Below are 131,882 nucleotides of genomic sequence, written 5' to 3'. Positions count from 1 at the left end.
AGTAGTGTAGCAGTAAACAGTGTCTCAATGTGGCGTTTCCTCTCTGGTCCTCGGATGGAGCTGCTGGTTCATTGGGATCCCTCAGGGAGGTGACAATCCATGAGAAGCACAAGGTACATGGCTACTCTGGGGGTCACCTGATCCCCTAACATAGAGCCCCCCACCACCTGGTGCACAACTGCAACTCTCAGAAATGCCCTGGTGTCACCTGATCCCCTAACACAGTGCCCCCCACCTGCAGGGAGCTGTAGCATTTAGCCTACTGTAATTAGGGGGTCTCATCGGGGGGGATAGGGTAGCCCGACCCGCCCCCAGTGGGAGGGAATTCCCTCCCCTCTATGATGCGGCTCCGTTAGTATCAAAGGAGCCGCGCCATAGAGGGGAGGGAATTCCCTCCCACTGGGGGGTGGGCCGGCCTACCTCCAGTGCTTGAGCACCGGCTGGTATCCGTGGAAAGAACGGCCCCGTACAGGGAAACCGGGCTGCGGTTCAAAAAACGGACCGCGGCACTGGCTTCCCCATGACTGTGCCGATCTATCCCTGTGTCAGGTTGAAGAGGACGTACCTGGTAGTACATCCTCTTTAAGGCTACGTTCACACAGAGCAAAAGGGGCGGATTACGCGAGGAAATATTTCCGCCTGAAATCAACTGACGCTGAATTCCGAGCAGAATGTAAGCAGAATCCCTGCTTCCCTTACGTCCCATTGCCATCACAACATATGGGGTAAATTCGCCCCTGCGAGCCCCTGGGACGAAGGAATATTTAATGAAAAAATAACAATTAAATTTTAATCCCCTCCTCCATGAGGTATAAATAGGCTCCACCTTCCCCTAGACCTCAGTCTTTTTTTACTTCGTTGCTGTTAGCCCTAGGGGACTTTGTCCCTCCTCCGTTTTTATGCTTTGTTAACCTGTTGCATTCAGGTTTTCTCTCAAGGTAATGATTGCTGGGATGCCGCTGGAGCCGGTGTCCAGGTAGTATCCTGATATTTGCTTCTGCAGGTCTTAGCTTTTAAGTTTTTCTTACCTAGTGCGTCTTGGAACGCACTCTGCGTGTCACCCGAGCCGCTGGCTTTTCTTCCAGTCGCGTTCGACTGTGGAACGCATCGGCGCTGCGTGCGTCTCAGCACTGCGGCATCAGCGTCATGTCACTTCCGGGGGCCGGCAGCGGCGCGCGCTCTCTGCATGCCGGATTAGCTGTGTGTTCAAGGCAGAAGGTAAGCTGTTGCTACCTCTAGGTCTGGCTGTCTTCCTCTGGAAGGATTTTCTGTGGCTCATTTGGATCTAATAGAAAACATCTGAGTGCAAAGTGCTGTGATCTCTCTTCTATATACTTAAAAGTAAGTGTTGCTGCCACCTAGTGTCTCTTTCCGATATCACTCTAGCCAGGCTAGTGGTTTATATGTATTGTAATACATTGATTATTTGCAGATGTCTGAAATGGAGACCAGTCCTGCTGCTGGCAAAAGACCTTCTAAGGAAGCACTTCATGTGCCGAGTGTGAGACTCCACTACCTGACGGCTATGGATACCGTAGGAGGATCATTTTTTCCAGATATAAAAAATATTTATAATGCCTAAGTACGCTGTCCTTCATGCAGACCTAAACCTATGAGGAGCCTGATGTTCAGGATGTAGTTGTATGGGTCAAGGACTATGTGCAAAAGACTTTAGCGGCTAATGAGATTCGCCGCCCGTGTCCTAAGTTTCAGACCAAATGGAGTATTTCTCTCTCTACTCCCAGCCTTTGAGTATATTACTTTATGGCTGTAGGATTATGGTCATTTTCAGTTTTACTGTGATTGATGAAGTTAAGTCATCATCTTCTTCTGAAACCTCTTCTACTTCTGAAGATGAGAAAGAATTATTCAGGGGGTATTTCACAGCTGATAGAATTCACAAGCTCTGCTAAGCTGTGCAAGCTGAAATACACCCTGAGGAAATAGAAGAGGATAGGATTGGTCCTCCTCAAAAAAGCCTAGGGCTTTTTCTGTGGGTAAGACTTCATTGTCTATGTTACAGGCGGAATGGAAGGAACCGGAAAAGGCTCCGGGTTTGAGCAAGAGGTTTAAGACCTTATATGTTCTCAAGGAAGAACAATGTAAGGACTGGAATGAGCCTCCAAAGGTGGACCCGGCCATAGCCAAACTGTCAAAATGTACTGTGCTGCCTGCGGAGGACGAATCCAATCTTAAGGATCCGATGGATAGAAGGGTGGAGGTAGCCCTCAAGAGATCATATACAGCAGCGGCAGCCCAAGGGGCAGTCTCCATTTCTTCTTTGAGGTTTCTAGAAGCCTAAGAAGATGGCTGACCAAGGTCCAGGAAAATTTGGAAGGTAGAGCTAGCAGGGACAAGGTCCTTCGCTCCTTAAAAAAGGTCATTATGGCCATTGACTTCCTCTGCGATGATGCATCTCAGGGAACCAGGTTAGCGTAAAAAAACTAGTACGCTCTCAACCGCTGCCGAAGGGCGCTATGGTTAAAACCCTGGGTTGGAGATGCTAACTCCAAAATTCAGCTCTGTAATATGGAGTTCCAGCCAGTTAGGCTGTTTGGCTCTGAGCTGGATAAATTAATGGAGGAATTGTCTGACAAGGAGGGGAAGTCCCTACCATTGTCCTATAAGAGCGGTGATTCCTTTCGCAGAGCAAAATCTCCTCAGCGAGGCAAAGGGAGATACCAGTACAGAGGTCGAGGAAGAAACTATTCCAGAAGAGGTTCCGGGAAGCAGCAGAATAAGGACACCAACAAAAAACCAGACTTCTGACGCAGAAGCTGTCCAGTGGGAACACGTCTGAGTTTGTTTCTCCCTGCCTGGGAAGAATTAAGAAAAGATCACTGGGTGTTAAATATTATTCAAAATGGTTATGTCCTTCATTTATCATCTCTTCCTCCTCCAAGATTTCTTCTGTCAAGAAATCTTAAGCCAGAAAGACACTTAGTCCTAGAGACAGAAATTCTTTACCTCCTTTCCATTGAGGCTCTAGAGGATGTTCCTCTATCTGAGATCGGTCAGGGAGTTTACTCCCCAGTGTTACTAGTGCTGAAGCCATCCGGAAATTGGAGGCTTATTATAGATTTACGATATCTCAACAGGTGCATCGTAAAGAAGACGTTCCACATGGAGAACATAAGATCGGTAAAATCTATCCTCCAGGTGGGAGATTTTATGGTCACCATAGATCTACCGGATGCATATCTTCATGTACCGATTCTGAAGGCTCACAGGAGAGCCTTCGCCATCCAAATCCAGGGGAAGGTAAGACACTTACAATTCAAAGTCCTTCCATCCGGAATACCTCCGCACCCTTTGTTTTCACAAAGGTAGTGTCACCATGATGGTTCGCTTCCGTTTACAGGGGATAAAGTTATCCCTTACCTGGACGATTGGTTGATTATGACTCAGACTCAGGATCTTCTGAGAGTTCAGTTGAACTATGTCCAGGACATACTTCAACAATTAGGTTGGCTTATCAACATAGAGAAATCAGACTTAATTCCTAATTCCTCCGCGTCAGGTATCCATAAGAACATTAATGCGCTTTCTAGGGCTCCTTGCCTCAGCTGCGGACGCGATGCCATGGGCGTTATGGCACATGAGATTTCTTCAGAGAGAAGCACTAACAGTATGGAACCGAGGACTGAAGGACTTGGATGCGATGATGTTCTATCGACTCAAACAAGACATTCTCTAATGTGGTGGAGACAAGTCAAACATGGAGTTTTATTTTTTTAGAACCACACTGGATAACCATCACGACAGATGCTTCAGGAACAGGTTGGGGAGCTCATCTGACAGTCATCACGACTGCAGGATCTTGGAGTCAACAGGAATCCGCTCTGCCCTCCAACGTGAGGGAGCTCAGAGCGATTTACCTAGCTCTTCTTCATTTTTCTCCTCCTATTTTACAGAGAGCAGTCAGAATCCGGATGAACGACAGGACCTGTGTGGCGTACCTAAACAGGGAGGTACCAGATCCCCTTCTCTCCTCAGGGAAGTAGAGAAGATTTTTCTGTTGGGCAGAAACCAGAATAACCAGACTCTCTGCGATTCATATCAGGGGTGTCGACAATATATTGGCAGATTGAGTCGAGGCCTGACATTACCGGGGGAATGGTCTCTCTCAAGGAGAGTGTTCATTCAGTTAACCCAGAGGTGGGGGCTTCCTCAGAGAGACCTCATGGCATCAGCAAGCAATGCCAACTTGAGGAATTTCTGTTCCCTTTACAGGGCAGACAATCCCACGGTAGTGGACTCAATGACAATACCATGGACATACCAGCTGGCGTATATCTTTCCTCCCATAGCCATGATTCCCAGAGTTTGACGAAGATCAATCTAGATCAGTCGTCAGTAATAATAACTCCCTTCTGGCCGAAGGGGTCATGGTTCACCCTGCCCATGAATATGAGCAGAGGGGAATTTTGGAGATTACCTCTGCATCCGGATCTAATATTCCAGGGTCAACATCTGTGCAGGAATCTTTCCAGCCTCAGCTTGACAGCTTGGAGACTGAGAGGACCGTATTAGACTCTAGTTTTTCTGAGAAGGTATAGTATACTCTTTCTGTTGCTCGTAGTAGCACTACAAATAAATCTTATGCACGTATTTGGAAGATTTTCAAGATTGGTGTGCAAGCAGGAGTATTGATGGACTTAAACCTTCTACTCCACAGTCATTGGAGTTTTTACAGGAAGGCTTCTATAAAGGATTAAAACCTAGTTCCATCAAGGTGCAGATAGCAGCCCTCTCTGCACACCTAAACTCACGTTTCTTTCAGATCTTGGAGGTAAAGAATTTTGTTAAGGCTAGACTATGCCTAACCTGGTAAAGCAGGTAGACCCATGGGACTTATCCTTTGTGTTGTGACGCCTGTGTCTTCCTCCCTTTAAGCCTTGGGAGGAAGTAGACTTCAAGTTAACATTGAAAGTTTCTCTTTTACTAGCCATTACCTCTGCTAAGAGAGTTGGAGAACTTCAAGCCCTTGGCTCCACACCTCCATACGTGATTTTTTCCCAAGACAAAGTTATCCTTAGGTTCCTTCCAGGATTCCTGCCTATGGTGGCTTCATTTGCCAACATCAACCAGCCAATAGTATTGCCTGTATTTTCTCCTACTGGATCATCTAAAGAAGACTTGGATCTTTCTTTATTGGACGTATCCAGAGCTATCAAGATCTATCTACATAGAGTAGGTGATTTTCGTAAAGACGAGAATTTCTTTATCCCTTTTGCAGGAAAGAACAAGGGGAGAAAGGCTTCAAAACCTTCAATATACAGATGGATCTGTGACTCCATTGCCTTATGTTACTCCTCTGCTGATCTGGATCCACCAGAATTTACCAGGGCTCACTCTACTAGAGCTGTGGCCTCCACTTGGGCAGAGCGTGCCGCCGGGCCACTTGAGGACATATGCCAGGCAGCTACCTGGTCGTCTTTGACTACCTTTGTGAGATATTTCAGGCTGGATACTTCTTTCTTGTCAAGAACAACCTTTGCAAGATCTGTTCTTAATGCGGACGTAATAAATAACCCGCCCACTGGGGATAATGCTTGCTAATTCCCCATATGTTGTGATGCCAATGGGACGTAAGGGAAGCTAAAATTATTATGTTAATTTGTTTTCCCTAAGACCCATTGGCATCACAAGACTCCCTCCCTGTGTTTTATGTTTCTTTATAATTAGACTGAGGTCTAGGGGGAGGTGGAGCCTATTTATACCTCATGGAGGAGGGGATTAAAATTTAATTGTTATTTTTTCATTAAATATTCCTTCGTCCCAGGGGCTCGCAGGGGAGAATTTACCCCATATGTTGTGATGCCAATGGGTCTTAGGGAAAACAAATTAACATAATAATTTTAGTGTATTCCACTTGGAAAGTGTTCAGCTCGTAATCAGCTCTTGACAAATTCAGCGCGGAATACTCGAGGAATCCGCGCTGAATCCGCATGCATTCAGCGCTGAAATTCAGCGAGTATTTGGCGAGTAAACTAGACTATACCAGAATATATACTAGAATCCTCCTCCCCCCCTTTTTTCCCCATTTCCGCGCTGATTCAGCACGTAATTTACGCTTGTATTCCGCGCTGAAACAGAAAATCAGAGCCCCATTGGTTTGTATAGGCTTCCGCTAGCGGAAGAATGAACATGTTCATTCTTCTGGCAGAAAGCAGATTAGTTCAGTGTGGAAATTCCACCGTGTGAACTGCAGAGCAGAATTTCCATTCAACACAATGGAAATTAGCTCTGCACCTATTTTAACGGCTGAAATTTCAGCGCTGATTCAGCGCAGAAATTCAGCTGCTTTTGCTCTGTGTGAACGAGCCCTAAGGGTATGTGCACACTGAGGATTACAGACAGAACCTCAGTCGCGTAATCCTCAACTCGCGCCCGCTTGCGGAGTGCAGCGTGCGGGCGCGTCTCTGCCCGTGTCATAGACTCCATTCTTTGGAAGGATGAAGGATTCCGCCTGTGCATAGAATGGAGTCTATGACACGGGCGGAGACGCGCGCGCCCGTTGCACTCTGCGAGCGGGCGCGATCTGAGGATAACGCAACAGAGGTTCTGTCTGTAATCCTCAGTGTGCACATACCCAAAGGCTGCATTCACACGTTCCGTGTTCCTCATGGAATACGGACGTGGAATGCCTGTAACGGACTCTCCCCTGCCCGGGCAGCATTTATAAGTAGATGCTGAGAGCAGGGCAGCTGTACAGATATGCGCCGCAATAAATGAGCCGTGCGGAGCTGTCATTACAGCGTGGCGCATATCTGTACAGTTTCCCCGCTCTCAGCATCTATTACAGATGCTGCCCGGGCGGGGGAGAGTCCGTTACAGGCATTCCACGTCCGAGGAACACGGAACGTGGGAATTCAGCCTAAGGGGACGTTCACACTTACCGGATCCGCAGCGTATTTTCTGCTGCGGATCCGCAGCAGATTTCATTTAAATAACTGAACACAGCATCAAATCTGCACCATCAAATCTGCTGCGGATTCTGTAGGTGTGAACGCACCCTAAGAGCGACTTTGGTACCTTCCCTTTAAGAGTGACTTTGGTACTGTCCCTTTACTAGCGAATGTGGCCCCAGCCTTTTAAGAGTGAGTTTGATACTGGCACTTTAAGAGTGACTCTGGTACTGCCCCTTTAAAATTGACTTTGCTACCTTGATATTGATTTAGGCCATTATCGCCCAGCCCTAGGTTCAAGTGCCCGTTGGTAAGGGACACTCTTTGGTTCAGGCGACTACAAACACTAAGCACAGTGCCCCATCTTTGGCCACCAGCCATTTGAAAGAACTGTAAAAGGACTGCATTGTACTGCTGCCTATGTCAAGTGAGCTTTTAGTAAAGGAGTTACTGTTGCACCACCTTCCTCTTGTCTCCCTGTTTGGTTTTGCATAAGCACCATGTCATCATCACAGATAGCAGTATCAGGAACTGACCCTGGGGAAAAACCACAACGCCCACTTCCCCAACTGATAGACACCCTGGTCCCTGTCCCTAAGTCAGCGTGTGTGTGTTGCGGTCAGCGTCCTTCAGGCAGTGTGTGTGGGGGGGTTGGTGTCTATCAGTTGGTGTGTGTGGAAGTCAGTGCCCATGGGTGGATGTGTGTGGTGGAGGGTGTCCATTAGTCGTATAGTGGTCAGTGTGTGATGGTCCCTGTCCCTAAGTCAGCGTGTGTGTGTTGCGGTCAGCGTCCTTCAGGCAGTGTGTGTGGGGGGGTTGTCTATCAGTTGGTGTGTGTGGAAGTCAGTGCCCATGGGTGGATGTGTGTGGTGGAGGGTGTCCATTAGTCGGTGTGTATGTGCCGGTCAGTGTCCATGGGTTGGTGTGTGTGGAGGTCAATGTCCATCAGGTGGTGTGCGTTTGTTGCGGTCGTTGTCCGTCAGTCATGTGTCTTAGTTGCGGTTGGTGTGTGGATGTCGATGTCCATCAAGCGGTGTGTTTGTGTTGCGGTCGGTGTATGTTTGGAGGTTGGTGTCCATCAGTCGTAGTGTGTAGTGGACAGTGTCCATCAGTCTACTGTGTGTGGTGGATGGTGTCCATCAATCGGGTGTGTGTGGAGGATGGTGTCCACTAGTGCGTGTGAGTGTAGGTCGGTGTCCATTAGTCAGTGTGTGTAAGTCGGTGTCCATTAGTCAGTGTGTGTAGGTTGGTATCCATCAGTGTGTGAGGTGGATGGTGTCCATCAGTCAGTGTGTGTGGAGGTTGGTGTCCATCAGTCAGTGTGTGTGAAGGTTGGTGTCCATCAGTCAGTGTGTCTGTATGTGTGTAGGTTGGTATCCATCAGTTAGTGTGTGTGTGTGTGGAGGTTGGTGTCCATCAGTCAGTGTGTCTGTGTGGAGGCTGCTGTCCATCAGTTGTGTGTGTGTGTGTGTGTGTGTGGTGGTCAATGTCCATCAGTCAGTGTGTGGTCGGTGTCCATAAGTCGTGTGTGTGTGGTCAGTGTCCATCAGTCAGTGTGTGTGGTGGTTAGTGTCCATCAGTCAGTGTGTGTGGTGGTCAGTCTCCATCATCCAGTGTGTGTGCAGGTCAGTGTCCATCAGTCTGTGTGTGGAAGTCAGTGTCCATCAGTCTGTGTGTGGTGGTCGGGGTCCATCAGTCAGGGTGTGTGGAGGTTGATGTCTATCAGTGTGTGTAGTGGTCAGTGTCCATCAGTCAGGGTGTGTATAGGTCGGGGTCCATCAGTCAGTGTGTGTGTATGTGTGGTGGTCGGGGTCCATCAGTCAGTGTGTGTGGAGGTCGGGGTCCATCAGTCAGTGTGTGTGGAGGTCGGTGTCCATCAGTCAGTGTGTGTGTATGTATGTGTGGTGGTCGGGGTCCATCAGTCAGTGTGTGTGTGTATGTATGTGTGGTGGTCGGGGTCCATCAGTCAGTGTGTGTGTGTGGTGGTCAGTGTTCATCAGTCAGTGTGAGTTTGGAGGATGGTGTCCATCAGTCAGGGTGTGTGGAGGTGGTCAGTGTTCATCAGTCAGTGTGTGTTTGGAGGATGGTGTCCATCAGTCAGTCAGTGTGTGTGTGATGGTCGGGGTCCATCAGTCAGTGTGTGTGTGTGTGTGTGTGTGGTGGTCGTGGTCTATCAGTGTGTGGTGGTCGGGGTCCATCAGTCAGTGTGTGTGGTGGTCGGTGTTAAGGTTAAATTTAGATGTTAACAAAAAACAAAGTAATTGTACCTGTTCCGCGCATGTGATATATAGAATGTGCAATAGACTGTTGAAAAAGCCCTACACTATGGCCGTATAACCAGTACTAACCTCCAGATACACGTTCTATCCAGGTTGAGGTTTGTCAGGTAATCCACTGCATGTATCCCCTCTGGGATAGTGTGAAAAGAAGCTAGCAATCCTCACTGATGTCCATCAGTCTGTGTGTGGTGGTCGGGGTCCATCAGTCAGGGTGTGTGTGTGTGGTGGTCAGTCTCCATTATCCAGGGTGTGTGAAGGTTGACGTCTATCAGTGTGTGTGGTGGTCAGTGTCCATCAGTCAGGGTGTGTGGAGGTCGGTGTCTATCAGTCAGTTTGAGAAAAGAGGGCGGATCCTCCGAAACATGTCGAGGTGTTTTGTCTCCCATCAGCTTCAGTAGTTTGTGACGTCACACTACCCAGCAAAAGACTTTTACATTGCAAGTGTTGCACGCGCTACCGGCCGGAGCGTGACCCTTGTGAAGAGGATATTTCAATTGGAGCAAACAGACTGCAACTCTCTTCAACAATCACTACACCACAACCTGGAGTGAGGATTGCTAGCTTCTTTTCACACTATCCCAGAGGGGATACATGCAGTGGATTACCTGACAAACCTCAACCTGGATAGAACGTGTATCTGGAGGTTAGTACTGGTTATACGGCCATAGTGTAGGGCTTTTTCAACAGTCTATTGCACATTCTATATATCAAATGCGCGGAACAGGTACAATTACTTTGTTTTTTGTTTGTATTACTATTGGGATATTCAGGTGATCCCATCTGTCTTTAGTACGCAGCTAGTTCACACAGACAGCACTCGAGTACACACCCACCTGTTTTCACTCTAAATTTTGATGTTGACCCGTCTCTATGGAGAAAAGTCAAATACCCAGGTATAAGATGGTTTCAAATATATCTATATAACAGCTGCAGTTCTGTTTACACCTTAAAATCACGGACACAGACATATTGATGTACGCATCAGTAATGTAAGTTTGGGAAACGCCCCCTTTATTGATGTGTGTTAACTTTTATATACAGAAAATGGGGTGGTACTACTCATGCGTAGTGTATTCATATAAAGTATGTAAACTCTCAACACAGGAGGGGTTTTAAGTCACAAGACACATACATGTCACACTCTGATAGGTCAAATCCATAGATGTCAACTGCTTCTTATTCTGCGCAGTCAAGGTGGTATATTGTGTGAAAAGGTTAGAACAATACATTCTTTGCACTGATAATAAAGGATGATTCCCAGAGCCCAAATGTAACAAACAGTCAGGTTTCTTCTGAGAATGTCCTTCACTGATTAGGAGTTGTGAGACATAGTTCATCATGAGAAAATTCCTTATTGTCTCCATATATCAGAAGTTTTAAGCAAAAAGGAATTTCACAGACATTAGAATCATAAAATTAACCCTATCAATCCCCCATTTGACAACCGTGGAGTATGGACGTGGGTCATCACTGGTGGTTGGGTCGTAGCCAGAGGTTTTAAGGACTCTACCCACAGCCGCAGGTTGATCAAGGGAATCACTGGTGAACTCATCCTCCGAGTACTAGTACAGCATCCAACCTCCAGAAATGTCCAGGCGGCACAGATTCAAGAGAACCGATAAGAGAAAGAAAAAATAGTAACGTTTGTCAAGGTTTTATACGAGAGAGAATACACATAAAGGGCCACATGTATCATCCTGCGAACGGATGATTTTCGGCAGAAAGTGCCGATTTGCGTATTTTTTTATACGCAAATGGCCGATCTGCCAATAAAATATTCGCAAATCAGCACTTTCCGCTAAGTACGCCAGGGGGGCGTGTGGAGGGCGCGGACTCAGAGTCCGCGCGATTTACCATCCGTTCCGCCCAAATATACGCCGAAAACCTACTCCAGTACTCAGCTGGCGTAGGTTTTCGGCGGTGCGCACGGGATTTATGTAGAGGCAGTTCGCCTCTACATAAATCTCCGTAGCGCCGGAGCTTAATACGCCGGACTTAATAAATGCCCCCCAAACACTTTTACTGACAAACAGACCAGCATCATGCATAAGACCACTTGGAAGAGACCCTGAAGGATTCCCATTAGTTTATGGGCCTCACCATAGGATAGATAAAAATAGTACTAAATATTTTATTAAAAGTTATAGATGGTGGAACAACCTTTCAGCAGATGTGGTAGGTGGATCTGCAATAACAGAAAGAAAATACTAAACAATGGGTGAGTCTGTACAGTATGCATCAATATACAGCTTAGTTACAACTAAACAAATAAAAGCTTATTATCAATACCAAAACCAACATATATATATATATATATATATACATATATATATATATATATATATATATATATATATATATATATATATATACACTCACCGGCCACTTTATTAGGTACACCTGTCCAACTGCACGTTACCACTTAATTTCTAATCAGCCAATCACATGGCGGCAACTCAGTGCAGTTAGGCATGTAGACATGGTCAAGACAATCTCCTGCAGTTCAAACCGAGCATCAGTATGGGGAAGAAAGGTGATGTGAGGCCTTTGAACGTGGCATGGTTGTTGGTGCCAGAAGGGCTGGTCTGAGTATTTCAGAAACTGCTGATCTACTGGGATTTTCATGCACAACCATCTCTAGGGTTTACAGTGAATGGTCCGAAAAAGAAAAAACATCCAGTGAGCGGCAGTTCTGTGGGCGGAAATGCCTTGTTGATGCCAGAGGTCAGAGGAGAATGGGCAGACTGGTTCCAGCTGATAGAAAGGCAACAGTGACTCAAATAGCCAACCGTTACAACCAAGGTAGGCAGAAGAGCATCTCTGAACGCACAGTACGTCCAACTTTGAGGCAGATGGGCTACAGCAGCAGAAGACCACACCAGGTGCCACTCCTTTCAGCTAAGAACAGGAAACTGAGGCTACAATTTGCACAAGCTCATCGAAATTGGACAGTAGAAGATTGGAAAAACGTTGCCTGGTCTGATGAGTCTCGATTTCTGCTGCGACATTCGGATGGTAGGGTCAGAATTTGGCGTCAACAACATAAAAGCATGGATCCATCCTGCCTTGTATCAACGGTTCAGGCTGGTGGTGGTGGTGGTGTCATGGTGTGGGGAATATTTTCTTGGCACTCTTTGGGCCCCTTGGTACCAATTGAGCATTGTTGCAACACCACAGCCTACCTGAGTATTGTTGCTGACCATGTCCATCCCTATATGACCACAATGTACCCAACATCTGATGGCTACTTTCAGCAGGATAATGCGCCATGTCATAAAGCTAGAATCATCTCAGACTGGTTTCTTGAACATGACAATGAGTTCACTGTACTCAAATGGCCTCCACAGTCACCAGATCTCAATCCAATAGAGCATCTTTGGGATGTGGTGGAACGGGAGATTCGCATCATGGATGTGCAGCCGACAAATCTGCGGCACCTGTGTGATGCCATCATGTCAATATGGACAAAAATCTTTGAGGAATGCTTCCAGCACCTTGTTGGATCTATGCCACGAAGAATTGAGGCAGTTCTGAAGGCAAAAGGGGGTCCAACCCGTTACTAGCATGGTGTACCTAATAAAGTGGCCGGTGAGTGTATATATATATATATAACAAATACCTCTCCGGATTTTATCAAAATAACCAAACCTTATTGTCTTTTCCCTAATCTTGACTACAGATGTAGCCCCCTTCTCTAGGTCCCTTTACCGTAGGATGGCCTTAAAAGAACTTATCCTGCGCCTCGAAGCCAACTAGTCTCCTGTCACTCCTACAGTCTCCCTGTGACATTGAGTGATTAGACAATAAGTTCTTCACTGCATATAACAGACGTGACTCTATCACAAGGACTCTACCACTTCGGCATCATGTGGGTTTTGGAAAGTCACAACTAACTTTAAAAAAAAAAAAAAAAAAAAGTTTCTTATAAGGAAAAGTTTAGATGTGAGCAAATCTCCTCTCATGGCAAAAGCTAAATAAAAAGTTTATTGACACATAAACCAAAAACAGCATAACAGATAAATGGAATAACATCTCTACAATGTAACTTAATATGTAACCATTAGATTCACTTATAATAACCAATTAGTGAATTCACAATCTTCAGTACCGGATTCTCAAAATTTCTACTTCTTTTTACTTCATTTTTGTACCTAGAAAACATCTTTATGATTAGATCACACAGGTCTAATGACTAGTCACATTACCGGTATAATATTTGGATTGTCTCTTGTTTCATTGAGGTCATCGCATATTATACATAAAATAACCACCATAGAAATAAAAGCAAAGTATATACTATACATCATCTAAGGTTTCAAACTTTTTATAAGAATAATATATCACATGATCCTTTTTTGTAATGGTTAGTAACATTGGTATGGATCCTTAAACCTATCTTTTGACTGACAGGCCTCGTTACAGATGCTTGGACTAGTGAAATCTTTTTTTTTTTTTTTTTTGTTAAAGCCACTAGTATCACCTCAGATATTGACGAGACCTAAACCTAAGGTCTTGCCAAGCACAGCTACTATAGACCCAGACGCTTATAGTGACACACTATAGCGACACTTTATAGCAACCTACTGTCCCTCGTTGCTAATTCCTCCTAGGGGGCAAGGGGGTATTTCACAGGTCTTTTGGCCTGCTCTCTACTCCAGTACACCTTATATCCAATCCAAAGGGCAAATATAAGTAATGGGATCAATACAAGTATTGTTCCAGCTTTTTGAGACAGAGATCACTTATCAGGAACCCGTTCATTCCAAAAGTTATGTGCCTACTGTCTGTGACCTTGCAGGTGTTCTCGATGTTATGCTGTATTACAAGGGTTAAGCATTAATCACAGCCTCCCCGAAAGGACGTAGAAGTGATCATATTCGGCAATCCCTTTCATTAATTCAGCATAAATACAGCAACAGCTTATCTCAATCACACAACAGTTTGCGATGGAAATGCAGCACTTTAACCTTGTCCTATCCTGGGTTACAGAGTTCTTTGTCTAACAAATTAGACCCAGCATTATAGACATATAGAGAATGCAGGTGACTGAAAATCTAATTAGATCCGCTCCCCTGAGGCACAGATAGTACGTAAGAAAAAAAGTTTTTCTTACCTGGCCAGATATATCTGTGCGTCCGATGACGGATAAATCACCACATCCCATCTCTCTGCGTTCTGGTTTGCAAGTGGCTGGGTCCCTGCCAAGGGCGCCAAAACTGTTAAGGTTAAATTTAGATGTTGACCCGTCTCTATGGAGAAAAGTCAAATACCCAGGTATAAGATGGTTTCAAATATATCTATATAGCAGCTGCAGTTCTGCTTACACCTTAAAATCACGGACACAGACATATTGATATACGCATCAGTAATGTAAGTTTGGGAAGCGCCCCCTTTATTGATGTGTGTTAATTTTTATAGACAGAAAATGGGGCGGTACTACTCATGCGTAGTGTATTCATATAAAGTATGGAAACTCTCAACACAGGAGGGGTTGTCTTAAGTCACAAGACACATACATGTCACACTCTCATTGGTCAAATCCATAGATGGTCAACTGCTTCCTATTCTGCGCAGTCAAGGTGGTATATTGTGTGAAAAGGTTAGAACAATACATTCTTTGCACTGATAATAAAGGATGATTCCCAGAGCCCAAATGTAACAAACAGTCAGGTTTCTTCTGAGAATGTCCTTCACTGATTAGGAGTTGTGAGACATAGTTCATCATGAGAAAATTCCTTATTGTCTCCATGTATCAGAAGTTTTAAGCAAAAAGGAATTTCACAGACATTAGAATTATAAAATTAACCCTATCAGTCAGTGTGTGTGTGTGTGTGTGTGGTGGTCGGGGTCCATCAGTCAGTGTGTGCGTGTGTGTGTGGTGGTCGGTGACCATCAGTCAGTGTGTGGTGGTTGGGGTCCATCAGTCAGTGTGTGGTGGTTGGGGTCCATCAGTCAGTGTGTGGTGGTTGGGGTCCATCAGTCAGTGTGTGGTGGTTGGGGTCCATCAGTCAGTGTGTGGTGGTTGGGGTCCATCAGTCAGTGTGTGTGGTGGGTCCATCAGTCAGTGTGTGGTGGTCGGGGTCCATCAGTCAGTGTGTGGTGGTGGTCGGGGTCCATCAGTCAGTGTGTGGTGGTGGTCGGGGTCCATCAGTCAGTGTGTGTGTGTGTGTGGTGGTCGGTATCCATCAGTCAGTGTGTGGTGGTGGTCGGGGTCCATCAGTTAGTGTGTGCTGGTGGTCGGGGTCCATCAGTCAGTGTGTGTGTGTGTGTGTGTGGTGGTGGTCGGGGTCCATCAGTTAGTGTGTGCTGGTGGTCGGGGTCCATCAGTCAGTGTGTGTGTGTGTGTGTGTGTGGTGGTCGGTATCCATCAGTTAGTGTGTGCTGGTGGTCGGGGTCCATCAGTCAGTGTGTGTGCTGGTGGTCGGGGTCCATCAGTCAGTGTGTGCTGGTGGTCGGGGTCCATCAGTCAGTGTGTGTGTGTGTGTGTGTGTGTGTGGTGGTCGGTATCCATCAGTCAGTGTGTGGTGGTGGTCGGGGTCCATCAGTCAGTGTGTGTGTGGTGGTCGGGGTCCATCAGTTAGTGTGTGCTGGTGGTCGGGGTCCATCAGTCAGTGTGTGGTGGTGGTCGGGGTCCATCAGTTAGTGTGTGCTGGTGGTCGGGGTCCATCAGTCAGTGTGTGTGTGTGTGTGTGTGGTGGTGGTCGGGGTCCATCAGTTAGTGTGTGCTGGTGGTCGGGGTCCATCAGTCAGTGTGTGTGTGTGTGTGTGGTGGTCGGGGTCCATCAGTTAGTGTGTGCTGGTGGTCGGGGTCCATCAGTCAGTGTGTGTGCTGGTGGTCGGGGTCCATCAGTCAGTGTGTGCTGGTGGTCGGGGTCCATCAGTTAGTGTGTGCTGGTGGTCGGGGTCCATCAGTCAGTGTGTGTGTGTGTGGTGGTCGGTATCCATCAGTCAGTGTGTGGTGGTGGTCGGGGTCCATCAGTCAGTGTGTGTGTGTGTGTGTGTGTGGTGGTCGGTATCCATCAGTTAGTGTGTGCTGGTGGTCGGGGTCCATCAGTCAGTGTGTGGTGGTGGTCGGGGTCCATGAGCCTCCTGAGAAGTAGCGCTGATACCGACCATTACAAGCCTTCTCTATCACATTTGTAAACAATCCAACAAGAGAGACTCTTCTCCCTTCACTAAGATCCGAAGCAGAGTAATGGCAGCTGAGAGGCTGGTATCCCTGTCACAGGCTCCATCAGCCGCCATGTATACCATCGTACCGAGCACTCCTGAGGTGGAGGAAACAAGACAACGTCTCCCAGCAGCCCCCGCTCTGTGTATGGAGGCGGCGCAGGCGCAGTCAGTCCAGCTTTGGTCTCGCGTGCAGGAGCCGGTACACCGCACATCCAGCCGGTACCGACGCCGCTGTAGCAGCTCTCCCTCCAGTCACACGGTCTCTAGGCGCCCCCTGTGTGTGAGGTGACAGTCTCCAGGCCCCCCTGTGCCGTTTCCCGCGCTCTCCCGCCCGCTAGATCACGTGTCCCGCAGCTATGGCCTCCACAGCGCAGCCCGACATCTCCTCAGAGCTGGAGAAGAAAGAGGTCCCGGCGGCCGGGGAGGAGGCGGACAACAACCCCGAGGAGCCCATGGACGAGGACGACGAAGAGAACGAGGACGGCGGGGACGTGGAGGAAGATGTGGTCGTCCAGATTGGGGCCACCTACTCGTGTAGGAGACAGGACGGCAGCTACCGTGAGTCACCGGTATATATGTATACCTCCCCCCCCCGTGTGTGACTATATATATATATATATATATATATATATATATATATATATATATATATATATATATATATATATATATCTCCACTGGGGGGCAGCGGGCCTGCCAGAGTGATGGTCTTTCCCCTTTGTGACATCCCTGCATTAGAATAAATGGAGTCCCGTCACAGAGGGGAGGTTTTCTTTTTCCAGCACTTGGGCATAGACCGGCACAGTGCGCAGGCGGCACTTCAAAAAAAGTACTGTGGCATCTGCATCCCTGTGCCGGTGCTGATCCATTCATGAAAAAAAAAACTAAAGGGAACCTGTCAGCCCTCCCTGTAAGTCCCGCTTCGGCAGTCATTTTCTATGGTCGTCAGACTCATCTCTAATGATCTGCATAATGCGTGCTCAGCTTCGGGCCATGATTTCTTCGCCCTGGACCGGGACTTTCAGGGAGGGTTAAGTATGCTGCGCTCCACCACCTTAGCTGGGCTGACAGGTTAAGGGTGCCTTCACGCAGGACAACTCGCAGCGGAAATCTCGCTGCGAGATCCGCCACAAGGTAAGGTCGATACTTGCCCGTTCACTTCAATGGGCTAACGTGCTGGCAGCGGGATTGTCAGTTATTTTGTGCGGCCACAGAGAACCACGGCAGTAGTGTATACAGTGTGTATACTCAAAAGCCGTTATTCCGTTCACTGTGCGATGTAATGGAATGTCATTAAACAAGGGCCATTGGGATCATGTGTGTTTATAGTATCTCACCAGTCACTCTGTACAGTGGCTGTAGGAGCGGGCACATTGTAGAGCAGTCTGTGTTATCTCCCCACGTCAGGTGCACACAGCTCAGTAGGGTGTTGCTTGTTTTGTCCCACATGACACTGCAGATGTGAAGTTTGCAGCTTCATCTTTGCTGTTGTCAGCACTGACATGGAGCATAATGGAGGAGCTGGGAGCTTTACCGCCACGTCCGATGAGTTTACAGGTGAGCAGAGGAGCTAATATACATCTTTATATACCTGCAGAAGTATGTACACAATATAGCACATTTATATAGCTGCAGAAGTATGTGCACACCACAGCACACCTATATAGCTGCAGAAGTAGGTACACACCACAGCACGCTTATATAGCTGCAGAAGTATGTGCACACCACAGCACACCTATATAGCTGCAGAAGTAGGTACACACCACAGCACGCTTATATAGCTGCAGAAGTATGTACACACCACAGCACGCTTATATAGCTGCAGAAGTATGTACACACCACAGCACGCTTATATAGCTGCAGAAGTATGTACACACCACAGCACACTTATAAACTTATATAGTTGCAGAAGTAGGTGCACACCACAGCACACCTATATAGCTGCAGAAGTAGGTACAAACCACAGCACGCTTATATAGCTGCAGAAGTATGTACACACCACAGCACGCTTATATAGCTGCAGAAGTATGTACACACCACAGCACGATTATATAGCTGCAGAAGTATGTGCACACCACAGCACACCTATATAGCTGCAGAAGTATGTGCACACCACAGCACACCTATATAGCTGCAGAAGTATGTGCACACCACAGCACACCTATATAGCTGCAGAAGTATGTGCACACCACAGCACACCTATATAGCTGCAGAAGTATGTGCACACCACAGCGCACTTATATAGCTGCAGAATTATGTACACACCACAACACAGAACCGATCCTCCTCATGGTCCTCTTTGTTGCTAAAATGTGCTGACAGCTTCTCCTTTCTGTTCTCTTACAGTAGTTTTTTTTTTTTTTTTGTAGATGACGCGGAGATTGTAAAAACCAGAATGAACAAGCAGGCGGGCAGGGAGGAGTTCTTTGTCCATTATGTTGCCCGTAAGTAATAGACTGGAGAACAGTCCGTGTGGGTTCTTTACTTTTTTTTTTTTTTTTTCACATTTTTGTACCTCATATCTAAAATTGCCTTATTACAATGTAAATTGAGGGTCTGTGCAGTGCACCCTCATACTTCATGGAAACACTGACACTGTTCTAAAGCAGCACATGCAAATCGCTGATCACATTTGTGTTATTCTGATATTATATACTTCATGGTATACATTTCTTTATGGGATCCTGCTCTATGGAATAGCACAGAGGTTTGCCCTATTTCAGCCAACAGTAACGCGCAATCCTGTCCAGAAACTACCTGAACAGAAGCCAAAATGACACTTTTCTGGCCTTCGTTGGGTGATTGGGGTCTGTGTGTACATTTGAGGGATTCTTCAACGTGTAGAGAAAACTGAGACCACTAACAGATTTCCAGATGTGGAGTTCTGCCACTGATGTGACAAGGAGAGTGTCTCACATTAAAATTGTTGCATCCTATTTTTTTTAAAAAAACTTCTTATTGGAAAAATGAAGGGGACAGAAGTGCTCATCTGAGCGGTCTCCTTGCTTGATAAGCTGTGTATAAGTTTGTAGAAAGTTGGAGACTTCCTATAAATCCGTACACAGCACACTCCACTTGATTTCTTCTGTCCCGTCCATTTAGTGATCAGTGGGGGTCTCAGTCTCAGACCCCCCACTAAATATAACTCCTGATCTGTCATTATGACACATCAGAAGTTTGTTAAAGAGAATAGTACTTTTTAAGGTTGGCATTGGTAAATTTAATTTCATGTTCTTACTTTTATAAGGGTTTAGGCTAGGGCTACACATGAGCTTTGGTCATGTGACACAAAGATCAGTCTTGCCTTTGGACCTTGAACTAAACGTTATTGAATGGAGTTGTGATGCAAAAGTTGCAAAAGATTTGCTTTTACATAACACATGTTGCTGTGTAGACCTAGCCAAAAAATTCAGCAACACTTCTCTGTGCTAATATGACAGTATAGGTACCTTGTATGTGTGACTCTATGTGACCCTTGATTGCACCTTTATTGCCCTCTGATCAATGTAAATCAATATGCTGGGAGAAAGGACTTGGTAGGAACACAGGCTAAACATAAAGGCTTCCAGTGTTCCTTCTTTATCTCATTGGTTATTGGCCAGAAGTCGTGTTGCTGCAGCAGAGAAACGTCTGCACAGGTAATATCCTGTAGGGATGATAGATTAAACTGTGCACCAAAATTCTGCCACAATTCATGGTGGAAAAACCCTGCTGGATAAAGAACTTTGGATTACCATTGGATTTGCTTGGAGGGGGCCGTAGCTGAATCTTAATGTTTATAAATGCACTAAAATTTAAGTGCACAATTTTGGCGTGAACTAAATCAGCTGGTGTAAACTTATACTAGACTAATGGTCCGTTTACACAAAGCGGTAATTCGGCCAATCGATCGTTAAACAATTTTGAAGCCACGATTTGGTTTTTATAACGATCAGTGTTTAGACGAATAAATCGTCAGAATAATCGTTATTGCGATCGTTTTTTAGGATTGCTTAAGCCCATTTCACACATAGGGTGGATCTGTTTACATGAAGCGATCTGCAAATTTTTTGCGAACGACCAACGACGATTTGAGAACACGTTGAAAGATCACGATGAACGATTTCTCGCTCGTCGCTTGATCGTTCGCTGTGTTTACACGAGTTGATTATCGCTCATATGCGATAGTTATTGCGGAAATTTGAACAATAATTATCATGATCATTCAGCAGGTCGCGATGGCCCGATTAGCTGATGAACTAGCTTGTTGGTCAGCTGATCACTAGCCCTATTACACAGGGTAATCTGGGCCTGTTTGGTTGAACGTTTATAGCGTCTAGGGTTGTACATGTAAGCACAGCAGGACCTTTTTTATTTTTGCAGTGAATTTGGTTTCACTATTGCTGGTCCTGTCTGGTTATGGTCAGTACAACCCCATAGTTTTTCGGATCACCCAGTGATCTGTATGGTGCTGATCATTCTGTCCACTGCAGTGTGATGGATCACAGCTGAATCTTTCGTGTTTTTTTTCTCTTTAATACGTGTGACTTATTGTTCATTTTCCTTATGTTGCATTCCTGTGTAATGTATTCAGGACTATGCACTGTCCGAGGCGTTTAATCTGGTAAGTGTGACACTAGAGGAGCTTCCACCACCTGATTATGTTAGCTCGTTTGTTTCTGCAGTGAACCGTCGCCAAAACGAATGGGTGGACAAAACCCGACTGGTGATTCCCAAACCAGTGAAGGAAGAGCCGGCAGCTAACAGTACGGACGCAGAAACAACTGAGGACAGAAAAGCTCCTCTGAAACGGGAAAATGATGATGGCTCGCCTGAAGCAAAGGTAATGCGGGGTTCAGTCCTCCCGGTCTACTCTGCGATCTATCACTGCAACGTCCATTATTTTCGCTGTCAGAGTAGCTGCAGCCTCCTCTCCCTTCATTGACCAGATTCGGACTAGCTATGTTACTATTTTTTTCTTTATTCCTTTTTTTTTTTTTTTTTTTTTTTTTTTTTTTAAATGTCTGCAGTTTAAAAAAACTAAGGCTTCTGATCATTGAAGGTCTGAGACACAGTCACTAAACCACTATAAGCTAAGCATGGGATCACAAGCCTGTCAGGTCCTTGTGGCTGACCCCAGGACCTGACAGGTTCCTACACTGTTCTTCTCTGCTCTGTGGGTTTGTGCATAGAGCAGAAAATGAACTTGAAGCATGGCTCCCTATGACTGCTAGCCAGACACAGCAAGAGGTATGCCGTGGCTTCCAGTCACTTTTGATTGCCAGAGTGCAGGACTTCTCCCTACACGCAGGCCGTCATTTAGGCCAGTCTGGACAGAAGAGGACACGGCAAGTGTCAATATAAGCTGCCACATTTCCTCCTCGTGAGTGGATAGAAGCCTCAGGGTTGAGTTGTTTTGGATGACAAAGCATTTTTTTTATTTTGAGTGCGTTATTTGTGCTTTTCAGTCCTGCTCATCCTGATTCCTGTACTGATTGGCACAATAGGTCTCATTCTTTTTGTATGGCGCTGACTGTGTCACTGTGTGATTTGTTAAATAAAGATGATTTCCCTGTTGTATGTCCTGCTTTCATTTGCCATCAATACCTTGATTTGTATAAGTCTGTGTCGGGGAGCGATTGCACAGTAATTTGGCCTGAATCCAAATCTATTGATTTGTTTCACCTTGAAAGATTTGTTCCGATTTCCCGGTTAGCTGAAATAGACAGGTCTGACGCTCTAAGGTCTCCTCTTGTATACAGTCCTCTCTAGGCAATCAGGGCATTTTGTAAGTGCAGCCTCCATACATCATTTGTCTTATAACATGTTCTTGTCATTTGCATTTAACTTGGTGATGCCATAACATCTTGGAGCTGTGCCAAACATGAAACAGAACAAAAGGCGCCATGTTCATCTGCTGATCTGCCTAATCTACACGTCATAAAGGGGTATTTCCATCTGAGCTTGTGACTAGGGGTCCAACCGATGTGACCCCCCCCCTGCTAATCCTGAGTGGTTATGTAGCCTTACCGCAATGGATGGTGTGCTCAGGGCACTTGCGCAGCTTCCGCTCCATTCATTCTCTATGGGGTCACCAACCACTTTCAAGGCTCAATGAGCTTAACGTCAGTTCGTTATCCCTCAGCCTATGGAAATACCCCTTTAAGGCTGGAATATACCCTTAGTAGCTGTTGGACAAATGACACCAATTACTTCTTACCTATGAACTTTTGACATGGGTTGCCATTTTTCCTTTGCATGGAGTGGAGACTGTTCTGATCGCAACTTATCTTTCTAAGAACAAAAGGGTTAGGTGGCAAAAATCTAACACCCGACCTTTCTCCTCACTGATGACATTGTCTGCAAATGAAGCAGACTTTTCCTCCCGTCTCCTATCAATGTTCTAGCAGTCAGGGATCTTTTTATTTACTTGAAGGTCATTTAACAGTTGCATTAAGATACAGAGTATACCAATGCATTATCGCCTGTCAGTGTTACACTGACAGGTGAATACACTGTATTAGGCTATGCCTCTGGTACAACCTAAAAATATAGCCATAACAGCCCTGGGAGCTTTTGTTATGCTGCCATGGTACTCATCAGCCCATATCAACTTTTATTGCTGCGTGCCAATAGTGACGGGGAGCTTTCTCCCTATCAGATACAACCCCACAGCATGTAAAACGTTAATGTATACCAAAATTTAATAAATTAGCATCAAATACAGCCTGATTCTAGGGGAGGGGGCATCCGTTTCCTGAGATTTCCTGCTTTTTAATGCCAGTAAGTTTTCCAGTTCGGTGCACTGGAGGCAGGCCTAGTGGCCCCAGTGTATAGACATCTGCTGCTGCTCACACACCGCCTCTATAATCTTGGCATGTCTCCACGCTAGATCTAGTGGAGAGCCAGGTCGGGGGACTACAAAGGTGGTGCATCACTGGGAGATGTTCATGCCCTTTGGGTGCTGGGGCTGCCTCCAGTGCACCAAACTGGAAAACTTACTGGCATTGAAAAGCAGGAGATCTCAGGAACCGTACACCCCCTTCTCTAGATTTGGGTTGTATTGAATGCGTATTTATTTACTCTAGGTATATGTTCCTACCACTAACATGCCAGGCGATCACTGACCGTCCAGCATGTGAAGGGTTACCTGTCGGGAACTGACAGTTCCTAACAGTGGTAACATTGTATTACAGCCGGATTTTTGCTGCTGCAGCGCTGCAAAATCACGGAGGGAACTCATTTTATTTACCTGGTGTTTTCTCTATTGACCGCAGCATGTAGAGGGTTAAACAGCCGGAAACACACTGCTTTTTTGTTCCTGATGATTGCATCCGGGTCCCGTCTGTTTTTGAACCATTTTTAGCTTTGAAGTATTTTTGTGTGTGAATGTGAGCACACAGATCAGATTTGCTGGTGCACAGTCTGAATGGGATTCTGGGAGGTGTAGTTTCTATAACGCAGAGAAACTGCTCGACCCACTCAGTATGGGATGTGTGCAGATACACCACAAGTGTTTTGGTTTTACTGCAGGTAATACACTTCCTACGCTTCCAGCTCACATAAAGCCCTATAGTTTCTATAGAAGCTTCTCTAAGTATCTCTCAGGTGGTCACATGCTGCAGTGTGGGCAACCAACCATTTAAGCTTGACAGAATAGATATATCTTACAGATTCTTCACACTTCAGGTGTTATTCATCTCTCTCTATACAGTGGGGGTGTAGTGATGATCAGTGCACATTTAGGGGCCATTCACATAGCATGTCAGTAAGGTAGCATGGACATTTTAAACCATTCCGGAGCTCACTGCCTCATGATGAATGATATTGTTGGTAGCTCTGAAGTCCGGTCCGCCGTATACAGTCTGTGCACGGACATATGAATTACCCCTTACTACTTGGGGTGACACATACTTATATTACACTTGTTACAGTCATTTAACACATTCTTTTCTCTTGTTTGCTCAAGGTTTTCACTTTCTAAAAATCTTAACCTTTGTGATTTTTAATATAGTGTATAATCCCGCCATTGTTAACCTTACTCCCACTTATACTTGTTTTTTATTTTAGAAAGTGAAGGTTGATGTTGAAAATTCGGCGGTGTCGTCTGGGGATTTTGCAGAAGAGTTGACTTGCCTTCTGTGCAGCGAGCTCTTCAAGGATCCCGTCATGGTGGAGTGCGGCCATAACTTCTGCCGTAACTGCATCGACAAGGTGTGGAATGGCCAGGAATCCTTCACCTGCCCTGACTGTAAGGAAGTCATCACTGACAAGAGGTACACCACCAACCGGGCCCTGGCTAACCTAGTGAAGAAGACTGTCAGTACCACTGCCGCCCCGGCTAAACCTACTGAGAAGCCTAAACCTGCCGAGAACTGTCCGGAACACGATGAGAGACTGAAGCTGTACTGTAAGGATGATGGGACCCTGAGCTGTGTCATCTGCCGGGACTCTCTGAAACACGCGAGTCACAACTTCCTGCCCATTCTGGATGCAGTGGGAGTCTACAGGGTAAGTTGTGAAGCAATTTTACATACTCCTAGCCACAAATCTTCACCTCCAACGAGGTTAGTTAGCATTGTTCCTGCTTGAAAAAACTTCAGAAGTGTTGCTCTTTGTATTCACAATATTGCCTACATATCTTCATGTCTGTACTGACAGCCATCTTGCTGCATTAAGGCCTTATTAGATGGCCCGATGGCACGGACATCACAGCCCTTTAATCAGTTGTTGGCCAAGTAATTGGCTATTCACACCGTTACGTGGCCATCGGCCAATGATAAGTCATTTTCTTTACATCTTGAATCAGCTAATGAGTTTGCTCGCTCATCAACTGATCGCTGTCTATTTTACATGGGAAGATATCTGATTGTGAACATCATCACTCCATGTAATAGCGCTGTTAGAGATCTGTCTTCAGACATCACACCGTCTTACACATGATTGACAACACTGTCTTGCATAGGAGCATGAGAGGGCAATGTGCTTTGTGCATTAGAACATTTGGTATATTTTGAGAGCTCACTGAATTAGTTTACACCATAGTCAGTGCTGTGAACTCTGCTTTATCCCCCTGTGCTCTGTAGCAGGGCAGTATATTCTGCATGCCATCTCTGTGAAATGTTACCCATAGTGATGAACATTACATGTAATGTTTCATCTCCAGACAGAGCTGTCGGCCATTGTGGCTCCATTAGAAGAAGCCCTGAAGGTGACAGAACAGCTGACCGAAGAGCAGAAGGAAAAGGTGGAGCAGCACAAGGTGAGAGATCGGCCCCTGCATCTGTGTAACTAACGCCTTCATGTAGACAGGTGGTTTCAGTCTCTTATTATCTTGTTTCTCCTCAGAACAATGTGTCCGAGTTCAGGGAGCATATAGTATCAGAGTTTGAGAAACTGCAATCGTTCTTAAAGGAGCGAGAAGAGAAACTTCTGGATCAGCTTCAGGAACAGGGAGAAAGCCTGCTGAAAGAAATGGAGGCCAACATGGTGAAGATGCAGGAGAACCAGGACAACATAAAAGAGACAATTACTATGGCCAACGAGCGAATGAACGATACGGACTCCATCTCTTTTCTCACTGTAAGTGCCATCGCCTACAGTAAACTTGGGTAGCTTTATGGGCTCACAGTGCCGGCTCCTATACATCTTGTGTAGTTCTAATGATAATTTTTTTCCCCCTCCTAGGGCATCAAGTCGTTCATCGATAAGTAAGTTTCTAGCACATATATATCACTTCTAGTTTGATTTCTAACGCCTTTGATTGATTTGTGCTGATGTTTATCTCTCTGTTCAGGTGTCAGGATGAGCAGCAGGATGTGATGGTATCCGGGAACACTCTTCTCTCCAAGGATCTTTGTCAGGGAACCTTCAAGGGTCCCATTCAGTACTCTGTTTGGAAGCAGATGAAATCGTTCATTGTTCCATGTAAGTACTTGTTATCGTAAGGTTGCCTATAGTGAACATGTAGAGTGAGAGTCATCTACCCCTCCATCACAGCCTGTGTTCTGTTTATGGTACAGCAGATATAGGCATATCTATTTCAATTTTTCCCACTGTAGTATACAGTTTAACCCCTTAAGCCCCAATGACTTAAAGTGTCACTGTCGTTATAACTTTCAAAATCTTAATCAGCAGGGGATGTGAAAACAAGTTTGCAATGTACATTCATTATTTTTTGTTGTTGTTGTTGTTATGCTGTAAAACAAAGCTATACTTACCAGAAATCCAGGTCCAGTCTCCTGAAGGCAGATTTTCTAACTGATTAAAAAAAAAAGAAGGAATTCCGGCCAGTACAGAGAGTTCCGACTCAATATGTCCATCAGTTACATGACTGCCTTCTCTCTGTGAGCGCTCAGATGGCCTGGGATACACAGGGCTTCCTGTTTTCTGACTCTTTAAGGGAAAAAAAAAAGTCAGAAAACAGGAAATTCCCAGTTCTCCATGATAACTAAGAAAGAATAATGAATGTAAGTGGCAAACTTGCTTTATATCACATCTACTGTTTTAGATTTTGAAAGTTTTAACGACACTTTAACACCTTCCCCCAGGCCTCAGCGACATAATGACTCTGATAAATAAAAAAAATGAAACTTTTATTATTGCCATGTGCAGAATCGCCCAAATTATTGAATTATCACATTCCTGATCTCGCACGGTAAACTGCGTAAGTGCAAAGAAATTCCAGTGTGCGAAATTGCTGATTTTACGTCACATAAAATCCAGAAAAAGCCCCATAGACCAAAGGATAAAAGCGCTACAAGGATGGTCATAGAGCGATTATAAGGAACATTTTAGTTTTATTAAAGATTTTAATATTTTAAAAACCTTCAAGTAAAATAAGTTATACAAGTTGCATATCATTGGAATCGTAACGACTTGAGGAATATATGTAACATGTCGGTTTTATCATAGGACAAATGGTGTAAACCCGACCCCCCCCTTCCCCCCCATAAAAATGTTTTATTTTCAATTTCACAGAGCAAATTTTTTCTGGTTTCGCAGCATATTTAAAGTGACTCTGTTTCCACAATCTGACCCCCCCAAACCACTTGTACCTTTGGATAGCTGCTTTTAATCCAAGAGCTGTCCTGGCGTCCTTTCGGCAGGTGATGCAGTTATTGTCATAAAAAACAACTTTTAAACTTAAAGCCCTGTGTCCAACGCCCGTGGCATAGTTTGTGTGTGCATTAGGATGGCACCACCTCTCTGTCCTTCCTTCCCGCCCTCCTCATCATTAGGAATGCTCCAGGCAGACTGCCTGCTATGGCTAGGTTCACACTGCGTTTTCAGCATCCGTTTAAAAACGGATTCATTTGTGTGCATCCGTTTTTTTTATAATGGAAGTCAATGGAAAAACGGATGCACACAAATGAATCCGTTTTTTGCAATCCGTTTTTCATGCGTTTTTTGCAAAAAACGGATGCGTTAAACGGATGCTTAAAACGCAGTGTGAACCTAGCCTATTCATCAGCTGTGTTACCACAGCACATGGGCTTGATCATTAAGGCACCTGTGCAATGTTCAAACAGAAGTAAATGTTCCAGTTGCATTCCTAATGGTAAAGAGGGTGGGGAGGAGGGACGGAGGGGTGGTGCAAAGTTAGGGCACAGATACTCCCGTAGGGCACGGGGCTGCAAGTTTAAAAGTTGTTTTTATGAGAATAACTGCATCACCTGGTGAACGGACCGCAGGACAGATCTTGGATTAAAAGTAGGGATGGTCCGAACCTGCAGAGGTTCGGGTTCGTACGAACCTGAACTCTCGGCAATGATTCCCGCTGTCTTCCACCTCCATGGAGAGAGTGGATACAGCCAGAGGACCGCCTGAAAAACTGGGATACAGCCTATGGCTATGGCTGTATTCCAGTTTTCCAGGCGGTCCTCTGAGCTTTTAAAGTTATTACTTTTGTAAAATAACTTTTTTTTTTTTAAAAAAAAAAGTATAATTTTTCATTTACATATGTACTTCCATTGAGGGGCAACAATGCCCCTCTGCTGCCACTAACATTTGGGGGGTTCATCTTACACGCTGAAAAATGTTAACCCCTGCCTGACTGCAGTAGGGTTTACTAGCTGGATTCCTGCTGCGGTCAGGCAGAGGTTAACTGAATTTGAAGAAAAAAAAACTCACCCGTTCCCGGCAGCCATGCGTCTCCAGTCATGTTCCCGGTGCAGGCAGTGTGATGCACACTGCCTGCGCCGGAGGTCCCCAAAGCGATCGTCTAATCGGAGAAGCTCGGCTGCCAGGAGAGCTTCTGGAGAATCGCAGAGACTTCAAGGACTTCCGGCGCCTCTGTCATTCTTCCTAAGCTCTCCCGGCAGCCGAGCGACTCTGAGTTTCTCCGATGAGACGCTAGGCTGCTGGGAGAGCTTTGGGGACCTTCGGCACAGGAAGTGTCTCTGCATCACACTTCCTGCGCAGGGAACATGACGGGAGACGCGTGGCTGCCAGGAACAGGTCACAGGTGAGTTGAATTGTGTTGTTTGTTTATATATATATATATATATATAAATATATATATATATATATATAAATTATTGGTCGCCACATATGGGGGGTCGTGGACGTTTTTGAGCTCCCCCCACTGTATGCGCCGACCATACCCGGCGTGTAAGACAACCCCTGACTTGTGAGAAGATTTCTTTGGGGTTAAAGAGTCGACTTATACGCCAGAAAATACGATAACCCCTTTAAATTACCTGCTGCCAGACATCATGGGAAACCTTAAAAAGTCTTGTGAAGGCTAAAGCTGTTATTATCAGCACACGGGTTAAATTACATAAGGTTCTTACCTTGTTTTCTGCCCCACATCAGGCTTTACGTCAGGATGTCAGACTAGTTTCTGTCTGTTCCCTTAAAATATACTGTGTTTGGATAGGATGCAAAACCTTGGTAGTTCCGCTTTTGGGCCTCGCACAGTTGAGTGAGAGGGGAGAGAACATCTAGAGGTGAGACAGGAGATGTCTGGGGAGGGGGGGGGGGGTGAAAATAATAACATCCACTTGCCACTGAATGGCTGAGTGGGCCTGCCATGTTACGTCTTAAGTCCCGTGGCAGACCAGGAAGCGGCCAGGGCCCAGAGTGGCAAAATTTTGGTGTCTGTGCTGGAGCCGGGGAGGTAAGTGGATGTTGTTTCCACTCAGAAAAAAAGACAAGTGGATGTTGTTTCCACCCACCTCCACCCTGGGCATTTTTAGAAAAAAAGGGTCCCAGCTGGAGTACCCCTTTTAACCCCTTCCCGCATATGGACTTACCGGCACGTCCAAATCTGCATACAGTTCCTGCAGATGGACGTGCCGGTACGTCCACGGGATGACAGGGGCGCAGGAGCTGCACTCCTGTCATCCCCGGCGGGGCCCGGCTGTCAGTGATAGCCGGGCACCCGCCGCAACTGCCGAGATCCGTGCCGTGCCCGGATCCCGGCAGTTAACCCCTTAGTGGCCGCCGATACGGCGGTCACTAACGGGCCGGCGCTGTACTGCATTTCATCTCCCCCCACTGTGAATCCACGGCGGGGGGGAAAGAAATAAGTCAATCAGACCCCAGATCAGCCCCCCTAGTGGGCTGGTCACTAACCCTCTCCCTCCCCGCGGCGGCCATCAGATCCAAGATGGCCGCCGCAATCACTGTGAACAGACTAATGTCTGTTCACAGTGATCAGAAAATAAAAATGAATGAAAGCCCCATGCTGTCCGCCACCGGAGGTAGCGGAGAGCATGGGGCAGTCATCGGGACTCCCGATATACTATATACTATATACCGCTGATCGCTTATGCCATGTGGAGCCCGGCACTTTTTATCCCCTGTCACCATGAATGATTGGTGACAGGGGATAAAAAGTGATGTCCCCCCCCCCCCCCCCCCCCCCCCCCCCCCCCCCCGTCACCCCCCCCCCCCCCCCCCCCCCCCCCCTTCCCCATATACTCACCTGCTCCTGGAGCTCCTTCCTCCTCGACGTCCAGGCTGGTTATGAAGTGCGTGTTATCGCACTAATAGCGATTTCTTCCTCTTTGTGCGGTATCCAAATTATATCAAATAATAGTATGAGCGCTCATACAGATTCACACAGACACCAATAGCAATTGGTATCAATGCAAAAGGATTCTGCTTTATTACACAAACAACAGTTCTTATACTAGTTATGACGTACAGGAAAAGGGTGGTTACATCATGGGTTAATACTGGCACAATTGGCTATTTGCCTACTCGGGAGGGTCTTATGCTGATGAGTTCCTAAGTTATGTGACACCCAGACCACTCGCTTCCCCCCTCCCAAGTCTTAAGAGAACAAAGACACATTCAAGTATATATATAATGAATACCATATGGCAGTACGAGCTATACCTGAGTATACATATAGATATAGATATATATTTTTCAGACTATATCTCTCACATGCGCATGCGCTCCATAACCAGCCAACTCTGAAAATTTAAAGTGACAGAGACCAATTTGGTCTCTGTCACTGAACTATGATTACTGTGATAGAAAATATATGACAGTAATCATAGTAATACAGTGAAAATGAATGTATAAAGTACAAAAAGTGACAAACATACAAAAAAATAAAACACACACTTTTTATTATAGTAATTGCAGTTTACTCCCAAATTACCCTTAACCCCCCAGATTACCCGTATCCGCCCCAGGTTGTCCGTAATCACGCCAGATTGCACGTAACCCCCCGGATTACACGTAACCACCGCATGTTGCCCGTAACCACCGCACGTTGCCCGTAACTACCGCACGTTGCCAGTGACCCCCTCCAGATTGTCCATAATCACCCCAAATTACATGTACCCACCCCAGATTACCTATAAACACTTCAGTTTATCCGTAACAATGCCAGATTGTCTGTAACCCCCCCCCCCCCCAGGTTTCCCGTGACCACCCCAGGTTGTCGTAATCATGCCAGATTACATGTAAGTCCCCCAGATTGCACGCAACCACAGCAGGTTGCCACTGACCGCCGCACGTTGCCACTGACCGCCGCACGTTGCCACTGACCGCCGCACGTTGCCACTGACCGCCGCACGTTGCCACTGACCGCCGCACGTTGCCACTGACCGCCGCACGTTGCCACTGACCGCCGCACGTTGCCACTGACCGCCTCCAGGTTGCCACTGACCGCCTCCAGGTTGCCACTGACCGCCTCCAGATTACCGGTACCCACCTCAGATTACCTATGAGCACTTCAGTTTATCCGTAACCACCCCATGTTGCCCGTAACCACCCCACGTTGCCCGTAACCACCCCACGTTGCCCGTAACCACGCCAGATTACAGGTACCCACCTCAGATTACCTATGAGCACTTCAGTTTATCCGTAACCACCCCACGTTGCCCGTAACCACCCCACGTTGCCCGTAACCACCCCACGTTGCCCGTAACCACCCCACGTTGCCCGTAACCACCCCACGTTGCCCGTAACCACCCCACGTTGCCCGTAACCACCCCACGTTGCCCGTAACCACCCCACGTTGCCCGTAACCACCCCACGTTGCCCGTAACCACCCCAGATTACCCGTTACCACCCCAGGTTGTCCGTAACCACAGCAGGTTGTCCGTATCCACCCCACGTTGCCCGTAACCACCCCACGTTGACCGTATCCACCCCAGATTACCCGTAACCACCCCAGGTTGTCCGTAACCACAGCAGGTTGTCCGTATCCACCCCACGTTGCCTGTAACCACCCCAGGTTGCTTGTAACCACCCCAGGTTGCCTGTGACCACCCCATGTTCACCGTATCCACCCCAGGTTGTCCGTATCCACCCCAGACTACCAGTAACCACCCCAGGTTGTCCATATCCACCTCAGATTACCCATAAGCACCCCAGGTTGCCCGTAACCACCTCCAGATTACTTGGAACCACACCAGACTGTCCGTAACCACCCCACATTACCTGTAATCTCATTTTTTTTATTGTATTTTAGTAACTGCGCCATTCTAATAACCGATACTAGCTGCGGTTTTACTCCAGCAAATTGGCGCTCCTTCCCTTCTGAGCCCTGCTGTGTGCCCATACAGTGGTTTATGCCCACATATGATGTACCGTTGTACTCAGGAGAACCTGCTTTACAGATTTTGTGGTACATTTTTTCTCCTTTTCTTTGTGAAATTTAGATATTTTAAACTAAATGAACATATTATTGGAAAAAATCGAGTTTTTCATTTTTACTAGCCAATTTTGAATACTTTCCTCTAATACCTGTTGGGTCAAAATGCTCACCACACACCAAGATGAATTCTTTAAGGGGTGCACTTTCCAAAATGGGGTGACTTATGGGGTGGGTTCACTCCACTGGCACTACAGGGGCTCTGCAAACGCACCTGGTGCTCAGAAACTTCTTCAGAAAAATCTGCACTGAAAATGCTAATTGGCCCCAGACTGTCCGTAACCAGCCCACATTACCTGTAATCTCATTTTTTTTTATTGTATTTTAGTAACTGCGCTATTCTAATAACCGATACTAGCTGCGGTTTTGCTCCAGCAAATTGGCGCTCCTTCCGTTCTGAGCCCGGCTGTGTGCCCATACAGTGGTTTATACCCACATATGGGGTACCGTTCTATTCAGGAGAACCTGCGTTACAGATTTTGCGGTGAACTTTCTCTCCTGTTCCTCAAGAAATTTAGAAATTTCAAACTAAAGGAACATATTATTGGAAAAATTCGCGTTTTTCATTTTTACTGTCTACTTTTGAATACTTTCCTCTAATACCTGTGGGGTCAAAATGGTCACCACACCCCAAGATGAATTCTCTAAGGGGTGCACCTTCTAAAATGGGGTGACTTATGGGGAGATTTTACTCCGCTGGCACTACAGGGGCACTGCAAATGCACCTGGCGCTCAGAAACTTCAGCAAAATCTGCATTGAAAATGCTAATTGGCGCTCCCTTCCTTTTGATCCCGGCTGTGTGCCCATACAGTGGTTTACGCCCACATATGGGGTACCGTTGTACTCAAGAGAATCTGCTTTATAAATTTTGGGGTAATTTTTTTCTCTTGTTCCTCGTGAAATTGAGAAATTTCAAACTAAACGAACATATTATTGGGAAAATTCGAGTTTTTCATTTTTACGGTCTAATTTTGAATACTTTCCTCTAACACCTGTGGGGTCAAAATGCTCATCCTACCTCAAGATGAATTCTTTGAGGGGTGTACTTTCCAAAATGGGGTGACTTTTGGGGGGGTTCTATTCTGCTGACACTACAGGGGCGCTGCAAACGCACCTGGTGCTCAGAAACTTCTTCAGCAAAATCTGCATTGGAAAAGCTAATTGGCGCTCCCTTCCTTCTGAGCCCCACTGTGTGCCCATACAGTGGTTTACGCCCACATATGGGGTACCGTAGTACTCATGAGAACCTGCGTTACAAATTTTGGGGTGCTTTTTCTCTCATGTTCCTTTTGAAAATTAGAGACTTTACTCTAAACGTATATATTATTGGAAAATTTTAATTTTCCATTTTTTTACGGCCTAATAGTGAATACTTTGCTCCAGCCCCTGTAGGGTTAAAATGCTCATTATACCCCTAGATTAATTCTTTAAGGTGTGAAGTTTCCAAAATGGGGTCACTTATGGGGGTTTCCAGTATACAAGCCTCCTAAATCAACTTAAGAAAAGAACTGGTCCCTAAAAAAATCAGTTTTGGAAACTTTCACGAAAATGTGGTAATTTGCTGATAAATTTCTAAGCCCCATAACACCCTAAAAAATTAAAATATGTTTATGAAATGAAGCCAGAATAAAGAAGACATATCGGTAATGTGACTTAGTAACTAATTTATGTGCTACGACTTTCTTTTTTTAGAAGCAGAGAATTTCAAAGTTCATAAAATGCTAATTTTTTAAATTTTTCATGATATTTTGATGTTTTTCACAAAAAACACACAAAGTAGTGACCAAATTTTGCCACTAATATAAAGTGCCATATGTGACGAAAAAACAATCTCAGAATCGCTAGCATACGTTACAGCATCACTGAGCTATGAGCGCATAAAGTGAGACAGGTCAGATTTTGAAAAATGAGCCTGGTCATTAAGGCCCAAATAGGCTTAGTCTTGAAGGGGTTAATATAGGGCCCGTATGTTCCCGGCCTAGAGACTTTGAGCTCCCAGCTTACCTTTATAGTGTGACCCAAATATTACTGGGGAAGCGCACATAAGAACATGAACTTGTAATGGGGAAAAACCTCTACGCAAGGGAGGTATCTCGGCCCACTCAGTACTACAGGAGCCAAACCCCCTCCACATGGGTATCCCATACACCACCAGGATTGAGCGCTTGGTAGACTGCGTGGTTACGTGCTCAACGTATTTCTCAGTCTCTCTCTCTCTCTCTCTCTCTGAAAGTTCCCATTGTACCATCTTCCCTCATCCCCCTGTGTCTGGTCTGCATCGCACCTACTCCATCTCTGGTAACCCTGCCAGATACAGTTTTACGGTGTGTCTCGGATATTTGTGCACATCATTGTCACATACGTGTGACACCCTAACTTCTGTACCTGCCCAGAAAAGGTCAGAAAGGAAGAGCCATTTCCCAGCTGAAGCCCTTATTGCCTAGCAGTGATGGTGACTCTTTTGGCTTCAAAGCACCTCATGTCCCAGCCAACAGGTGCATTGCCCATCATAGCTTGTCACCTCTTATCCAAGGCTAAGTGCTAAACCACAAACAACCTCCTCTCCAGGGCTAGTACACAGTCACAATATGACTGTCCTTTGATTATTCAAGTTAATGGGCCCATCGGCCACACATCCGGCTGTGTCGGCATCCCTCTCCAACATACTCTGGTGTGGGGTCAGAAGATTAGGTTTGAACCTACTCCTACATCAGGCAGGTGAGTTTACTATTATGACTTATTGTCACTGTTTTATTTTTTTTACGCCTGTATGTTTGTAGAAAGCGTATTTATAAGCATAAGAATGTGTAAGCTTCATGCAGATGTTGTCCTGGACAGATTTATTAGACTGTAGATGTGCATAATATTACTGAGCTGCCTCATTAACATACTTCAATTTATTGACTTTAACACCATTCTTACGCCTTTTCTTTTTTTTTTTTTATTGCTTCTTTTTGTGTAGACTTATCCCCTATGATGTTAGACCCTGCCACTGCGCACCCCAACTTGGTCCTTTCAGATGGCCTGACCAGTGTTAGATATGCAGACACTAAGTTCCAACTCCCCGACAATCCCAAACGCTTCAGTCAGTGTATCCTGGTGCTTGGTTCTGAGGGCTTTGATTCTGGCCGCCATTACTGGGAGGTGGAAGTGGGAGACAAGACTGCCTGGGATGTTGGTATGGCCAGCGAGTCCAGTAACCGCAAGGGTAAGATCAAGCTGAACCCCAAGAACGGCTACTGGGCCATCTGGCTGAGGAATGGTAACGCCTACAAGGCTCTGGAGTCTCCTTCCAAGACCTTGGTCCTGAAGTCCAAGCCAAAAAAAATCGGGGTTTACATTGATTACGAGGGAGGTCAGATTTCCTTCTACAACGCTGATGACATGACGGCTATCTACACGTTCAGGGCCACGTTCACCGAGAAGCTGTATCCTTACCTGTCCCCGTTCCTGCATGACTCCGGACGCAATTCTGACCCTCTGCGTCTTGTACATAACTAAGCAGCCAAGTGGTCGTGCTGGGTGGGAAGTGATCATTCCCACATTAGTTTCATCCAGTTCTCAGTTCAGGTTGTTACCTGCTGCTCCTTTTGGTGGTTCGGTTGCATTTCCTGTTAGATGTAAATGTTAATTTTATGAGACTATAACTGTACTAACTGTACTGTAGTTATACATTTACTTTTGGATTTTATTTTTAAATAAATTCTTTAATTCATGTGTGTTCTTAATGTGTGTGAAACCTAAAGGCACTTTTCCAATGTTACACATACACTAGGTAGCTGCAATCCTGCATTCCCTGCCTCTAGGACCCACAGCAATTGGCATGTGGCTGTTTCACATCCCACGGATCAGGAGTTAGGAATCTTTGGCCCTTCAGCTGCTGCAAAACTGCAATCCCCATCATGCTTGAACAGCCGAAGAGAGGTTTGGCTGGCCTAAAGTTCCTTATTCCTGCCATAGATGCTTGATGCAGTCTGTGAGACACAGGGCAGCCATAGGCCGTTGTCTGTATAGTGCTGTGCCCCAGCGCTGATCACAGCAGTGGTGACATTAGTGACAGCAGAGGGACCTCTGTCACCCTCTTCTGCTGCCACCCCACAGGTGTGTGTATATGTATAGATAACTTTATTAAAGCAATGTACAGTATTAGCAAAAACTTTTTTTTTTTGAGTCTCCGGAGTTCCCCCTTTATTGTCTGTCTTAAATGTACTTGGAAATGAAAGCGAAGAAGTAAACATTAATTTGGCTAAAAAAAAAAAAAAAAATGGGTTATTACTAGAGATGAGCGAATAGTGAAATATTTGATCATTCGAAATTCAATTCGAATAGCTCCCGATATTCGTAGGAATATCGAATCCCATTATAGTTTATGGGAGAAAAATACTTGGGACCTGGAAATCAATATTCGACCACTAGGAGGTCACCAAGTGCCCAATGACGCCTCAGGAAATGATGCCAACACCTCTGGATGCATATGGGACAGCAGGGGAAGCATGCCTGGCTGCATCTAACACTGGTGATGAGCCAACATTCCAATTTTCCCAAGTGTACGGTGAAGAATCACAAACAAATTATGAATGTAAAGTATAATTGTACATTTTGGTCTAGAAGTACGCACTCTTGTACTTGTCAGGTGCAGTGTAAAATACGTAATAAGGAAAATTAGTGATAACGAAAAATCAGTAGTAGCAAGATAACAGGTGGTATCCCGCACTCACAGTATACAGCCGTATACACGATCAGTAAATGTCTGAACACACTGCCTAAGGGCAGGGCACCCTAACAAGGGCTTTTGGGGGTCCCTTCCTACCTAACTTCACCTAAAAGCTTTCTCTCCCTGGTGTACAGTCTGTCCCTCTCTAGCTCCAACAAGCAACTGACACCAATCTGAAATGACTGTTCTAAGATTCAGGATGTGACGTTGTTTAGCCAGCCAATCACAGTCTGTTTTTTTAAATCCTGCCTATTCCTACTGCCTGTCCCTCCCCCCTGCATAGCGCCAGGGGATGTGGGAGGGTGAATCAAATTTTTACTGCGTAAGCTTTCGAATGCAGTCGAATAGCTCGGATATCGTACTATTCGATTGAATAGTATTTGCTCATCACTACTTATTACTAACAAACTGTAGATTTTTGACTCTAGAGAAGCCACCTCTATCTGATAAAACAACTTTACACAGCTGAGACATTCTTTCTACAACTGCATTCAGATATTGGTCAGACATTTCATCCTAACATACTTGTACTTGTAGGTCATCCCCATCCAATTCATCGCAAACAAGCTCTATGGGGTTGAGTCTCGAGACTCTGTGGGCTGTGCCATTCTTTGAAGCCTGACCTCTTCCTCTTGTCTTAGGGTCCTATTACACAGAGCGATTATTAACAATTAACGACTAACTATGTTTATCATTAACCTGAAATCGTTCACCATATTACACAGAACGATAATCGCTAGTTACGATTGTTACTGCGATCGTTACTATGATCGTTTACTCCTTCTGATCCCAGCAAAATAATAAACAATTTGCTATTACACTGAACGATTAGTGAAAAAATGCGGAACTTGAGCGAACGAAAGTGGAATTACAGCGAACAATTAACGATAATTTTAGGTTCAAATCTAAATTAATGATCAACGACATACAAACGATTTTTCGATCGTTGCCTGCAATTACACTGAACGATTATCGTTCAAATTCGAACAATTTAACGATTTTTCGCACGATAATCGTCCTGTGTAATAGTTCTAATATACCTTAGGGGTGCGTTCACACCTACCGCATCCGCAGCTTATTTTTCCGCAGGTCTGGTAGTGCAGATTTCAACCTGCGAGAAATCTGCGTATGTGTGCGTTTTGCGGTTTTTCTGCAGCAAGTTTATCGCAACTGAAATGTCCGTTTAGAATGAGAGACATTTTAAACAGACATTTCAGTTGCGATAAACTTGCTGTGGAAAAACCGCAAAACGCACACATACGCGGATTTCTCGCAGGTTGAAATCTAGACTACCAGACCTGCGGATTTCCGCGGAAAAATAAGCTGTGGATGCGGTAGGTGTGAACGCACCCTAGAAGTATATTTTGGATCATTGTCTTGCTGTATTATGAACGTCTGCCCAACCAGTCGTATACCCTTGTGTTGCATGGTGGAAAAAAAATGCAGTGGTAGCCAGTCACAGTGGACAGAAAAAAAGACATAACTGCACAATCACATCCACAAGCTATACATTGCTGCTTCTTGGCAAAATTAAGACTTTTTTTTTTTTACACTAAATGTTTTTATTGAATAAAAAGGTTACATAAGACAAGTGATGGCTACGTAGAGCTAAAAGAGAACAGGATATATAAAATTGTCCAATACCATGTCCAAGCCTAAACCAGCATCGTAAACCAACAATGACATTTAAGTCAGAAAAAACATGCATATGAATATCATTGTAGATAAAAAGAAGCTTGTTTTATAGTATCTTACAAACATCAGGAGTTAGTCAAAACCTACATACCACTTCATAGTTCCTGATTGATGTGGATCCCTAACCTAAATATAGTGGTGACCACCATTGCCACAACAACACTGCTGCCAGGCCAAGCTCTCTAGCGCTGGGCAATACCACCTCACAGCAACACAGGTGCCAGAAACATTGGGTAGGCAGGGTGTGTACTATCCAGAAAATTACAACCCACATAGGCAGCCCACTCAGGCACACTTGATACTTCTCCCGATATTAAAATGTAAGTTTTATTAAATCTATATAAAAGAGAAAAATATAATGTGTGCTCTTGTAGTTTAAAACCATGATCAATAGATAGCAAATTGCAATAAATATCCTGCAACTAGTTATGCTCCCCTACATGGGTTGCATGTAATATCCCAGACGGCATAGTGATAAACTAAAACTAAACATGATAGAGAGCCATACTATAGGTACCCATCTAGGGACACACCAGAAATGCGAAAAGGACATGTAGTCCACCGTTGTGGACATATGGTGGACGCATACCCCTCCAATGTGTTCATACAGCTAAGGTGTGACCCCCAACCCGTATTAACCACATGGTGGACGCAATGGTTAGGACCCCTCGCGGGCAGGGTCCTCTTCCCCATGTACCAGTCTGTCTTTTGCCTTCATGTAATGTGTCCTGATCTTGTATTGTTCCTGCTTGTTACACCTATCTATTGTGTAGCGCTCTGGAATTAAGGGCGCTTTATAAATAAATAATAATAATAAAAGTATGGAAATACCCTGTGCCAGTACCAATGTTGTATCTCATCAGGTACAAAGGAAGGAGAAAGCCTTGGACAACAATCAGACCCTAAGAACGTGGGCACCTCCCCATCAAAATCACAGGTGACGGAGCACATCCCACCGGAGCCACAGCCAGAATTGATAGGTAAGCATGCTTACTGTGAATGAAAACACCTGGTATTCCAGAAGGACTGCAATGTTACACTATTCAGCTCACCCTACTGGTGCCAGTACGTGTAACTGTTTTATATGAAACTTTTTTTCTAATTCCCCAATCGTTTTAATTATCCATCTTACTGTACTCCTCTCTTTTCGGCTTTTAGTTATGAATGATAAGAGCCGCAGGTCACGTGCCGTACCACCCGTAATCTCTTACTTGTCCCCTATCCTGTGGAATAGGGACAAGTTAGGGGCCTATTCCACGGAGCAATAATCGTCCGAATCGGCCCGATTATCGCTCGGTGGAATAGAGAAAACAATCAGCCGATGATCGTGTCATTGGCTGATCGTTTATTTAGGCCCAAACCTAAAATCATCGGCCACCCACTGCGCATCGCTGCATGGAATAGCGGTGCACAGCGGGCGACCGACTATTTGAGAAGTACCATGAATTACCTAGCAGGGCTTCTCCTCCTCTCCTTCTTCCTCCCTGGGTCCCGCGGCGCAACATCAGCTTCGGTGGGGCTTGACTGAGCTGTCAGACCGCTCAGCCAATCACTGGCCGGGACCGCCGCGGCCAGTGATTGGCTGAGCGGTCTGACAGCTCAGTCAGGCCGCACCGGAGCTGATGCTGTGCCGCGGGACCCAGGGAGGAAGAAGGAGCGGAGGAGAAGCCCTGCTAGGTAAGGTATGGTGCAAGGACATCGGTAACGATGTCCCTGCAGCCCTCGCTAAACGATCATCAGGCCATAGAATAGGCCCAGTAAACGAGCGCCGATCATTCCTAGACAGTTAAAGCTTTGGCTTTTGTTTGGAAGCTGCACTACACAGTTAATGGGCCTGAAAGCAGTTTGTCTCCGTTCACACTGTGTAGCAATAACGATGTGTAACTGCATCTTAGCTCCAGTTCAAGTGAACAGATGCCGAGTAAGGGTATATGCACACAGTAATTCTCGATGAAAACTACGTGCGGAATTTCCCCACTCATCGCTGTGCACTCCCGCTTTCCTCTCCGCCGCCTCTATAGACTTTATGCTCGGATGGATTCCGTCATCCGCCCAAAGAAATTACATGACAATTCTTTGGATGGAAAGCGGATCTGTGGCAGAAAATTCTGCTCGGAAATTCTACAGTGTGAACAACAGAGCGGAAATTCCATTGAACACATTAGGACATTGCTCAGTTCATATTTGATCCCGCTTCAATTTCTCGCCTATTGCTCAGTGTGCATATACCCTTAGGGCCCTTGCACACTGAGGAAATCACGCGGATAACGTGCCGCGGATTCCGTGCACGCTCCCGCTTGATTCTCCGCCAGTCCCATAGACTCCATTCTATGGCCGGACATATTCAGTCATATGCACAAAAAATTTATGTCACTTCTTTGGACGGACGACTGAATCCACCGGACCATAGAATGGAGTTTATGGGACAGGTGGATAGTCAAGCGGGAGAGCGGGGGATGAGAGACGGAATCCGTGGCAAGTTATCCGCGTGATTTCCTCAGTGTGCAAGGGCCTTCACAGGTCTCTACCACTCCACAGTGTACGGAGACAAATTTGGGTATTCTAAATGACAAGACTATTTGTATTAGAGCAATATGGATAGCTTTGATTTTTAGGGGGGTTTGCTGTGTGATGTTAACAGGCTGTGCTTTATTTTTCCAGGTGTACAGACAGTATGGATCATGGGGGACGCAGTTGTCCATAGAGCACAAGCAAGAGCTGCAGAGCTTCCAGATGGTACACAGTTGGGCTTCCCAAGCGACAAGTGCAGACTTTTTTGGTTTGGACAGACAGACCTCTACTGGAATGAAATTAAAAATCTAATAAAGAAAGCAGAAAACCAAGCACCGCCACCAAACATTATAGTCATTCATGCCGGAGGCAATGATCTGCCGTTTTTCAGTTCAATGGCGTTAGTTAAAGTCATCACAACAGACATTAAAATATGGATGGAAAAGTGGCCAGGGCTTAGGGTGATCTGGTCAAACATTATACAGCGGAAATATTCTTGCCCGGGTTTTCACAAATCAAAGATAGGAAAATCGATAATAACAGTTAACCGTTTTGTTAAAAGGTATGTGGCAAAAAAGGGAGGCAAATTTTTGAGCCATGCAGTCATTGACTCTAAAAGAGACACGTTCCTCAGCGTGGATGGAGAGTGCCTTTCCATTGCCGGATTGGACCTTTTTAACAAGGTCTTGAAGAAACAGTTGGGGAAGTGTTTTCGGAGGGAGAATATACTTGGGGGGACACCCGATTAAGTTTGTTGTAGAAATGGGGAGTAGTAGAGGGGGGGGTTCAGTATTCACTAGTGCAGATGGCCGGTGGCAGACCTGAAGTCAAGCTGGGTGTAGGGGTAGTCTGGCTGTCAGGGTGGTGGAGTTGGGATGCCACTACCTGGGACAGGCGCCTCTAAGATGTCACTGTGATATTGTATGGAATCAGTAAATAAGTGGCTGTGGCTACAGTATATGTGCCAGAGCTTGAGTTAGAATGTATTTGTATGAATGGATATGATTTCCCATTTGGGGGACATTTTTTGTTTGTGTGCTTTTTTATTGAGTCAGATCACATAGGCCATTGGGTCTGCCGAGACTTTTATTTTCCACCACACAATGAGCTGTGAACAATACAGCATTCAGTCATGGATATGGATACCGTAACATAGTAACTGCAAAACTAATTCTGATTTTATAACACTTAAGTTTTCATTTTTATCTTAATAAACATAACAGGAAAAAAAGTAATGCTGATTGTGTTATAGTGATTCCGTAGAAGACCGTCTGATTGGTCAAACCACAATAATAACATATAAATCCAAATTACTATCAGAATTACAAGGATTGGGAAGTAAAGGAAGGAATTGGGGGGGGGGGGGTTAGATATAAATGGTAATTAACCTTAAACCATAATTTTTATTGAAAATGGCATACTACACAGGTGAGCTAGAATAATAGTTTTATAATACCCATATTCTATTAGGTTTGTTCAGGCCACTCACTATTTCCTTTTAAAGGGAATCTGTAAGTACCTGGACCAGAGGTGCTGACCGTGTAGATGTAGGTCTCTGGCCCCTTGTGGTACCTGCTTTTAATTCGTCCGTGCAGTAGATTTTATACAGTCTTGCCAAACCCCCTGTAACCCCCCTAAGTCAAAGAGAAGTAGTGGCTTTGTGTTTGCTGCACTTCTTTCTCCCTCTTTTTGCTGCATATTTACCACTGGCCAGCCTCCTGCTCCATGCTGGTGTCATCTTGGGGTGCACATGCACCATTGCTGGCAAGGGCTGCACTCCGAGTTTGCACCTGCACCGCTGATCTTTCGACCATGCACTCCTGATAACAGCAATCACACATGCATTGGCTTCAGTCCCACAGCGTGCATGTGCTGCCCAACAGACACTCCTGATGTCGCTCCCTCTGCTTATCCTCCCCCTACCCGCATGTGCAAACACTGTTATCAGGAGTGCATTGCAAAGAGATCCGGCAAGTTGGCGCAGCCTTTGTCAGCAATGGCGCATGCACGTACCAAGATATGGTTTCCTATGGTTCAGCATGTATGTCGGAGTCATGTACTTAGGGGGACGGTTTTCAATGAACCGGCATGTATGTTGGGGTCGTGTGCATGTATGTTGGGGTCGTGGTTTGGTGTGTGTGTGTCGGGGTTGTCTACTTAGGGGTCGGTTTCAGATGGTTCAATGTGGCCATGTTTTTGTAGCGCTGGATAACCCCTTTAACCTCTTAAGGACATATGACGTACCCGTATGTCATATGTCCTCAATAGCACTTCAAAGCGGGGCGGCGCGGCGACCCCGCTTTGAAGCACCGCTATTAGCGGGCACGGTCTGATCGCTGTGCCCGCTAATTAGCTAATCGGAGGCAGCTGTCAAAGTTGACAGCTGCCTCCGATTACTGGAGGCAACCTTTCCCTGGGGTCTAGTGGGGGAGATCGCTCCTCCAGGACGTTGTTTGATGCCGGCCGGGGACTCATCCAAGATGGCGCCATCCCCGGCTTGGCACTCATTTGTTTCCGGCTACAACAGCCGGAAGCAAACGAGTGCCGATCTCATTGATCTTTGCTGTATATCTATACAGCAAAGATCTCAATGAGAGATCAAAGTGTATATACTAGAAGTCCCGTAGGGGGGCTTCTAGTATATGTGTAAAAAAATAATAGTTAAATAAAAGTTAATAGTAAAAAGCCCCCTCCCCTAATAAAAGTCTGAATCACCCCCCTTTTCCCAGGTTTTAAATAAAAGTTTCTGGGTTTCTAGGTGGAAAATGCAAGTGCTATGGCCTTTTAAACACAAGGAGGAAAAAACGAAAACGCGAAAACGAAAATTGGCTCCATCCTTAAGAGGTTAAAGGGGTACTCCGGCCCAAGGGTAGGGGGGTACTCTGGCCGGGGAGGGGGTGGTTATGGGTGGCGGAGGTCTCTTACCTCCCTGGTTCCAGCACCGGGTTCCGGATCGCGCCACCCAGTACACCCGTCCCACGCCCGTTTCCTGGTGTGAGCTGCCACACGAGACGTGATGTCTCAAGGCAGCTCAGCCATTCAGCGGCCGAGGCGGGACTCCGCTACAGCCGCTGAATGGCTGAGATGCCTTGAGACGTGACGTCTCGTGCGGCACCTCACACCAGGAAGTGGCCACGGGCTGGGTGGAAACTGCAGCAGCCCTCTGGTGTGTTCTCCTTACTTCAACTTACTGAAGACTGACTAGAAAAGACCTCCCACTAGGCACCAACCTCCCTTTTATAGGGGCAACTGAGCTTGGCTGTGATTGGTGGGATTGCTGGAGACAGGAGAGAAAAGTAGTATAATAGGTGTAATAAGGAAGAAAAGATTCTTGCATCTGTGATAGGACACATAACAACACATGACAATAAACTTAAAGGGATACTCCGGCGAAATTCTTTTCCCCAGTAATTGAAACACATTACAAAGTTATATAACTCTGTAATATGCTTTAATCGCCTATCTGCCTCCCTTCCCTATCTTTTCCCCCCTCTCAACCCCCCACCAGGAAGTGAAGTAAACTCATTCTTACCTAATGACTGTTGACCCCAGGCTGCTCTGTGGCAACCATTTTGTGACAATGACATCATCAAGGGAGAGGCGGATCTAAGCCCTGTTAAGCTAGCCTCCCTTTGTCATATGACTCAGGTTGCTCAGCTCTGATTGGCTGAGCAAGATGTAAGCTATCTAACAGTTCTACAGAGTCAGTAAGACATTACAGGAGACGAAGTGCATCCTGGGAAAGCCCAAACCAGGAAGTGAAGAAAAAATGAAGACACCAACTAAAGCTTCAGTTCAGTTTTTTTTTTTTTTTTTTATCAGCGCCGGAGTTGTCCTTTACAGCCTAATGGTACATTTGTTTTCAGTGTTGCACATGAATAGAACGGCCCCAGGGCAGGGAAGAGGTTCCTGCACACGGCACCTCTCTATTAGAATCAATGGAGCCGCAAAATAGAGGGGCTTGGGTTTCCTCCCACTGGGGGCCGGCCTGCCTGCAGTGCTTCAGCCCAGGCTGGTGCGCGGTAATAGATCAATGCCGTGGACGGAAACCGGACGCTGTTCAAAAACAAGGACTGCGGCTCTGGCTTCTCCATGTCTGCGCCGTTCTACTCATGTGCAACACTTAAAGAGCTCTACCTGATGGTACATTCGCTTTAACCCAATACGCTACCAGGACATTACGTGTTGGGTTTGGTGTATATATTTGGTGTGTATGTGTGGTTGTGTACCTCAGGGTCGGTTTCTGGTAGTTCCCTGTGTATGTCAGAGTCATGTACATTAGCATCGGTATCTGATGGGTCAGTGTATATGTTGGGGGCTGTATACATAGGGGTCTCTGATGGGTCAGTGTATATGTTGGGGGCTGTATACATAGGGGTCTCTAATGGGTCAGTGTATATGTTGGGGGCTGTATACATAGGGGTCTTTGATAGGTCAGTGTATATGTTGGGGGCTGTATACATGGGGGTCTCTGATGGGTCGGTGTATATGTTGGGGGCTGTATACATAGGGGTCTCTGATGGGTCGGTGTATATGTTGGGGGCTGTATACATAGGGGTCTCTGATGGGTCGGTGTATATGTTGGGGGCTTTATACATAGGGGTCTCTGATGGGTCGGTGTATATGTTGGGGGCTGTATACATAGGGGTCTCTGATGGGTCGGTGTATATGTTGGGGGCTGTATATATAGGGGTCTCTGATGGGTCGGTGTATATGTTGGGGGCTGTATACATAGGGGTCTCTGATGGGTCGGTGTATATGTTGGGGGCTGTATATATAGGGGTCTCTGATGGGTCGGTGTATATGTTGGGGGCTGTATACATAGGGGTCTCTGATGGGTCGGTGTATATGTTGGGGGCTGTATACATAGGGGTCTCTGATGGGTCAGTATATATATTGGGGGCTGTGTACATAGGGGTCTCTGATGGGTCGGTGTATATGTTGGGGGCTGTATACATAGGGGTCTCTGATAGGTCAGTGTACATGTTGGGGGCTGTATACATAGGGGTCTCTGATAGGTCAGTGTACATGTTGGGGGCTGTATATATAGGGGTCTCTGATGGGTCAGTGTACATGTTGGGGGCTGTATACATAGGGGTCTCTGATGGGTCAGTGTATATGTTGGGGGCTGTATACATAGGGGTCTCTAATGGGTCAGTGTATATGTTGGGGGCTGTATACATAGGGGTCTTTGATAGGTCAGTGTATATGTTGGGGGCTGTATACATGGGGGTCTCTGATGGGTCGGTGTATATGTTGGGGGCTTTATACATAGGGGTCTCTGATGGGTCGGTGTATATGTTGGGGGCTGTATACATAGGGGTCTCTGATGGGTCGGTGTATATGTTGGGGGCTGTATATATAGGGGTCTCTGATGGGTCGGTGTATATGTTGGGGGCTGTATACATAGGGGTCTCTGATGGGTCGGTGTATATGTTGGGGGCTGTATACATAGGGGTCTCTGATAGGTCAGTGTACATGTTGGGGGCTGTATACATAGGGGTCTCTGATAGGTCAGTGTACATGTTGGGGGCTGTATATATAGGGGTCTCTGATGGGTCAGTGTACATGTTGGGGGCTGTATACATAGGGGTCTCTGATGGGTCAGTGTATATGTTGGGGGCTGTATACATAGGGGTCTCTGATAGGTCAGTGTATATGTTGGGGGCTGTATATATAGGGGTCTCTGATGGGTCAGTGTATATGTTGGGGGCTTTATACATAGGGGTCTCTGATAGGTCAGTATATATATATTGGGGGCTGTATACATAGGGGGTCTCTAATTGGTCAGTGTATATGTTGGGGGCTGTATACATAGGGGTCTCATGGGTCGGTGTATATGTTGGGGGCTGTATACATAGGGGTCTCTGATAGGTCAGTGTACATGTTGGGGGCTGTATACATAGGGGTCTCATGGGTCGGTGTATATGTTGGGGGCTGTATACATAGGGGTCTCTGATGGGTCAGTGTATATGTTGGGGGCTTTATACATAGGGGTCTCATGGGTCGGTGTATATGTTGGGGGCTGTATACATAGGGGTCTCTGATAGGTCAGTGTACATGTTGGGGGCTGTATACATAGGGGTCTCTGATAGGTCAGTATATATATTGGGGGCTGTATACATAGGGGTCTCTGATGGGTCAGTGTACATGTTGGGGGCTGTATACATAGGGGTCTCTGATAGGTCAGTATATATATTGGGGGCTGTATACATAGGGGTCTCTGATGGGTCAGTGTACATGTTGGGGGCTGTATACATAGGGGGTCTCTGATAGGTCGGTGTACATGTTGGGGGCTGTATACATAGGGGTCTCTGATGGGTCAGTGTACATGTTGGGGGCTGTATACATAGGGGTCTCTGATGGGTCAGTGTACATGTTGGGGGCTGTATACATAGGGGTCTCTGATAGGTCAGTATATATATTGGGGGCTGTATACATAGGGGTCTCTGATGGGTCAGTGTACATGTTGGGGGCTGTATACATAGGGGGTCTCTGATAGGTCGGTGTACATGTTGGGGGCTGTATACATAGGGGTCTCTGATGGGTCAGTGTACATGTTGGGGGCTGTATACATAGGGGTCTCTGATGGGTCAGTGTACATGTTGGGGGCTGTATACATAGGGGTCTCTGATAGGTCAGTATATATATTGGGGGCTGTGTACATCCATATACCCCTCACATCTCTCACCTACAAGGCTCCTATCCCTGCCACAGACTCGGGCGGCCGTCATATGTAATAGGGTAGTGAGGTCCCTTTGCTGTATGGGATTTAGACACTACCTATGTAATAGGGGAGGAGAACATGGCTTCTAGGGAAAAACAAGACTACATCTCCCAGCAGCCCCCGCTCTGTGTATGGAGGCGGCGCAGTCAGTCCGGCTTTGGTCTCGCGTGCAGGAGCCGGTACACCGCACATCCAGCCGGTACCGCCGCCGCCGCTACAGCTGCTCTCCCTACGGTCTCCAGGCGCCCCCTGTGTGTGAGGTGAAAGTCTCCAGGCCCCCCTGTGCCGTTTCCCGCCCGCTAGATCACGTGCCCCGCCGCTATGTCCTCCGCAGCGCAGTCCGACTCAGAGCTGGAGAAGAAAGAGGTCCCGGCGGCCGGGGAGGAGGCGGACAACAACCCCGAGGAGCCCATGGACGAGGACGACGAAGAGAACGAGGATGGCGGAGACGTGGAGGAAGATGTGGTCGTCCAGATTGGGGCCACCTACTCGTGTAGGAGACAGGACGGCACCTACCGTGAGTGACCGATATATATGTGTATACCCCCCTGTGTGTGTATATATCTAGCCCTGTATACTATACCAGTGTGTGACTATCTATATAAGTCACTGTATATTGCTCCTATGTGTGACTATCCATATACCTGTATACTGTCCATAAACCTCTCCTGTGTGTGTATATATATATATATATATATATACACATATATGTGTGTGTGTGTGTGTGTATATATATATATATATATATATATATATATATATATATATATATATATATATATATATTACACAGTGAGTCCAAGAAGTATTTGATCCCTTGCTGATTTTCTTTGTTTGCCACTAATAAAGACACTATCCTTCAGCACAGGGGCGTAACTAGAAATGGCTGGGCCCCATAGCAAACTTTTGATTGGGGCCCCCCCCTCCTCGACCAACCACTATGCCATCAACACACCCAGCTCTACACAGGTTCTATACACCATATAAATTACACTGCAGTTATATTAAGTGACTCACAGGGGACGCCTTCTCTCATTAGAGTTGTTTCCTTTTCATTTTCTTCTCCATCTGTCCTGGGCCATTATAAGAACTCCGAGCCACGAATCCACAGAATCTGCCAGACAGACAAATTAGGCTCTGTGTAGACAGCTTATAGATTGCCCCTTGTTCAGTCCTCCATATAGATGGCCCCATGTGCATCTACTATAGTAGAGATCCCGCTCTGTGTAATCCATTTATAGTAGATGACACCCTCTGTGCATCACCTATATCAGAGGTAGGGAATCTCTGCTCTCCAGCTTCTGCAAAACTACAACTCCCATCATGTATGGACAGTCAAAAATAAAGCTGTAGTTTTGCAATAGCTGGAGAGCCAAGGTTCCCTATCCCTGCCCTACAGTATATGGTCCCCTCTGTGTAGTCCTCTTAGATGACCCCTCTGTGTCAACCCCCCCAGTGTAGTTCCCCTTATAGATGCCCCCTAGTCCCCTTCATAAATGGCCCCTCTGCGTAGTTCCCCTTTTAGATGGCCCACATTCCCCATAAAGGTAGCCCCCAGTGTTGTCCATCCCCGTCCCGCATATAGGTAGCCCCCAGTGTTGTCCATCCCGGTCCCGCATATAGGTAGCCCCCAGTGTTGTCCATCCCCCATATAGGTAGCCCCCAGTGTTGTGCATTCCCATCCCCCATATAGCCCCCAGTATTGTGCATCCCCCATATAGCCCCCAGTATTGTGCATCCCCCATATAGCCCCCAGTATTGTGCATCCCCCCATATAGCCCCCAGTATTGTGCATCCCCCATATAGCCCCCAGTATTGTGCATCCCCCATATAGCCCCCAGTATTGTGCATCCCCCCATATAGCCCCCAGTATTGTGCATCCCCATATAGCCCCCAGTATTGTGCATCCCCATATAGCCCCCAGTATTGTGCATCCCCATATAGCCCCCAGTATTGTGCATCCCCCATATAGCCCCCAGTATTGTGCATCCCCCATATAGCCCCCAGTATTGTGCATCCCCCATATAGCCCCCAGTATTGTGCATCCCCCATATAGCCCCCAGTGTTGTCCTTTCTTAGCCCCCAGTATTGTGCATCCCCATCCCCACATAGCCCCCAGTATTGTGCATCCCCTTCCCCACATAGCCCCCAGTATTGTGCATCCCTTTCCACACATAGCCCCCAGTATTGTGCACCCCTAGTCCACACATAGCCCCCAGTATTGTGCATCCCCTTCCCCACATAGCCCCCAGTATTGTGCATCCCCTTCCCCACATAGCCCCCAGTATTGTGCATCCCCTTCCCCACATAGCCCCCAGTATTGTGCATCCCCTTCCCCACATAGCCCCCAGTATTGTGCATCCCCTTCCCCACATAGCCCCCAGTATTGTGCATCCCCTTCCCCACATAGCCCCCAGTATTGTGCACCCCTAGTCCACACATAGCCCCCAGTATTGTGCATCCCCTTCCCCACATAGCCCCCAGTATTGTGCACCCCTAGTCCACACATAGCCCCCAGTATTGTGCATCCCCTTCCCCACATAGCCCCCAGTATTGTGCACCCCTAGTCCACACATAGCCCCCAGTATTGTGCATCCCCTTCCCCACATAGCCCCCAGTATTGTGCACCCCTAGTCCACACATAGCCCCCAGTATTGTGCATCCCCTTCCCCACATAGCCCCCAGTATTGTGCATCCCCTTCCCCACATAGCCCCCAGTATTGTGCATCCCCTTCCCCACATAGCCCCCAGTATTGTGCATCCCCTTCCCCACATAGCCCCCAGTATTGTGCACCCCTAGTCCACACATAGCCCCCAGTATTGTGCATCCCCTTCCCCACATAGCCCCCAGTATTGTGCACCCCTAGTCCACACATAGCCCCCAGTATTGTGCATCCCCTTCCCCACATAGCCCCCAGTATTGTGCATCCCCTTCCCCACATAGCCCCCAGTATTGTGCATCCCCTTCCCCACATAGCCCCCAGTGTTGTGCATCCCCTTCCCCACATAGCCCCCAGTATTATGCATCCCCTCCCCCACATAGCCCCCAGTATTGTGCATCCCCTTCCCCACATAGCCCCCAGTATTGTGCATCCCCTTCCCCACATAGCCCGCAGTGTTGTGCATCCCCTTCCCCACATAGCCCCCAGTATTGTGCATCCCCTTCCCCACATAGCCCCCAGTATTGTGCATCCCCTTCCCCACATAGCCCCCAGTATTGTGCATCCCCTAGTCCACACATAGCCCCCAGTATTGTGCATCCCCTAGTCCACACATAGCCCCCAGTATTGTGCATCCCCTCCCCCACATAGCCCCCAGTATTGTGCATCCCCTTCCCCACATAGCCCCCAGTATTGTGCATCCCCTTCCCCACATAGCCCCCAGTATTGTGCATCCCCTTCCCCACATAGCCCCCAGTATTGTGCATCCCCTTCCCCACATAGCCCCCAGTATTGTGCATCCCCTCCCCCACATAGCCCCCAGTATTGTGCATCCCCTCCCCCACATAGCCCCCAGTATTGTGCATCCCCTCCCCCACATAGCCCCCAGTATTGTGCATCCCCTTCCCCACATAGCCCCCAGTATTGTGCATCCCCTTCCCCACATAGCCCCCAGTATTGTGCATCCCCTTCCCCACATAGCCCCCAGTATTGTGCATCCCCTTCCCCACATAGCCCCCAGTATTGTGCATCCCCTTCCCCACATAGCCCCCAGTATTGTGCATCCCCTTCCCCACATAGCCCCCAGTATTGTGCATCCCCTTCCCCACATAGCCCCCAGTATTGTGCATCCCCTTCCCCACATAGCCCGCAGTGTTGCTCCTCTGATTAAAAAAACAAACAAACAAACACATAACTCACCTAACCCCACGCTCCCCCGTCGGTCGCCGGTCTCCTCTTCTCTCTGCCTCCGCCCGATGAGCAGCCCTCTGGTGAAGTCCCGGCAACGTCATCGCTGAGCGCTCAGTGTGCGCCGCGGCGGCTGGGACTTCCGGTTTGTGTTCTTAGTACCGGAAGTCCCAGCCGCGGCGGCGCACACTGAGTGCTCAGCGATGACGCTGCCAGGACTTCACCAAAGAGCTGCTCATTGGGTGGGACACTCTTGTGATCGCAAGCAGAATGCTTGCTTGCGGTCACAAGAATGATTGACAGAGCGGGAAGCCTATGGCTTCTCGCGCTGTCAGTCAGAACACTGAACACCCGGGAGGCCCGCTCGGCCGCCGGGTGTTGCAAGCGTTCATCTTCGGGGGGCCAAGGCCACGGGCCCCCTGATGTTAGGGGCCCCGTAGCAGCCGCTACGGCTGCTACGGCGGTAGTTCCGCCCCTGCTTCAGCACTTTTAATGGTAGATGTATTCTTACATGGAGAGACAATATTAAAAAGAAAATCCAGAAAATAAATCTAAGGAATATATATTAATTGATTTGTATTTCATGGAGTGAAATAAGTATTTGATCCCTTAGTATTCATTAGCAGTTCTGGCTTTTACAGACCAGTTAGACACTCCCAATCCACTTGTTACCTGACCTGAAGCCGCCTGTTCTCACTAATCACTTGTGTGAGAAACAACTGTCCACAGAATCAGACAGATCACACAGATTTCAAGTCTCCAACATGGGTAAAACCAAAGAGCTGTCACAGGACCTCAGAGTCAGAATTGTTGACCTTCACAAAGCTGGAATGGGCTACAAAAAGATTAGTAAGGTGTTGGATGTGAAAGTAGCAACTATTGGTGCAATTATCAGAAAGTTTAAAGAGTATAACATGACAATCAACAGACCTCGGCCCGATGCTCCAAAGAAGATTTCGCCTGGTGGGGTGGCAATGATGCTGAGAACAGTCAGAAATCGTCCTGCAACCACTCGGCAGGAGTTAGCAAATGACCTGAAGGCAGCTGGGACCACAGTTTGCAAGGAAACAATTGGCAACACTTTGCGCAACAATGGATTCTCATTCTGCAGTGCCCGAAAGGTACCCCTGCTGAAGAGAGCACATGTGGAGGCGCGCCTCAAGTATGCCAATGATCATTTGAAAGATGAACCAAGTTATTGGGAGAAGGTTTTGTGGTCAGATGAGACCAAAATTGAACTTTTTGGCCTCAACTCCACCCGCCATGTGTGGAGGAAGAAAAATGCTGCCTATGACCCCAAGAACACTGTGCCCACCGTCAAGCATGGAGGTGGAAGCATAATGTTTTGGGGGTGTTTCTCTGCCAAGGGTACAGGGCTACTTCACCGCATCACTGGGAAGATGGATGGAGCCATGTACCGCACAATCCTGAGGGACAACCTCCTCCCCTCTGCCAGGGTTCTGAAAATGGGCCGTGGTTGGGTCTTCCAACATGATAACGTCCCTAAACATACAGCAAAGGCAACAAAGGATTGGCTCAAGAAAAATCACATTAAGGTCATGGAGTGGCCCAGCCAGTCGCCAGACCTCAATCCGATCGAAAATCTGCAGGGAGCTGAAGGTCAGAGTTGCCAAGCGACAGCCCACCAACCTTCATGATTTAGAGAGAATCTGCAAAGAAGAGTGGGCCAAAATTCCCCCTGGTGTGTGCGCTAAACTTGTGGTTAACTACAACAAACGTCTCACCGCTGTGCTTGCAAACAAAGGCTTTGCCACTAAGTATTGAGTGTGTTTGGCGAGAGGGATCAAATACTTATTTTCCTCAATGAAATACAAATTAATTAAAATATATTCTTTAAAATTATATTCTGGATTTTTTTCTTGATATTCTGTCTCTCCATGTTAGAATATACAGTGGTACTTTGGTTTGAGAGTAACTTGGTTTAAGAGCTCACAGTTTTCCAAAATTGTGACTTGGTTTAAGAGCTCCCTGTACTGGGTGGGAGCGTGAGTTAGGGAGGGGCATGGTCTGTATAGCGGGGTCTATAGCGCTGTACTCTGACCCAGGAAGTCTCCCTCACCTTCCAAATCATAGCAGATCCACTTCAGGCTGGGGCTTACATCAGGGGACAGGACTGTGGGGGTAATTTCTTCATAGCTGTAACCCCTGTCTCCTCGGACAGAGAGTGCTGCTATACTATGCCCACATATTCCCATGCTGAACAAACACCCCTTCCCCATTGCTGTCATGTGACCTCTGACAGCTTTCCTGCTTCTCTATTCTAGCCCGTTGTACTACGCTCCTGCATTATGGGGATCTGCAGTTCCATCCTGTATCTACAAACTGCTGCATTGTTATCAGGGTTATGCAGTTACTATACATTATACATCACATGCTGATTGTTATACTGTACAGTAACTTATAATATCACATATCCAGCTGCTGCTGTGTTATCAGGGTTATACAGTTACTATACATTATATACCACATGCTGCTATACTGTACAGTAACTTAGCAGCTGGATATGTGTTATCAGGGTTATGCAGTTACTATACATTATACACCACATGCTGCTATACTGTACAGTAACTTATATATCACATATCCAGCTGCTGTGTTATCAGGGTTATACAGTTACTATACATTATACATCACATGCTGATTGTTATACTGTACAGTAACTTATAATATCACATATCCAGCTGCTGCTGTGTTATCAGGGTTATACAGTTACTATACATTATACACCACATGCTGCTATACTGTACAGTAACTTATATATCACATATCCAGCTGCTGTGTTATCAGGGTTATACAGTTACTATACATTATACATCACATGCTGATTGCTATACTGTACAGTAACTTATATATCACATATCCAGCTGCTGCTGTGTTATCAGGGTTATACAGTTACTATACATTATACACCACATGCTGCTATACTGTACAGTAACTTATATATCACATATCCAGCTGCTGTGTTATCAGGGTTATACAGTTACTATACATTATACACCACATGCTGCTATACTGTACAGTAACTTATATATCACATATCCAGCTGCTGTGTTATCAGGGTTATACAGTTACTATACATTATACATCACATGCTGATTGTTATACTGTACAGTAACTTATAATATCACATATCCAGCTGCTGCTGTGTTATCAGGGTTATACAGTTACTATACATTATACACCACATGCTGCTATACTGTACAGTAACTTATATATCACATATCCAGCTGCTGTGTTATCAGGGTTATACAGTTACTATACATTATACATCACATGCTGATTGCTATACTGTACAGTAACTTATATATCACATATCCAGCTGCTGCTGTGTTATCAGGGTTATACAGTTACTATACATTATACACCACATGCTGCTATACTGTACAGTAACTTATATATCACATATCCAGCTGCTGTGTTATCAGGGTTATACAGTTACTATACATTATACACCACATGCTGCTATACTGTACAGTAACTTATATATCACATATCCAGCTGCTGTGTTATCAGGGTTATACAGTTACTATACATTATACACCACATGCTGATTGTTATACTGTACAGTAACTTATAATATCACATATTCTGCTGTTTCTGAATGTTTGTTTCATCTGTTTTACATGTTATTCACAATAATAAATCATTATTTTTGGGGTGTGCAACCAATTATCTGCATTGGATTACAAGTGCAGTCCCAGAACCAATTATGCTCGTAACCCAAGGCACCACTGTATCTACCATTTAAAAGTGCTGAAGGATAGTGTCTTTATTAGTGGGCAAACAAAGAAAATCAGCAAGGGATCAAATACTTCTTGGACTCACTGTATGTAGCTTTAGGGTATGTGCACACTGTGGAAGAGTGACAGAAATTCTGTTGCTGAATCCTGCGCGTCTCCGTCCGTGTCATAGACTCCATACTATGCAGGGCGAATTCCGGCGTCCGTCCGAAGAATGAACACGTTCATTCTTTGGACGGATGAAGGAATCTACCTGTGCATAGAATGGAGTCTATGACACGGACGGAGACGCGCGAGCTGCGGATTCCGCAACAGAATTTCTGTCACTCTTCCACAGTGTGCATGATCCTTCCTTGTGTGCAGGCAATGTTCCAAAAATCGTTGGTGTGTCGTTGATTGTATATTTTTAGCTGACCATGAAATCATTGTTAATCACTCGCTAATCTTTCGGTGTATGTGGACGTTGTTCGTCCGTTATTACGATCATTCACATACTAGAGTGTACAAACAACCGCAATTGTGATCATAACTAAAGACTATCATTCTGTGTGTTGTGGTGAACGATTGTAGGTAGTCCCAAAAAATACTTATTCACAATAGTTAATTGTCAAGAATGAAAAAACTTTTTTTCAAACGGGACCCTCATTCTTTATTTCCTTTTGTCTTTGCAGATGACGCTGAAGTTGTGAAAACCAGAATGAATAAGCAGGCGGGCCGGGAGGAGTTCTTTGTCCATTATGTCGGCTGTAAGTAATGAACGTTTCACCGGCGACCGTTGTTGCACCCAAACCGTTCCTGTGGGCCCGCTTCTCTCCTGAGGCACCTGAGTCCATTTGGTTTGTGGTGGTGTTTTATTTGTTTTTGTTTTTTCTATTTTGCTTTGAAGTGACGGTGCACCCCTTTCTTAAAATTGTTACTACATCCACCTACAGCAATGGTCCGAAGTTATCATGTAACCGTGCAGTGTTGTCTCATGAATGCTTTTTCGAGTAGGTTACTGATCACAATTGTCTTATTTGGATTTTTAGTCAAACTTAAATTTTCTGATAGAGCGAGTGAAATCTGCTGATCTGTGTAATCTGTGTTCTTCATTCCCTGTGGATTTATTCTGCTGGATGTCAACCAGGGTCAAAGTCAGATTCCCCAAATTACACAAGGGTTGTGCTTTACGGCTATGCTCACATAAAGAAAAATATGGTCCTCATTTAGAGGTTAACGTACGGACTTATTTTCAATGTAATAATGCGCTTCATTGAATTCAATAGGAAATTGGCCACCAGTGCACACAGTATAGAATAACCTTCCAAATAATGAACACGCGCATTATTTACCTCTTGCTTTTGCAAAATACGGCTGTTTTTTTTTCCATGTGCTCACACATTGTTTTTATTTTCATTCAGAATGATGTTGGTATATACCTTTTATTTTCCTATGTGTGAACCTAACCTCAGGGCCCTAGTACACAAATTGGTGATCTGCCAAATTGGGCTTATTTGGCAGATTAGCGCTCTGTGTAATAAAGACAACGATCGGCTGATCACGTCTTTTGGTCCAGACCTAAAATCAGTAGCCACTGACCGCACGTGGCTCCGTGTAATAGTGATGCACGGCCGACAGCTGATGAATCTGTAAATAAAATAATAGAATTTGGACATTACCTCTCCATGCTCCCTGTTGTATTTCTGGCTTCTCCCCTCTCCCCGCAACTTCAGAGCTGGTCTCTGAACTGATAGGGACCGTCACGGCCAATGATTGGCTGAGCAGCTTTTCATGTCAGAGACTTGCTCTGAAGTTCCACCAAAGGATGCGAATGGTGTGCAAAAGCGAGAAGAACTCCTGGGAGCGTGGAGAGGTAATGTATGTTATAAATCCCTTGATAATTGTGTAATAGGCTCTGGATTGCTGCTACTTTACTATGATGACGTGTAATACGACCTTGAGGCAGGTAGTCGAAGTTCTGCCTGCCCGTCCTGGTCAGAGGTCTCTGAGCTCTGCTTACACTATCTGTGACTCTGTTTTCCGGCACTTACTGTTCTGATACCTTCTTTTTTTTCCCTTTTATATTCACATGCAGCAGAATTGGTGCAGAAAGTTTGATTAATCACCTGTCCCCACACGAAAACAATATAAATGGTCCAGAAAAACTCCACTCCACAATGACCCACTGTATCAGCACGATTATGGCAGTTCATGGAATACGAGAGGAGAAAAAGCACAATCTCACCCATCCAATAGGTCCAGACGAAACTGTATAGTCCGTTTCAGATAGTCATGGCGGTCAAACAGGTTAATGTCATTTCTCCACATTAGGTATGTAACAGGCTACTCCTAGGGTAACCCCAATGAAGATCTATGTATGAGACTAACCCTTCTTGCACAGGGTGTATCGGGGCACTCGCCCTAAAAGAACTACCCCCTACCCCAAGCTATCCCTTTGTCTGACCCTAATTTACACATAAAGAAGACCATTTCCTCAGACGCTGTTTTCATATTTGGTCCCTGCCACTGTACACAAGTCCCTTCTCCTTCACTCCATGGATCAGCTTGTCTTGAGTGTCTGCATAGGTTTTTGCTACTGCAAGACCTTCTGATTTAACTCTTTCCCCTTTGACCACTGAGTGTATATTAGGGGCAGACCAAGGGGGTAGCTCAGGGTAGGGGTCACCCTGTTTAGGGATAATACCTTGATACACCCTGTGCGGGAAGGGTTGCACTCATGCATAGAGCCTTATCAGGCTTACACTCGGGCCAGTTTGTCCCATACCCCATGTGGAGGAAAGACATTAACCCTTACTGCCATGACTATCTAAAACAGACTATATGGTTTCGTATGCACTTGTTGGATGGCGGAGATTGTGTGTTTTCTCCTCTCATATTCTATGAGTTGCCATAATCATGCTGTTACCCCTGGGGGTCAATGTGGAGTTGTTATAGTGCTTAAAATGGGGCATAAAAGATTTTCACTGCTTAACACCTTTGTTCTTGGAGAGAGAAGTCTGGCTACGGCTTACTCCTCCCTGAAGAGAATTCGGAAACGTTCAGTTGTGCTGAACATTTCATGTGTATGGGGAGGATGGAAGAGATAACAATCGGCTGAACAGTTATTGAAGGTGTACGGGCACCTTTAAATTAGTCTTCAGGTGCATCAGTTTATCGGCCTGAAATTGTTGCCCTTAAAGACTTTATTTCTGCGTTTGCACCAAGTTTTAGTAAATCTGGGCCACGGTGGATTCTTTCAGTGGCAGCAAAGTGAATGTAGAATAGTAGAAACCTCGTCCACAGTTCTCTGTACGCTTTCGATACGCTGTAGATTTATGGCTAATTTTCCCCTGGCGTTCAGTGCGGAAATCTGCAGTTGTTGCCGATATTGCTTTGAGAGTGCGGATCCTCAGCAATTTTCACAGCGGCAGGTGGGAGATGCATTGACTTTTTTTTTTTTTTTTTTTTTTTTTTTTCCCCCTTACTCCAAAATCCCGAGTAACAAAGCTGCATCAGAGTCTCAAAATTTGGTGTGGATTTTCCACTGCAGAGAACTGACAGCATTTTCGTAGTTTGTCGGTATGTGACCCTGCTGCCCAGAGTCACAGACTGCCATAACAACCTTCATAAATGGCGCCAAATAACTGGTGAACGGGACCTAGTGAGGTAAGGAATGTCACCGATGATCTCCTAGATCCCAGAGGGTTTGTATATGGATGTAACGACTTTCAGGGCAGACCGCACGAGCCTTTGGTCAATGTTCTGCCCTGGACGAAGAATGGACTATACAAAATGGTCAGATGGGGCCATGTAAAATTGATCTGTTTGGAGCTAAATTTACAGGTTACACTTAATGGTGTTAATAAAACCTCCATTTGCCTGCAGTTACACTTACTGCACTCTGCCCTTCTCAGCTGGGTCACAGAATTTTTTTATTTTTTTTATTTTTTTTAAGACTTGTCAAAATTTTCAGTTTTTTATTTATTTTTTCCTTCTTGTGTTGCCTTATTGCCCTAAATGTCTGATGTCTAGAGGGCGTTCCACCTCCTCATTATGTGAGCTCGCTTGTTTCTGCAGTGAACCGTCGCCAAAACGAATGGGTGGACAAAACCCGACTTGTGGTTCCCAAAACGGTGAAAGAAGAGCCGGCAGCTAACAGTACGGACCCAGAAACAACTGAGGACGGAAAAGCTCCTCTGAAACGGAAAAACGATGATGGTGGTTCACCTGAAGCGAAGGTAATGCGGGGTTCAGTCCTCCCGGGCTACTTTGCCAGCTGTTGCCACAAATTTCTGCTCTCTGCTGGCTGAGTAGCCGCATTCTCTCTTCCCTCCACTGACCATATCCTGATCAGTTTTATTAATGGTTCATTTTTTATATATATATATTTATGTTTTTTACGTATCTGCTGCATTATGGAGGAAATGCACATTGAAACTATGATGTTGTCTCTTTGGGGCAGCTTTGGATTGGTTAAAGGGGTAGTGCGGTGTAAAGCATTATTTCACTAAATAACACACATTACAAAGTTATACAACTTTGTAATGTGTGTTATTTAAGTGAATGCCCCCCCCCCACGCTAGACCCGGAAGTGTGATGCAGTATACTTACGGTATCACTGTCGACCCCGGCTGCCATCTTGGGATGATCACGTCATCTTCAGGAGGCCGGCTGGACCGCTCCAGCCCTCCCTCATGCCGGCCCCCCTCCAGAGTGTCATCAGCTGCGATTGGCTGAGTATAACTATGCCGGAGGGGGGCCGGCATGAGGGAGGGCTGGAGCGGTCTGACCAGCCTCCTGAAGATTATGTCGTCGTCCCAAGATGGCGGCCGGGGTCGACAATGATACTGTAAGTATACAGCATCACTCTTCCGGGTCTAGTGGGGGGGAAACATTGGGTAAGGGGGCCATTCACTTAAATAACACATTACAAAGTTGTATAACGTGTATACGTGTATAATGTGTGTTATTTAGTGAAATAATGCTTTACACCGCACTACCCCTTTAAGGCTTAAGGGCTGTCACATTTGCTGTATGTTCAGATCCAAGGTTGGGATCCAGTATCATCCTGTAGCTAAGGAAATCCTTTAGGAATGGCTTTCCTGATCTAACATGGTGGGAGCCTGTCTGAATGTACAGTGTGTGTATAAGGGGATCCCCTGAAGTAAAGCCTATACAGGGATTCCTATTTTACCTAAATTTTTCTCTAACGCTTGGCAGAACGTCTCAGGATATTTAGACATCAGGTCTCTGGAGGGTTTTCTTGGGAGGACATTTTTTAATTTTATTTTTTGTTATTGGGATCCGCTCATTCTGATTCTCATCCTTTTTGTATGCAACTGACTATGTCACCGTGTAATACGTTAAATAAAGATGACTTCACTGTTGTATGTTTTGCTTTGATTTACCTTAATTTGTATATTACCGAATGATGGAGTAACTCTCTTACAAGCTCCCGGAGTCCTATTGCCTAGACATGCTTCTCAGGATATATGCATTGCATTTTCAAATTTGATACCAGTCGCTGGTATATATTCCCGTATGCTTCATGATTTGCTGCTTGGACCACTGAGGAGGGCTGATGGCCGCTCTAGGGTAATGTCACATGGTCACTGTGAAAATCCACAGCATTTCCACATAAGAATCTACAGTGGGAAAACCATACAAGGATGTGCAGTTGTAAAGATTGGGGCTGATTTGGTCATTTATATAAATAAAAAAAATAAATAAAAAACATTTAAAAAGTGCAGTTCTCCGATCGCATTGCTAGTACCTGAACCGTATGATCGTACCCTTGCGGCCCTATTACACAGAGCGATAATTGGCCGAATCATGACGATTGGCCGATTATTGCTCTGTGTAATGGAGACAACGATCATCAGCTGATTGTATTTTTGGATCCTGACCTTAAATCATCGGCCGCCGGGCGCGCATCACTGCATGCAATGGTGCATGTAGATGTACGGCCAATGGCTGATGACGGTGTAAAAAAAACAAACAAACAATAAACTCCATACATACCTCTCTGCTGCCCCGGGTGTACTTCTGCCCTCTGCTTGCTTCCCGGAGCCGCAGCTGTAGCTTCAGTGTGGGTCTCTGAACTCACAGTCCGCTCAGCCAGTCGCTGGCCACGCTGGCCATATATTAAAGGAAGTTGTGGCCCTTCCACACAGGGTGGTCATCAGCTGAACGACCATTCACAGGGACACATGTCAGTGATTGACCCCTGGGAATGGCCCAGCCATCAGCCAACAATGACCAAATGCTTGTTCGTCAGATAATCGTATCTATAATCTATTTGCTTACCGCCCATCTCCTCGTGTGCTGCCACAACAATGGCAGTGAACAGGCACACAGACAATATTAATTGGCCAATGTAAATGTGGCTTTTGAATACAGTCTCTACTCCTATTGGGCAGCTATCTTCCCGTGTAAAAGGACCCTGGACCGGCTAGTCTGGCATGGAGGTAGGTAAGCTGATAAGTGTCTGATCTTCAGCGTCTCCTCCTTAAGGCCATATTAGATGGCCCGACTCTTGCTGTAAGTGTGTAGAATAATAAAGACTATGCTTACCTTTCCACACTCGCCCTATGTCCTCCTGCTGTGTCTTCTCTACCTCTGCTCACTGCAGCTGTCGCTGACACTTCTGATCCCATCTCTGCAGTGACTGGACAGCCTCTGGTCAGTGATTGGCTGAGCGGGCTGTACCTGCAGCGATGATTTCAGTAGTGGCTTCGGTCAGCTCGGGATGCAGGGACAAGACAGGAGGACACAAGGTAGTGGGAGAGGTAAGCATAATCTTTATTATTTTCTATACACATAGTACCCCATTAATCAGTCGTCGCCCACACATCAGCTGCTTTATGGAGCGATGCACGGCCGATAATTTATAAACCATGATCAGCCGAGGAGTAGACGATCACTGCACAGAGCGATATATGCCTGAATTGGCCTAATTCAGAAGTTAATCGCTCCATATAATAGGGCCCTAAGGGTTCCTTCACACAGACCGATTATTGGTAATGAGACCAAGAACGCGGAATTACCCGATAATCCTGTAAAAGAGCCAGCGATCAGCCAATAAAGAAACAAATTCTCGCTCCTCAGCTGATGGGTTCCCCAAGAACGATGCATAAACAATCTATCAAGTCATTGAGCCTCGTGAAGGCTCTGCAGCTGAGCGCTGATCTCGCTGATCACCACTCCTTTGCTGCGTGTCATCGGCTCATGTAAAAGGACCTTTACTGTCTGCAGCAGTGTCTTGGAGTGTCCATTGACTGATTCAGACTTATTGCAGATTTTCATAATTTCATTTTTTTTCCATTGTCGGCCTATTCTCAGGATAGGCCATAAATATCTGAACGGTAGAGACCTGGCACCCCCGCACAACCAGTGCGCCCGCATACACTAAACAGAGCCAGAAGCAGACGGCTCCGACCAGGGTGAAGTGGCCATGCTGGGCTACTGCCGCTCATCTTCCATTGAGGTCGACCTATTTCATGGTGTATGAATGGGAAAAGTGACATTTGTATATTGTACTTCAGCGAAGAGCAACGTTCCGTTATTCTTTTGTCCATGTTGAATTGCTCTTTCAATGGTGTGCAAGACGTCGCCCAGTAATTCATATTCTACCTATATATCTTGATGATTTGTGACCTGGAACAATAACAGATGGGCAGCAGCTCTATGTGCTGTGCATGCTGGGAGGTGTAGTTTCTACATACACAACCAATTTACTTTAGGAAATGTCCTTCATACTGCAGCTAGTTGCACCCTGCAGGGGTAATATAAGGCTACATGTATTATATGCCTGTATAGCTTCCCGTGATCACATGCTGCACTGAACGTCTTTCTTCTGCTCTTACCCGTTTACTGAATCTGTTATCCGTCGGTCTTATATGTTAGGCTGTATGATGTAAGATGAAGGAAAAGAAGCGGAGCTCTGCGGTTACAACCATGTTGTTTGTACACATGTTCTCACTTTTATATTTCACTTGTTTCAGCATTTTCAGACTTTTATTCCCTTTCTGTAATAATTTTATAAGCTTTCTGATCTGTAATACTGCAGTTGTGAACTTCATATATTTCTCATTATTATTTCTTTAGAAAATTAAGGTTGATGTTGAAAATTCTCCAACAACCAAGTCGGCGGTGTCGTCCGGGGATTTTGCAGAAGAGTTGACTTGCCTTCTGTGCAGCGAGCTCTTCAAGGATCCCGTCATGGTGGAGTGCGGCCATAACTTCTGCCGTAACTGCATCGACAAGGCGTGGAATGGCCAGGAATCCTTCACCTGCCCTGACTGTAAGGAAGTCATCACTGACAAGAGGTACACCACCAACCGGGCCCTGGCTAACCTGGTGAAGAAGACTGTCGGTACCACCGCCGCTCCGGCTAAACCTACTGAGAGGCCTAAACCTGCCGAGAACTGTCCTGAGCACGATGAGAGACTGAAGCTATACTGTAAGGATGATGGGACCTTGAGCTGTGTCATTTGCCGGGACTCTCTGAAACACGCGAGTCACAACTTCCTGCCCATTCTGGATGCAGTGGGAGTCTACAGGGTAAGCCGTGAGGAATCTTATTCTAAACTCATAGCCACAGGTTTTGATGTTGTCCTACTATATAGGTTGCCCTGTTATTTTTCACTTTATACCGATACAAGATATACCAATCACGTAGTGTTAAATCTGTCAGCAGCAGTTCTGTCATCCTGTAGTATAAGAAGATTTACACCACCCTCTGATCCTCCAGTATTCCTATAAAAGCATCTACGCAAAGAGTTGGCAGATGCTCTTTGTTCATAGTTGTCAGAACTTTCTGGTCCACATTATATTATAAATGGCCTTTTACGTGGGCTGATCATTTGAATGTAAGCCTTAATCTTTTGGTGTAAATGTGGCGATCAAACGATGAACGGAAATTTGATCGTATGTCGTTGATTGCATGTTTTGAGCTGACCTCAAAATTGTGTTTTTTTTGTTTTTTTTTCTTAAATCTTTTTTTCTTTTTTATGAAGGTTTTTCGAAAACAAAACTTTACCCTCACAAACAAATAAGCCCCCCACCCTACCCACAGTTTTCCATGTACAGTAGTACAAAGAATAATGTAACAAAATCATAGTGCAGGAAGACAACCACTTTTCTTAGCGATGTATCTTTCTCTAAGCTCCTATTGTTTCAAAGATAAAATAATTGCTTATTCGCTTAACGATCGTTTAAGCACTTTATCTGTATGTGTAAAAGGACCCATAGTCCCATGCAGAGCTGTAATCACACTTCAGGAAAGCAACCTGGTTGTGCTCCACTTTCCCTGTTCACAAATTAAAGGGGAAGTCCAGTGAAAAATTTTATTAAAGTATTGTATTTCCCCCAAAAAATTATACAAATCACCAACATACACTTATTACGGGAAATGCACATAAAGTGCTTTTTTCGTTCCTGGATAACATGGTGATGTCACTTCCTGGATAACATGGTGATGTCCGAACGCAACTCCCAGAGCTGTGCGGGCTGTGCCTGCTGGAGAGGATGATGGCAGAGGGATGCTCAGTGTCCCCCTGCCATCATCCTCTCCAGCAGCCGGGTTGGGTCGTGACATCACCATGTTATCCAGGAAGTGACATCACCATGTTATCCAGGAAGTGAAGCCTTGATGCAGTTGTAAGTGCAAGGAAAAAAGCACTTTATGTGCATTTCCCGTAATAAATGTATATTGGGGATTTGTAGAACGTTTTGGGGACAATACAATACTTAAATAAAAATTTCCATCGGACTTCTCCTTTAAAAGTAGGTTTGTGTAAACTCTGCTGTTCTGTGTTCAATGAATTCAGCTCTACTCCCAGGTTTGGGACCTGTAGTGAAAACCCTTACAAGTATTGTTGTCTCTGCAGACAGAGCTGTCGGCCATTGTGGCTCCATTAGAAGAAGCCCTGAAGGTGACAGAACAGCTGACCAGCCAACAGAGCGAGAAGGTTGAGCAGCACAAGGTGAGACTGTCACTGTTCTTTGGCCTTCATGTGTAGTAGACAGTGTTTTTTATTTATTTTTTTTCTTTTTCCTCAGAACAATGTGTCCGAGTTCAGGGAGCACATTGTGTCAGAGTTTGATAAACTGCGATCGTTCTTGAAGGAACGAGAAGAGAAACTTCTGGATCAGCTTCAGGAACAGGGAGAAAGCCTCCTGAAAGAGATGGAGGCCAACATGGTGAAGATGCAAGAGAACCAGGACAACATTAAAGAGACAATCACTATGGCCAACGAGAGGATGAACGATACGGACTCCATCTCTTTCCTCACTGTAAGTGCCGATGCCTACAGTCCTGTGAAGTCTTGTGTAGGGTCTATGCAGCTGCTCCATTCATTGTGCTGTATTCAACCATTGCTGTACTCTGATGGGATCTTCAGGAGTCCCGTTCTTGAGATTGCAGGGAAGTCCCAGCGTTTGGACTCAACTACACCCTGCAAGATAGGGGGTAACTTGTGGACCATCTGTCATCTTGAGTGTGTTCAATTGTATTCCTGAATGAACACAGCAGACCATGCCTGCGCAGCCACCGCCCATTTCACTCCCTATGGACTTGCTGAGCACATTGTTAGTCTATGTTTGGAAAGCCCACAGAGAATGAATGGAGTGGTTACTGTGCACATGTGGCCTGCAGTGTTCATTCGGGGCTACAATTTTACAACATTCTCCGGTTCAGCAGGGACCCCATTGGTCATAACCTTAGTGATATGCAAGTTATCCTCTTTCCTGTAATAAGAATGTAACTTGCTAAGCTAGGAATACCACATATATTTGGATGAATCTCCTGTTATCTTATAACAATTCTTTTTTCTGTTTCTCTTTCCTCCAGGGCATTAAGTCGTTCATTGAGAAGTAAGTTTCTAGCATTCACATTGTTAATCGTTTTGTTTCTGAGCCATGTGACAGGTGTGTGCTGATCTTTATACTTTATTGCTCAGGTGTCAGGATGAGCAGCAGGATGTGATGGTCTCCGGGAACACTCTTCTCTCCAAGGATCTGTGTCAGGGAACCTTCAAGGGTCCCATCCAGTACTCTGTATGGAATCAGATGAAATCTTTCATTCAGCCATGTAAGTACTGACTGACAGGGCCCTATAGTGAACAGGTAGAAGCAGTATTGCCAGTACAGTGTTTTTTTTGTCATTTGACTTGTATATTGCAGTGACTTCAGTGTTAATGACTTCAGTGTTAATGATTTCAGCCACTCAGCCTCCTTTCTTGATGGGGTAAACTAAAAGAGCGATGCTTGGAGTACACACTGCTCAGCCATAACATTACCTTTCAGGAGCAGAGTTTGCAGATGTGTGGGTGTCCACAGCATAAGTTTACTTATGGAATGACTTCTAAAGGTTATGGATATAAATATATATACCTTTTTGAAATTTTTATTTAATTACTTTAACCAAAAATTTCCTAGCACCCTGCAATCCTCGTATGAATGTGTATAGTGGCACCAAATCTATGTACTGTCCAACATAGGTTTTCTCTTTGTAGTTTGTCACCCACCATTAGGGAGTTGTAATTAGGCACAAAATACCTGCGTGGTGGTTAGAGCACATAGATCGTGACTGGTAGAGCAAAATATTGTGTCTGGCAATTTTTTTTGTGTCTTTAGGATAAATACTTTTGTGCTATAGTGCTTCATGCCGATGTTAAGCATGTGTCCATGTCCTAGATCAGCGCTTCCAAACTTTCCACTGTAGCCTGACCTAAAAGACCAAAGCAATACTTGGGCCTCACCAGACAGACCAAGGTCAAGCCTGGGCCTCACCATCTGTGGTGGATGTCCATCTAAAAGCTAAAAATAATGCTAGGGCTACCCTTCATCTGTATACCAATAGGGCAAGTACAAAGTAACTTAATAATGTTGCAAAACTAGTGATTGTTGCATCCAGCAAAATGACACTGCAGATCATAGTCACTTTGGTGAAAATTGCCTCCCCAGCTGTGTCTCACCAACAACTGTGGCGCCTCACTGGTGGGAATCACTGGCTTAGAGGGTTTTTCTGATATCTGAAGGGGTGGGGTGGGGTTTTATTTAACATAGTTTGCTAAATGACCACTAGCAGCAATGTACATACAAAGAAATGCTGGCACGTCCTTGCCGCATGCTACCCTTCATGTCACAGTTGCCTGTGGTGCCAGGGCGTGTTAAGGTGTGTGAGGAGCAAGGGCTAGCCCGAATGGTTTTATTCTACAGAAAATTGAAGGCCCTATTACTTGAAACAATTATCGGACGTATTTGCTTTGTGTAATAGAAGACGTCGATCATCGGATGATCGTTGTCTTTCAACAGGCTGAAATAAAGAAACGGCCAAGCAACGATCTGCTGCCGCCACCCCGCGTAATTGAAGCGCCACTATCTCCTATCTCACGATCTTCAGGACAGCTCTCCGCGAGCAACCTGAAATCATTCACCATAGGACACGGAATGATAGTCATTAGTTTCGCTCGCATAAACAATTATTCGTATACTCTAGTATACAAATGGTGTGTACATACACCGAAAGTTTAGTGAACAAGTAACAATGGTTTTATGGTCAGCTCAAAAGATGCGATCAACGACACCTGAACAAATTTTCGTTAGATGTTTGATCGTTGCCTGCATTCACACGGAAAGACGGTTGCTTAAATTCAAACGATATAACTATTTTTCACACTAATCTTTCCATGTAATAGGGTCTGCACTGTAGGGCAAAGTTCAGAAAAGTTAGTGCTGGCTGTGTTACAAAGGTGTTAAAATGCACAGGACATCACAGCTTGTTGTGTACTGGTGGCCATGTTAATCATTCTCGACCACCAAAGGGCCTACAATGGACACACAAGCATCAGAACTTGACCATGGGGTAGGAGTCCTGGTCTAGGAGTCCTGGTCTAATAAATCACTTTTTTCTTAATAATGGGAAGTGCAATGCCTGAATGCTTTTTCATTGGGAGCAGATGGAATGAGGAACATGGCAAAGCTGGTGACTCTGTTTCCAGATTCCGTAGGTCTCAATGTGATTATCTGTGATATAAACTGGAGAAACAAGTCCATGAAGGCCGCACCTCATGTATTACAGTATCTGCCGCAGATGACTTGCCAGATACCACAGGTTGCCTTCAGAGGTCCTGTGGTATCCAGGCCTCAGTGGGTTAGAGAACGAGGAAGACCCACACAATATATTAATGTTATGGCTGATCAGTGTATATTCATATGACGTTACTAACCTGTTAAGAGTTTCCCAGAAAACCATATATTTATAATTTCTGCATTTACTTTATTTCCCATCCCAGTTACCGTAGTATAAGGCACGACTAAGTTCTATACTTGGTTGTGTGGCGAGCACAAAGAGAACATGTAAGCATGACGCAGAGACTTTCCAGCACGAACTCCTTAGACCGTAGTCCTGCCATGATGAAGGCAACCTTATAGTTGTTGACTTTTGCATCATTTCACACAGTATTTAAAAACTAAAATATTTTTTTCTTTCCATTGCTCCTCATTCCTGTTCAGATTTGTCCCCTATGATGTTAGACCCCGCCACTGCGCACCCCAACTTGATCCTGTCTGATGGCTTGACCAGTGTTAAATATGGAGACGCTAAGCTCCCACTCCCTGACAATCCCAAACGCTTCAGTCAGTGCATCCTGGTGCTTGGTTCTCAGGGCTTTGATTCTGGCCGCCATTACTGGGAGGTGGAAGTGGGAGACAAGACTGCCTGGGATGTTGGTATGGCCAGCGAGTCCAGTAACCGCAAGGGTAAGATCAAGCTGAATCCCAAGAACGGTTACTGGGCCATCTGGCTGAGGAACGGTAACGCCTACAAGGCTTTGGAGTCTCCTTCCAAGACCTTGGTCCTTAACTCCAAACCGAAAAGAATTGGGGTTTACATTGATTACGAGGGAGGTCAGATTTCCTTCTACAACGCTGATGACATGACGGCTATCTACGCGTTCAGGGCCACGTTCACCGAGAAGCTGTATCCTTACCTGTCCCCGTTCCTGCATGACTCCGGACGCAATTCTGACCCTCTGCGTCTTGTACATAACTAAGCAGCCAAGTGGTCGTGAGGGTGATTCCTCTCTATCCAATGTTAGATATAATTCCATCCCGTCGCCAGCCGCTGCTCATGTCCACGGTTCGGTTGCATTTCTTGTTAGATGTACGTGTTAACTTCCTGATACTGTGATTTTAATTTAGTTTTTTGCGTTGTATCTTTATTTTTTAAATAAATTCATCAAATGACCCATAAGGAATGCTCTTAATTTTATGTGAAATGGAGGGCAACTGTTCAACAGTAACCAACCACTATACCCTCTTTAGACTGTCACAAGTCATGTATTCTCCACCACTTTTTTGCGACTTCCACCTGAGCTTTTTAAAGGCCTGCCGCTTACAGCAGGAGCAGTGTCTTAGGCTATGTTCCGGCAAAATCTGTGTGTCTTAGGCTATGCTCCCACAGTGTTTTTTGTGTCTTGGGCTATGATTTCACAAAGTCTAAGGGCCCTATTCCACCGGACGATTATCATTTGCATAGTCGTTAACGATTAACGATTTCAAACGACCGCTATTACGAAAGACCTGAAAACGTTCACTCATTTCCATGGAACGATAATCGTTACTTATGATCGTAATTGCGATCGTTTGTTCTTTGCTATTTATTCGCTATTGCGTTCGGATCTATTGCGAACGACCGAACGATGTCTTATTCAATGCGAACGATTTGCGACCGTTTTGCGAACGAGCAACGATAAAAATAGGTCCAAATCTATTCAAACGATGAACGATTTCTCGTTCGGTCGTTAATCGCTAACTGCTATTCAACCGAACGATGATCGTTTAGATTCGAACGATTTAGCGATAATCTGAACGATAATCGTCCGGTGGAATAGGGCCCTAAGGGCCCTATTCCACCGGACGATTATCGTTCAGATTATCGTTAAATCGTTCGAATCTAAACGATAATCGTTGGGTTGAAATGCAGTTAACGATTAACGACCGAACGAGAAATCGTTGATCGCTTTATAAGACCTGGATCTATTTTTATCGTTGCTCGTTCGCAAAACATTCGTAAATCGTTCGCATTGAATAAGACATCGTTCAGTCGTTTGCAATAGATACGAACGCAATAGTGAAGAAATACGGAAGAAGAAACTATCGCAATTACGATCATAAGTAACTATTATCGTTCCATGGAAATGAGTGAATGTTTTCAGGTCTTTCGCAATAGCGGTCGTTTGAGATCGTTAATCGTTAACGATTATGCTAACGATAATCGTCCGGTGGAATAGGGCCCTAAGGCTTATTTGGATCCTCAGAAAAACAATGAACAGTTCAGATGATATTTAAACCTCTATTCTGCATTTGTTTATTTTAGAGCTGTAGTAAAAGTAAAACTTCTAGCACTTTAATTTTATGACTTGAATTGTGCAGTTTCTGCCATGGATAGGACTTGTTTCTCCAGCAAATCCCACAAATCGATCCAAACAAGATCTTTATAGGCCAAGTCAACACATTGATCTTTGTCATGTTCCTCATATCATTCCAACTCGTCTTTTCCATGCGATTTATATAGTTTGTGCCATAATAAACCCTTGTTTGTTTGTTTTTTTTACCCCCGTGACTTGATGGATGAGGTGTAGGGAATGTTCTTGCTCTGTCACACTTAGCTACTTGCCACGTGTTGAAAGTGAACACTCGCATAGTATATCCGGCCCTATGTTTGCTGTGTGGCCGGGATGATATTCAGCATTAACAAGGCCCCTGCCATAAAAGAGGGACTTGGTGTGTATAATGGTAAGTTAGGTAATTTGTGTCATTGTAACATACACATGATGCCAGGACATGATTTCAAGCAGATCATTGGCTGTCACACTGGCCCCCGCCATCTTGTCTTCTTCCCACAATGCATCTTGGTGCCATCTTTTACAGGTAGGTGATGTGCGCACACACACCACTACAGATACAGTGGGGAAAAAATATATTTGATACGTTAATGTTTTTTTGTTTTTTTTAATTCTGTGTGATGTTTTAGCATAAGCAATAGGATACCTATATAACAAAATGTACTATAACAAGGGCACATGGAGCTCAAGGGAGTTAGTGGGTTATTAGGACATTCATCAGTGTCCACAAACTGTTTCCATTAGGAATATGGTTGATATACTCCACCTTATGGAGATAAGGAGGGAGTGTCCCAGGTATAGAGGCTTTGGTGGCATTGACTAGGTGAGTTGGTAGGTCTCAGGTGGGATATTCGTGAGGTGGATGAGGAAGAAATCATGCAAAAAAAGGATAGGGTAGTCCATAAGACTAAGGGCCCTATTCCACAGTAACGATAATCGACTGGATCGGGCCCAATTCGGCCGATTATCGTTCGGTGAAAGATCGCGTCATCGGCTCATCGTTCATTTAGGGCCAGACCTAAAATCATTGTTCCCCCACCGCGCATCACTACGGTTGAATAGCGGTGCGCTCTATCGTTAGAATGGCCGGTCAGCTGACGGAGTGCTCAGCCAATCACAGGCCGGGGCTGCCGGGCCAGTGATTGGCTGAGTGTGGCCTGTCAGCTGACCGGCCATTGTGAAGAAAGACCGCGCGGAGAAGAAGCCTGGACAGGTAATGTATGGTGCTGCAAGTACATGTCCTTGCAGGCCTCGCTCAACGATCATCGGGCCGTGGAATAGGCCCAGTAAACGAGCGGCAATCTAGCAGATCCAAGAGCCAAGTTGCACCTGTGGAGGTCTAACAGACGGATCTGTAATCAGCTGATGCGATAAATAATACGCTCCACCCTCCACGGCCCGTATGCACTCTCGCCACCTCCATTGCTGAACAATAAGCATGCTCAAACACTTTTTAAAGTTTGCTCAACAACATTTTGAGAAGCCTGTGAAATACCGGAATAATGTATTGTGGTCACATGAGACCAAAATAGAACTCTTTGGGTGCCATTCTCCCCGCCCCAATGATTAGAGGCCTCAAGGCCCTGCGTGTCACCCCTAGACGAGCGGTGCTGTCTCTGGAGGAAAGTGGCCATGTATTTCTAATGCTGGAGAACCCCTTTAACCACCAAACAGTGCCAGTTTGTATAGTAGAACACTAGTGTCTGAGTTCTCATTGAATTAGCTTATTAAACATCAAACCTTTGCAATTTCATAATTTCTTGTTACTAAATATTTTGTATCCATCATTATTTTTGAGTTGAAATGTGGCTTCCAACCCTCAGTCAAGGATTAATTTGGTTCACAAGGTATAAAGGGTGTGGACCTCTGCTATACAGTGGTGCCTTGGATTATGAACATAATTCCAGGACTGCGCTTGTAATCCAAATACACTCTTAAACCAAAGCAAATTTATCCTTAAGAAATCACTGATATGCAGACAATTGGTTCCCCACTCCAAAAATAATAATTTTTATTCTGAATAACAGGTTAAACAAAGATTTAGAAACAGCTGAATATGTATAAGTTACTGTAGAATATAAAAGCATGTGGTGTATATAATGTATAGTAACTGCATAACCCTGAAAACACTGCAGCTGGATATGTGATATATAAGTTACTGTACAGTATAGCAGCATGTGGTGTATAATGTATAGTAACTGTATAACCCTGATAACACAGCAGCAGCTGGATATGTGATATATAAGTTACTGTACAGTATAGCAGCATGTGGTATATAAGGTATAGTAACTGTATAACCCTGATAACACAGCAGCTGGATATGTGATATATAAGTTACTGTACAGTATAGCAATCAGCATGTGGTATATAATGTATAGTAACTGTATAACCCTGATAACACTGCAGCTGGATATGTGATATATAAGTTACTGTACAGTATAGCAGCATGTGGTGTATAATGTATAGTAACTGTATAACCCTGATAACACAGCAGCAGCTGGATATGTGATATATAAGTTACTGTACAGTATAGCAGCATGTGGTATATAATGTATAGTAACTGTATAACCCTGATAACACTGCAGCTGGATATGTGATATATAAGTTACTGTACAGTATAGCAGCATGTGGTGTATAATGTATAGTAACTGTATAACCCTGATAACACAGCAGCTGGATATGTGATATATAAGTTACTGTACAGTATAGCAATCAGCATGTGGTATATAATGTATAGTAACTGTATAACCCTAATAACACAGCAGCTGGATATGTGATATGAGTTACTGTACAGTATAGCAGCATGTGGTGTATAATGTATAGTAACTGTATAACCCTGATAACACAGCAGCTGGATATGTGATATATAAGTTACTGTACAGTATAGCAATCAGCATGTGGTATATAATGTATAGTAACTGTATAACCCTGATAACACAGCAGCTGGATATGTGATTTATAAATTACTGTACAGTATTGCAGCATGTGGTATATAATGCATAGTAACTGTATAACCCTGATAACACAGGATCTGGATATGTGATATATAAGTTACTGTACAGTATAGCAGCATGTGGTGTATAATGTATAGTAACTGTATAACCCTGATAACACAGCAGCTGGATATGTTACTGTACAGTATAGCAGCATGTGGTGTATAATGTATAGTAACTGTATAACCCTGATAACACAGCAGCTGGATATGTGATATAAGTTACTGTACAGTATAGCAGCATGTGGTGTATAATGTATAGTAACTGTATAACCCTGATAACACAGCAGCTGGATATGTTACTGTACAGTATAGCAGCATGTGGTGTATAATGTATAGTAACTGTATAACCCTGATAACACGGCAGCTAGATATGTTACTGTACAGTATAGCAGCATGTGGTGTATAATGTATAGTAACTGTATAACCCTTATAAAAGCAGCAGCAGCTGGATATGTGATATGTTACTGTACAGTATAGCAGCATGTGGTATATAATGTATAGTAACTGCCTAACCCTGATAACACAGCAGCTGGATATGTGATATATAAGTTACTGTACAGTATAGCAGCATGTGGTGTATAATGTATAGTAACTGTATAACCCTTATAAAAGCAGCAGCAGCTGGATATGTGATATATAAGTTACTGTACAGTATAGCAGCATGTGGTATATAATGTATAGTAACTGCCTAACCCTGATAACACTGCAGCAGTTTGTAGATACAGGATGGAGCTGCAGATCCCCATAATGGAGAGGATGGGAAGCACAAGGGCGGACAGAGACTGCAGGGAGCGTGAAGGAATGAGCAGGACAGATGTGGGCACAGTATAGCAGCACTGTCTGGGGAGAGAGGGGTTACAGAGATTACCTCCACAGTCCTGTCCCCTGATGTAAGCCCCAGCCTGAAGTGGATCTGCTATGATTTGGAAGGTGAGGGAGACTTCCTGGGTCAGAGTACAGGGCTGTAGACCCCGCTATGCAGACATGCCCCTCCCCCACTCCTCCTCCCACCCATTACAGGGAGCTCTTAAGACAAAGCAATGTTACAATTTTGTACAAAATTGTACAAGTTACAATTTTGAAAAACTGTGAGCTCTTCCTGTAAAGCACACTCAATCTAAGTTACTCTTAAACTGAAGTACCACTGTAGAGCATCTGTGTAAGGCTATGTTCACACTATATATATATTTTGTATAGCAACAAAAACAAGGAGTGGATTGAAAACACAGAAAGGCTCTGTTCACACAATGTTGTAATTGAGTGGATGGCCGCCATATAATGGCAAATATTTGCTGTTATTTTAAAACAACGGCTGTTGTATTGAAATAATGGAAGTTGTTTACCGTTATATGGCAGCCATCCACTCAATTTCACCATTATGTGAACAGATCCTTTCTGTGTTTTCAATCCACTCCTAGTTTTGGTTGCTATGAGGACCTGACATGAGGACCAAATACAGCCTCAAATATACATAGTGTGAACCCAGCCGTCGGCTGCATTTACACACGGAAAATTGACCAATTTATCTGACAGATTATTGAAGCCAAAGCCAGGAACAGACTATAAACAGAGAACAGGTCATAAAGGAAAGATTTCTCTTTTCTAATCCATTCTAGGGTTTGGTTTAAAAAAAAATGAGATAAATTGGTCAATTATCTGTGTGTAAGCGCAGCCATGCAAGGTAAAGCAGGCTGCACATAGTATGTCACGACCTCCGTGTCTTTTGATATACAGTAAGTGATACTGCTGTATAGACCAAAATTCCTTCAGCACTAAGGTCTGTGCCATGCAGTGTAGCCCTCCTTATGTCTGATCTTCTGCTCAGGTAAGTGACAAAGCTCCTTCCTGGATATCCCAGAAGACTTGTTTCCTACAATGGTCAGTGGAAAGAGCAGATTTCCTCTTTTTTTTACTTTCTGGGGGAAGTTCCTGAATATTTTAGCACTGTGGAAGTTTTTCGTGCAGTCTTGGGTCTCTATTACGCAGTCCGATTAGTAATGTAACAAAGCACCGATCTGCTAGAACATTGCACGTTTACGGAGCCTATTACATGGCCTGATAATCAGACAGCAAGAGCCGTGTGTGTATATATAATAATTCAGCGATGTCCATGCGACCTTGCTTTACAAGTGTAAAATAATAAATTATATACTTACCTCTCCACATTCCCTGATGTTTTCCTGGCTTCCCACCACAGCCACCAGTGCAATGTCAGAGCCAGTGTCTGAAGTGGCAGGCTACTCAGCCAATCACTGGCCGCACACTGTCCTGTCCCTACCAGTGTTACTTCAGACACCGGCTGGGAAGTTGCATCGGAGGCTGGAATACACTGTCGTCACAGTCGTCAGCCGAGCGTTACTATTACTTGTAGCAATGTGCACTCGATGGTCGATGATTATAGGTCAGGAACAAAAGACACAATCAGCGATGATCGTTGTCACCGGTTGATCGTTGTCTTTATTACAAGGATCGATAATCTGCCAAATCATCCTGATTCACCAGATTATCGCTACGTGTAAAAGTCCTTTTTAGGAGGCTGCTCCTGTTCTCGTAAAAGAGTATATAGCGTTTGCAGTGTAAAATGGCCCAGGGAGGTGAATGGTTGACATTGTCTGATTCCATGTCTTATTGGATGACAGATTTAAGGGCCAAATGGCATTCTCTATGCCAGTGCTTCTCAATTCCAGTTCTCAGGCCTCAGGTCATGTTTTGAGGATTTCCTCAGTATTTAACAGGTGATTATAATTATAGTCAGTGCATCAGGTATTATCACAGGGGATCTTTGTATGGGATATCCGCAAAACATCACCTCTTGGTGAGGACTGGAGTTGAAAGCACTGCTCTATGCGGTGGTCGCTTATTGTTGCTCTTGAAAACTTGTCTTGTGGCAGGAACAGGTTTTGTGCAGGGACTGGTCGGGGTCTCGCTACTAGTTCAGCTGAAGATAATGCTTGCAGTCATTTTTCCGACATTAATATAGAAGCTAGAGATGTTGGGGGAGCAAAAGATCTGTCAGCTACAGCAGCCAGTGACCATCCCTACTGCAGTTTTTTCCAGTGCTCCCATCCACTCTAGCTCCTGATGTAGCCAGTGATGTATTATAGAGGTGGCACTTTTAGTGATGATGGGTCACTAAAGATTTATTTATTGTGCATAGCTGTGCTAGGGACTATGCTAAATTTATGTCTGAGGATCAAGAGGAAAAGTATACAGTTGTGCCTTGGATTACGAGCATAATTCGTTCCTGGACCGCGCTTGTAATCCAAATCCACTCTTATACCAAAGCAAATTTTCCCATAAGAAATTATTGAAATGTAGACAATTGGTTCCACACCCCAAAAATCATTTTATAATCATTATAGCAGCAGTGTGTATAGCTGAGTGTGAGTGCAAGCACATTATAGCAGCAGTGTGTATAGCTGAGTGTGAGTGCAAGCACATTATAGCAGGTATGGAAAGGATGGGAAACACAAGGACTGATAGAGACTGCAGGGAGCATGAAGGAATGAGCAGGGCAGATGTGGACACAGTATAGCAGCACTCTGTCCGGGGAGAGAGGGGTTAAAGCTATAAAGAGATTACCCCCACAGTCCTGTCCCCTGATGCAAGCCCCAGCCTGAAGTGGATCTACTATAAATTGGAAGGTGAGAGAGACTTCCTGGGTCAGAGTACTGTGCTGCAGACCCCGCTATGCAGGCCATGCCCCTCCCCCACTCACGCTCCCACCCAATACCAGGAGCTCTTAAACCAAAGCAATGCTCTTAAACCAAGTCACAATTTTGAAAAACTGTGAGCTCTTCTTGCAAAACACTCTTAAACCAAGTTACTCTTAAACCAAGGTACCACTGTATAGCGTTTATAGCTATTAAAAACAGAAAAGATATTAGCCTTAGCTCCTAGCACTATACTATGTATTTGGCCTACAAATAGCATGTGATGTTTCATGTGGAGGTACAATGAGGAGGTTGGTCATCAGAAAATGTAGTGGTCTGGATACATCTGGTGCTGGTCCAAAAATTTTTTCTTTTTCATAGAAAACAGTTATAGAAAACAGCACTTCCTTTTTTTTTGTTTGTTTGTTTTCTCTGAGTGTCAGAAAACAGGAAGTCCAGTGTTTTCCAGGTCATCTGAGCGCTCAGAGAAGGCAGTCATGTGATTCACTGACACATTGAGCTGTAAAAATCTAAACTGGACGGACTTTGTGTTTTTGTGTTTTTTTTTTTTTTTTGTTTGTTTTCTTTCCCCCCCCCAACCAGCACTAGTCTAAAAGCTTCAGGAGTCTGGACTTGGATTTCAGAAAAGTTTAGCTTTGTTTTAAAGTGTGAAAACCTTAAAAAAAAAAAAAAAAAAAAATGTAAATGGCAAACTTGCACTTCTATTGATTTTGAAAGTTATATCGACAGCGACACTTTAAATATACAATGCTATGGCAATACAAGGAAGTAAGGCCAAAACCCAAACAAAGGAGGAAGTGTAAGAAACTAAGAAGAGGAGAGGGAAGGATGGGGAATGACTTTACAGGGAGAGTAAGGGTGGTATTACACGGAACGATAATCGGCCGAATTGGCCCGATTCGGCCGATTATCGCTCTGTGTAATAAATGCAACGATTAGCCGATGACATCGGCTGATCGTTGATATAGGTTAGAACCTATTTTCGTCGGGCGCCGACCGCGCACCGCTGCGTGTAATAGCGGTGCGTGGCCGGCGACTAACGATATACATTACCCATCCACGTTCCAGGGCTGCTCCTGCCGTCCGCTTCTCCCGGGGTCCCGCGCACGCTCTAGCGTCACAGAGGCCTGTCAGCTGATAAGCCGCTCAGCCAATCACAGGCCGCGGCGGTCCCGGCCTGTGATTGGCTGAGCGGCCTACCAGCTGACAGGCCGCTTTGACGCTAGAACGCGCGCGGGACCCCGGGAGAAGTGGACGGCAGGAGCAGCCCTGGAACGTGGATGGGTAATGTATGCCAGTTTAGCAAGGGCTGCAAGGACATCGGTAACGATGTCCTTGCAGATCTTGCTAAACGATTATCGGGCCGTGTAATAGGCCCAGTAAACGAGCAACGATCTAGCAGATCGCTGCTCGTTTACAGGTATTATCGGGCCCTGCTCGGCCCGTGTAATACCACCCTAAGGGCATCTCAGCGGGCCAAGACAGATTTGAACTCTGTTGTATTGGTGAATTGGTCCCAAAAATACCATGTCTTAAATTGCGAGGACCTGTTGTGAAGTTGAGCCGTGAGGTCTTCCATGCACTTAGTGTCTTCGATCCTACGCAGATGTAATTGAACCTGGAATTACCAGCTAAACCCACATGCCGGAACAAGCAATTGCTTAAAGAGAGAGAGCGACTAGTTGGGGGAAAAAGGGCCTCCCGGCGAGGCGCTGTAAGGGGAGTCACTGCGACTATGACTAGTTGTTCAAGAAGTTATTTAATGCAGGGATTGGGAGGCCAGCATAGTAATAGGTGAGGGTTAGCCAAGACGGTGTTGGGGGAAAGATAAGGGGATAATGTGATAGAGAGATCTTTAGGGACAAAGGAATTTTGGTGGGGAGCTGTTAGGTGAGCAAAAGGAGTGGGGGTTATGGGTATTAAGGATCCAGACAGCAGAGGACAGGCATCTTTGGTTACTGTCAATGGTTCTTTTCTTTTATAGGTGAAAAATTAGTGTGGATTGTTGGACACTCATACGTGAATTGGGCAGCAAGACTTGCCGCAAAACACTCCGATGGATTGCTGTTGGGTCTGCCTAAGGAAAAGTGCACGGTGAAGTGGTTCGGCAGGGAAGACCTTCAGTGGAAACAGTTGCATCGGTTTATAAATGAGATTGCTGAGGGGAGTGCTCCCCCTGATGTGATCGTCGTGCATGCAGGTGGCAACGATTTGGGTCGTCTTAAGTCTTTGCAACTGATAACAGACATCTGGGTGGAACTTGGCATTTGGTTGGCGAGATGGCCAGAGGTTGTGGTTATGTGGTCCTGCATTGTGCCGAGAAGACGGTGGAGGTATGCAGAGTCTATGCAGGCCATTGAGAGATGCCGGAAGAAAGTGAACAAGGCTGCTGGGGATTTTGTTTTGGCTCGAGGAGGTGCAGTTATTAAGTATGATAACTTAATTGACTATAGGTGTGAAGAGCATTTTCACACAGATGAAAGTTTGTCTAACATTGGACTGGATATTTTTAATAATGCACTGCAGGAGGCGCTGAAAAAGTGGTGGAACACACAGAGGTAATGTTAGGTTGGGGTGGTGGAAAGTATGGCAGCCAGTGGGGGACCCTACTTTGGTGACAAAAATCGCAATTCGAGATCCAAACCCCAGTGTGCAAAACATTTTCCAGGCAGCCTTAGGGCTACATCTAACTTCTTCAGCCACCAATAATCAAATGCAGTATTTCGAGTTGTGCTCATCTCTAATCGCTGGCCTTTTGTGTCAGGCTTTCCTGTTGTACTTTACTGTTGTGTTTTATTAATAAAGTGCAGTCTGTGCTGCAAAATTTTTCTACCAAACATTTGTTGTGTTTATTTGGTTGGGGAGTGGTTCATCTCCTAAGAGTGACAAGTTGAGGAATGGGAACTCCCAACAAGGAGCCATTGCAACCACAACTACAGTGGTTTGCAATAAAATAGAATATCAACAATTTTTTTTTCAGTAATTCAATTCAAAAAGTGACCTCATACTGTATATTCTATAGAGACATTACATAGAGAGTGAACTTTTTCAAGCGTTTATTTCTGTTAAAGTTGATGATTATGGATTACAGCCAAGAAAAACCCAAAAGTCAGTATTTCAGAAAATTAGAATAATTAACCCAAAACACCTGCAGTGGCTTCCTTAGTGTTTTAAAAGGTCCCATAGTCTGGTTCAGTATGCAACACAATCATGGGGAAGACTGCTAACTTGACAGATGTCCAGAAGGCAGTCATTCTCTCACACACACACTCCACAAGGAGGGTAAGCCACAAAAGTTCATTGCTAAAGAAGCTGGCTGTTCTCAGAGCGCTGGATCAAAGCATATTAAAGGAAAGTTGAGTGTATGGAAAAAGTGTGGTAGAAAAAGGTGCACAAGCAATCGGGAGAACCGCAGTCTTAACAGGATTGTAACGAAAATGCCATTCAAAAATTTGGGAGATTCACAAAGAGTGGACTGCTGCTGGAGTCAGTGCTTGTCAAGCCAATCCTGACCAAGAAACAAGGCCAGAAGCGTCTTATCTGGGCCAAGGAAAAGAAGAACTGGACCATTGGTCTACAAACTGCGGCCCTCCAGCTGTTGCAAAACTACAGTTCCCATCATGCCTGGAGTTGTCGTTTCGCAACAGCTGGAGGGCCGCAGTGTGGAGACCCATGAACTGGACTGTTGATCAGTGTTCCAAGGTGCTGATTTGAGATGAAAGTAAATTTTGTGTTTCATTTGGAAATCTAGGTCCCAGAGTCTGGAGGAAGAGTGGAGAGGCACACAATTCAAGCTGCTTGAGGTCTAGTGTGAAGTTTCCACAATCGGTGATGGTTTGGGGAGCCATATCATCTGCTCGTGTAGCTTCACTGAGTTTCATCAACACCAAAGTCAACGCTGCCATCTACGAGGAAATTTTAGAGCCCTTCATGCTTCCCAGCAGGATTTGGCAATTGCCCAGCAAACTCACCAGACCTTAACCCCATAGAGCAGTGCTTCTCAATTCCAGTCCTCAGGCCTCACCAACAGGTCATGTTTTGACGATTTCCTTAGTATTTCACAGGTGATAAAATTATACTCAGTGCATCAGGTATTATCGCAGGTGATCTTTGTATGGAATATCCTCAAAACATGACCTGTTGGTGAGGCCTGAGGACTGGTATTGCGAAGCACTGCCAAAGCAAGAATTATTACTCACCGATAATTCACTTTTCATAAGCTCCTCATGACAGCACCACAATGGAGGACGTCACCCTTGACCCTATCAGGAACAGGAAATCACAGAGGTTAAAAGGGCACTTCCCACGTTCCCCCTCAGTGTTATTATAACGAAACCATACAGGATCATACACTAATAAGGGCGGGAAATCTAAGGGTGCTGTCAAGAGGAGCTTATGAAAAGTGAATTATCGGTGAGTAATAATTCTTGCTTTTCACTGCGTCCTCATGACAGCACCACAATGGAGACATACCAACTTAGACTTTCAGGGAGGGACAACCGCCTGGAGCACTTTTCTCCCAAAAAGCCAGGTCCTGAGAAGTGCCTATATGCATACGGTAGTGCTTGAAAAACGTTTGGGGTGAAGACCACGTGGCTGCCTTACAAATTTGTTCGAGGGAGGCTGATCTAGCTGCCCATGAAGCTGCTGTGGCTCTAGTAGAGTGCGCTTTCAGACCTGTAGGGGGATCTTTCCCCATTGTAGTGTAGGCTTCACAGATGGCTGTTTTGATCCATCTTGCAATGGAACTCTTTGTTGCTTTTTTGCCCTTGTTGGGGCCTTGGAATTGAAGCAGTAGGTTTTCATCTTTCCTATGCTCTTTAGTAGTTTCCAGATACTGGATAATAGATCTTCTTACGTCTAAATTTTGAAAAAGTTTTTCTCCTTCATTCTTTGGGTCACTACAGAAGGATGGGACTACTATATCTTGAGATCTATGGAAGTCTGTGACGACTTTGGGAAGGAATGAAGGGTTTAGTTTGAATATTATTCTGTCGTCTAGAATAGTGCAAAATGGTTCCATAATAGATAATGCCTGAAGTTCCCCAACTCTTCGGGCCGTAGTTATGGCTATTAGAAAAGCTGTTTTAATGGTGAGGAATTTCAGGGAAATTTCATTGATCGGTTCAAAAGGCTCCTTAGAAAGACCAGACAAGACTATGTTTAAGTCCCAGGGAGGAGCCAGGTTTTTGATTTTGGGCTTCATCCTGGCTACTGCCTTAAAGAAGCATCTTATCCACCTATGGTCTGCTATTTGGGTATTGTATATACAACCTAGAGCTGACACTTGGACCTTTAGGGTATTTATGGATAATCCCTTATCCAGACCATCTTGCAAGAAATCCAAAATTCTGGGGATATCAGGATGGAGCATATCAGGCGGAAAGTCACCACACCAAGAATAGAACTTCTTCCATTGTTTTAAGTAGATAGAAGAGGTGACTTCTTTTTTTATTTTTTAGCAAGGTCTCTATCACTTTGTCAGATAGTCCTCTAGCTGAGAGGAGGGACTTTTCAAAAGCCATGCCGCTAGGTGCAAACTTTCTAGATTTGGATGGCATAAAGGACCTTGTGTCAACAGATCATCTTGTAGAGGAAGAACAACTGGGCCCTGGAGGACTAGAGACTTTAGGAGACTGAACCAAGCTCTCTTGGGCCACATTGGAGCTACCAGGATCACCAAGGTCTGGCTTAGGTAGATCTTTTGAAGAGTCCTCGCGATCAATGGGAAGGGAGGAAATGCGTATGCCAGCTTGAAATTCCAATTTTGTTGAAGGGCATCCAGAGCATCTGGTTGATCCTTGGGATTTTAGAGAAAAAAACTTCTGTGCTTTTTTGTTGGACCTTGAGGCAAACAGGTCGATCTCTGGACAACCCCATTTCTTTACTAAGCTGGAGAATATCTGGGTATTTAACTCCCACTCTCCTGGAAGGACTTGATGGCGACTTAAATAATCTGCTAGTATGTTGTCCGTACCTTTTAGATGGATCGCGGAGACAGATGACACTCTCCGCTCTGCCCAGGAGAATATTTTTGCTGCCAGTTTCTGAAGGAGAGAGGATTTTGTGCCCCCTTGATGCCTGAGATATGCCACTACTGTTGCATTGTCTGATAGAACTTTGATGTCTTTGTGAATCAGAAGGGATTCTGCTGCCTTCAGCGCTTCCCAGACCGCTCTCAGTTCTCTGTAATTTGACGACTGCTTCCGATAAACTTCCTGCCATTGACCCTGGAAGTGCAGACCTTGAATATGCGCACCCCATCCCCAAAGACTGGCATCTGTGGTGATCTGGATTGGTGTTTTCGGATTCCAACAGACTCCTCTGGTGAGGTTTTGTCTGATCTTCCACCAGATGAGAGAAGATTTGACCCTTAGGGGAATAGTCATTTTCTTGTCTATAGACAAAGGAGATCTGTCCCATACCTGCAGTATGTTGGTCTGGAGAGTCCGAGAGTGGTGCTGACACCAAGGTACTGCCGGAATACATGATGTCATCAGACCTAATAGGGACATAGCTTTCCTTATTGATATTACCGATTTCCTTCTGAAATCCTCCACTTTGGATATCACCGCCATGACTTTCTCTTCCGGTAGGAATGTCATCTGGTTTTTGGAGTCCAGGATCATGCCAAGGAATTTCTTCCTGTGGGAGGGAACAAGATCCGACTTGGGAAAGTTTATTATCCATCCTAACGTCTGAAGATAATCTAGGACCAGGTGTATATGTCCTAAAAGGATGGATGGGGATGGCGCAATAAGGAGAAGGTCGTCCAGGTAAGGGACTACAGTAATGTCCTGTAATCTCAGGTTTGCTACTGCTTCCAACATCACCTTCGTGAATAACCAAGGGGCTGAAGATATCCCGAATGGGAGAGCTGTAAATTGGAAGTGATGAACTGCCTGAGATGATTGAATTGCAAACCTGAGGTATTTCTGATGTGAGGGGTGTATTGGGATATGAAAGTAAGCATCTTTCAGATCGATTGTAGCTAGAGCTGCATTTGGGTAAATCAGAGGAATGATAGTTTTGAGAGTTTCCATCTTGAATTTTTTGTATCTTAAAAACTTGTTTAGGAATTTCAGATTTATTATGGTCATGAATGTCCCGTTGGGCTTCGGAACCAGAAATAAACTGGAATAATGCCCCAGACCTATTTCCTCTGGAGGAACTGGAATTACAGCTCCTAGTTTTAGCAGCTCTTTTACCCCGTCCATCAACTGGTCCTTCATCTTGTCTGATTGGTAGTGGGTAACATGAAATTTTGGGGGGGGAAGAGAGGAGAAGTCCAAGAGGTACCCTTCTCTTAGGATGTTTAGAATGAATTTGTTCTGAGTGACTTTCTCCCAGTGTATTACAAAGTGAGATAGTCTTCCCCCCCACCTTGATGGAGTCATTTGTCTTTCCCTTCAGAGGAAGGGTTGAGGAGAAAACCTCTTCCCTTACCTCCTTTAGGGTAGGACCAGCGGCCAGATTTGCCTTTGCCTTTATAATCCTGCTTTTTTTGTGTGTAGGGACGAAAAGGCTTTTTACCTTTCTGTTGGTTCGAGTCAGGAAACTTCTTTTTCCTGTCTGCCGGCTTCTCCAGGATTTCTTCCAGGTCTTGGCCGAACAGCAGCTTACCCTGGAAAGGGAATTGACAAACTTTATTTTTGGATGCTACATCTCCCTGCCAGTGTTTAAGCCAGAGAGCTCTTCTAGTGGCGTTAGATAATGCTGCAGACTTAGCGGCCATCCTAATGGTTTCTGCTGAAGCGTCAGCCAAAAACCCAGCTGCCATTTTAAGCATGGGCATAGCAGAGAGTAGCTCATCTCTAGATGTTTTGCCCTCAATATGAGCTTCTAATTGTTCAAGCCAGATGTTTAAAGATCTTGCTACGCTCGTGGCTGCGATGTTGGGATTTAATATCGCAGTGGAGGCTTCCCAAGACTTCCGCAGGAGTCCTTCCATTTTTCTATCCATGGAATCCTTCAATTGGGAGGCATCCTCAAATGGCAATGATGTTTTTTTAATTATTTTGGTTACTGGTATGTCTACCATAGGGGTTGTAGACCAGGTTTCAGAATCAATTTCATCAAATGCAAATCTGGACTTGAATTCTTTAGAAATCTGAAGCCTTTTTTCTGGTTCTTTCCATTCAGAAAAGATCAAATCCTTAATATTCTCATGAATGGGAAACACCTTCCGTTTTTTTTGTTTTAGGCCTGCAAACATAGCATCTTGTGCTGATAATGGTTGCTCAATGTCCTCTAATTCCATTACTGCTCTAACAGCTTTAATTAGAGTGTCAGCATTTTCAGATGAAAAGCAAAATTTAGTTGGTTCCTTATTAGGGGTAACCGTAGGTGTTTCTGTTGTGCAATCCTCCACATTATCCTCTATTTCCAAATTGTCTTCCTGTAAATTTTCTGATTCCGAGTCAGATATTTCATAGACCTTGCGTTTTTTTGCAGGTGAATGTACAACAGAAGATGACAGACCTGGAGCAATTTTAGGCGATGAGGCAAATGGACTTTGTGTAGGGACAACTGGCACTATCCCCGATAAAGAGGCTTGAATCTCTTGACGGATAATAGAACGTATTTCCTCAGACACCGACGCCTGGGCCGGAGGATTAAGCTTTGCTAAACAGTTTTTACATAACATTTTGGTGTAGATTTCTGGTAGGCTGGCATTACATCCCACACAACTTTTGTCCATTGCTCTTTTTGGTATCTCCGTCTCCACCTAAGGATAGAGAGACACCAAAACAATATGATAGGGAATCATAAAAGAAAGAGTATCTATCATACAATAAGTAAGTGAACCGACTAAGGGCATAACTCACAGAGCCAGCAGGTATAGATCTCTCCACAGCCTCCCCACTCACAGCTTCCTGAACATCCATAGCAGAAGATATGCAGGAGTATAAGGCACATGAATAGGTTACTCACCAGCCTTTATAGTGTAGGGACCGCAGGAGATTTGAATTTAGCGCCATTTCCGCGCCGCGCCGCGTATTCCCATCAGCTGAGAGTTCCGGTGGGCGCGTGACGTCACCTACGCACATGACGCAGGCGACGTACGCTACGCACGCTATGCACCTACGTCAGTGCGTCGCGCCATTTGGAGAAGCGCGCGCATGCGCAGACCCACCAGCAAAGGTTGCAGGAGACCCGCCATGGATCCCGAGGGCCGCAGCGACTTCAAGCTCCCCTGCATCAACTCTGGGAGCGCCGCAAGGGGAGCGGGGACCGGAGGCACCTCAAGAAGATGCGACCACCAGGCAGAACATCCGGAAGGAAGGACCCTCAAGCCGCTCCATGCCTTGCCCCAAGACCCATGACCACACAGGATCACAGGTAACCTCCGTGTTCCTTGGTCCTGTCAGGAACAGGAAAAACACTGAGGGGGAACGTGGGAAGTGCCCTTTTAACCTCTGTGATTTCCTGTTCCTGATAGGGTCAAGGGTGACGTCCTCCATTGTGGTGCTGTCATGAGGACGCAGTGAAAAGAGAATTTATGGGGTATTGTCAAGATGAAGATGAAAGACACCAGAGCCAACAATGCAGACGAGCTGAAGGCCGCTATCACAGCAACCTGAGCTTCACTAACCCCTCTGCAGTGCAGTGATCAGCTGATCGCCTTGATGCCGTGATTCATGCCAAAGGGGCCCCGACCAAGTACGGAGGGCATTTACTGTACAGAATTTTCATTTGGTCGACATTTCTGTGTTAAAAACATTGATTTTCAGTTGCTTTTATATAATAATCTAATTTTCTGAAATAAGGATTTTTGGTTTTTTCTTGGCTGTAATCCATAATCATCAACTTTAATAAAAATAAATGCTTGAAAAAGTTCACTCTATGTAATGACTCTATAGAATATATGAGGTCACTTTTTGAATTGAATTACTGGGGGGGGGGACGTTTTGTTATTCTAATTTATTGCAAACCACTGTAGGTAGTTAAGGGGATGTTTAATGAAAGGTTTGGACTACCAACATAATTATAGGTAGGCAGAGATGAGCGTTAGCGAAGATGGCGCCGGGGGGAAGAGATAAGGGGATAGTATGGTGGAGTCTTCTTTGGGGACTAAGGTGGGTTCACACTGAGGAATCCACGTTGAGAAGTTCCTGCTGATACTGTTGCGTGCATCTCCGCCCATGCCCATCTCTATATCATCACCATCATCTCTTTATCATCACAGACAAAAAATGGAAGTCTAGGCTTAGTTCTAAACTTAGTGGTGAGAATGGGAGAATGAAAAGTGCAAGATTTAAGGATATTTTTTATAATTTAGATCGTAAAATGGGGAAATTAAAAAAAAAAAAAACACAAAGTTCTTAAAATATGTTTAACATAAAAATCTGATTAAAACAATGGCTAATTTTCTGATGACACATTCCCTTTAAACTTTATAGCAAAAGTTTAATTGGATGGAATCTGAAGTCATTTACTTCTGTGTTTGTCAGACATTACAGGCTAGACATCAGATGACTCTTAAGTGGCTTTGAAGTTCCATGTGTTGTGCTGCTGTAGGACCATCCGGAAAACCAAAATTTACATACTGAAATTTTAATTTCCTGGAGACTTTAGGCAGCACCAGCTTCCAACCCGGAATACTTGTTTTTACTATATTAAAAATACACTGGTTCCTGGTCTGGTGATCTACTTTATAGGGTGGATACTTACAAGCTTCATACATTTATTGCTAATTAACCCTGACCCCCTGACGAAGGAGACAAAACACGTGTTGGGGTTTGGCGGCATCCCAGGCGAGCAGCACGTTACTTTATGGATTCGTTTACATGTTTACTGATGCACCAGCTACTTTTACCTGTGAGCTTCATACATATGGTCAAGCAGCTCATCTATTGATGGTTACTGGGGACAGGATGGCTCTGTTACTGGCTCACTACAGGTGTTATACCATTCTTCTATCTTATGCTGTGTAGCCTGAGGTGCTTTTTTTTTTTAGTGTGGCATTCTGCATTTTATACTGCTTGTCTAAAAATTTTTGAACAATAAAATTGTATTTGCTATATTCTGGATGTCATAGATTGTTATTGAGTAGTAAGTTGTGACACCTAATCTTTTTCTTTCCATTTAGGATAATAATTTAATGGGTTAATGGTGGATGGCAGCAGGGGCGTAACTACCACTATAGCAGCCATTGCGGCTGCTATGGGGCCCCCCGCATCAGGGGGCCCCATGGCCTGCTCCTGCAATACACTGGGCCCCCTGAGCCGTCATCATTTGCAGCACCTGGGCCCTGCTAGTCTCCTGGGGGGGGCAGCCATTTCTAGTTACGCCCCTGGATGGCAGAGAGATCACTGCTGTCCATCACTGACTTGGGAGTATATGGCTGCTGATAGCTCCTGAGCTCGCTTCATAGTATTATTAAAAAGGCATGGTATAGTTACTACATGATGCGTGAAAGCCCAGGGTTGCCTAACTGTATGGCACATGCCGTTATAGTGTGCCTGTCAGCATGTGGGCTGATCCGATCACCCGTAAATTCCTCTCTTTGGCCAACAGTTAAGCTATCCATGGCTTCAAACATGCAGAGACCGTAATATGCTTAACTCCTATTGGATAAGAATTGGGGTCACGCACAATGTGGTTCCGAATTTGGCCGAAGAGGAATTCACCGCCAATTAGGTCAGCGGACATTTTTCAACCAACAATTTTTTTTATCCGAACATGTAGCAGCCGCTCTTGTTCACATCCGATGGCATTTGTTTCTCAGAGTGCATCCTATTATAGGAAAGTAAATCCTGTAACTCACTTTCGCTCTTATTTTTAGTGGATTTGTGTCAGGAACCGTCACCCTCTGCTACACCAGAAAGGTTGCCTATGCCCTCCTCTACTGTGGAACCTGCCAGTAAAAAGCCAGTGGCCTTGGTAAAGAATTTAGTGTCTGCAGCAACATGGAGTCGTCATGGTAAGGTGTGAGCTGTATGGTTCCAGTATCCTGCAACTTGATGCTTCAGTCACATATAACTCCCAGTCTTGCCTTCAGTGGACATTGGTTTGCAAAAATTGATAACCCCATGTATTCTTGCATTAAAAATTTTAGGCCTGACCAAGTTTTTCCTGTTGTCTTAACAGCTTTTTAAAGTTGTCTGGTTGCAGTAGGGATTTCCCCACTGATATAAATATAGCTAAATTACTACCAGCAATGACAGTAAATGGTCATGCATAGGCAGATCTTTATGCAGAGTATATGTTTTGCGCGTATTTAGAATAGATTCCTCGTACTTTGAGCACTATTCCTTCCCTGTGCATGCACTGTTAGCAGATATATTGCTGCCTTTAACTGGAGATTTGTTGGAGTCTGGAATCCAGGGGATCTAATGCGGAGACAGATACTGTATATTAAAACTCTAAGAATTGTACTAAAAGTACCGCACATTGGTATCACAATGTGATATAAGAGACTTTGGTTTGCTGGAATATCCCTTTAAGTTGTTCTCTTTACCTTTTGCCTATCTGACGTTTCATATATGTTCCCCTCCCACACAACTGAACACCAATTTTTGGCTCTTTTTGGACAGTGCCCAAGTGTCATCTGTATCTAGGCAGATTTCATCTGATGTAATAAACCATTTATGTTTTGTTGAATGTTTTTCTTCTTGCCTCCTTCCAGGTGGTCGGAGGCCTTCTGTCTGGCTCATTGGGGACTCGTATATTTATTGGGCGGCTCAGAGGGCGTCAGAATGTCCAGATGGTCTTAATCTGGGATTCACTCATGCTGATTTGTCCTGGAGAGGTGTCCGTGATCTCAAGTGGTTGCAAGTTCTTCCTGAGGTTGTGGCTGTGAGCAATCTGAAAAAGCGTCCCGCCGTGTTGGTCATCCACGCTGGCAGCTACAACATAAGTTCATGTGCGGCTCTGAAGCAGCTCATTGCACTGATGTGCTCAGATTTTGATCATTTTGCTACCCTCTTCTCAGACTTGGTGATTGTGTGGTCGGAAGTGATTCCTAGTGTGTTTTGGTTTGGGGCTCGTGATCTTTCACTCATCAAAACAACACGCCGAGTGGTTAATTTGCGGGTCTCCGAGCATATTCGGTCAATGGGCGGTATCGTAATTCGGCACAAACAGATTGAAAAAAACTATAAGAACCTAATACTACCGGATGGCGTTCGGCTGAACAATGCCGGGTTGGACATATTTATATCAGAATTAAGAGACGCTATTGATCAAGCCCTCGTTTTTCTGAGTAAGTCGAAGACGCTGGTACCTCCGCATACACAGATGTAGCCTCTGATACCTGATGCTAATAGGTGTCATCTCACTCTGTAAATACCATGACCAAGACCTTTGATCACCCCCACAATGCAGTCATGGTGTATTGGTTATCATGCCAGTTAGATGCCTTTTGTTAGGGCCCTATTCCACCGGACGATTATCGTTCAGATTATCGTTAAATCGTTCGAATCTGAACGATAATCGTTCGGTTGAAATGCAGTTAACGATTAACGACCGAACGAGAAATCGTTGATCGCTTTATAAGACCTGGACCTATTTTTATCGTTGCTCGTTCGCAAATCGTTCGCATTGAATAAGACATCGTTCGGTCGTTCGCAATAGATATGAACGCAATAGCGAATAAATAGCGAAGAAAAACTATAAGTTATATTCTTGAGTACTAGCTTGCTGACTCCCCTTGTGTAAGCTGTGTACACAGTATGATGGGTATTCAACCAAAGTCCTATTTTAGACATTGGACGTGTCAGGAATAAGTTGTTACCTGGGGACAGATACTTTCTCTCCGGCATGTGCACAAGTACCCAATGTATAAACTAGGCTGGCACCACAAACAGTAATAGAAGGAGTGCTAGTTTCCACAGCCTAAACAACATGCAAAAATACCAACAAAACGGCTGGAAAAAGTAAACTGCACCTCCTGATAGTAGAAAAATTATATACAATCTTTATTATTTATTCACATATATGCAAGGGACAGACATTTAAAACCATTAAAAAACATACAAAAATACTATTCACCGGTTCCAATCCAACACGGCAAAAACTGACCTATCATGAACAAAATACAAGGAGCAGCAGCACAAGTGAAAAAGGAAATAATCCAGATGAAATACAACTCAAACCATAAGTACCAATATCCAAAGGAAATATAATAAGGTGTTAAATACAGATGACCAAATGATACAAAGTAATCATACAGAGTATAAAGTGATGGCTGCCACCCCAGATACAGTCAGACCAGAACCACCCACGCGTTCCGTCACCTGGACTTTCTCAAGGGTGAGATTGAAGTCCCTCTTTGCAGGTTTTTATATTGTCGATTAATTAGTAATAAAGATCAAGTGTGCCGCTCAAAAAGATTACTCACACAGAGGATGAGGCTCCAGATCAATCAATCCCACGTTGGCGCGGCAGCGGCGCCATTACACCCTGATCACGTGTGTAGTCACGTGATCGCACAATGAACACATCATGATGATGCAAGCTGTGATCCTATGCGCATGCGCAATGATTAACACACACAATACCAAAGGCATTGTTGTGTTAGTAGTGGCCACTACCGGTATTGCAATTATTGAGATGGAGTATCCTAATGCAGCAAAATATTAAATAAGAAGTAATAAACTCATAGGTAAACACCCTAAGTATTCCTAGTATTCCAAACAATAAATGAGGAACACATAGGCTCCATTATAATATGCGTGCTCATAATAGAGAGCGCATAAGAGTCAAAATGCTCATGCGTTTTCATAATAGAAAACGCATGTGTGTGATCTAAACCTGACTCACAATAAGTGTGTGTGATGTGTCTTATCTAGTATTCAGCCACCACCATATGTCCATGTGCCCCAAAACTAATCAAAGGTAAAATACATGATACATAAAGGCACGCCAACGTAGGATGCAAAATACATATTAATATAATTACAATTGCTACTTGATAGACAAAATATTATAAGAAAAAGAGCAATAATTGTACAGCTACATTTTATGAAAAATCAAGTTAGTTATCTATCAGATCAAATTCATAAAAGTCCATATTTTTCTATACAAGTGGAGGGACGCAGAAGTGGTCCAATTCATGGGTGTACTCTTTATATCACTCTCCAGCCATGCACTTGCTTCTGACATATCAAAAATTTGCACATGTCCAACGAAGAAGATCTCCCCCATGGGTCAGTATCCTATTACCCCGGACAATGGAAGATCATAAGTTGCTCACGTTCCCACAAACGTCAATCATCATATGACAAAAGGCAAAAAGATAAACCTAAAACAATAACAAATGCATTTAATTGTTAGTATTAAATAATGGATGAGGCAAGATTAACCTTACCCATGTATCCCCCCATTAAACATGCACTCACCCATCCACCCCAACCCGCCCATCTCACCTCCCCAACAATGGGGCCCTCCATGAAATTATCCACCACCCCCACAAAACCACCACCACCACCCCACCACCAAAAAAACAAGTACCCAGACATAGCATCTCTCTTTTTTTGGATCACTTAACCCTCTAATATTCCTAGAAACCATCTTTTCTATTAAGTTGTACTCCAACAACTCACCAGGACGATCCCCGAGTCTCCATGCCGAACTGTGGAGAGCAGGCGGAAACTCGTCAGGACTGTGACCCATAGGAAACGATTCCACTCACCTTCCTAATGTCTGTATGGAGCTCAACAGTTTTGGTAGCTTAAAACTTAGGGCATAAGCCAAATTTGCTGTAGTCAACAGTAGATATACCGAAGAGAGCAAAAAAGCATTATTGGGATAATTTTATTGAATAAAATTAAGACGAAAACAAAAACAAAAGCCACATATTTATGTCTATTTGTTGAAAATAATAATAAATACATGTCATGTGAGCCCCCTTTCTTTTATTCTGTGTAAGGTTTTGGTCCCATCCCTCTTTTTTTTCTACATGCTTTTGTTTTGCGTTAGCCACTTTTTAGATTTTTTATCCCACTAACACTTTTTTTTTTTTGCTCTTTGGTATACCCATTGTTTCTTATGTGGGATTGTAAGATTTATAGGAGGTTTGTTTTTTTCCTATAGACAATGTAGACAAATGTAATACTTTCTCTTGCATCTGGGCAGCAGGAGGATTCTGGCTTCTTAATATATGGCCATTCCAGGCTTGTCTCTCATTGAAACACACAAAAAAACACAAAAATGCAACAGCTCACCGCAATGGCAAGATACAGACCCACTACAGACATGAAAATAGTTAAAAGCAGCCTCCCCAACCGCTATAAAAAAACTTCCACAAAAATAATGGGGCTCTTGGTTACCATTTGCAAACAGTGTAAACCACCCCATCAAGGATAAGGTGGGCCCTACACTGTACTCTGACCTCTCCATGGTATGTAATACGCCTATGCTCTGGGCATGCATTGAACTCTGTCCTATCTGTAGCAACAGAGTGACTTACCAGGGCTCTGGCTCTAGTAGGCAGCACCTAGTCTAGTGGCTTTTCCTGCCACCACAATATTGAAGAAATTCTTTAGAAATCCTAAGAGCGGTATGGTACTGTATAGACTATTGAGGAATTTATCCTCAACCCCTTTTGGTTGGGGCTGTGACATCCCTAAGTTTGTGGCACTTCTGTTGTAAATGCATGGTTGTAATGACTGGTTCAAGACATTTGATCTCTGTTAAAACAAAAAAAGTTGAAAAGCTTTTAATAAAAAATGAAAATAAAAAATCTTCAAGGCAGGTTGCTATCATCAAATTTAGGGATGGTCCGATCCGGCCGAGGTTCGGGTTCATACGAACTCTCTGCAATGATTCCCGCTGTCTGCGCGCTCCGTGGAGAGGGTGGATACAGCAGGAGGACCGCCTGGAAAACTGGAATACAGCCATAACCATAGGCTGTATCCCAGTTTTCCAGGCGTTCCTCCCGCTGTATCCACCCGCTGCACGGAGCGGGCAGACAGCGAGAATCTGATGCCGAGCGTTCGGCAGGTTCGGACCATCCTTAATCACCCTGATTCTTTGCCTCTCGTTCTCACAGGGAGGCAGGAAAGGACAGAGGCTTTTGGTGAAGTTGTATGTGAATGTATACATGTGTGCCAGGCTATTCATGTTGAAGAATGACACCTGCCCTGCTTCATAGTCCATATACACCCTCCTGGGTGTGTCCTGGTAGTTGGATCAGTGGAGATGACAGAACAAGCTCCATCCTTTGATTGCTTTTCAGTCCCGTAACCCTGCACTGGGTCACATCACAGTCTTTTGCTATCCCCACTATCCATTCCCTATTCATTCTGACATCTACTATGGGATCCAAGAACACCTATTACTGTGTTGTATCTATAAGGAGTGTCCATGTTCTCTTCTCCAAGCATAGCCCTCATTACCGACACAAATGCATAGTTTTCCCTCTTTTTAATAAATTGTATTTTTAATGCTACATAATAAAAATGCTACTGAAACTCAGTATTGTGTGGTTGTATTAAGTCAACTCAGTATTGTGTGTGGCCTCCACCTGCCTGTATGACCTCCCTACAGGGCCCGGGCATGCTCCTGATGAGGTGTCTGTATGACCTCCCTACAAGGCCTGGGCATGCTCCTGATGAGGTGTCTGTATGACCTCCCTACAAGGCCTGGGCATGCTCCTGATGAGGTGTCTGTATGACCTCCCTACAAGGCCCGGGCATGCTCCTGATGAGGTGGCTGTATGACCTCCCTACAAGGCCTGGGCATGCTCCTGATGAGGTGTCTGTATGAGTTCCCTACAAGGCCCAGGCATGCTCCTGATGAGGTGCCTGTATGACCTCTCTACAAGGCCTGGGCATGCTCCCGATGAGGTGGCTGTTTGACACACTCCAGCCACATAAGGTCTAGCATTGTCCTGCATTAGAAGGAACCCAACCGCACCAGCATATGGTCTCACAGGGGCTCTGAGGAGCTCATCTCAGTACCTAATGGCAGTCAGGCTACTTCTGGCAGGAGGACTGTCCTGCCCCCCAAAGAGATACCACCCCACACCATTACTGACCCACTGCTAAACAGGTCATGCTGAAGGAAGTTGCAGGCAGCAGATCGCTCTCCACAGCGTCTCCAGACTCTGTCACATCTGTCACATGTGCTCAGTGTGAACCTGCTCTCATCTGTGAGGAGCACAGGGCACCAATGTTGAATCTGCCAATCTTGGTGTTTTCTGGTAAATGCTAATCGCCCTGTATGGTATTGGGCAGTGAGCACTATACTTGTGGGAGTTGGGCCCTCATTCCACCCTCATGGAGTCTGTTTCTGACAGTTTGAGCAGACAACTGGATATTAGTGGCTGCTGGAGGTCATTTTACAAGGCTCTGGCACTTCTCTTCCTTGCACAAAGGAGGAGGTAGCGGCCCTGCTGCTGGGATGTTGCCCTCCTACAGCCCCCTCCACGTTTCCTGGTATCTGCTCCATGCTCTGGACACTACGCTGACAGACACAGCTAATGTTCTTGCCTCAGCTGGCATTGATGTGCCATCCTGGATGAGCTGCACTACCTGAGCCACTTGTGTGGGTTCTACACACCGCCTCACGTTACCTCTATAGGTGAGAGCAATGACAAAATACAAAAGTGATCAAAACAACAGCCAAACGGGATGAGAAACGGTCTGTGATCACCACCTGCAGATTCTCTCCTTTATACGGGGTGTCTTGCTATTTGCCCTTCATTGTTCCAGGAGAGATTGATTCCCCATCAGGGTACAATTGACTTGGCGTTATATTATGTTATTTTTTTGAGCAGTGTAGCTGTGAATGCGCCTTGACTAGAGTCTTTTTTTAATGTGTTTACTTATACATCAGTCAGCCATGTTCCCTTGGGTTACCATGGAGACTGGAAAAGCACTTTTCACTTGAAAACTCTATTTGGGCCTAACAAGGTCATTGACTATCCTGATTATATGTATGATTCCCACCCCAAATTATCTCCATGACAACACTGCAGCTTCACGCCTACATATATACGGTTGCCAGGGCTACGCCTTCATCACTACTGTAACCTTTCTGGACTCCAGTAAAATGGCCGCCGCCTCCGGGACGCAGTAGAATTTACCTCACTGCCCTTCCCACAATGCCTTTCGGCCCCGCCCTTTCCTTTGCTGTATGACGTGGCCGCGCAGCATGCCGGGACTTGTAGTGTACGCTCTGCCGTCGGCCGCTGTGTGGACGCCGCACGCTGGAGCTTGAGGCCGGAGGAGACCGAGCAGAGCCGGGCCGGGGGCAGCGCAGCAGAGAGGTGTGTGTGTCCGGATACCGTGCGCTGTGTGATGGGGATGTGTAGCAGCTGCTCTCTGTATATACAGCTGTAGAGCAGTGCCCTCTCACCCGTCATTCTCCAGCTGTTGCAGAACTACAACTCCCAGCATGCTCATGGAGGAGGTCGTAGTTATATAGCTGCTGGGTGTAGTTGGCAGCCCTTGTATTACAGGTTATGATGGGAGTTGTAGTTCTATAACCAGTATTGGACAGGAATGGGGACCTGCTGCCCTCCATGCTGCAAAACTACAACTCCCAGCATGCCCGGCAGCCAAAGCCAGGTTATATGTGTCCGGGCCTGATGGGAGTTGTAGTATTGCGGCAGCTGAAGGCTGACACAGGTCCATCATTATTGTCCATCATTGCCCCGGCTCATCCCTATATGCCATCAGCTTCTGTCTATGGCCTCCTATAGTGTGACAGCCAGAGCTGCGCTCATACTTCTGCTCTGTCACTGAGGCAGCAGAGGGTGTGAGGTAACAGGAGGGCAGCAGAGGGTGTGAGGTAACAGGAGAGCAGCAGAGGGTGTGAGGTAACAGGAGAGCAGCAGAGGGTGTGAGGTAACAGGAGGAGAGCGGCAGAGGGTGTGAGGTAACAGGAGGAGAGCGGCAGAGGGTGTGAGGTAACAGGAGGAGAGCGGCAGAGGGTGTGAGGTAACAGGAGGAGAGCGGCAGAGGGTGTGAGGTAACAGGAGGAGAGCGGCAGAGGGTGTGAGGTAACAGGAGGAGAGCGGCAGAGGGTGTGAGGTAACAGGAGGAGAGCGGCAGAGGGTGTGAGGTAACAGGAGGAGAGCGGCAGAGGGTGTGAGGTAACAGGTGGAGAGCGGCAGAGGGTGTGAGGTAACAGGAGGAGAGCGGCAGAGGGTGTGAGGTAACAGGAGGAGAGCGGCAGAGGGTGTGAGGTAACAGGAGGAGAGCGGCAGAGGGTGTGAGGTAACAGGAGGAGAGCGGCAGAGGGTGTGAGGTAACAGGGGGAGAGCGGCAGAGGGTGTGAGGTAACAGGGGGAGAGCGGCAGAGGGTGTGAGGTAACAGGGGGAGAGCGGCAGAGGGTGTGAGGTAACAGGAGAGCTGCCGAGCTGAGTGTGCTGCCTGCCATGTGACATGAATGATGAGCGTTGCCTATATCAGAAGAGGTGTCCGGGATATAGCAGAACTGTGAGCGCAGCTCTGGAGGGAGCTGAGGTATACCTGCTGCAAAACTACAACTCCCAGCATGCCCTGCCAGCCTTTTCTGCTATCCACCAATGCGTCCTATTCCCCGATCTCCAGCTGGTTCAGAACTATAACTCCCAGCATGTAGTTTTACAGCAGCTGGAGAGTGACAGGTCAGGGGATAGGACGCACTGGTGTACATGGTGGGAGCCTGCTTACAGCAGAAGAGGGATTGCAGCTCTGGCTGTGTCTGGAGTAGCAGAGCTGTATATGTTCCTGGACACCACGTGTCTGTGTCTGGTGTAGCAGAGCTGTATATGTTCCTGGACACCATGTGTCTGTGTCTGTATCTGGAGTAGCAGAGCTGTATACGCTCCTGGACATCACATGTAGCTGTGTCTGTATCTGGAGTAGCAGAGCTGTATATGTTCCTGGACACCATGTAGCTGTATCTGGAGTAGTAGAGCTGTATATGTTCCTGGACACCATGTAGCTGTATATGTTCCTGGACATCACATGTAGCTGTGTCTGTATCTGGAGTAGCAGAGCTGTATATGTTCCTGGACACCATGTAGCTGTGTCTGTATCTGGAGTAGCAGAGCTGTATATGTTCCTGGACACCATGTAGCTGTATCTGGAGTAGCAGAGCTGTATATGTTCCTGGACACCATGTATAGTTTATACATACCCAGCATTCCCCAGGGTGTAACCCTTTCCTGGCTGGGGTCAGTGATGTTTACTACAGTCCCTTGTGGTGTGTTGTAATCCTGGGGAGGGGGGTGGGGGGCGCCGGCGGGCTCTGCTGTTCTATCCTGGGCTCCTGTACCGCCCCTGTGCTGAGGTAACCCCAGGACGGTATGTTCCAGATCTGGGTAATGCTGAAGCTTCATTCCCCGCGCTCCTCTCGCTGCCTGTATACGGTGATTAACCCCTTGCCTGCCGCTCTGTCCTGACTGTCTCCTCTCTCTGTAATAACACGCCGCCTGTATACGGTGATTAACCCCTTGCCTGCCGCTCTGTCCTGACTGTCTCCTCTCTCTGTAATAACACGCCGCCTGTATACGGTGATTAACCCCTTGCCTGCCGCTCTGTCCTGACTGTCTCCTCTCTCTGTAATAACACGCCGCCTGTATACGGTGATTAACCCTTCGTCTGCAGCCGCTCCATCCTGACTGTCTCCTCTCTCTGTAATAACACGCTGCCTGTATACAGTGGTTAACCCCTCGCCTGCCGCTCCGTCCATGTGCTGCCACCTTCCTGACTGTCTCCTCTCTTTTGCAGGTGTTACAGCGCCATCCGGTGTCTTATGGGGTTCCACAGCAGAGGGGTGAGTACGGGAAACCTTGGGGGACCCGGTGCAGATGTAACCTGTTGATCTGGGCACAAATCATGGGCTTGTATCTGATCCCCTCGATCCCCACTGCCAGGACAGGAACGGGTCCGGTCGGTGCAGTAACAATAGTCTGTAACCTTCAGCAATCTGTCGCCCTCCCTCAGGCAGACGTGTGGCAGCTGTGACCCTGGCAGGCAAACAGCAGCGTGATTATGAGCAAGCGGCTGTTACTGGGCAGCGACCTTCCTGTAGTGTATAGGGGTAGAACAACAACATGGAGGTCTAACATTGTCTCTGAGGTATACACAGTGCTGGGGGGGGGGGCATTGTCTCTGAGGTATACACAGTGCTGGCGGGGGGGCATTGTCTCTGAGGTATACACAGTGCTGGGGGGGGCATTGTCTCTGAGGTATACACAGTGCTGGGGGGGGGGCATTGTCTCTGAGGTATACACAGTGCTGGGGGGGACATTGTCTCTGAGGTATACACAGTGCTGGGGGGGGGGCATTGTCTCTGAGGTATACACAGTGCTGGGGGGGGGCATTGTCTCTGAGGTATACACAGTGCTGGGGGGGTGACATTGTCTCTGAGGTATACACAGTGCTGGGGGGGACATTGTCTCTGAGGTATACACAGTGCTGGGGGGGACATTGTCTCTGAGGTATACACAGTGCTGGGGGGGTGACATTGTCTCTGAGGTATACACAGTGCTGGGGGGGGACATTGTCTCTGAGGTATACACAGTGCTGGGGGGGGACATTGTCTCTGAGGTATACACAGTGCTGGGGGGGTGACATTGTCTCTGAGGTATACACAGTGCTGGGGGGGACATTGTCTCTGAGGTATACACAGTGCTGGGGGGGGCATTGTCTCTGAGGTATACACAGTGCTGGGGGGGGACATTGTCTCTGAGGTATACACAGTGCTGGGGGGGGACATTGTCTCTGAGGTATACACAGTGCTGGGGGGGGGACATTGTCTCTGAGGAATACACAGTGCTGGGGGGGGGGACATTGTCTCTGAGGTATACACAGTGCTGGGGGGGGCATTGTCTCTGAGGTATACACAGTGCTGGGGGGGGTTACATTGTCTCTGAGGTATACACAGTGCTGGGGGGGGGCATTGTCTCTGAGGTATACACAGTGCTGGGGGGGGACATTGTCTCTGAGGTATACACAGTGCTGGGGGGGGACATTGTCTCTGAGGTATACACAGTGCTGGGGGGTCCATCCTTATCCTTGTTCGCGGTGCGACCTTAATGCCACATTTTAGGATCTGGTAAGGTTTTCGTCCTTGTTTGCCGGCTGTTTCCTTTTCAGCGGGTTTGCACCTTGTGAGGTTCCGGCTGTTACTTCTAGTTACCGTCTCCTTGTGATTCATTATGGGCGACAATTATAATGTCAGACTCTTCCCCCGGCCCCCGATACGTCCCGTCTCCTGACTCTTCTCTCTCGTCTCCGTCTCTCCTGTAGATGGATAAAGCTGCCGCGTCCTTTCTTCCTGTGACCTGAGCTGTCTCAGATATTTAAGGTAAACGTCTTTATACTTTGTAATCACACAACGTTCCCGCTTACACAGTGCAGTCACGTTGTTATCCATTATTGTCTTCCCTGATGGTGGGTAGAGCATAGCCCCCCCCCCCCCCCCCCCCGGTGGTCGGGAATGGGCCGGCTCCCCCCCCGGTGGTCGGGAATGGGCCGGCTCCCCCCCCAGTGGTCGGGAATGGGCCGGCTCCCCCCCCAGTGGTCGGGAATGGGCCGGCTCCTCCCCGGTGGTCGGGAATGGGCCGGCTCCCCCCGGTGGTTGGAATTGGGTTTTCAGTAGCAGCAGAATGTGGGTGCAGCTTTGGTTGTAACTAGGATAAGACAGGATAAGTGAAATGTTTTCCGTCAGTCACCCGTTGTCTCCTCCTTCTCTCCGCACAGGTTGTGAAGTATCGCAGTTGCTCTCGGACGGCAGAGTCTTCAGGATTCAGGTGAGTTTCCCCCACACGTTCGCTCTTGTGTAGTTTTTTGCCTCCTCTTATGCGGCTTTTCCTGCAGGAACCTTCAAGATGCTGCGGAAGAACATGCTGGAGCTGGTGGCGCGGGGGGCGCTGAACCCCCCTCTTCGGATGTCCTCCATACTGCTGCGATCCCGCTCCACCTCTGCCACAGATCACAACCACGTGGAGTTGGCCCGAGAGAGGTCCAAGACCGTCACCTCCTTCTACAACCAGTCCAGCATCGACCAGGCGGCGGAGAAGGTACAGGGCCGAGCACCAGTGTGATCTCCTCAGTGTTCTGCATTATAGATTCTAATGGTGGACAGTCATTAAAGGAGTAAAACACGACATGGAGAGAAAGGAACGGCTGCACATCCCATCTATGGCTGATACTAATGCCGCTAGGCCTATTTCAAAATTCAACACCAGGGTGTCTGTATATATTTGATCAAACCATAATAGCCTCGTGTACCACCGCGCAGGTCCCCTGGTTCACACGGGTCCCTACGCTAACTCCACACCGCCAACCCCGCTAAGGGTGCACATGCAGGGAAGGGAGGCCTTAGAACGGCCCTGCAACCCCAATGTCTGAGGACCAAACCCAAAATTAAAGGGGTAGTGCGGCGCTAAACAATTATTCACTAAATAACACACATTACAAAGTTATACAACTTTGTAATGTATGTTATGTTAGTGAATCGCCACCTTCCCCGTGTTTCCCCCCACCCACGCTAGACCCGGAAGTGTAGTGTTCTATACATACCTGCCTCTAGCATGTGTATGTGTGTGTATATATAATATATATATATATTTCTGTGTACAGGGACAGGGTGGATATAGATCTCTATATCTGAGTACAGGGCTTGTATATATAATCTCAGCCTGCAGCCCAGTATCCTGCGTTCTCGTGCATGGCCACTAGGGGCGCTGTCTCTGACTTGTGTTTCTCCTCTCCAGCCCTCGGTACGTCTCACCCCCACCACCATGCTGTACTCGGGACGGTCTCAGGATGGCAGCCACATTCTGGTAAGAGCCATTGTCTCTGCTCCTTGTAGCGGGCTAGATGTGTTATATACAGATTTAACCATATATATAGAGATGTAGCAATTGCCGCCTCCCCCTCCTCTATAGAAAAGTGCCAGATACCTGCACAAGGAGCTCCCTGTCCGCATCGCACACCGGATCAAAGGTTTCCGCAGCCTCCCTTTCATCATCGGCTGTAACCCCACCATCCTCCATGTGGTATGTACCCCTCCTCGGATATCCCCCCCCCCCTTCCTCCTGCCCCGCACCTTTCTCATGTATCTCCATCTGTCTTTCAGCATGAGCTTTATATCCGTGCCTTCCAGAAGCTGAGCGAGTATCCTCCGGTAAGTTACGCTGCCACCGGCGGCATCCGCTCACCTGCCTTGGGCAGCATCACCCTTATCCCGTGTGTTTCCTGCACAGATCACAGACCACGAGGTGGAGAGCCAATACTGCAAACTTCTCCGACAGCTGCTCGACGACCACAAGGACGTGGTGACCCAGCTGGCCGAGGGGCTGAGAGAGTGCCGCAAGCATATACAGGTAGGGGTTAAATAGGGGTATACGGATCAGGTGCCCTGCAGTATGGTGGGTGGGATCAGATCAGGAGAATGTGAGGGGGGGGGGGGGGGGACAGGACAGCGGACATTACTGCCTGACCTCTGACCCGTGATCTGTAACCCCCGCAGGATGAGAAAGTGATCCGATACTTCCTGGATAAAACATTGACATCACGACTTGGCATACGGATGCTGGCCACCCATCACCTGTCCCTGCACGAGGATCGGGTAAGTATACATTCTGTACAGGTAGATAATACAGGATACAGCAGAATAGTGAGTGCAGCTCTGGAGTATAATACAGTATGTAACTCAGGATAGGTAATGTATGTACACAGTGACCCCACCAGCAGAATAGTGAGTGCAGCTCTGGAGTATAATACAGGATGTAACTTAGGATCAGTAATGTAATACATGTACACAGTGACCTCACCAGCAGAATAGTGAGTGCAGCTCTGGAGTATAATACAGGATGTAACTTAGGATCAGTAATACATGTACACAGTGACCTCACCAGCAGAATAGTGAGTGCAGCTCTGGAGTATAATACAGGATATAACTCAGGATCAGTACAGGATCACTAATGTAATGTATGTACACAGTGACTACACCAGCAGAAGAGTGCAGCTCTAGAGTATAATACAGGATGAGATTTGCTGTGTTTTATGTGTTCATACTCCTTTTATACTCTCCACAGCCAGATTTCGTCGGCATAATCTGCACCCGTCTGTCACCCAAGAAGATTATAGAGAAGTGGGTGGATTTTGCCCGGTAAGATATATTGTTTCTCTACTTTCCCTCTTGCATAACTGCTTGCAGTTTCTTGATAACTATAGCCGCTTTGTTGCCTTTTTCCAGGCGCCTTTGTGAACATAAGTACGGTAATGCCCCCCGGGTGCGGATTAATGGCCACGTAGCTGCCCGCTTCCCATTCATCCCGATGCCCCTGGATTATATCCTCCCAGAGCTGCTGAAGAACTCTATGCGGTATGTGCAGTATGCTTTTCTGTACTTGCCTTTTTTAATGTTTCTTCTATTTTTGTGATGTAGTTTTCCCTTTACTGCCAGGGCGACCATGGAGAGTCACATTGATACTCCCTACAATGTCCCAGACATCTCCATCACCATCGCCAACAATGACATCGACCTGATAATCCGGTGAGATGATGATCGTGTTGTCGGTGCTCTCTTATTTTAGTGTTTTTGTTTTTTTCCTGTAAAGTCTTGAGTCTGTGTGTCCGTTCCTCGCAGGATCTCTGACCGAGGTGGCGGCATTTCTCACAACCATTTAGAGAGAGTTATGGATTACCACTTCACCACCGCAGAGACCAGCACTCAGGATCCCAGAATCAACCCCATATTCGGAAATATGGTGGACATGGTGAACAGCGGCCAGTCTGGACCCATGCATGGGTGAGTGTCGCATCGCTGCCTGCTACATTAGGTTGAAATGCTGACCTGGTGGGTTATAGATAAATAGTAACATACCATAGGGGATTACACACCTCTCTGCTGGCACCCACCCCTCCCCTAACTTTCAGAAGAGTATAACCTTGTCTATAGGATCCAGTCCAAGTATCCTGAGGGTGTGAGGGTGTTTTCTCCCAAGTAACTTGAGATAGAGGGTGAAATCTCTTTATAAAAGAGAGCAGCCAGTGCTGGTAACAAATGCTAGAGGGGATTCTTGTTTATGATGTGGCCCCAGATACATGGAAAGGAAGGATTACTATGTTGTGTCTGATACTTTGTGGAAGATTATAATGCATAGTCTGAGGTGTAGGGTATCCCAATTTGTGATATCCAGTGCTGGATCTTAAAGAAGAAACCCAAAAAAATAAAAAATGGCAGGCGGGCAGGGGGTAGAGAAAATAATGAGCAAGTACAGTCACCCCTCCTGGTGCCTCCGTAGTGACGCTCCTGTTCCACGCCTCCGGCTGTCATCTTCTATGGTGTCACATACTCGGCAATTGCCTGCTCAGCCAGTCAGTGACTGATACGGTGTCCCGCCCCAGTCACTGATTGGCTGAATGGGCAGTCACTCAGTCAGATACGTCACATTGCAGCTAGGAGAGCTGCAGGTCACCAGCAGCTGAGAACGGGATCACAGAGTGGTGGCACAGGGCATGAGGATAAGCAAGTTAAAATTGTGTATTAGTGGTGGCACTTTTCATCATTCAGCCAACAGTTCTGTCTCCCATGCTTTCTGCACATGTGAAGTGTTTCTTGTGGCAGCTTAGCCCTCTGAGAACAAAGTAGTTGGGCAGTGAAGTCTTATTATATCTGACCCCCCCTATCTCCACTAACATGGTTTGTTAGTCCCATGCATTGTATAATGACAGCTAAACCCGCCACTGGGGGCAGCCCACATCTGTATACATTTCATGAGGACCTTTAGCGTATGGGCTCTGCCTCCCAGGTGTCATGTGGGTCTGTTCTCAGTGCTGCTGCCCCTCTTCTGTGTTGTAGGTTTGGCTTTGGTCTCCCCACCTCCCGTGCATACGCAGAGTACTTGGGTGGCTCCCTCTGCATTCAGTCACTACAGGGCATCGGAACGGATGTCTACCTGCGTCTCAAGCACATTGACGGGAAGGAGGAGAGCTTCCGTATATAAGGGCATGGAGACCCAGCGGACCGGGGCCTTGCTCCAGCTCCTCATCATAGAAGATTTGGGTAACTTATAAAATGCTGTCTTCTCCTCTGGCTAATGGGATTTTCCTTCTTCTATCCTCCTTGAGGACTGTGAATAAGTCTTCTTGTCACAAAGACCTTCCACCTCCTGAACTTCAGGAAGCGCCTAGGCCAAAACCTCCTTCTGTTGTGTCTTCTGCGTTTCGCTCCTCACTATTGTGTTTGTGGAGCTGGTGCTGTTGACCTCTGCCTACCACCGCAAAACCTTCAACAGCTGTGGCATTGTATATGGCGTCATATACGACAAGTTCTCTGGATTCTGCTTATAAGACTAGACTCTTGGTCAGTCTTAAGATTTTTGACTATAATGGGACCACAACCTCTTGAGATTTAGACCTGGATGTCTGAGACGTTGATAGAACCAATCTAAAATCTATCGGCAATTTTGGGTTCTGTGGAATCAACATGAGATTAACCCTTTGTTCTTGGATCTTCAGTGTTCCCCAGACGTCGCCATGATGGATCCTCTGTGAGCTTTATCTGAGGAGACCTCATCGTGTTCTTTTCAGGCTTCGACTTACAAGGTCTTTCAGGTCATTGGAACCAAAACAAAAGCAGTAAATGAACAATTCCTCTTGTCTACGGAGGTTCCTTGCACCCCACCATTGGATGCGGTCTTTTGCAGTGGACACCACCTGTCCGGTTAGGTGGTAGAGAATCCTATAGAATAACGTATAGCACTTATCGTCTTCATTATGCTGATTGTCCAGGTTTTCCTGTCTCGCAGTAACCCGTCACCATTTCCTCTGTGATTCCCCCCGACCACCACCATGTTCCGGAGGAGGGAAGATCTGAAAGTCTATTTAGTGATACAGAGTTATTTTTTGTTACGGTTTTTGTGATCCAAAGTTCATGTTGACACTTGTGTCTTCGTTGGTTGTTCAGTGTAAATCATGCTCCCTCCTTGGATCTAACCGGAGTGTTCTGTATGGACACGTGGCTGTTCTGTATGTATGGATCTTGGTTCTGGGTATCTGAGAACTTGTGCAATGAATCTGAGTCCTCTCCTGGGTATCTCAGGGCCCAGTGTCCACCCCTTTAAGATCGAATACCGCATTTGGTGCTTTGAAGATCTTTTAGCGCCTTAAGGTTGAGTCTACTAGGCCGTGACTTTAGGAATAGCTTGCTGGGGGCTCCTGCGACAATCATGTATGAATAGGAGGAAAGCCTGTGTCTCCTCTAAGCATCCGCATAATACTGAAGGCGACTCTGCACCTGCTGGTCTGTAGTGATGATACGTTCTGTCATCCTACAGAAAGTGCCAGTTTTTGTTTGTTTTTTTATTTGTAAATTTTAAAACCTCTGCAGCTCCTCCTCCCCCCTCCCCCAGCAGTAATTACAAGTGTGGAGATTACTTAATTTTGAATGGAAGATTTTTTTTTTCTGTTTCATGGAATAATAAAAATGAATGCTGACTCAGGCACAGAACTAACCACAGCGGGTGCTTCACTGGTCTGCGTGTCCTTCATTTGCTAGAGGGTGGAGGTACTATGTGCTGTGTTCTGTATGGCAAATCTGGGCATGTTGGAAAGCCCTTCTAAGTACAGGAATATAACTACTATAATACTGCTCCAATATACAGGAATATAACTACTATAATACTGCTCCTATATACAGGAATATAACTACTATAATACTGCCCCCTATATACAGGGATATAACTACTATAATAATGCTCCTACATACAGGAATATAACTACTATAATACTGCTCCAATATACAGGAATATAACTACTATAATACTGCTCCTATATACAGGAATATAACTACTATAATACTGCTCCTATATACAGGAATATAACTACTATAATACTGCTCCTATATACAGGAATATAACTACTATAATACTGCTCCTATATACAGGGATATAACTACTATAATACTGCTCCTATATACAGGGATATAACTACTATAATACTGCTCCTATATACAGGGATATAACTACTATAATACTGCTCCTATATACAGGGATATAACTACTATAATACTGCTCCTATATACAGGAATATAACTACTATAATACTGCTCCTATATACAGGGATATAACTACTATAATACTGCTCCTATATACAGGAATATAACTACTATAATACTGCTCCTATATACAGGAATATAACTACTATAATACTGCTCCTATATACAAGAATATAACTACTATAATACTGCTCCTATATACAGGAATATAACTACTATAATACTTCCCCTATATACAGGAATATAACTACTATAAAACTGCCCCTATATACAGGAATATAACTACTATAATACTGCGCGGTGTTACACGGGGCAATATGGCTTGATCAATTCATATACAGACACTCTGGTGTTGATTTTTAATATAGGCCTAGCGGCATTAGTATCAGCCATAGATGGGATGTGCAGCGGTTCCATTCTCTCCAGTTCGTGTATAACTACTATAATACTGCTCCTATATACAAGAATATAACTACTATAATACTGCTTCTATATACAGGAATATAACTACTATAATACTGCTCCTATATACAGGAATATAACTACTATAATACTGCTCCTATATACAGGAATATAACTACTATAATACTGCTCCTATATACAGGAATATAACTACTAATATATACTGCCTCCTATATACAGGAATATAACTACTATAATACTGCTCCTATATACAGGGATATAACTACTATAATACTGCTCCTATATACAGGAATATAACTACTATAATACTGCTCCTATATACAGGGATATAACTACTATAATACTGCTCCTATATACAGGAATATAACTACTATAATACTGCTCCTATATACAAGAATATAACTACTATAATACTGCTCCTATATACAGGAATATAACTACTATAATACTTCCCCTATATACAGGAATATAACTACTATAAAACTGCCCCTATATACAGGAATATAACTACTATAATACTGCGCGGTGTTACACGGGGCAATATGGCTTGATCAATTCATATACAGACACTCTGGTGTTGATTTTTAATATAGGCCTAGCGGCATTAGTATCAGCCATAGATGGGATGTGCAGCCGTTCCATTCTCTCCAGTTCGTGTATAACTACTATAATACTGCTCCTATATACAGGAATATAACTACTAATATATACTGCCTCCTATATACAGGAATATAACTACTATAATACTGCTCCTATATACAGGGATATAACTACTATAATACTGCTTCTATATACAGGAATATAACTACTATAATACTGCTCCTATATACAGGAATATAACTGCTATAATACTGCTCCTATATACAGGAATATAACTGCTATAATAAGCAATAGGAGAAAATCCAGCACTCACCAGTTGAAGTCTTCATAGATTTATTGCGTGGAAAACATAAGCAGGGAAGGGGAGATGGAACAGTGAAGGTGCAGGCGCATCACCTGGGATAGCTATTTCGGGACTCCTCCCTTCGTCTAGCCAGGCCAATACGTCACACCCGGGAGTGCTTTATATACACAGTGGTCAGTGATTGAGACATGCTATAAAAATGTGAACACTTGCGGTATAACAGAGAATACAAATATAAGTATGGTATAAAGGCATAACGCTGATTACATATAGCTGATGTTCAAGGCATCATAAAAATACGCTAAGATCGTTGCGTTCATTTAAGCCCCCAGCACCTGTGGCATTAAGTTTGGAGATCCACAGTGACTCCCTCTGTAGGAGGAACTGATGGCGTTCAACCCCTTCTGGGGCGTGATGAACTCTTTCAAGCCCAACAAAACGTAGAACCCCTGTGTCGCCGCTGTGGACAGTGTGAACATGCTCAATGAGTCTAGGAACTCCTTTTTTTGTTCTCACTGAGTAGCAATGTTCCTTATAGCGCGTCCACAGGGGCCTCTTTGTTTTGCCAATGTAAAATCGTTTACATGTGCAAATGATAGCATAAACTATGAAGGACGTTTTGCAAGTGATAAGCTCTTTTATCCTGCAGTCTACACCGTTAAGGTTAATGTATGAGACAGTGAGCATTTTATTGCAATAATTGCACTGACCGCACCGCCGATTACCGGTGATTGGTGCTTTGGTCAGCCATGTGCTAGTGGGGGCGCTATGACTAGTAGTGCTAAGCGCATCCCCTATTGTGCTATTTTTTCGGAATGCTATAACTGGTTGCTGGAGCGTATACACATCGAGGTCTGCGTCTTGCTGTAGTAGATGCCAGTATTTTTTAATGGCTTTTTTTATCACATTATTTTGGGGGGAGTTCTGAAAGGCAAAAGAAAAGACCGGTTGCGTTGTATGTTTAGTATTTTTGTTATACAGGAGCTGCTTTCTATCGAGACTCAAGGCTCGTCTATAAGCTGTTTGTACTAATGGTCTAGGGTAAGCACGGGCAACCAGCCTTTCTTCTAAATCTTTAGCCTGTGTGGTGAAGGACTCGTTGGTACTGTTCACACGGCGCAGACGGACCATTTGACCATAGGGGATGGCTTCGCGGACATGCTGAGGGTGCGAGCTAGTGTAGTGTAATAGGGAGTTACAAGCCGTGGGCTTCCTATACACTGAGGTAGAAAAAGCGTAATTTTTTATATCTACCTGTACATCCAAAATTCTAAAGATGTGCCCCCTATTTTATAGGTGAAAAGCATGTTTACATTGTTATTCTGATTTAGATAATCTACGAACTGGGCAAACTCACTTTCTAGGCCGTTCCATACTATGAAGACATCGTCAACAAAGCGGAGGTAGGTGACCAGCCTGTTGACGAAGGGGTTCTTCATAGAGAAGACAATGTCATTCTCTAGTTTAGCCAGAAAGAGCCATCCCCTATCCCCTATGGCCAAATGGTCCGTCTGCGCCGTGTGAACAGTACCAACGAGTCCTTCACCACACAGGCTAAAGATTTAGAAGAAAGGCTGGTTGCCCGTGCTTACCCTAGACCATTAGTACAAACAGCTTATAGACGAGCCTTGAGTCTCGATAGAAAGCAGCTCCTGTATAACAAAAATACTAAACATACAACGCAACCGGTCTTTTCTTTTGCCTTTCAGAACTCCCCCCAAAATAATGTGATAAAAAAAGCCATTAAAAAATACTGGCATCTACTACAGCAAGACGCAGACCTCGATGTGTATACGCTCCAGCAACCAGTTATAGCATTCCGAAAAAATAGCACAATAGGGGATGCGCTTAGCACTATTAGTCATAGCGCCCCCACTAGCACATGGCTGACCAAAGCACCAATTACCGGTAATCGGCGGTGCGGTCAGTGCAATTATTGCAATAAAATGCTCACTGTCTCATACATTAACCTTAACGGTGTAGACTGCAGGATAAAAGAGCTTATCACTTGCAAAACGTCCTTCATAGTTTATGCTATCATTTGCACATGTAAACGATTTTACATTGGCAAAACAAAGAGGCCCCTGTGGACGCGCTATAAGGAACATTGCTACTCAGTGAGAACAAAAAAAGGAGTTCCTAGACTCATTGAGCATGTTCACACTGTCCACAGCGGCGACACAGGGGTTCTACGTTTTGTTGGGCTTGAAAGAGTTCATCACGCCCCAGAAGGGGTTGAACGCCATCAGTTCCTCCTACAGAGGGAGTCACTGTGGATCTCCAAACTTAATGCCACAGGTGCTGGGGGCTTAAATGAACGCAACGATCTTAGCGTATTTTTATGATGCCTTGAAGATCAGCTATGTGTAATCAGCGATATGCCTTTATACCATACTTATATTTGTATTCTCTGTTATACCGCAAGTGTTCACATTTTTATAGCATGTCTCAATCACTGACCACTGTGTATATAAAGCACTCCCGGGTGTGACGTATTGGCCTGGCTAGACGAAGGGAGGAGTCCCGAAATAGCTATCCCAGGTGATGCGCCTGCACCTTCACTGTTCCATCTCCCCTTCCCTGCTTATGTTTTCCACGCAATAAATCTATGAAGACTTCAACTGGTGAGTGCTGGATTTTCTCCTATTGCTTGTTATATGTCTCTACCTATTCACCATAGCACCCCAGCAGTCCTCACATTGGTCATACTATTAGCCTCCGCTCAATATAGACTGGATTTATGTGTATGCGGTGCAGGCTACCTGTCTCTCCATTCCTGATAACTGCTATAATACTGCTCCTATATACAGGAATATAACTGCTATAATACTGCTCCTATATACAGGAATATAACTGCTATAATACTGCTCCTATATACAGGAATATAACTGCTATAATACTGCTCCTATATACAGGAATATAACTACTATAATACTGCTCCTATATACAGGAATATAACTACTATAATATGGTGGAGACGGAGCGGCTGGCACTACTACCTGCACAATCAGACTGCGATGCAACGGACAGGCAAGCTCTAAACTGGATAAAATATACGGCTAGTGGAGGTGCCCAATGCCAAAGAAAACAGTCCAACTTGAATTAGGTAGAAAAATTGAGGCGGTCACTCACCACTTTAGATGCCGAGGATACTTTATTCATCCAGGAATGAACATAGCAGGGAAGGGGGAAGGTGGAGGAGCGGGTGCAATCAGACAAACGTTTTCGCGGACCAGACCTGACGAAGCGGAAGTCCGCGAAAACGTTTGTCTGATTGCACCCGCTCCTCCACCTTCCCCCTTCCCTGCTATGTTCATTCCTGGATGAATAAAGTATCCTCGGCATCTAAAGTGGTGAGTGACCGCCTCAATTTTTCTACCTAATTCATAACTACTATAATACTGCTCCTATATACAAGAATATAACTACTATAATACGAACTGGAGAGAATGGAACCGCTGCACATCCCATCTATGGCTGATACTAATGCCGCCAGGCCTATATTAAAAATCAACACCAGAGTGTCTGTATATGAATTGATCAAGCCATATTGCCCCGTGTACCACCGCGCAGGTCCTCTGGTCCACACAGGTCCCTACGCTAACTCCACACCGTGTCGGTCAGCGACCGCCAACCCCGCAAAGCGTGCACGTGCAGGGAAGGGAGGCCATGGAACGGCCCTGCAACCCCAATGTCACAGGACCAGACCCAAAAAGCCCCACCAAAACCCAGCCAGCACCACCGGCGGGGAAGGCTGCCCCCAAACGACACAAGTATGGATATGGTATTACACTTACCATTGCTGCTCTCACAGAATGGGGAAGACATAGGGTCCAGACATGTGAGCACAGACATATCCTGCTAATTTTGGTCATGTGGGTCTTATAAAGGAGTGCTAGCTGTTCAGAGAGGGAGAATATGTATCAATTCATATACAGACACTCTGGTGTTGATTTTTAATATAGGCCTAGCGGCATTAGTATCAGCCATAGATGGGATGTGCAGCGGTTCCATTCTCTCCAGTTCGTGTTTTACAATTCTCCCTCTCTGAACAGCTAGCACTCCTTTATAAGACCCATATGACCAAAATTAGCAGGATATGCCTGTGCTCACATGTCAGTACCTTATGTCTTCCCCATTCTGTGAGAGCAGCAATGGTAAGTGTAATACCATATCCATACTTGTGTCGTTTGGGGGCGGCCTTCCCCGCCGGTGGTGCTGGCTGGGTTTTGGTGGGGCTTTTTGGGTCTGGTCCTGTGACATTGGGGTTGCAGGGCCGTTCCATGGCCTCCCTTCCCTGCACCTGCACGCTTTGCGGGGTTGGCGGTCGCTGACCAACACGGTGTGGAGTTAGCGTTGGGACCCGTGTGGACCAGAGGACCTGTGCGGTGGTACACGGGGCAATATGGCTTGATCAATTCATATACAGACACTCTGGTGTTGATTTTTAATATAGGCCTAGCGGCATTAGTATCAGCCATAGATGGGATGTGCAGCCGTTCCATTCTCTCCAGTTCGTGCATAACTACTATAATACTGCTCCTATATACAAGAATATAACTACTATAATACTGCTCCTATATACAGGAATATAACTCCTATAATACTGCTCCTATATACAGGAATATAACTACTATAATACTGCCCCCTATATACAGGAATATAACTACTATAATACTGCCCCCTATATACAGGAATATAACTACTATAATACTGCTTCTATATACAGGAATATAACTACTATAATACTGCTTCTATATACAGGAATATAACTACTATAATACTGCTTCTATATACAGGAATATAACTACTATAATACTGCTTCTATATACAGGAATATAACTACTATAATACTGCTCCTATATAAAGGAATATAACTACTAATATATACTGCTCCTATATACAAGAATATAACTACTATAATACTGCTTCTATATACAGGAATATAACTGCTAGAATACTGCTCCTATATACAGGAATATAACTGCTATAATACTGCCCCCCTATATACAGGAATATAACTACTATAATACTGCTCCTATATACAGGAATATAACTACTAGAATACTGCTCCTATATACAGGAATATAACTACTATAATACTGCCCCTATATACAGGAATATAACTACTATAATACTGCTTCTATATACAGGAATATAACTACTATAATACTGCTCCTATATACAGGAATATAACTACTATAATACTGCTCCTATATAAAGGAATATAACTACTAATATATACTGCTCCTATATACAAGAATATAACTACTATAATACTGCTTCTATATACAGGAATATAACTACTAGAATACTGCTCCTATATACAGGAATATAACTGCTATAATACTGCCCCCCTATATACAATAATATAACTACTAGAATACTGCTCCTATATACAGGAATATAACTGCTATAATACTGCTCCCTATATGCAAGAATATAATTACTGTGATGTGGCCCCTGTAGGTGCAGGAATATACCTTTTATTCTGAATGTAGGTATATACTTGTACACAGGGGGGCAGTATCACCACTCTTACTTCACTTACACTTGCAGTACACAATGCTACCATGAGGTGTCACTGTAACAATACACCATGTGCTATAAATTCCCGCTGCTGCTGTGTCAGTACAGTACTGCAACCATTTCCATTGCACACTGTATCTATGGAGTGTGGGGATAAGGCTGTTGCTAATCTGTCATGGTCCTAGTTGGGTTTAATTGTTTTTAGAGAGTTTAGAGGAATGGGTTCTTTACAGAGATGTATCCACTGTTTGCCTGTGACATAGGGCTGGGTAATTAATCAAATGAATTTGATTAATTCACCCAGAATTTGAGAATCTATTAGATTTTCTAATCCCTCAGGACAGCCCAGTGTGCAGGATGGGCGCTGAGGTGCTTGACTGGCCGCCACTGACCCGCTCCTTACACATAGCAGAACAAGCTCCCCGATCTCTGGAGGAGACCACTGACCCGCTCCTTACACATAGCAGAACAAGCTCCCCGATCTCTGGAGGAGACCACTGACCCGCTCCTTACACATAGCAGAACAAGCTCCCCGATCTGTGGAGGAGGCCGCTGACCCGCTCCTTACGCATAGCAGAACAAGCTCCCCGATCTGTGGAGGAGACCACTGACCCGCTCCTTACACATAGCAGAACAAGCTCCCCGATCTGTGGAGGAGGCCGCTGACCCGCTCCTTACACATAGCAGAACAAGCTCCCCGATCTCTGGAGGAGACCACTGACCCGCTCCTTACGCATAGCAGAACAAGCTCCCGATCTCTGGAGGAGGCCGCTGACCCGCATCTTACACATAGCAGAACAAGCTCCCCGATCTGTGGAGGAGGCCGCTGACCCGCTCCTTACACATAGCAGAACAAGCTCCCCGATCTCTGGAGGAGGCCGCTGACCCGCTCCTTACACATAGCAGAACAAGCTCCCGATCTCTGGAGGAGGCCGCTGACCCGCATCTTACACATAGCAGAACAAGCTCCCCGATCTCTGGAGGAGGCCGCTGACCCGCTCCTTACACATGGCAGAACAAGCTCCCCGATCTCTAGAGGAGGCCGCTGACCCGCTCCTTACACATAGCAGAACAAGCTCCCCGATCTGTGGAGGAGGCCGCTGACCCGCTCCTTACACATAGCAGAACAAGCTCCCCGATCTGTGGAGGAGGCCGCTGACCCGCTCCTTACACATAGCAGAACAAGCTCCCGATCTCTGGAGGAGGCCGCTGACCCGCTCCTTACACATAGCAGAACAAGCTCCCCGATCTCTGGAGGAGGCCGCTGACCCGCTCCTTACACATAGCAGAACAAGCTCCCCGATCTCTAGAGGAGACCGCTGACCCGCTCCTTACACATAGCAGAACAAGCTTCCCGATCTCTAGAGGAGACCGCTGACCCGCTCCTTACACATAGCAGAACAAGCTCCCCGATCTCTGGAGGAGGCCGCTGACCCGCTCCTTACACATAGCAGAACAAGCTTCCCGATCTCTAGAGGAGACCGCTGACCCGCTCCTTACACATAGCAGAACAAGCTCCCCGATCTGTGGAGGAGGCCGCTGACCCGCTCCTTACACATAGCAGAACAAGCTCCCCGATCTCTGGAGGAGGCCGCTGACCCGCTCCTTACACATAGCAGAACAAGCTCCCGATCTCTGGAGGAGGCCGCTGACCCGCTCCTTACGCATAGCAGAACAAGCTCCCCGATCTGTGGAGGAGGCCGCTGACCCGCTCCTTACACATAGCAGAACAAGCTCCCGATCTCTGGAGGAGGCCGCTGACCCGCTCCTTACACATAGCAGAACAAGCTCCCCGATCTCTGGAGGAGGCCGCTGACCCGCTCCTTACACATAGCAGAACAAGCTCCCGATCTCTGGAGGAGGCCGCTGACCCGCTCCTTACGCATAGCAGAACAAGCTCCCGATCTCTGGAGGAGGCCGCTGACTCGCTCCTTACACATAGCAGAACAAGCTCCCGATCTCTGGAGGAGGCCGCTGACCCGCTCCTTACACATAGCAGAACAAGCTTCCCGATCTCTAGAGGAGACCGCTGACCCGCTCCTTACACATAGCAGAACAAGCTCCCCGATCTGTGGAGGAGGCCGCTGACCCGCTCCTTACACATAGCAGAACAAGCTCCCCGATCTCTGGAGGAGGCCGCTGACCCGCTCCTTACACATAGCAGAACAAGCTCCCGATCTCTGGAGGAGGCCGCTGACCCGCTCCTTACGCATAGCAGAACAAGCTCCCGATCTCTGGAGGAGGCCGCTGACTCGCTCCTTACACATAGCAGAACAAGCTCCCCGATCTGTGGAGGAGGCCGCTGACCCGCTCCTTACACATAGCAGAACAAGCTCCCGATCTCTGGAGGAGGCCGCTGACCCGCTCCTTACACATAGCAGAACAAGGTCCCGATCTCTGGAGGAGGCCGCTGACCCGCTCCTTACACATAGCAGAACAAGCTCCCCGATCTCTGGAGGAGGCTGCAGGGACAGCTGAGTTCCTATGACTGGGGCAGAGGTGACTGCGTCGCTGCAGTTACTGGGGCTCTACAGCATGATCAGGGGTCTGCACTGCGCCCCCAGATCCCTCTATACAGATCCAGTAACTCCAGCGACGCAGTCACCGTATTCTTCAGTCCCTGCGGCCTCCTCCAGAGAGCGTGTCTGCCCGGGGTGAGAGGAGGAGGGGTATATTGGGTATGTACCTTCCTTCCCCAGTCACTTTCAGCCTGCCCCTAATCTATACCTGTACTACTACGTCCCTCATCCTATACCTGTACTACTACTACTACTACTACACCCTACATAGATGGAGGCACAAAGAGTATTTCCTATACTATATGGGGGCACAGAGTGGCACATAATTGGCAAACCTACTTATATGGGGCACAGGGGGGACTTGTCTACTATTTGGGGGCACAGGGGGAGCAGTGGTACACTGGGAAGCAATACAGTTGTCTCAAACGTCATAAAAATAGTATCTGACGCTGCAAGGAGAAAAATGTTCTGTTTATTTATCAAAAAGAAAAAAAAAATCAAGATTTAAATCGAGAATCGTCCCAAATTTTTTTTTTTTTAAATCGAGATTTTATTTTTTGCCCATATCACCCAGCTCTACTGACATATATTTCCCAGAGGTGATGTGAGTCAGACATTGATTGTAATGGATGGAATAGGGATATAAAGTAGGGACTATTCGGTCTTCCGGATTAGTCCAGCATTGACTCTCGGGTGAATTCCAACAGGTGAAGAGTTGGTCTAGTATTGCAGCTATGTCTCGTGCTGATATGTCCGGCCCTCCCAGCCCTCCATTATTAAGTCATTTTAATAGCCATGCTAACGTTCCATAGGAAGCTTAAGTGGAATGGTTTGGAGTTGGGGAAGCATATGTTGGGGCGTTAAGGAATTGTCCTGCCATAGTCTAGATGTTACTGGCACTGTCAGGGTTAAGGTCCCTCTCCCAGGCCAAGTAACAACAACGCTGTTGTTACTTGTGTTTCTGAACATCAGTGATGTCACAATAGTAGCCCATGATGGCCGCTATCTCCGTTCCCACCATCCCCCTCTATGTTGTGATTGACAGATCCCTCCTTTAGCTATTTTTCCCCCCCTCCTTGTGCCTTATTATATGTATTGGCATGTGCACAGTAAATATGTGCACTACCGTAGGGGGTAATGGGGTGTGATGCATTAATCCTCACACCCTTGCTGGTGTCCGGTGACCGGTCAACTTGGCAACCAGGAAAATATCCGCCAGTCCCTTGTGGTGATCATTGTGCCTGCGGTGAGGTCCTCTCCAGTATCGTTTCTATATTTAGCTGCGGTTTCTGTATTATGTTTGGACCGGCGCCAAGAAGGAACAAGAGACCGAAGATCTGGTGAAGGACAGGGAGTTTATGAGATGGTTACATAATAATGGATTTATGGGGGAAGGCAGTGATGACAGGTTCAGGACAAACCCGTAGTCATCGCCTTATGCCACAGAGCTTTACAACACGAGGAAACCCTAGAATAGGAGCACAATACTACCGCAGCAGATTACACCCAGTATGCCGTCATACTACCCATCTCAGATCATTTTGTGTCACTGAAGAAATGTATTTTGCTCCAAAGTTAGTGCAGAGCCTTTATAATACACACTAGAGTCATGTTATTATAGCCAGCAGGTAATATCAAGAATACTTAGCAGCTGGAACGCAGACAGCAACTAGATTTGCACAGAGGTCCTGGTAGGTGCCATGGGTAACTAGAGCCATGCTGACTGCATCCCACTGCTGCTGGAGGGTCCATAAAGCCAACACTACCATCCAGGTCCCAAAGCTGCTGGAGGGTCCATAGAGCCAACACCACCATCCAGGTCCCAAAGCTGCTGGAGGGTCCATAGAGCCAACACCACCATCCAGGACACACATATGCTGGAGGGTCCATAGAGCAAACACCACCATCCAGGTCCCACAGCTGCTGGAGGGTCCATAGAGCCAACACCACCATCCAGGACACACATATGCTGGAGGGTCCATAGAGCAAACACCACCATCCAGGTCCCACAGCTGCTGGAGGGTCCATAGAGCCAACACCACCATCCAGGTCCCACAGCTGCTCAAAGGTCCATAGTGCCAACACCACCATCTAGGTCCCACAGCTGCTGGAGGGTCCATAGAGCCAACACCACCATCCAGGTCCCACAGCTGCTGGAGGGTCCATAGAGCCAACACCACCATCCAGGTCCCACAGCTGCTGGAGGGTCCATAGAGCCAACACCACCATCCAGGTCCCACAGCTGCTGGAGGGTCCATAGAGCCAACACCACCATCTAGGCCCTAAAGCTGCTGGAGGGTCTATAGAGCCAACACCTCCATCCAGCTTCTCAATTGCGTTCAAGCCTAGGAAATTAGGGAGTAGTACTGGGAAGTTGTGTTCTCGTTCTAACCACTGCCGATGGTTTCTAGCCATGTGCCACATCACTGTAAGAGCCTATCTATCCTAGGGAAGTATGTACAGGTGTACGCGATCTGCTAGGATGGGGAGCACCTCCACATGGATTAGTGGTCCATTGAATGCCATCTGCTGTTTATCCCCTCTTACAACAACATCCATCCATTCCATGAAGCAGAAGATGTGATGCATTGAAGGAGACAACCTTTTGTCATCGGAGTCCCTATATTGCTGTGAACATTGAAGCCTTTTCTGCTCCTACAATTTGGTTATTAGGGCAGCAGTGACACAGTAGGGATCACTTAGCTATTGTGTTACACCTGGTAGCCCCCTGGGTCATTATGGCGGTGAGCTGGTAACACAGGACAGTTCACAAACTGATCAGTGCCAGAAATCTGTCGCCTTTGGCCTGAGTGGTAGACTTATATAGTAATGCGGGGAATGTGCAAAGAGAAGACGATGCGATTAGTGTTACTCATAACGCCATATAAATCAGCATCAATCATGGCGGCTGATCTGTAAATGTTGTACGTAGTGACACATTAATAGATATTGCTGCCTTGTGTACGGCTCTTGTGAGAACTATCAATAGGAAACTGACGCTCGCCAGAAGGAAACACCAGGTCGCTGACACCCAAAAAATTTTCTTTCTAAACTTTTATTCATTGAAAAGGTTTTTTTAAGCCATTGATTGTTTTTTGTTACTTCAAACATTCAAGGGGGTGGAGCCTAAATGTTCCAATTTTCCATTTTCAACTGTTGGTCCGTATGTGGTACAATTGCTGGATATCTATAAAATGCCATTGAGTATTGTGCACAGATCCTATAAATTAACCCCTTAATACAACATGTATGGCCCTGATCTTAGCAATCGTGCCAATGTCAGCCATTTCATCCACTTAAAGGGGTTATCCAGCGCTACAGAAACATGGCCACTTTTCCCCCCTACTGTTGTTTCCAGTTCAGGTGTGGTTTGCAATTAAGCTCCATTTACTTAAAAAAAAAAAAGTTTCAAAACCCCACCCAAACTGGAGACAACAGTAGGGGGAAAGTGGCCATGTTTTTGTAGCGCTGGATAAACCCTTTAAAGAAGAACTCGGGTGAAAAGTAAGAATCCAGGGAGGGCAGGAGGTGGTGGGAACAAAATAACAGCCACCTGCCCCAGCCCCCCTTATATGCCCACTAAGCTGACCCCCACGTGACTCCATCCTGATCTACATGCAGATTGGTGATAATAATGGGACACCACCATGTAGTATGAGCACTTACATGCTATAGATAGCTGTAGCCATTACTACAGAGTAAAAATAAATCTGATGTTCTCCTTTAAGTGAGTTTTCCAACCTCGCTGGAGCTGTCGCCTCTCTGTAATCTGTGTATAATAGTCATCGCTCCGCTTACCCGGCCCGGAGGCAAGATTTTGTAATAGAGTAATAGAGAATAAATACTCGGATGAGGCTGCCGCTTGTGACCTGGAGTCCAGCCTGATTGTGTCGCTGTACACATTCCTGACATCTCACATTAGCATGGAAGTATCTCATTACCACGGATCATCCTCCCCGTGACAAAGCAGGAATGAATGAGCAGTCACCGGCCAGGCAGAGCGGCATAATACAAAGGCTGAATCACCGCAGACGGGAGCATTGCCCTCTGAGAACTACAAAGCTTTCTTCTAAATTCTGTTTAAAATATTTTTTCAATTAATTAGATTTTTTTTTTACACACTAAAACAAAGAGCTTTAGGTTGATAAGCGTTGTCCTTGGTGTGGAGAACCTGGTGTTGGCGCCACTTGCTGCAGAACATGTAGGGTTTAGGTGCCTCATGGTAAGGAAAATGTAAGTTCTCCGCTCCACAGAAGGTCAAGCGTTGACCTGGACGCTTCAAAGTTCTGTAGGGTGCAAAGCGCAAAACTACTGTGTACAGAATATCCATTGTCTTTTAATCTAAGAGTCTTATTTGAAGTCTGCAAGGACATTTCGGCCACAAAGGTCGTCAAAGTAGCACATTTCACAGGATATCCAAAACCAGAGGGCATCCAGGACAATAAATGCAGAAGATACAGATTATACCATAGAGGCATGGCGGAGATTACAAGGAGTGTTTTCATAATCCTATCAGCATTTTCAGGTAGTCCTAGCTCATTTCTGTAACATTAAGGCTGGGTTCACACTACGTATATTTCAGTCAGTATTGTGGTCCTCATATTGCAACCAAAACCAGGAGTGGATTAAAAACACAGAAAGGATCTGTTCATACAATGGTGAAACTGAGTGGATGGCCGCCATATAACAGTAAATAACGGCCATTATTTCAATGTAACAGCCGTTGTTTTAAAATAACAGCAAATATTTTCCATTATATGGCGGCCATCCACTCAATTTCAACATTGTGAGAACAGAGCCTTTCTGTGTTTTTAATCCACTCCTGGTTTTGGTTGCAATACTGACTGAAATATACGTAGTGTGAACTCAGCCTCAAGTTGCATAAGTCCCAGTCTGATCCATGTGCAAGGTGGGTGGTGCATCATCAGGCATCCTACTTCCTAAGGGCCAGATGTTCAACGAAAATGTACAAATAGAATGGTGTTGGTGCAGTGCCAGCCTTCATCTTGGATCTCTGCAGCGTGGATAACTTCAGCTTAAGGCCCTATTCCACGGAACGATTATCGGCCGCTACGGACGATAATCGTCCTGTGGAATAGAGTGCATCGTTCATGTCGGCTGATCGTTGCAGTCACATGTTGAAAAACAAGCTACTGATATAGCAGCGATCTGCTGCCGGCGCTCCGTTAAATAGGAGCATCGGCAACAGACGCTGCTATATCCTATGGGCTGCCCGGACAATCAGCGATCACCCGGGCAGCCCCCCCGCAGCTCCCCGCCACCCCCTCCCGCACTCACCCGCTCGCTGCTGCTGCGTTGAATAGCGGCGGCAGCGAGCGGGGAACGAGGAGCAAATGAGCGCTGAGAGCGCTCCTATGCTCCTCTAAACAACCCGTGAAATAGGGCTTTTAGGCTTGGAATTTCCCCAAATGAAGGGAGAGAGTAAGGATACTATTACACGGGCTGATGGGGGCCCCATAACACTGGTCAACAAATTTTCAAAAGTTGTTTGGTTTAGAAATAAAATTATCCATTTCCTAATGATTTTTATATGCTGAATTCAAATATCACAAGGAAAAATGCTAATTGTCTCTAGTTTCTATGATATGGAAGTTCTCATGTTACTGTTTTGTGAATTGTATAGAATACAGTATAATGGCCGACATACTGTATTTATTATTTCTGCAATCATATGGAAGCAAGTTTTACTGTTCATAAACTTTGAAATATATTTATAGGAAACTTAGTTCTATCTGAAATCAACTACAATTTACAGGCAGATTTTTACAAATTAATTCTGTTTATTGAACTCTGGGATGTCGCTCCTCATCAATGGCTTCTCGGTGCATTTACACCTGTCTTTTGTATTCATACATGGGATTGTCTCTAACTGTCCAACAGTAATCTGCAAGCATTGATGGGTTCCATGAAGGCTAGGTTCACACTGCGGTTTTGCAATCCGTTTTTTAATCCGTCTTTTGCCAAAAATTATTAAAAACTGATGCATTTGATCCGTTTTCTTTACGGACACAAAAACGTAGCTGACACTACTTTCGTGTCCGTTAAAAAAAAAACGGATGCGTTTTGATCAGTCAAAGCGGCTGCACACAAATACATCCGTTTTTTTCATCCTTTTTTGCAAAAAACGGATGAAAAAAAAGGATTTAAAAAACGCAGTGTGAACCTAGCCTTACCCTGATACCTTTTTCCCATATTTGTCATTCTAATGATGCGTTTACACAGAGATTTATCTGACAGATTTTGGAAGCCAAAGCCAGGAATGGATTTGAAAAGAGGTGAAATATCAGTATTTCTATTATGACCTGTTATCTGTTTATAGTCTGTTCCGGACTTTGGCTTAAAAAAATCTGGCAGATAAATCTGTCTGTGTAAATGCACCATAAAATGATGCAATATACCAGTTGATGATGCAATACTGATTATGCAAACTATTCCCAGTATTGTGTAACAGGCTGTGAGAAATATAGAAAGTACGTCTATATCTTGAAAATTACAGCCAATTTTAAAATTTGAACATCATTTTCGATCTCAGCACCCCAAAATTAGTTAAGATTGACTGTTTTCATGTCAGAACCTTTTTGGCTGTTGACCAGTGTAATAAGTGTAAACGAGCGCCGATCTGCTAGATCGTTGCTCGTTTACTGGGCCTATTACACGGCCCGATAATCATTTACAAGGGCTGCATGAACATCGTTACCGATGTCCTTGCAGCCCTTGCTTAAACTGCATACATTACCTATCCATGCTGCAGGGCTCTGCTATCTGCTTCTCACCGGGTCCGGTGCCGGCTGTCCAGAGCGGCCTGTCACTGGCCGCGGCGTTCATCGGCTGATCGTTGTGTTTATTACACGGAGTGATAATCAGCCAGATAGGTACGATTATTGTTCCGTGTAATAGGGCCCTAAGAAAATAAGAGTACAGATGCTGACAGACGAGCAGCAGTGTTGACTTCAAACCTGTAAGTTCAGGTATCCGTGTTAAAGCACCATGCGGACGGAAACGTGCACAAGCTCCATTGGATTACGAAGGAGATTATGTGTATTTCCGTCACGTGGTGTGTTATCAAGGACACCCAAACTTACGGATTAGAAGTCAATGTCGGTGTTTGTGCTGATAGGTACCCCTTAAGTATCCTACAGGTACCCCTTAAAGGGGTAGTGCGGCGGTAAAGAATTATTCACAGAATAACACACATTACAAAGTTTTTTTTTTTTTTTAAATCAGATAATTTTTTATTGACATTTTCATTGCAGTATAGACAGGCATGAAAGACACATTGAACATATACTTCAATGCATGGTACATTAACAAATACAAACAGTAGAGGTACAGTTGATATCCAATACAAGGTATGCCCTATACCCACAAGGAGATGTTAGCAGTGGCTGCAATGAATCCACCATTTTCTACATTTTCCTCCCAACTAACAAAAACAAACAAAGTAGCTTGCACATGTGCACACCTCATTATTTCTGTCGTGTCACACAACACCCTGTGTCAGTTTAACCATAGACCATTAGGAACCCCCCCCCCCCTTGGAAAATTTAGTTGAGGAACCTGCCACAGGACTTCTGCCGCCCTCACTATGAACATCCAGTTTCTCCCCCCACAGGCACTACACACACGTATACAGATGAATGATAGACATCCCCGTTCCATCCCATAGCGTACCGGGTATTTAAGGGAGATGTACAATCATGCCTACTGTTCACCTATACCACTCCGTTACCTAGCCATCGCAGCAATAAACTGTTGAAATGGATTTCTACATGTTTGCAGTAATATCCTGGTCGGGACACCTGGTGCGTCCAGCCACCTCCCCCATATTTGTTCAAACTTACGTAGACATTTTCTCTTAACATATACCCCTCTCTCCAGTCGGACGATGGTATTCATTCTAGATAAGAGCTCAGGTATGGTAGGCGGTTCTTTTTGGATCCATTTAGAAGCCACACACTTGCGCGCCTGAAATAGTATCCTCTGAATCCCCAACACCGTGTAATCATCCAACTGCATGGTACTCAGCATTCCCAGAATAAAATATTGCGGCGCCAATGTTATAGAAATACCAAAGACCTGGTGGATAATATCTTTCACCCCCCTCCAATAAGAGTCCAATACCCGGCAGTCCCAAAACATGTGGATTATGTGTGCGTCCTCTGCATCACACCTGGGACATTTAGACGTTGGTCGATACCCTATCTTGTGCATGATATACGGGGTTTTGTAAACTCTATGCAACAAAAAGAGCTGTGGCATCCGCTGAGCCTCACAAAGGGACAGTAATGGAACCGTTTCCAACACCTCCCTCCATTGAGAATCATCGATAGGCCCTATATCCTGAACCCATTTGTCCCTGATTGTTAGAGGAGCTGCATTAAGTTTGGACTGAAACAGTGAGGTATACGCAGAGGATATAGCCCCTCGCAATGTCCCCTTTTCCCCTACCGCATCTAAAAGGTGATGAGATGAGAATGTTAGAGGTGTTAGGGCATGTTGGGCCTGTAGGGCATGACGGATCTGTAAGTATTTATGGAACATTACATTGGTAAATAGAAAGGTTTCTTTGAGAAGATCAAAGGAGATAATGGAGCCGTCCCTCCATACTTGTGGTACAAAGTAAATTCCCGCATTTTTCCATGGGGAGAAACCCTCTAGCCGAAACAATTCTGGCAGCTGCGGGTTTCTCCATAGCGGTGTAAAATTAGTGAACCCAGATATGCCCAATATTAATTTAGTTTGACTCCAGACTTTGCTCAACAACCGCAAAGTAGGCATAAACCTACCCCGACCCATAACACAGGCCATGTCTATCGCAGCCACAGGTGGTGCATGCCCAGTTAACCAGGATACCATCCGGCCCGCTACTCCTATCCCCTCTGTTTGCCCCCACCCTTTCATGTGCTGCAATTGGGCTGCTATAAAATATATATAGGGGTCAGGTATTGCTAGGCCACCGTCGGCCTTAGGCCTTTGGAGTGTGTCCAGCTTGATTCTAGCCGCCTTTTTCTGCCATATAAGCTCTCTAAACAGGGTATTGATTTTCTTAAAATATTTAGCCGGAATCCAAAGGGGAGCATTGTGCAAAATATAAAGTAATTGTGGCATGAGCACCATTTTGATAAGGTTACCCCGTCCAACTGTTGACAAGGGTAAGCGGCACCATGCATCCACTTTAGTTGCGCTTTTACGGAGAATGGGCACTAAATTATCCTGGATATAATCTCCCACTCTCACTGACACCACCACCCCCAAATACCGGAAGCGTTCCACCCGTTGTAGAGGAACCTGAGGGGACCCAAGTGAGGATAGTGGAGCCGTCAGGGGCATCACTACAGATTTATCCCAATTTATGGTCAATCCTGACCTAGAGCCGAACTGAGTAATAATATTCATAATAGGGCCAATGGAGTTATCATAATCATCCGTGTATAACAACATGTCATCTGCATATAGGGAAATTTTCTCTTCCAATCCCCCCCTCCCCCCCAAGGGAACCCTTTTATATCAGTGGATGAGCGGATCAGGCAAGCCAGGGGCTCCACCGCAATCGCAAACAAAAGGGGCGACAGCGGGCAGCCCTGTCTAGTCCCCCTGTGTAAACTAAAGCTGTCTGACAGCCCCCCATTAGCCCGCACCCGCGCTATTGGGTCTACATATAACAATCTAACCCATTTTATAAATCCCTCTCCCAAGCCCATTTTCCCCATCACGGCCCAAAGATAGTCCCACTCGACGCTGTCAAAAGCTTTGGCAGCGTCGAGGGAGAGAATGGCTGCCCTCCCACCTCCCCCTCCCCCGTGTGCCTGAAGATTCAGGTAGAGCCTTCTAATGTTCTGGGATGTAGATCTGTTGGGCATAAAGCCGGATTGGTCAGGGTGGATGAGATTGTCTATAACCGATGTAAGTCGATCCGCCAGTGCCCGTGCTAGGAGTTTAACATCAGCTGTCAATAAGGATATAGGCCTGTATGAATCGGGGCTGGTAGGGTCTTTACCTGGTTTTGGGAGGACTACGATAATGGCTTCCCTCTGCGACTGGGCTAGGCTACCAGTTTGTAATGCCTCGTTAAAAGTTTCCAGGAGCTGTGGGAGAAGGATCTCACCATGTTTCTTATAAAATTCACCCGGTAGCCCATCCCCCCCTGGCGCTTTTTCATTCGCTAAAGACTGTAAAGACCTTTCCAACTCTTCCAGTGTCAGCGGTTCATCCAACATGCGGGTTTGCTCAGCGGACAGAGAAGGCAAATCTATATTTGCCACGTATTCCCCTATACCTTCCTTGTCAGATGAAGACAACCTGGAGGCATACAGTGACTTATAGAACTCATATAGGCATTCCAGGATATCTGCATCATTCGACACCAATCCCTTCTCAGATGACACCAATTCGGCTATATGCGGGGAGCCTGATTGTGCCCTGATAACCATTGCGAGCATGTGCCCAGCACTTTCCCCCTCTTGATAATGCGCCTGCTTACTAAAGAAGCGCTTGTTATCAGCCGCATTAGCTTGGTGATCTTTAAGCAATTTCTGTGCCTCCTCCCAGTTGCTCAGGTGTTGTGCAGAGGGGTCAGATATATATTCAGCTTCAGTTTCTACCACCCTACGCTCACAGGAGGCCAGCATTGCTCGCGATTTGTTTTTATGTCTACTAATCTTCTGAATGTAGAGTCCTCGAACGTATGCTTTCATAGCATCCCATACAGTGGTTCTGGAGGAAGAGCCTATGTTATGTGCAAAGAATTCGCTAATAGCTGCCCCCATTGACCCATCTGTGTCAACTAGCTGTAGCCAAAAGGGATTTAGACGCCATACAGGTCCCGCCCCAGGTGGTCTATAACCCCACTGTAACTGAACATGTAATGGGGAGTGGTCTGATAAGCTACGTGGAAGATAGGACACACTGTGTACATAGGGCAGGAGCCCAACACTGCCAACAGCCAAGTCTATACGGGAGAGGGAACGATGTGAACTGGAGTAACAGGAGTACTGTCTTATTGTTGGGTTGCGTATCCTCCACAGGTCCGTCAGACCGGCCTCCTCAAGGGCTCTAGCCATAGGGGTTGGTGTTGCCGATAGTGAGGTAGGGTCGGGAGCAAATTTATCCAGACTAGGGATTAGCAAATTATTAAAATCGCCGATTATCAGTATCGGCAGGGGGGGAAGCCCTGACAGCACCCCTAGTACCCTTTTCAGGACAGAGCCGTTATATGGGGGAGGTATATAAAGTGCTACTATCACAAAGGATATTCTATAAATTGTACACTGCAAGCACACAAATCTCCCATCCGTGTCCACATGGGAAAACTGGCATGTAAATGGAAGATCCTTGTGGATAAGCACCGATACCCCTCTAGAGTAGGTAGTGTGCACCGAATGGTAAGTGTGCGATATCCACCTGCGCTTAAGGACGGAAGTAGTGTCTTTAGTTAAGTGTGTCTCAGATAGAAATATGATGCCCGGCCGATAGGCTTTTAGAGCAGAGAAAATGGCACATCGTTTGGTAGCATCCCCCAGCCCCCTGACGTTCCAAGCTGTAATATCTACTTTATACGCCATTAATACATATAGTGGCTATAATTGTCCCCCCAACCCATATGACCACCAGCAGTAGGGACTCTGAGGTAAGTAGCAGCATAGGTGTAAAAGTGTGTGAGAGTAGTGCAACATCTGATGACACAGTGAGGTAAAACAACCCAACCACAAACATATAACCGGTACAAAACAAAACCACAACCAAAATGAACATTGTCTCGTATATTGAGACCATGAGGCACCTGAGGTTCATAGGTCAGTGAAGAAAGTCACTGATCTCGGCCGCACTATTCGGGGAAGCAGGTCGCTCAGTCAACCTACTACTCCGCGTGCCCGATAGCTGCCCGCCTATTTTACATATTGATGTATGATAGCCCATAAGGTGAGTAGTCAATAACTAAGAAACAAATATACGATAGTCAGGATATAACAGAACAGTATCCCTAAGTAACCTGTCCAGAAGTATGCGCAGAGAGATCCAAGGGCTTCGGCATCCCAGTAAAGTTCAGTTGTTCCTGCTATCTTGCTTAATACGCCGTTCATTACTGTCGAGCCATTCCAGCGCATTTCTCGGGCTTTCAAACATGTGCACAGAGCCCAGAGCAACGATGCGCAATTTAGCAGGGTAAAGCATAGAGTAAACCACATTGAGTGCACGCAGCCGCTTTTTAATGTCCAGGAACTGGGCTCTTCTCCTCTGCACCTCCGCAGAGAAATCAGGGAAGATAGAAACCTTGCTTCCGTTTATGGTCAGGTCTCGGCAGTCTCTGGCAGCCCTCAATATGGCGTCCCTATCTCGGAAATGCAGGACCTTAATCAGGATTGGTCTGGGAGGCGCCCCTGGTGGTGGCTCCCGGAACGGCACCCTGTGTGCCCTCTCAATAGCAAATAGATGAGACAGTTTGTCTTTCGCAATTTTCTCCTTAAACCAGCTCTCAAAGTATATAACTGGATCTCTCCCTTCTGCTCGTTCAGGGACTCCTATCAGGCGTACATTACTTCTGCGGAGTCTATTTTCTAAGTCATCAGTCTTGTCAAAGAGCAGAGAGACATCATTAATGACTCTTTTAAGATCTCTTGCCATAGGGGGCATTTGGTCTTCAATATCACTTATTCTGCTTTCAGCAGCTTTGACTCGTTCATTTGTAACTTTAAGATCTTGCCTGAGGAGCAGCATTTCCTCCTTCAGGGAGCCCATATTATTGTGCAGTGAGAGGACAGCTGTATACACATCTTTAAGCGTGGGGTCTGCTATAGCTGCACTTGCAGACTGTCCCTGAGAACAATCACCACCATCCTCTGTGGCTGCGGCTGTGGCCGAGGGCGAGGTGTCCATCTCCTCCTCATGGGCATTCCTATCATCCTCTGCCCGGGTACCCTCTACCTGCTCCTCTGTTGGGGCTGCTGTGGGACTGTGGGCATATTTCCCCAGCCTTACCGCCACTTCCCGGACCTTGTCAGCGGCCGCGGCGCCATCTTGCTTCAGTGGCGTCGCTGTGCCGGCGTCCTTTACAGCCTTCCCCCCCGTTTTCTTCGTGACCCCCATGGTAGCTGCGCACACCGGACGGTTCTGCAGGGTCTGCCAAATCGGATGCGGTGCGGTACAGGGGATTCTGCGGGCTATGTCGGGTAAATAACAGGATTCAGCGGCGGGAGCTCCGGACCATGCGACCGCTTACATCTCCGCTCAGGCCACGCCCCTACACATTACAAAGTTATACAACTTTGTAATATATGTTATGTCTGTGAATGGCCCCCTTCCCCGTGTCCCACCACCCCCACCCGTGTACCCGGAAGTGTGGTGCGCTATACTCACCTGTCACATGCTGACACCCATCTCCGATCTTTATTCAGTGACGTCTTCTTCGGCCGGCCGGCGAACAGCTCCGTCTGTTCCGAATGCCGGCCGCCCTCTGCAGCGTCATCCGATGCTCAGCCGCGATTGGCTGAGCATAACTGTGCTCAGCCAATTGCAGCTGAGCACAGTTGTGACGCGGCAGAGGGGGGACGGGCGGCAGCGACTCGCCCGTCCGTCCGAAGGTGAAGATGGCACAAAATGGCGGACGGCCCTCGACACGGATCAGGTAATGTATAATGCACCAACACTTCCAGGTACACGGGTGGTGGGACACGGGGAAGGGGGCTATTCACAGACATAACATACATTACAAAGTTTTATAACTTTGTAATGTGTGTTATTCTGTGAATAATTTTTTAGTGCCGCACTACCCCTTTAAGTATCCTACAAAAAGTGATTAAAGTGGAATTGGGTTGCAGGACAGACAGAAATTTAGGGAAACATCCAGATACAGATGAAAGGAGTGTACTTTGCGTTTCAAGCTTAATATCGTTGTAGTCTAATAAAAGACATACATTTAGGGTTCTTAGGTATGTGTCAAGTATTTAAGGCTATCCGCTGTCAGAATTAGGGCGAGGCCGTAGACATTAGTGCTGATTTACACCAATTTATAGAAAACGAGATAATGAGTTGAATTGTTCTATGATTGACGTTGGGTAGGTGTTAGTGGCATTAGCCGTATCTTTACATCTATGGTGTCTTCACACCCTCTGGTTTCGGTTTTCTGGGCAGTTGGCGTAAATTGTCTGTTATTTGTTAAGGCAAACAATGACTGGGATAGTGGGCAGCCGTAAAGTGGGTTATCTGCTGCAGGTAAAGGGGGGGTTGAGGTAGTTACAGAAGCAAAAGCTCTCGGAAGAAGGCAGATACCAAGAGAATCCCACTTAAAAAATTTGAGGCTGAAAGCGAACGTCCACAGAGAAGCAAAAGGAGAAGAGGCACTAAATGGAATCAAAAGCCTTGGGGACATCGAAAGGCCAAGGATATATTTTTGTCTGTCAGAGGGTCATATTGGACTACTAACTGAGTAGTATTAATATGTATGTTTTATCCTGGTTTATCCTTGAGGCACAATTTTGTAGTTCATATGGCTTGGTAAGACACCCCCCCCCCCCTGTAAAGGATTGTTTTCCTTTTATAAAGTAATGTTACTAAAGTGGCATTATACAGTGTCGCCACTACAGGCCCAGTGGCCATTGCTTGTTGGGGGCCACTTGATCATTATATGTACCGTAAACTTCTATCGGCACTCCACTGGAGCCCCATCTCACACCATTATCTGGATGAAAGAGACAGTTTCCAGTGTCCAAGGGAATATCTGCATCCTGAGATCCATGTTGGGCCTCCATTAGTTCAGGGAA

General features: G+C 45.7%; 4 protein-coding genes and 1 long non-coding RNA gene across 13 annotated transcripts; 4 read left to right on the top strand and 1 right to left on the bottom strand.

Annotated features, from left to right (window-relative positions):
* Nucleotides 1-10,199: 10,199 nt before the first annotated feature.
* Nucleotides 10,200-96,991, bottom strand: LOC138801615 (uncharacterized). 2 transcript variants are annotated; one of them, XR_011364640.1, is made up of 5 exons: nt 96,811-96,991; nt 94,192-94,411; nt 92,122-93,024; nt 14,304-14,406; nt 10,200-10,769 (listed from the first exon to the last, which is right to left on the bottom strand). It is a non-coding gene; the product is annotated as an uncharacterized lncRNA (long non-coding RNA). The 2 variants fall into 2 exon arrangements; XR_011364639.1 differs by lacking the exon at nt 10,200-10,769 and having other exon boundaries at nt 11,572-14,406.
* Nucleotides 16,491-42,604, top strand: LOC138801609 (nuclear factor 7, brain-like). 4 transcript variants are annotated; one of them, XM_069984613.1, is made up of 10 exons: nt 16,491-16,921; nt 18,733-18,807; nt 21,028-21,185; nt 24,413-24,853; nt 25,509-25,604; nt 25,691-25,924; nt 26,030-26,052; nt 26,139-26,269; nt 39,736-39,852; nt 41,534-42,604. In XM_069984613.1, the coding sequence occupies exons 1-10, from the start codon at nt 16,720-16,722 to the stop codon at nt 42,130-42,132; spliced, it is 2,076 nt and encodes a 691-aa protein (XP_069840714.1). In that variant the 5' UTR covers nt 16,491-16,719; the 3' UTR covers nt 42,133-42,604. The 4 variants fall into 4 exon arrangements, with proteins under 4 accessions (XP_069840714.1, XP_069840716.1, XP_069840717.1 ...); XM_069984614.1 differs by lacking the exon at nt 16,491-16,921 and adding an exon at nt 17,851-17,920; XM_069984615.1 differs by lacking the exons at nt 39,736-39,852; nt 41,534-42,604 and adding an exon at nt 35,426-36,178 and having other exon boundaries at nt 16,494-16,921.
* On the top strand, nt 48,078-80,597 carry LOC138801607 (nuclear factor 7, brain-like). 2 transcript variants are annotated; one of them, XM_069984609.1, is made up of 9 exons: nt 48,078-48,627; nt 56,391-56,465; nt 59,776-59,936; nt 63,805-64,260; nt 65,589-65,684; nt 65,761-65,994; nt 66,551-66,573; nt 66,660-66,790; nt 79,762-80,597. In XM_069984609.1, the coding sequence occupies exons 1-9, from the start codon at nt 48,432-48,434 to the stop codon at nt 80,337-80,339; spliced, it is 1,950 nt and encodes a 649-aa protein (XP_069840710.1). In that variant the 5' UTR covers nt 48,078-48,431; the 3' UTR covers nt 80,340-80,597. The 2 variants fall into 2 exon arrangements, with proteins under 2 accessions (XP_069840710.1, XP_069840711.1); XM_069984610.1 differs by lacking the exon at nt 79,762-80,597 and adding an exon at nt 69,217-69,955 and having other exon boundaries at nt 48,083-48,627.
* LOC138801044 (uncharacterized) lies at nt 86,826-91,122 on the top strand. Its single transcript, XM_069983462.1, has 3 exons — nt 86,826-87,119; nt 89,566-89,663; nt 90,317-91,122. The coding sequence occupies exons 1-3, from the start codon at nt 86,826-86,828 to the stop codon at nt 91,023-91,025; spliced, it is 1,101 nt and encodes a 366-aa protein (XP_069839563.1). The 3' UTR covers nt 91,026-91,122.
* Nucleotides 96,877-107,193, top strand: LOC138801613 (branched-chain alpha-ketoacid dehydrogenase kinase-like). 4 transcript variants are annotated; one of them, XM_069984624.1, is made up of 15 exons: nt 96,877-96,993; nt 99,447-99,492; nt 100,971-101,028; nt 101,424-101,473; nt 101,541-101,743; nt 102,440-102,508; nt 102,614-102,724; nt 102,805-102,852; nt 102,932-103,051; nt 103,198-103,296; nt 103,766-103,839; nt 103,927-104,055; nt 104,137-104,226; nt 104,320-104,481; nt 105,535-107,193. In XM_069984624.1, exons 5-15 carry the CDS (start codon nt 101,552-101,554, stop codon nt 105,677-105,679), a joined length of 1,239 nt encoding a protein of 412 aa, XP_069840725.1. In that variant the 5' UTR covers nt 96,877-96,993; nt 99,447-99,492; nt 100,971-101,028; nt 101,424-101,473; nt 101,541-101,551; the 3' UTR covers nt 105,680-107,193. The 4 variants fall into 4 exon arrangements, with proteins under 4 accessions (XP_069840725.1, XP_069840728.1, XP_069840726.1 ...); XM_069984625.1 differs by lacking the exon at nt 96,877-96,993 and adding an exon at nt 99,055-99,085; XM_069984626.1 differs by lacking the exon at nt 96,877-96,993 and adding an exon at nt 99,276-99,301.
* Nucleotides 107,194-131,882: the final 24,689 nt, after the last annotated feature.

The sequence above is a fragment of the Dendropsophus ebraccatus genome, chromosome 9, assembly GCF_027789765.1.
Source record: "Dendropsophus ebraccatus isolate aDenEbr1 chromosome 9, aDenEbr1.pat, whole genome shotgun sequence".
Classification (NCBI taxonomy): Eukaryota; Metazoa; Chordata; class Amphibia; order Anura; family Hylidae; genus Dendropsophus; species Dendropsophus ebraccatus.
This window is presented reverse-complemented; position numbering and strand designations above follow the sequence as displayed.

What these genes read in the sequence shown, in the direction of transcription:
- LOC138801609 (XM_069984613.1), top strand. Translation starts at nt 16,720, where the DNA reads ATGGCCTCCACAGCGCAGCCCGACATCTCCTCAGAGCTGGAGAAGAAA. An exon ending in ATGCAGTGGGAGTCTACAGG is followed by an intron (nt 24,854 to 25,508) that starts GTAAGTTGTGAA and finishes TTTCATCTCCAG; the next exon opens with ACAGAGCTGTCGGCCATTGT. An exon ending in AAAAGGTGGAGCAGCACAAG is followed by an intron (nt 25,605 to 25,690) that starts GTGAGAGATCGG and finishes GTTTCTCCTCAG; the next exon opens with AACAATGTGTCCGAGTTCAG.
- LOC138801607 (XM_069984609.1), top strand. Translation starts at nt 48,432, where the DNA reads ATGTCCTCCGCAGCGCAGTCCGACTCAGAGCTGGAGAAGAAAGAGGTC. An exon ending in GAGACAGGACGGCACCTACC is followed by an intron (nt 48,628 to 56,390) that starts GTGAGTGACCGA and finishes TTGTCTTTGCAG; the next exon opens with ATGACGCTGAAGTTGTGAAA. An exon ending in GAAATCTTTCATTCAGCCAT is followed by an intron (nt 66,791 to 79,761) that starts GTAAGTACTGAC and finishes TTTCTTTTATAG; the next exon opens with GTGAAAAATTAGTGTGGATT.
- LOC138801044 (XM_069983462.1), top strand. Translation starts at nt 86,826, where the DNA reads ATGACGCAGGCGACGTACGCTACGCACGCTATGCACCTACGTCAGTGC. An exon ending in ATGACCACACAGGATCACAG is followed by an intron (nt 87,120 to 89,565) that starts GTAACCTCCGTG and finishes TCTTATTTTTAG; the next exon opens with TGGATTTGTGTCAGGAACCG. An exon ending in GTAAAAAGCCAGTGGCCTTG is followed by an intron (nt 89,664 to 90,316) that starts GTAAAGAATTTA and finishes CTTTTTGGACAG; the next exon opens with TGCCCAAGTGTCATCTGTAT.
- LOC138801613 (XM_069984627.1), top strand. Translation starts at nt 101,552, where the DNA reads ATGCTGCGGAAGAACATGCTGGAGCTGGTGGCGCGGGGGGCGCTGAAC. An exon ending in ACCCCACCATCCTCCATGTG is followed by an intron (nt 102,725 to 102,804) that starts GTATGTACCCCT and finishes TCTGTCTTTCAG; the next exon opens with CATGAGCTTTATATCCGTGC. An exon ending in CAGTCTGGACCCATGCATGG is followed by an intron (nt 104,482 to 105,534) that starts GTGAGTGTCGCA and finishes TCTGTGTTGTAG; the next exon opens with GTTTGGCTTTGGTCTCCCCA.